This window comes from Leptodactylus fuscus, chromosome 4, assembly GCF_031893055.1.
Source record: "Leptodactylus fuscus isolate aLepFus1 chromosome 4, aLepFus1.hap2, whole genome shotgun sequence".
Taxonomy (NCBI): Eukaryota; Metazoa; Chordata; class Amphibia; order Anura; family Leptodactylidae; genus Leptodactylus; species Leptodactylus fuscus.
The window spans coordinates 34,727,517-34,849,412 of record NC_134268.1 but is presented as its reverse complement, the minus strand read 5'-3'; the positions used below and the strand labels follow the sequence as shown (position 1 = coordinate 34,849,412).

General features: G+C 44.3%; 2 protein-coding genes across 2 annotated transcripts; both read right to left on the bottom strand.

Moving 5' to 3' along the window:
• Positions 1–926: 926 nt before the first annotated feature.
• On the bottom strand, positions 927–67,970 carry LAPTM4B (lysosomal protein transmembrane 4 beta). The gene is made up of 7 exons (XM_075270341.1): positions 67,652–67,970; positions 37,811–37,922; positions 34,665–34,738; positions 33,199–33,321; positions 15,273–15,371; positions 10,440–10,535; positions 927–1,675 (listed from the first exon to the last, which is right to left on the bottom strand). Exons 1-7 carry the CDS (start codon positions 67,748–67,750, stop codon positions 1,601–1,603), a joined length of 678 nt encoding a protein of 225 aa, XP_075126442.1. The 5' UTR covers positions 67,751–67,970; the 3' UTR covers positions 927–1,600.
• A 6,748-nt stretch (positions 67,971–74,718) lies between these two features.
• On the bottom strand, positions 74,719–101,531 carry MTDH (metadherin). The gene is made up of 12 exons (XM_075270308.1): positions 100,955–101,531; positions 94,826–94,927; positions 94,057–94,141; positions 93,203–93,355; positions 92,852–93,067; positions 92,236–92,310; positions 90,819–90,911; positions 86,497–86,621; positions 86,281–86,397; positions 83,981–84,082; positions 82,053–82,599; positions 74,719–77,812 (listed from the first exon to the last, which is right to left on the bottom strand). Exons 1-12 carry the CDS (start codon positions 101,312–101,314, stop codon positions 77,742–77,744), a joined length of 2,046 nt encoding a protein of 681 aa, XP_075126409.1. The 5' UTR covers positions 101,315–101,531; the 3' UTR covers positions 74,719–77,741.
• Positions 101,532–121,896: the final 20,365 nt, after the last annotated feature.

The following is a 121,896-nucleotide window of genomic DNA, read 5'->3' as shown; positions in this document are numbered from 1 at the left end:
AAGGTTCTCGCACTGGGGGACGTACATGACTGGTTATACTAAATTTCCCATCTAATATTGCAGCACCGAAACCCTTTCAACAGCTCATTGCTGCCATTTGGATGGACAACCCCTTGAAAGTGGTATTCTAAAAAAAGACATTTATGGCATGTGCCCAGTTTCCATGGCAGTTGGATTATTCTGTAATTGTATGTAACATCCCTTTTATGGCCAGGATACCCCTTTAAGGACTTTTTTGTATTTTGGGAAGAAATATATATATAGCTGCTTATCTATCTATCTATCTATCTATCTATCTATCTATCTATCTATCTATCTGTCCGTCTGTTAGTCAGTGGTTATCCCCCTCAAGCCTTAATATATAAATGATTTCTCCGATACATCCTATAGATATTTATATATTCTATTTTATGTCTATGATACTGTAAAAAACGACTTTAGAAACAACTTTATCAACAATTTCTTGTTGCATTATAAACAGTTAGCGATGTTACATGAATGGGCATGCAAACAAATGTTATGTTCCTTTAAGCTGATCATGCAATATATCACTTAAACGGCATCACCCCCAACTGCATCTCTTTACATCCTTCAATAGCCGCTGCTCCACCGATTCTGGCTCAGCTGGAATTTTTTCTCTAGCCCCCACCATTCCTGAGCAATCAGTGCTGTTAGTTTCAGCACAATTATGCTCTCTGCTGGCAGGTGGGTGGCCCCTGTCTGTCTGCTCCAATCCAGGACTGCCCACTTGACAGTTGGGAGCATGTGCCAAAACTAACAAAAGTTGCTCAGGAATGGCGGGGGCTAGAGAAAAAATTCCAACTGTTCCAGAATCAGTGGAGGTGGTGAAAGGTCCTCTTTAAAGGGGTTCTCTGGTTTTACATATAAGGTGCAGGGTTTCAAATTATACAACAAATATGCTTTTTTTTTACATAAAACTGGAACCCCCCTTAAATATGGCAGTCATAGTCATAGGACAATGTCCATACTTAATCTCACAAGATATAATTGATCATTTTTACAGTAGAAAGCTTTATGTTAAACCATGCACCCCGATTATTAATATTATCTTTTATTAAACTATATATGTCCTAGCTATACGTTATCTGTATGGCGCTAACTAGAACACTGTCAATGTGAATAGACAAAAATACCGTGGACATAGAAGACTGTGTCGTATCCTATATACAATATCAACATGGATTCCATATTTCATTCCTCTATTAAAAAGCAATGAGACCAGTAAGTGGTGTTTTGGGCATAACCAGTAGGTAAGGATACAGAGGCGACAGTATATAGACTGCACAAACACACACGTCTCAAGAGGATTCACAGTAACGGAAGCCAAGGTAAGATACTGGTGGAGATGTACCGGGCTCCTACAAGCTGACCCAGAGTCTTGAGATGACTCCGGCGGTCTTGCTTGTGAGCGGAGCTTAGTACAGCGCCCCCATATTATGCTAAGTGACAATATATTTGGTAGTGCTGCTGTTCAGTAGGGTATATTCTGTGAATGAAATGTACTATTGCCCCTGTGCCTCGGCCATGTAGAAAGCTGCTGCGTGAAGACTCATTCTGGTGCGGGACGCTGTGTCGGTCATCAGGCAGAGATGTACGGTGGAGGAGGTTCTTTAGCGGCTCCCGCCATGTTGTCGTCATAGTGAGGTAGGAGAACCTGAAGATAAAGAAGATTCTTGTTAATAAAGGCAGACATCTTTCCCTAAGGTCTCCGTCACATGACCCTAAAGCAAATTAGAATATGGATACATATATTTTTATGAGCCCAGACTCACGACTGGGTTTTTTGCGGCCAAGCCATAGTCAAGGACCGCAAATTATGAAGCATGTCCTATTCTTGGCCGCAACAATATTTGTGAACAGTAATAACCACTATGGGACTACGGGCATGTGAAGTTGACTTGAGTCCAGTGGTGTAACTACCACCATAGTAGCAGAGGCAGCTGCAACAGGGCCCGGGACATTAGGGGGCCCGGTGACAGCCGCTACCGCTGTGGTTTTTTTAAATATTTTTTTTTTTAATAGGCTGTTACGGGCCCTATTTACTTACCGATCCTGGCTGGGCCGGGATTGGCAAGTGACACCGCGGGCCCCGCAAACACTATCATTATACTCGGGGGTCTTTGCAGACCCCCGAGTATAATGATTGGAAGACGGAGAGAGATAAGAAACATAAAAAACACTGTTACTTAACTCTCCACGATCCTGCCAGGCCTCCTTCCTAGTGTCTGACGTCTCTGACATCACATGAACTCTGCGTCCCGGGTCATGTGACATCTGACGTCATTGAAGAAGGACGGCAGTGGAGGCCGACAGCGTAGGAGCTGGGGGACAGGTAAGAAACAGTAGTTTTTTATGTTTTTATGCCCCGGGTCTCCGATTATTATACTCTGGGGTCTGAAAAGACCCCAAAGTATAATAAATGTTTATAGGTGTCCACAGTGGGGCATAATACTGTGTGCAGGGGCGACTATGTGCCATAATAATGTGTGCAGGAGCCACTATGGGGCATAATACTGTGTACAGGGGCCACTATGGGGGATAATACTGTGTGCAGGGGCCACTATGGGGCATAATACTGTGTACAGGGGCCACTATGGGGGATAATACTGTGTGCAGGGGCCACTATGGGGCATAATACTATGTGCAGGGGCCACTATGGGGGATAATACTGTGTGCAGGGGCCACTATGGGGGATAATACTGTGTGCAGGGGCCACTATGGGGCATAATACTATGTGCAGGGGGCACTGAGGGACATAATACTGTGTGCAGGGGCGACTAAGGGACATAATACTGTGTGCAGGGGCCACTATGGGGGATAATACTGTGTGCAGGGGCCACTATGGGGCATAATACTATGTGCAGGGGGCACTATGGGACATAATACTGTGTGCAGGGGCGACTAAGGGACATAATAGAGCACGCAGGAATGCGGAGGAGGGGGTCGGTTGAGGTTGTAGGTGTCGGTTGGGGGGGGGCCATGTCAAAAGTTCGCAACAGGGCCCCGCCATTCCTGGTTACGCCACTGCTTGAGTCATATGAGGCCTACTGGTCCAATGAAAATCTTCAGGAAGATTGGGAATGATGATATTATTGATACTGATATTTACATATGGTTATCTTGAACTTAAAGGGAGTCTATCACCAGCGCTCATCATATCACCCCAGCCCTGCAGATAGATAGGTTAGGATCACCAGAGTCCAGCATATCACCCAGATCACAGATAGATAGGTTAGGCAGGCCTGAATTAAATTTAGTTTTTCCATTACAAACCTCTTTTGCAGATTCGTTACATAATCATGGACAACAAAGTCCTACATGAAGGACTTTTTCAACCAGCAAAATGACGGACCATGTCATGGAGCCATTATGGTTCCATCATATGTTTGATCCTTTCCCATAGGGATTTTTTGGGTAATTCCAAAGGCAATGTGAACACCACCTTAGAAGCACTTGTGTAGAATGCTACAATACAGTAGATGAATGTATTAATTTTAGGGCAGACAGTGAGTTATTTGCCACCTTGGTCAAGTTAACATTAGCATAGCTATATGAGTGATCATGTACGTGATATTTGCTACTACTAAAACACAATGACACCCCCTACTACTATTCTGGGGCAAATAAATGCACTTAGAACACGTTCTTGCCTAATTCTTTCTTTCATATGTTCCTCTTTTTTGCATAACCTATAGCCCAATATTTATAATACCAATTTGCCCCCTGAATTTGGATTTGCATGCAGGTTCTTGTGCTTTAGTGCCTGGTGGAGTGTACGGCTCTGCAGACTGTTTGCTGTAAATAGATAGATTATATGGTAAGTGTCCCTCTTCGGCTGTCTAAACTATAGTATGATACACAATTTTCTATTATATTACTTTTATCACCTCTCCGGAGAGATGTTTGTATTGCAGAGGGTAGAGGATGCTGTCTGAAATATAGACATATCCTGACTAATGTGGAAACTTCAAGGGAGGACACAGCTGCTGCCTGCAAAACACCATTACCATTGCCGCGATTTTCCAGAGATGTGTCTACATTATCAATCTCTAGGACCGGGATGCAGCAGGACCATTGGATATGGGCTGCTAATGCACCGGGGACGATATGTCAGACTTGGGTGGGACATCATTTGCATTACACTGTTTTATACTCTTGTCTTCAGTTTTTTCCTGGATGGCGGTAATGTGTTTGTGAAAGTAGGAAAATCATTATTAGGTTTTGAGCAAGTGAAGTCCTCTGAGGGGCTGAGTCACTGACACAGTGAAATTCTGGGGTAAATATATCAGCACTGTCACAGGAACAAGTTCTTCATCTCAGCTCTCGTGGATCTGAGCAATGGCTCCATAAAATTATCTGGACGATCCCACTCCATATTTTATAAAAAGTTGGTTCTTGAAACATCTCTAGTACTAAAGAAAGTTACTGCAGCTAAGTTGTCTGCTCCAGGCTCTGTACACTGTGCTAGTTCTGGTGGCCGATGCTCTGGGGTTTGGGTGTCTGACCCCCATCAATATGATATCCCATCCACTTTGCAGGTAATGTAAAATGCAGTGTTTTTGCAAAGTGGGGCCCTGGTCTAAAATTGTTTTTTCACGAAAATTTAGTTTTATAGAAATCCGTTTGGGGACCTGTAAAATGGAAACCCAATCTGCTTAGGGTTAAAGCCCCACGTTGCGGAAACGTAGCTTTTTTTGTTGCAGATTTTGCTGTGTTTTTTTTGATCCAAGAACTTTTTTTTGATATAAGAACTTACTATATATTTACCTTTACTTTTGTAGCCTTTCTTGGCTTTGGCTCAAAAAACCGTAGCAAAAATTGCAACAAAAAAAGCTGCGTTTCTGCATCGTGGGATCTTAGCCTAAAAAGCAGTTATGCTTGGAAACCTATAGACGCCATAGACTATAATGGGTTCTGCAGGGTTTCTGCCTGAAATATGCGGAGAGATAAGTCCTGCAAGCATCTGAATTTTTTAACCGGATTCGGGGATGGAATCCTAAACGTAGAGCGAGTGCTAGTGTGAATCCATCCTTTGATAGAGACAGGTGGTGAATAGAGATGAGCGAACACTATTCGAAACAGCCGTTTCGAATAGCACGCTCCCATTGAAATTAATGGAAGCGGCTGGCACGCAGACTTTACCGGCAGCCGGCTGCTTAACCCCCCGCGTGCCGGCTATGTCCATTCATTTCTATGGGAGCATGCTATTCGAAACCGCTGTTTCGAATAGTGTTCGCTCATCTCTAGTGGTGAAGTGTGGTTTGTCCGCCTTCTAATTCCTATCAATAGAGCGGAACTCATGTTCACCGCTATAGACAACAAAAGCCTAAACCCCATCCCCTATAGTTATATACAGGCCATCAAAATATCTTATTCTCTGGTCAACATTTTTGAAAGGACTTCTCCATATGTCTTATTGGGGATATCTTGCTTTGGGCAATCTAGCCGGAGTGGAGACCACTGCTGGACTTCAATACGTGACTATTCTAAGTTTGCCCTTGTGATATCATCTGATCCTTAGTGGTAATTTAGAAACGGGGTTGTCCTGTCAATGTTACTTTTCCTATAGTGATCTGGATAGGACCAAATATCAAACCTCTGGAGGTCAAGGACGATGCTGTGATTGATTGTCTAAGCCCGGACATGGTGTCATTGCTTGTACCTACAAAATGGGTGTATAAAATCTAATATTAATATTGGAATGGCCATCTCTTATAATTTATGATCCTTCTTGACAATGACCATGTATTGTATGTTACGTTCACTGTAAATATCCCTGCAGACATGATCTTCCTTGTGAGGAACGAGGTTTCCCGCTCCGTTTTTATTGCCTCAATCACTGGTTTATTCCTTACAAATTTATGATACGTAATAATATATAAATGGTAATAAATTCAGATGTGAAAACAAACAGGAGAATATTTATACCTAAATGGGCAATTTATTAGGGTTCTATCATCATAAATGACATTTGATGACTACGGCTTCTGTGCCATGACTTTTGCATTGTAATTTATGTGTCTTGTGGTCTATGACATCACACTTTCCTGGACCTCACTCGTCCTCCATATTCGGGGGCAAACAATCTCAGCATGGTCTAGTCTGCAGACAGGAATTTGTTCTTCCCATGGAGGTTAGTAATGATGTCCTTGGCTGCACTTGGACAGAGCGTCTATGAATCACTAGCTGGAATATCCACCAGTGGGTAAACCACATGTCCAGTGTGCTACGCCAGTATTCACTAAGGCTCCACAGGATAGTGTTACTCAATTATCACGATTGTAGGAAACTTCACAAGCAGGTCACAAAGCCATTACCGCACATCACAATAGCCTGAGAATTGGAATTTGGCAATAGAGAACATTTCCCTGTTTATTGCCAATTCTACATACAAAATTCTCTCAAGTCCTAAAGATTTTTATAAGGATCTTCTTCTAATGACTGCAATATGGTACCTCGATAACTGGTCCCATATTCCATAATGACAGCTGGTGGACTACGACATCTAGTGGACTAAGTTGTCTGGTAGACTACTAAGTCTGGTGGACCACAACATCTGCTGGACTACAACGTCTGATGGACTACAACATCTGGTGGACTACAACGTCTGGTGGACTACAACGTCTGATAGACTACAACATCTGCTGGACTACAATGTCTGATGGACTACAACATCTGCTGGACTACAATGTCTGATGGACTACAACATCTGGTGGACTATGAAATCTGATAGACTACAACATCTGATGGACTACAACATCTGGTGGACTACAACGTCTGGTGGACTTTGACATCTGATAGACTACAACATCTGCTAGACTACAATGTCTGATGGACTATAACATCTGGTGGACTACAACATCTGGTGGATTATGACATCTGATAGACTACAACATCTAGTGGACTACAATGTTTGGTGGACTATGACATCTGATAGACTACAACAACTGCTGGACTACAATGTCTGATGGACTACAACATCTGGTGGATTATGACATCTGATAGACTACAACATCTGGTGGACTACAATGTCTGGTGGACTATGACATCTGATAGACTACAACATCTGGTGGACTACAATGTCTGGTGGACTATGACATCTGATAGACTACAAGATCTGCTGGACTACAATGTCTGATGGACTATGACATCTGATAGACTACAACATCTGGTGGACTACAATGTCTGGTGGACTATGACATCTGATAGACTACAACATCTGGTGGACTACAATGTCTGGAGGACTATGACATCTGATAGACTGCAACATCTGTTGGACTACAACGTCTGGTGGACTATGACATCTGCTGGACTACAACATCTGCTGGACTACAATGTCTGATGGACTACAACATCTGTTGGACTATGATATCTGATAGAATACAACATCTGGTGGACTACAATGTCTGGTGGACTACAACATCTGTTGGACTATGACATCTGATAGAATACAACATTTGATGAACTATAACGTCTGGTGGACTATGATATCTGGTGACCTACGCCTTTTGCAGTCAAAATCAACTGTATACCTGGAATGTTGCGAGCCAGACCTGCAAAGATCATGGTTCCCATATGAAAGGAGTAACGCTCATTAATTGTGATTATTATACTAACAAGATGTTCTATTACACTAAGAATACAAAATAATTAAGATAATAATAAAGAGATATTGAGGAAAACTAATGAGACAAGAGCGGGGCCAGAATAATATGACACAGAGACTGAGCCGAGCAGTGCTATACAGCGTCTACATACAAAGGGCTAATGATTCCGCAGAGGGCTTCTCTCCGAGGAACGCTCTGTCACATTAATGAAATTGAATCCACTTCTGAATAATGCATTTGTGCTTGATGGAAAATACACAGTGTTTAATTTGCAGGCAGGCCATGAGCATCCAGTTATACAGAACTCTGATTAGATGGAAGACGTTCGCTGAGAAGCTTCGTGATGATGTCATATTCCGCTAAAATTAGATCACTTTCCTGCACTTCACTTGTCATTTGCAAGATATTTCTACTGAGCAGCAACTGAAAATCCGGCCCATGTTTGGAATACAAATAGGAGTTCCAGATAAAGTACAACCTCTGTTATGTCCCGGATGGATCCCAGTAATGGCCACCAAGCACATCAATGGGGCTATTTATGCATTTGATATATGGAGTCCACATAAGAAAAATTGTAGCATATTCCATCAGATATTGTATGTTAATAGTTAAAGGGGTTGTCCAAGAGCATGGCAAACTCTGGAGGGGCCCAGGGCAGGTTTAACATAAAAAACCATACTCATTTGTCTCCGGTGCTCCTTCTGTTTTGCACACATCCATGACAACCCTTGTACATATGGTTATTTTTATGGTACTAATCTACCCCGGTCCTCAATTTTGGCGGGTCTTCCCCATTTTCTTTAGATTTCCGGGGCTGGAAGTGCAGAGTGTCAGGTGATTGCTGGGCCTAATACAGTAACTGACCACTTCACCCTTTGCACTTCTGGCACCAGCAATCCATGGAGGGGATAGAATGCACTGCCCCAACCGAGGACTAGGGATATTACTTTTTTATTTTACCCCAAGCCCAGTGAGTTTTTGATTTATCACGGAGAAACCTTTTAAAGAGGACGTAGGTTGGACCCGACGCGCATTTCGGAACGTGAATGCCTTCATCAGGGGGTGGGTCCGACCTGCGTTCACTAGACCACCGTGAACACTTTCACTTGTCACATCATGGGTAAGCCGTCATGCTAATTCCTATTCACTTTGATCTGTTAGCTAGTTTGCTTCAGTAGTTGCACACATACCGTGTTTCCCCGAATATAAGACAGTGTCTTATATTAAATTTTGGTTCTAAAGATATGCTATGTCTTATTTTCAGGGGATGTCTTATTTTTTTTTTTTGTGTGTGCTGCTGCCACCACTGCGCTACACTTAGATGTGCTTGCTGTGCAAAGACTGTATGAAGAAAAACATTGCAGCCGGCTGAACGCTGTGTGCGGTGCTCCGTGTGTACAGGAAAGCCGGCTGCTGCTGCTGCTGTGATACAGTATGTTGTATCCAATGTTCCTGCTGCTGTAGGATGAGCTGGGAGAGTGGACCCCCCCCCCCCCCAACGCATACGATGCTTAGGGTATGCACAGTGGGCATCTCCTAGCTTATCCTACAGCAGCAGGAACAGTAGATACAACGTATCGCAGCGGCGTCAGCACATGGAACATCGCACACCGGCTGCAATGTTTTTCTTAATACAATCTTTGCGCAGAAAGATTATTATTATTGGGGGATGTCTTACTTTCGGGGCGTGCCTTATATTAGGCAATTCAACAAAAAATCTGCTATGTCTTACTTTCGGGGGATGGCTTATTTTCGGGGAAACAGGGTAGGATAACAGCTTGGTCTGTATGCCGCATTTATTCTCATGCTGGCATTGTTAGCATCCGACCCTACATTGCCTGTTACTATATAGATTTGCATGACTGTTTTTATACAGAGTACATGAAATACTGCTATCTTTATTACCATTTTTGCTGTGTGGGTCGTGCATGCATTTTGGCATCCATGTTTGTGTCATTTTGATTGCATTTTGTCATGCTATCAGCACTTTGATAGTGCACTATAGTGGTCTTCCCATCTTTTGTCACATTATTGTTGTACTATCATCAATTTTTCCAGGGATGACCTCTGAATGGTGGCTGTGCTACTACAGGTCTTTCATATGGTTGTGTTTATTGTCCTCATTGTGCCTTGGTGTTTTTAATCTTCATTAGTGTTTTTCAAATAAAATGATTTTGTATTTTCCCATTTCAATGACGTGTCTTTGGATTTTTTCCATTTGAGTGTTATACTTACTTACCTGACCTTCTGGGTCCTTGTTTAGTTAGATGACATAGTAAAGTGAGGGTCCGTCTAATATCCAAAAGTCATGTAAGTGAATAGGGTCACACTTCAGGTAGTCACTACCGCTGCAAAAAAATAAGCACTGAGTTGCAATGTGAACCCATTCACTTACATTGCTTGCAATGCTGCAGGGTGACATGGCAATCTTTGGTTGTGCAACCAGTGTCATAGCCAAAATCGCTGTGTGACCCCCATCCTGGGCTCACCAGGTAAATAATTCCAGAGGACACCCCTCCAACAACCCTTAGGAAATAGAGCACAGTAACCTTTGGTTGTCCTCTGCTGGCCTATTACTGTATTAGAGCCCGAGTCACCAGAGGATCCTCAGTACTCTGATGGTCCAGTCCGACACTGACTCTACCATTACCACTATATATTCTGATTGTAAACTGCTGCAGAATATGTTGGTGCCACATAAATAAAAATATTATTACATGTAAATCTTGAGGGTTTAAATAAAATTTACATGGATCTTGATCTTCAGTATACATCTTAGGAAATTCTGTAGAAAAGAGAACATGGACTCACTGTGGTATCATTGGTGGTTACGTAGACGAGGACATCCGAGGAGTTGCGGTTGTTGATGTACCGATAGCAGTTCCACACACAGCTGATCAAGTAAGCCTAGGGAGAAACACAGGTCTCATTCATTTTATGTACATGATGCAGTTCATTGCTACATGTGACATTCTTACCCAATTGGCGACATCTACAAAGGAACAATACTAATATACTAATGTACTAATATTCTGCTTCCTTTGTATACAATGAGATCCAAACCCATCCTGAGGTCACAGCATCCGCACCAGGTCGGAGTCATCACTCATAACCCCCTTACACCTAAGTGCACTACGCCCAGAAAGATGAAAGGTTACCAATAGAAACCAACACTACAAATATTAGCAAACCTGGAAGAAGTGGAAATTTTAAGACCTATCTTAGATCTGGTTCACATCCGCGTCCCCAAGTGGACTCACTAAATGGAAAACCAAGCACAATAAAAAGTGGGGAGCAATGAAAGTACACAGACCCCATAGACTATAATGGGGTCCGTGTGTTTTCCATGCAGTATCCGCATGAGTCATACAGAGACAAAAGTACTTCAAGAATTATTCTACTCTCCGCATGATTCGTACGGAAAACACATGGACCCCTTTATAGTCTATGGGGTCTGTGTGCTTTCATTGTTCACCGCTTTTTAATGTGTTTGGTATTCCATTCAATGGACTCCCCGAACGGAATACCGATGTGAACTGGTCCTAAACCTTCGAATAACTTTAGATTTTCTGGCATCATTCGTCACATTAATAAATATTGTAATATACTTTATTAACAAATTTTGCCTCTTTTCTGTGAAATCCTGTACTGAAATTGACTTCTGTGTCTTCTTGTATTCTTCTCTGCTTTTATCTATACATTGTGGCTCACGGGATTAGGGGTATACGGGCTCTTCTATGATGGTGGGAAGAGTCACATCAAACAGTTATAGCTCGGGTAATAGACAACAAAGAACAATGCCGTCATATGAAATATAAGGTTCTTAGCTTTCATATGACACCAAGATCACAGTTCTGCCTGTGTTACTTACAGAGATATAACCAATCCTGAATGCGATGTAAACTGGTGATATCTCTGGAACTAATATAGAAAGAACTGCAATCCTGACACCATGTGAAAGCTGAGAATCTGTTTTTATTATCTGATAGCAGATTTTTTTCTATTCTATTTTCTGTATGTTATTATGGGACTAGACCCAGGGACTGATAGCACCATTGGAGTTTGGGTTCAGTCCAGGAATTGCACATGGCCGTGTGACTCCAGCCACTTCTCTTTCGGGAATGGGGTCCAGGCAACTGATCAAACTTTTATGGTATATCCAATTCAAAAGTGAGAAAAAGCTGCAGATGTTTCATACAAATCTTCATTTAGTTATGGTTTGCCTTCACAAGTCCAACTATAGTTCTGAACATTACAGAGAGAGGCCGGAGTCATCATGGGAATTATTTTCCAAATGTATGTGATAGAAAAGCTAATGGAGCCATAGCACGGTGAGATTAGTGTGAGAGCCTCATAAAGAGAGTGCCAAGTCAAGAATTGTGCCATAATAGTGTTTATACAAGTGTTGCTGAACAGATGTATAACTTCAGGACTGTATCCAAACTTCCATAGAAACAAACTAAATGACGGTTCTAAATGTAAGCAGCGTCCATAACTTAGGCGAGAGGAACATAACTGTGTTCTCCATAGTCACCCCCGAACACTGAGGCTCTCATAGGAATGGAGAGAGAAAATGACTTCCTGTCCGCACATAAGGCTCTGTATCAGATAGAGAGTCTTGGGAAAAATATGCAAATCTGTTTTCCAAGATGTAAATAGTAAAACAATGCCTCTGCTTTCTGCCCTCTAGGGGCAGCCCCCTTAAATATCATGCATGACTTTTTCAACAAGCCTTAATACTATGATGCGAGGTTTAGCCAAAAGGATCAGTTTCCCAGCAGTGGACAGCACTGTTTTGATCTGTTGGATCTCTTCAGCACAGTGTAGAGATACTAGTATAAAGGGCTTAATAAGTCTCCACACACCTATATGGTGGTCTCTCCCCAAGGAGTGACGATACCCCCCTTACCCTGTCTAAGCCTCTCACCTCTACCAGGTTATAGTCTTCTCTACATCGAGCTGACGAGATGCAATAACATCGAAACGGCCGTCCTCGGTTGAGAGACTATACCTGGTAATAATCCCAGCATCATTGCAAAGCAAAGGCCTCTTGGAAGGTCGAGCATGATGTTAAAGGGAGCAGCCTTTAATGGGCTATTTTCACTGAAATCCTTTCTTCCTAATTATATCAGGGAAGACAGACTTGCACATTCCATTGAGCGCCCTCTATTGGTTTGCAATACTGAGGCACCTGACTTCCTAATTACATCATGGAAGACAGATTTGCATATTCTTCCCATAGGGATACTAGTATGACAGAGTGAAAGACTATAGACCAGGATCAGGGGATAAAAACACTCCTTAGGGTAGGGAGTGCACACCTTTACAGGCGTATGGAGATTTAAAAGCCTTTTTCTCTCCACTGAGGGATTATGGGAAAAATATGCAAATGTGTTTTCCAAGATGTAAATAGGAAAACAGTGCCTCTGCTTGTTGAGCGAAAAAGGCTTGTAAGTCTCCATACGCATTTATAGCTGCACACTCCCTAAGGAGTGTTATTATCCCCTGATCCAGGTCTATAGTCTCAGACTCTGCCAAACTAGTATCCCTACGCTGTGCTGAAGAGATTCAACAGAACGAGACAGCGCTGTCCACAGCTGGGAATCTGTTCCTTTTGGAATAGAAATACTATTTTAGCTAAATCTCGCATCATAGCATTAAGGCTTGTTGAAAAAGTCGTGTATGATGTTTAAGGGGCCTGTCCTTAGAGGGCATCAAGCAGAGGCACTGTTTTCCTATTTACATCTTGGAAAACAGATTTGCATATTTTTCCCATAATCCCCCAGTGGAGCGACAAAGGCTTGTAAGTCTCCATATGCCTGTAAAGGTGCGCACTCCCTAAGGAGTGTTATTATCCCCTAATCTTAGAGAGTCTTATAACTCGTCACATGACACAGCTAAGGACCAAAAGGAAGTGGATAACTTACAAACACCTCCATTTGCTGTACAACTTATGCCATGTGCCTTTTTACCAGGTCAGAACATAAAAATTTCTGTCTGAATGTTTTTTAAAGTCTATTGTAAATCAACTTGTCACAAATGGATAGTACATATAAGAAAGTTTGGAATATATCTTATTAAAGAATAATGCTTCCTTCTCCACTTATCAGGTTCTTTAACCCCCCCTTTCCCTTCAGACTTATATCTCTAGTAGCACCTGTATCTCTATCCAGCCTCGCACACAGAAGCCTATGGAGAGAGGAAGGGGGAGGAGGCTGCAGCCAGATAGTAACTGGGCTTTATTGCAACATTCTTTACAGTGATAGGGAGCCTGCACACGGAGTTTACGCTCGCTTATTCTGAACGTAAAACTCGTTCAGAGTGAGCAGCGTAAAAAACAGATCTCTGACTTGAATGAGTGCCGGCATACGCGCGTATCACATTGAAAGCAATAGGTAAAAAAGCCTCCCATTGATTTCAATGGGGAGCGCACGTATGCCAGCACCCATACAAGTCAATGGGATCTGTTTTTTACGTCACCCACTCTGAATGAGACTTCTGTGCAAAATCTTAGTCTGATAAATGGAGAAAAAAGCATTTTTCTTTACTAAGATATAGTACAAAGTGTCTCATATTCACCTGCACTATTCATTTGTGAAAGTAACACAGCCCAGACCCCAGACTCATAGTACTAAATAGAGTTGTGTAATTATTGCTCATGTATTTAACTCACAGAACATTACATAGACTAGGCACAAGTATATTCACTTATATTCAGGTGAGAGCAGGATGAGGAATTAAAGCCCATCCATCCACCTTCAACTTACAGGAGATCTTCCATTACAGACACAGGAAATAAACGTCAGAGATCCAGAGAACGGGGCACATAAGTCCCCCATACATTCTCCATATATTCTCCTGCCCACCCTCTCCATACACCTACGGTTCCCTTACTGACTAACCTACAACTTCTGGTTCTTTTATAATAAAAAAAATCTCTGCGTTTATAACAGCCCACCTGTATAACACATCTTCCCTGTATAACACAGCCTCCCTGTATAACACAGCCTGTCTATATAACACAGCCCCCACTATAATACAGCCAATCTGTATAACACAGTACCCCGGTATAACACAGCCCACCTGTATAACACAGCCCCCCTGTATAACACATCTCCCCTGTATAACACATCTCCCCTGTATAACACAGCCTGTCTATATAACACAGCCCCCACTATAATACAGCCCACCTGTATAACACATCTCCCCGTATAACACAGCCTGTCTATATAACACAACCCCCACTATAGTACAGCCAATCTGTATAACACAGTACCCCGGTATAACACAGCCCCCACTATAATACAGCCCACCTGTATAACACAGCCCCCACTATAATACAGCCCATCTGTATAACACAGCACCCCGGTATAACACAGCCCATCTGTATAACATAGCTCCCCTGTATAACACAATTCTTCTGCATAACACAGCCCACCTATATAATACAGCCCCCCTGTATAACACAGCCCACCTATATAATACAGCCCCCCCCGTATAACACAGCCCACCTGTATAGTACAGCACCCCGTTATAACACAGCCCGTCCGTATAACATAGCTCCCCTGTATAACACAACCCCCCCCCCCATATAACATAGCCCAGCTCGCCTGTATAACACAGCCCAGACATCACAGCACTTACCTTAAAAGCCAGGATGACACTAATAAAGAAGAGAATGATCACAACAAGACATGTGGGATTCACCGCAAGGATCTCCTCCTTGTACGGAAAATTGGATGGCTGGAAGATAAACACAATGCAGTTAATGCTGGTCCATCAGAAAATACTCAGTAATAAATTGCACGTGTCAGGCGTCCTCGCAGAGAAGATGGCTTCCAGCTGAGATCCTTCACATTAATGCTGTAAAGGGCGGCTAGAGGCCAGAATTACATACGGGAAAGCTGAGTTATGGGACAGGTTCACTTTTATTACATTTAAGTGAAAGGAAAGCTTTCAAGCCTCATGAGCTGCGCTCTATAGAGACATTCAGGGCTGACGTCTTATAGTGGACCTGTCAGCAAGACAAAGACACTGCTGGTAACATTAAGAAGAAAGGAACTCCTTACAAGACATGGCAAGCTCCTTAGTACTCCAGCTAGTACCTTGTCTCAGAAAACACACTAGAATAGAAATATAGTCAAGTGTACATAGTGCTTAAATTGAGTAAAATTTTAGTGTGAACTCTCTCCCCCCACCCCCCTCTAAGACCCTGACCGATGACCCCCACCCTCCCGCATTTCTACACACACCATTATGCGGCATAGTGGCCCCTATGTACAGTATTATCCCCCATAGTGGCCCCTATGTACAGTATTATTCCCCATAGTGGCCCCTGCACACAGTATTATTCCCCATAGTGGCCCCTGCACACAGTATTATCCCCCATAGTGGCCCCTGCACACAGTATTATTCCCCATAGTGGCCCCTATGTACAGTATTATTCCCCATAGTGGCCCCTGCACACAGTATTATTCCCCATAGTGGCCCCTATGTACAGTATTATTCCCCATAGTGGCCCCTGCACACAGTATTATCCCCCCTAGTGATCCCTGCACACAGTATTATGTCCCATAGTGGTCCCTGCACACAGTATTACCCCCATAGTGGCCCCTATGTACAGTATTATACCTCATAGTGGCCCCTGCACACAGTATTGTTCCCCATAGTGGCCCCTATGTACAGTATTATTCCCCATAGTGGCCCCTGCACACAGTATTATCCCCCCTAGTGGTCCCTGCACACAGTATTATGTCCCATAGTGGTCCCTGCACACAGTATTACCCCCATAGCGGCCCCTATGTACAGTATTATCCCTCAGAGTGGCCCCTGCACACAGTATTATCCCTCATAGTGGCCCCTGCACACAGTATTATGCCCCATAGTGGCCCCTGCACACACTATTATCCCCCATAGTGGACCCTGCACACAATATTATGCCTCATAGTGGTCCCTGCACACAGTATTATGCCCCATAGTGGTCCCTGCACACAGTATTACCCCCATAGCGGCCCCTATGTACAGTATTATGCCTCATAGTGGCCCCTGCACACAGTATTATGCCCCATAGTGGCCCCTGCACACACTAATATCCCCCATAGTGGACCCTGCACACAATATTATGCCTCATAGTGGTCCCTGCACACAGTATTACCCCCATAGTGGCCCCTATGTACAGTATTATGCCTCATAGTGGCCCCTGCACACAGTATTATTCCCCATAGTGGCCCCTGCACACAGTATTATTCCCCATAGTGGCCCCTGCACACAGTATTATTCCCCATAGTGTCCCCTGCACACAGTATTATGCCCCATAGTGTCCCCTGCACACAGTATTATTCCCCATAGTGTCCCCTGCACACAGTATTATGCCCCATAGTGGCCCCTGCACACAGTATTATGCCCCATAGTGTCCCCTGCACACAGTATTATTCCCCATAGTGTCCCCTGCACACAGTATTATCCCCCATAGTTGCCCCTGCATACAGTATTATGCCCCATAGTGGCCCCTGCACACAGTATTATGCTCCATAGTGTCCCCTGCACACAGTATTATTCCCCATAGTGTCCCCTGCACACAGTATTATCCCCCATAGTTGCCCCTGCATACAGTATTATGCCCCATAGTGGCCCCTGCACACAGTATTATCTCCCATAGTGGCCCCTGCACACAGTATTATCTCCCATAGTGGCCCCTACACACAGTATTATACCCCATAGTGGCCCCTACACACAGTATTATCCCCCATAGTGGCCCCTGCACACAGTATTATGCCCCACTTTGGACACCCATGAATAATTATCATACTCTGATAATGGCTATGGGCTAGCATGCATTATTATATTTAGCCAAGGGAGCCGGACTTGTGGTGATCAACAGATCACTAGCGTGGCTTGTATAGTCAGTAACTGATAGACAGAGTTGTGGCGCCCCCTTCCTAACCAGCTCATTCTAAACCTCTTTGCACCTATTGCTTGAACTCTTTGGGTGCACCATGTAGATACCCCTGCTATAGTGCCCCAGTCTCACAGCTAAGAGCACACTTCTGTATTAGCCCAATATGAGCGATTATATTGTAGTCAGCGCACCCACAGAGAATGATGTCAGTTTTTGGCCTTTACTCAAGAGAGACGCGGCCAAGCAGACAATGAATGAGTGACTTATAAAATACAGACTCCAGTTATTCTTCTGCATATATACAGGCCAGGCTGGCTCCATGGTATCAGCTGACATTTTACTAATGCACAAAAACTCCGAACACAGCAATTGGCATAAAACGTAAAGAAACTTGATCGTAATACAGTATAAAATTTGGCGAAATACCCATAATAGTAAAGAGGATGATGGATGGTCACTGTCAAAAATGTGAAAGCTGAGCAGCGTCTCGTATGTATGACACCTATAAGGGCCAATTTATCAACACATCTACGCCAATTTTCTGCACAGATTTGTGATAATGTTTTTGGTACAAGGACCTTTCTTGTACCAAAGAGGTGAACAAACCCTGTGCAGCGCCAATGTAGCCAGAGTGCGAGCCTGACATATTTATTATAACTTGCACCAGTTTTCTGGCATGAGTTATACAATACTTCTATGGCGGCAGCTCCTGACTAATGTAGATTTCTATTCTACTCCATTGTATTAGAAAATGATTGATCCCTAAGTGATATCGATATTCATAGACTATTCAATCTGGAAAAATGTTTTACATGTATATGGATTATGGATCCTTGCACTGTGACATCACTGTGTGTATTATCTCTGTACTGTGACATCACTGTGTGTATTATCCCTGTACTGTGACATCACTGTGTGTATTATCCCTGTACTGTGACATCACTGTGTGTATTATCCCTGTACTGTGACATCACTGTGTGTATTATCTCTGTACTGTGACATCACTGTGTGTATTATCCCTGTACTGTGACATCACTGTGTGTATTATCCTGTACTGTGACATCACTGTGTGTATTATCCCTGTACTGTGACATAACTGTGTGTATTATCCCTGTACTGTGACATCACTGTGTGTATTATCCCTGTACTGTGACATCACTGTGTGTATTATCCTGTACTGTGACATCACTGTGTGTATTATCCCTGTACTGTGACATCACTGTGTGTATTATCCTGTACTGTGACATCACTGTGTGTATTATCCCTGTACTGTGACATCACTGTGTGTATTATCCTGTACTGTGACATCACTGTGTGTATTATCCCTGTACTGTGACATCACTGTGTGTATTATCTCTGTACTGTGACATCACTGTGTGTATTATCTCTGTACTGTGACATCACTGTGTGTATTATCCCTGTACTGTGACATCACTGTGTGTATTATCCCTGTACTGTGACATCACTGTGTGTGTTATCTCTGTACTGTGACATCACTGTGTGTATTATCCCTGTACTGTGACATCACTGTGTGTATTATCTCTGTACTGTGACATCACTGTGTGTATTATCCCTGTGCTGTGACATCACTATGTGTATTATCCCTGTACTGTGACATCACTGTGTGTATTATCCCTGTACTGTGACATCACTGTGTGTATTATCCTGTACTGTGACATCACTGTGTGTATTATCCCTGTACTGTGACATCACTGTGTGTATTATCCTGTACTGTGACATCACTGTGTGTATTATCCCTGTACTGTGACATCACTGTGTGTATTATCCCTGTACTGTGACATCACTGTGTGTATTATCTCTGTACTGTGACATCACTGTGTGTATTATCCCTGTACTGTGACATCACTGTGTGTATTATCCCTGTACTATGACATCACTGTGTGTATTATCTCTGTACGGTGACAACACTGTATGTATTATCTCTGTACTGTGACATCACTGTGTGTATTATCCCTGTATTGTGACATCACTGTGTGTATTATCTCTGTACTGTGACATCACTGTGTGTATTATCCCTGTACTGTGACATCACTTTGTGTATTATCCCTGTACTGTGACATCACTGTGTATTATCCCTGTACTGTGACATCACTGTGTGTATTATCCCTGTACTGTGACATCACTGTGTGTATTATCCCTGTACTGTGACATCACTGTGTGTATTATCCCTGTACTGTGACATCACTGTGTGTATTATCCCTGTAATGTGACATCACTGTGTGTATTATCCCTATACTGTGACATCACTGTGTGTATTATCTCTGTACTGTGACATCACTGTGTGTATTATCCCTGTACTGTGACATCACTGTGCGTATTATCCCTGTACTGTGACATCACTGTGTGTATTATCCCTGTACTGTGACATCACTGTGTGTATTATCTCTGTACTGTGACATCACTGTGTGTATTATCCCTGTACTGTGACATCACTGTGTGTATTATCCCTGTACTGTGACATCACTGTGTGTATTATCCCTGTACTGTGACGTCACGGTGTGTATTATCCCTGTACTGTGACATCACTGTGTGTATTATCCCTGTACTGTGACATCACTGTGTGTATTATCCCTGTACTGTGACATCACTGTGTGTATTATCCCTGTACTGTGACATCACTGTGTGTATTATCCCTGTACTGTGACATCACTGTGTATTATCCCTGTACTGTGACATCACTGTGTGTATTATCCCTGTACTGTGACATCACTGTGTGTATTATCTCTGTACAGTGACATCACTGTGTGTATTATCCCTGTACTGTGAAATCAGTGTGTATTATCCCTGTACTGTGACATCACTGTGTGTATTATCCCTGTACTGTGACATCACTGTGTGTATTATCCCTGTACTGTGACATCACTGTGTATTATCCCTGTACTGTGACATCACTGTGTGTATTATCCCTGTACTGTGACATCACTGTGTGTATTATCCCTGTACTGTGACATCACTGTGTGTATTATCCCTGTACTGTGACATCACTGTGTATTATCCCTGTACTGTGACATCACTGTGTGTATTATCCCTGTACTGTGACATCACTGTGTATTATCCCTGTACTGTGACATCACTGTGTATTATCCCTGTACTGTGACATCACTGTGTATTATCTCTGTACTGTGACATCACTGTGTGTATTATCCCTGTACTGTGACATCACTGTGTGTATTATCCCTGTACTGTGACATCACTGTGTGAATTATCCCTGTACTGTGACATCACTGTGTGTATTATCCCTGTACTGTGACATCACTGTGTGTATTATCCCTGTACTGTGACATCACTGTGTGTATTATCTCTGTACTGTGACATCACTGTGTGTATTATCCCTGTACTGTGACATCACTGTGTGTATTATCTCTGTACTGTGACATCACTGTGTGTATTATCCCTGTACTGTGACATCACTGTGTGTATTATCCCTGTACTGTGACATCACTGTGTATATTATCCCTGTACTGTGACATCACTGTGTGTATTATCCCTGTACTGTGACATCACTGTGTGTATTATCCCTGTACTGTGACATCACTGTGTATTATCCCTGTACTGTGACATCACTGTGTGTATTATCCCTGTACTGTGACATCACTGTGTATTATCCCTGTACTGTGACATCACTGTGTGTATTATCCCTGTACTGTGACATCACTGTGTGTATTATCTCTGTACTGTGACATCACTGTGTGTATTATCCCTGTACTGTGACATCACTGTGTATTATCCCTGTACTGTGACATCACTGTGTGTATTATCCCTGTACTGTGACATCACTGTGTGTATTATCCCTGTACTGTGACATCACTGTGTGTATTATCTCTGTACTGTGACATCACTGTGTGTATTATCTCTGTACTGTGACATCACTGTGTGTATTATCCCTGTACTGTGACATCACTGTGTGTATTATCTCTGTACTGTGACATCACTGTGTGTATTATCTCTGTACTGTGACATCACTGTGTGTATTATCTCTGTACTGTGACATCACTGTGTGTATTATCCTTGTACTGCGACATCACTGTGTGTATTATCCCTGTACTGTGACATCACTGTGTGTATTATCCCTGTACTGTGACATCACTGTGTGTATTATCTCTGTACTGTGACATCACTGTGTGTATTATCCCTGTACTGTGACATCACTGTGTGTATTATCCCTGTACTGTGACATCACTGTGTGTATTATCCCTGTACTGTGACATCACTGTGTGTATTATCTCTGTACTGTGACATCACTGTGTGTATTATCCCTGTACTGTGACATCACTGTGTGTATTATCCCTGTACTGTGACATCACTGTGTGTATTATCCTTGTACTGCGACATCACTGTGTGTATTATCCCTGTACTGTGACATCACTGTGTGTATTATCCCTGTACTGTGACATCACTGTGTATTATCCCTGTACTGTGACATCACTGTGTGTATTATCCCTGTACTGTGACATCACTGTGTGTATTATCCCTGTACTGTGACATCACTGTGTGTATTATCTCTGTACTGTGACATCACTGTGTGTATTATCCCTGTACTGTGACATCACTGTGTGTATTATCCCTGTACTGTGACATCACTGTGTGTATTATCCCTGTACTGTGACATCACTGTGTGTATTATCTCTGTACTGTGACATCACTGTGTGTATTATCCCTGTACTGTGACATCACTGTGTGTATTATCTCTGTACTGTGACATCACTGTGTGTATTATCCCTGTACTGTGACATCACTGTGTGTATTATCCCTGTACTGTGACATCACTGTGTGTATTATCTCTGTACTGTGACATCACTGTGTGTATTATCTCTGTACGGTGACATCACTGTGTGTATTATCCCTGTACTGTGACATCACTGTGTGTATTATCCCTGTACTGTGACATCACTGTGTGTATTATCTCTGTACTGTGACATCACTGTGTGTATTATCTCTGTACGGTGACATCACTGTGTGTATTATCCCTGTACTGTGACATCACTGTGTGTATTATCTCTGTACTGTGACATCACTGTGTGTATTATCTCTGTACTGTGACATCACTGTGTGTATTATCTCTGTACTGTGACATCAATGTGTATTATCCATGTACTTTGACATCACTGTGTGTATTATCCCTGTACTATGACATCACTGTGTATATTATCCCTGTACTGTGACATCACTGTGTATATTATCCCTGTACTGTGACATCACTGTGTGTATTATCCCTGTACTGTGACATCACTGTGTATATTATCCATGTACTGTGACATCACTGTGTGTATTATCCCTGTACTGTGACATCACTGTGTATATTATCTCTGTACTGTGACATCACTGTGTGTATTATCCGTATTATAAAATCAATATGTTGTGTTATCCCTATGCATAAAGAAGACCAAAACAATCGTACACTTTTCAACTTCTCAATTTGCTGATTAATGGTGTCTTGATAGAGTGGGGCCCCATTACAGTGTTTGCTATGGGGCCCTAATGTTTGCTCGTCACACCCCTTGCCAGACCATAGAAACTTCCTGCATTTATGGTCCTAACTACCGGTATCCAATCAAGAAAATTGATTTACATTAACATTTGTTATTATTTACATTTGTGAAATGTTTATTAATTGTGCACAGATCTTAATATATTCATGATCATGGTAATACCTTTAAGAGGAAAAATTTGTATGTTAATTTAGTGTTTTTATTGACTTTCAAATATAAAGTCTATTGGGTACAAATACACTTAGTAACTGGACTGAGCTGCTGATTTCCATAGGGACTTAAAGACCCTTATTAACAAGCAGCGCAGGATGAATTTACATGTTCAGGTTCCTGTCTGCAGTTTTTGAAGTCAAAACCAGGTGTGGATCTGAGAATAGTAAAGAAATTATAACATGACATCTTTTTTTGATTCCACTTTTGGTTTTGGCTTCAAAAACTGTACGCAGAAACCTGAACATGTAAATGCATCCTAAGCATCCGTGCGCTGCTTGTTAATAAGGGTCTTTAAGTACCCATGGCAAATCAGTAACTCATTCGCTTGTCTATGAATTTGTGCAACCAGGGGGAAACACAAGAGCTCTTGTGATATGGAATTATATGACAATAAGCAGAAGGCAGACAAAGATGATTAATTCTGCTAATAAAAACATGGATAAATCCATTAGAGAAGGAGCTTTGTCAGGTGTAGCAATTACGTGAAGAGAACACTGCGACATTACCGCCATTACAATTCGAGACAATAACATTATTGAGTAATGCCAGATTGTAGAAATTCATTTAAAGAAGATTAAAAGAACAAAAATTGACAGTCACTATGTCCTAAAGATGTTCAATACAATGGCCACTTATGTTTTTAATTTAAAAAAAAGTCCTACAATATATTTATTTAAATGGTCAGACAACTCAGTGTCATTTCATAGAACATGTGACTCTGGGCCAAGACGTGATGTACTTTAATTAAATATGTGCTGGTAAACCTGTCTAAAATGACTACCACTAGGTGTCTCCCTTCTAGCTAATTTTCTCTTCACTCTTGTTACTAAGGAAGTCTGTCCATAGATATATTCCATTCTGTCTTGTGCCAGGGAAAGGTGGGAGGGAATATGAATTTTTACTGCGTATACCGCGTGGTATTCGATCAAAATCGAATATGTCGAATACCCTGATATTCGATCGAATACCTACTCGATCGAACGGTATTCGCTCATCTCTACTATGTATCATAAATCTTCTCACTCCAGTGCACCAGATGTAAGGGGTCATACATTTTATAACGGACAAATTGGCAGCCATCAAAAAAATATCAGAAAGCGGATCAAAGTAGTTTATCCAGCCTTAGTGTGTTGAGGGCGACCATTGGGACCCCATGGCTTCTTGCAAACCCTATAGGAGTGATGACGAAGCTATCACATGGGTATCAAGTGTGACATGCTAAGACATTTTTGGTGACAGACATTGTCTGAACCAAATGACAGCTGCATGGGCACACCATTTTTTTTAAAATTGGAAGCTACTAATTGTGCTATTGCAGTATAGCATAATTTTTACTCACCTCTCCATGCTGCTATCCTGGCTGCTCTTGGCTGCCTCCTCTAGGTGGTGCTATACTTACGTCACAAAACTGAAGAACGCCAGGACACTAGAGGCAGCAGAGGGTGGCCAAGACTGGAGTGTGAACAGGTGTGTAAAAACACACTAGTCTGTGTGTGTGTGTGGGGGGTCATATAGTGTGGGTGGGCTTTCATAAAGGAGTCTTATACTCTGTGGGGGCCATACATACGGGATCATATGCTGTGTGTTGTGTGTAAAAAAGGGTGCCATATACTGTGTGGAGGCCATAAAATGGGGCCAGATACCGAGTTAATCTAGTTTTTTTTTTTTTTTTACAAATTTTGACACACAAAGCTCAAATACACAGTCCAGTCATATTAATTTGACCAGCGCCTACTTCTGACATCAATGTTAAATAACCAATGGCAGAAGGCACGTGTTATCAGCCATCTGGGTGCACTCATCATTGTGGAACGCACGATGGATCAGCACAAGTATGCATCTATCCTTGCGGACCATGTTCACCCCTACATGTGAAATGTTTTTCCTCAGGATGATGGCATCTACCAGCAGGACAATGCGACGTGTCATAAAGCTCGCAGTGTACGTGTGTGGTTGGAGGAGCACCAGGATGAGTTTACCGTACTCCCTTGGCCAGCAAATTCCCCGAATTTGAACCCAATTGAGAATCTGTGGGACCACCTCGATCGGGTTGTTCGCGCCATGGATGCTCATCCGCATAACCTAGCGCAGCTGACCACGGCACTGGAGTTGGCATGGCTCAACATCCCAGTGACATCATCACAACATCCCCTCTCTTCCTGCACGTCTCGCAGCGGTCCGCTCTGCCAAAGGGGGTTATTCTGGATAGTGACAGGTGGTCCCATTAATGTGACTGGACTGTGTAGTTAGCCATCATTACCCTATAGTTACGCCAGTGCTTTCATTACTATAAGGAAACTCCTAGTCTCCTTACTAGACAGTTAATGGCTTTAGTATGTACAATAGACGCCAGTAAGTGACGACTTACAATCCATCTGTCTGCTCCATTTATATAGACTATTCTGATGTCTATGACAACACAATCTTACACTATCGCCGCTGGAAGGAAACCTTAAAATTTGTCACCATGACTACCGTATGAAAAATCCAGCCATTAAATTGTCTGCAAATTGAATAAATATCCATTGTATATAAGTATTCAGCTAAAGCAAAGGTGCAAAGGAGTCTCGAGGGTCATTCATCTTGGCAACGTCCCCCGAACCTAAGATATTCATGAAACACAATTTACCCTAAGATATTTTTTGACTTCAGAATTCTATGTGTCAGAGTAAAAGAATGACAAATCCCACAATATGATTTCCGTTTTTTCTTGGTCTATGGTGTTTCCTCTGTAACTGTGCAAGCTAAGCAGTAATATCTGGGCTACAATTATGTTATTGCTGCTCAGACCCGCGCCAGCACTTTAGTGTAGTATCGGAAGGACAGCCAAGAGGATCGCATTACTGCGACGGCTCAGACTATCTATTGCAATTATGTACGCCTACTTGCCGCCACAATCTGCAGATGCTCTTTCGAAGACTTGGGAGAGCAATTCATTAGCAAAGCAGGAACATCATCAGAAAGGAACAGCTGGCGAGGAAAGCACTTTCACAGTCTTCGCTTTTTTCCTGCTCATCCTTCCTATGGACGTCTGCTCAAATACCTTGGAGGTTCTTCGGTCAATCAGAGGAGAAAATGGGCCAGGATTTTGCTGTTTTATGCGGCCAAAGTACAGTATGTCTCAGTCACACCCTGGTCATGTGACCCAATGATGTCATCTAAACATAAACCGTAGCGCAGAGACGATCTTACTGTAGGATGGCGCCCAACATTGTAATACGAGGATCAGCTGAGAAAACATTTACATATTAGCACTTGTAAAGGAATTCCAATTTGTTACATCTGTTTTAGATCTGTATATACTTCATGTTATAGCGGGGCCCTGTTTGTTCTGACACCAGGGGCCACCGCCAAGGATTAAATATTAATTTGTTAATTTGTTTACACAGTATTTGTTCTATATGACTTGGCACAAAGAAATGAACACACGGATCAGGTCTATATAGTGAGCGACACCTTGTGGACTTCTAGAACAACGAGGTGATTCAACTGGCTGCCAAGACTGACAATTAGAGATGAGCGAACACTGTTTGGATCAGCCGATCCGAACAGCATGCTCCATAGAAATGAATGGAAGCACCTCTGACGTCGGCCGGCTGCTGGCAAAGTCAGCGTCACAGGTGCTTCCATTCATTTCTATGGGAGCGTGCTGTTCGGATCGGCTGATCCAAACAGTGTTCGCTCATCTCTACTGACAATCACTTTCTTCTTCTACCAAACTATTAACACATTGGGGAATTTTACTAACCAAAATGTACCAGAATTCTCGCACAATCTCTAGCCAAAAACTGGCGTACATGCCAAGCACTACCATTATATTATTTAGGCACCTTTTCACTTTAACCGATCAGGTGGTAAGGCTCAGAGGAATTTTAGTGAGGTTTTAAATTTTAACAAGAAACAAGAACCAATAAAACAAAATAAAAAGAAGGGCTTTATGCCTCAACAACCAACAATAAGGCAGCGCAGGGCCATGAGACATAGTAGGCACCAGGGGAATACCCCAGGTAAGGAGAACAAATACAGGAAAACAAAATAAAGCAAACCATAATCAGGGGTGTAGCCCCAAACAGGTGCAAAGGTGAAGGGAAGCAGACTAAACAGACAACACACATGAGAAACAAAGAAACACAACAAGCAACTCAACATGGAGAGGGGGTAGGGGCAGAGCCAGGCCAAACAGTCAACTGAACAGAGAGGAAAACTCCGACATCTGCTGAAACACAACCCACAGCCGCCAGAGGGGGTTCGAACCTGGAAGGGTCAGGAGAATCCTCGGCGACCAGTCCCTCCATTCTACGAATAAGAAGGAACTCCTGGAGCAACTCCAAAAGGGAGGGGGTCATAGGGCTACGCCAATGGCAAGGAATAACTGTCCTGGCAACTGTGAGAAAGTGACACAAGAGATCACCCTTCACCCTTGAGAGCTTGCCCGGAACAAGAGAAAGAAGAGCCGCCTGGGGAGATGGGGTCAGGGAGCTGCGCAGACCTCATACAGGGAAAACACAGAAGTCCAGAAGGACCGAATCCCCTCACAATCCCACCAAATGTGAAAAAAGGTACCCTCCGCAGCTCCACAGCGCCAACAAAGGTCAGAGATCTTAAGGTAGAATTTATGCAAGAGGGTTGGGCAGCGGTACCATCGGGTAAGGATTTTGAAATTTTTCTCCTGCGCACTACAAGGCTGAGGCAATTTGTGGGACAGGAGGTAGCAGCGAGCAGAATCAGTAGCAGAAAGGCGGACGCGAAGAGGCAAGGTTTAGAGGATGGGGACATGGCTTAGATGAAGGGAATATGGCTTTGAGAAAGGAGGCAAGGCCTAGAGGAAGGGGGGGGGGTAAGGCTTAGAGGAAGGGGCATGGCTTCAGCTAGGCTCATATCTGCGCATGGGTTTCTGGTTGCCGGGTCCACTTGGGGACCCCCAAACCGAAACCTAATCCACATAATAAAGCGGTCACCTTAGGAAGCTCAAGGACCCCATAGACTATAATGGGGCCCGCATGGTTTCTGTTCAGTTTCCACCCGAAAGGGTGAAAAATCCATAGAGAAAACTGCTGCATGAAGTGCTTTTCATGTGGAGAGGGGAATGGTATTTCCATATGGAGCGGCAAACGCAGATGTGAACCGGGCCTTAGAAAAAGGAGGCAAGGCTTAGAGGAAGAAGGCAAGGTTTAGATGAAGAGGAAAGACTTGGAGAAAGGGGACATGGCTTATAGGAAGGACTCATGACTTAGAGGAAAGGGGTAATGCTTAGAGGAAGGAGGCATGGCTTGAGAAAGGGGATAAACCTTAGCAAAAGGCAGCATGACTTAGCATGGATCAATGTGCAGCAAAATTACTCCAAAATTTAGCCTTAAAATGTATGGTATGCACTTAGAGCAGACAGTCTAAAGATCCACTAAATGTATCATCCAGTATCAGACGGTGTGATAATTCTGGTGTATATTTAGACTATCTAATCTTAGACCTGAATAATAATTGTGTGCAGTCGTAGGACCAAGTAGACGGAAGTACCTGGGTGGTTTAGTTTGAGGTCTAAAAACAATTTGGGGTCTGGTCTGGGGATTATATACATTGGAAATTCTTGGGTTTTCATATATTTTGAGGTCTGGTTTATGGTCTGAATTTATACTTGGGATTTGTTTTTAGTTAGGGTCTGACTTGAGAAGTAAATTTAATTGGGGTCTAAATTTATTTTGCTGTCTAAGTCAATTTTGACTACCTATGGAGGTCTAAGTCCGGGGTCTGAAGTCATTAATTTGGATGATGGAGGGGTCGCATGAACTATTTGTCCATTTTAAGTACCCACGGTGGGAATCAAGCCGTATCCAAGGCTATAAAAAAAAAAAATGATAGTATTATTGTTGGATCAGTAATAACTAGTTCTGCATGTTCTTGTGAGTAGGTTTGAACATCTGTGTTCAGCATTCCCGAATAGAGATTCTGAACAAATGACGCCATACTTAGACCACAACGTGTACAGCAGCTCTGTACAATGGGCTGATGCGAAAAATCTCTGCCCTAATCTGTGTCTGAAAATGGTCAGTTTAATGGACTGGGACAATGATATTGGGATTGTCCTAAATAACGCCATTGGCACTGAGGCCATGCTGCTACTGCATCCACCATAGTGACCCCCCTGAACCAAGCACTGAACCCCTTTGTCTTAGAAAGTATGGCTCTACATTATCACAATAAATAAATGAGAATTTGAACAAGATTATTAGTTGTGTATATAACACTTAAAGACAAACTTGCTAAATTTTGTAAGGTGGCCTCTGAGAGACACAGCACACTCCGACGCACCTGGGGGAGGAAACACCTGGATGTTTCGGGAGAGTTGGCAAGTAGGTTTAAAGGGATCCTATCATTGGATACCCTTTTTTTCTGACTAACACGTAGGGATAGCCTTAAGAAAGGGTATTCTTCTCCTACCTTTAGATGTCTTCTCCACACCACCGTTCGGTAGAAATTCGGGTTTTCTTTGGTATGCAAATGAGTACTCTCGCAGCACTGTGGGCAGTCCCCAGCGCTCAAACAGCACTAAGGGTGTCCCCAATGCTGCAAGAGAACTCTCCAGTGACACCTCTATCTTCTTCTAGAACGGCCTCTCCCTGTGTCTTCTTCCATCCTGGCTTTCAATCTTCTTGGCCTCGGACAGAGCCGACTGTGCAGGCCCAGGCCACAAGAAAATGGCCGCTTACACATTAAGCTGGTGTAAGCAGACATTTTCTTGTGGCCTGGGCATGCGCAGTCAGCTCTGCCCGAGCCCTAGAAGATTGAAAGCCAGGACGGAAGAAGACACAGGGAGAGGCCATTCCAAAAGAAGATAGAGGCATCACTGGAGAGTTCTCTCGCAGTATTAGGCACACCCTTAGTGCTGTTTGAGCACTGGGGAATGCCCCCAGTGCTGCGAGAGAACTCATTTGCATACCAAACCCCCCCCAGATTTTTACCAAACGGCAGCACAGAGAAGGCATCTAAAGGTAGAGGAGGAATGTGTTAGCCAAAAAAAAAGAGTATGCAATGATAGGATCCCTTTAAAGGGATCCAATACATTTTATCTAGAAGGGTCCATGACGATAAACTACTAAAGTATCATTGTACCTTTGGGGGTCTTAACAGCAAGAGTTGATTTCTTCTTCAACACCACCATAGGGAAAAGCATTATTCAATTCCCAAGGAAAAAATTGGCCGTGCCAGCATCTCATAGAGAGAGTAGCTCCTTATATACATTCTCTAGGCTTATAGATGTGCGTCCTGGACTGAAAAGATATAGGTTTGTATAAGATAAGGAAAAGAAGTAATTTTTTTGTCCATGGGTTGTATCTGGCATTGTGTCTCCTCCCCATGTAAGTGAAATGAGTCTGAGCTAAACAAAAAAAACAGATATGAATAAGAGCATCAGCTGCTACACAGAGAATGGAGCAGGAAGCAGACAGCGCTGTTCTCTGTGTAGTGCCCAGACCAGGTGACTGTAGATCAGCTCCAATTAACTTGAATGAGACCTAAGCTGTAGTGACTCTGTTTAGCCACTACACAAAGAACAGAGCTGTCTGCTTCCTGCTCCATTCTCCGTGTTATAGATGCCAAAAACAGCTGATCAGTGAAGGTACCAGGTGTCAGACCCCTGTCACTGCACTATAACTGTATGGCAGCTTCCAGTAACTACTACATACTATCAAAGGGTAGAGAAGGGGTTAAATAAATAACAGCTGGATAACGCCTGATGACACGTGACTCTGCTTCGGCACCACAAAAGTCATTCTTTGCCACCATGTCTATACGAAACAGCGAGGGACTGGGCGTTTGCAAGGAGATATTAAAAGCCCTGCTTGGCAAGACATCCAAACCTGATCCAACACAATTTATGTCATCCCGATACTGCAGAAAAGGATGTTGGCCGAGATCCATGTGTAAATGAATTAAACAAAACTCATTACAAAAATAGCAATAAAATCAGATTCTTGCAGCTCTGTTAAACCGCAAAACTTTCACATTTGTCATGGTCATTGAGACAGAGAACCACTTTCAGCCCGCGAGTCATGTCATGGAGATGTGTTTCAAGGTTAAGTGACTGTCTGTACATCCGATCACATGATGCATGACCAGAAAGGTCACCGACACTAATGTATTGTCCCCCAAATGGTATATAGAAGCATCCGGACTGCAGAAAAAAATAAAGGGGGTCGCGGCATATCACCCCAGCCCTGCAGATAGATAGGTTAGTGTCACCAGAACCAGCATATCACCCCAGCCCTGCAGATAGATAGGTTACTGTCACCAGAACCTGCATATCACCCCAGCCCTGCAGATAGATAGGTTACTGTCACCAGAACCAGCATATCACCCCAGCCCTGCAGATAGATAGGTTAGGGTCACCAGAACCAGCATATCACCCCAGCCCTGCAGATAGATAGGTTAGTGTCACCAGAACCAGCATATCACCCCAGCCCTGCAGATAGATAGGTTAGTGTCACCAGACCCAGCATATCACCCCAGGACTGCAGATAGATAGGTTAGTGTCACCAGAACCAGTATATCACCCTAGTCCTGCAGATAGATAGGTTAGTGTCACCAGACCCAGCATATCACCCCAGCCCTGCAGATAGATAGGTTATTGTCACCAGAACTCAGCATATCACCCCAGCCCTGCAGATAGATAGGTTAGGGTCACCAGAACCAGCATATCACCCCAGCCCTGCAGATAGATAGGTTACTGTCACCAGAGCCAGCATATCACCCCAGCCCTGCAGATAGATAGGTTAGGGTCACCAGAACCAGCATATCACCCCAGCCCTGCAGATAGATAGGTTACTGTCACCAGAACCAGCATATCACCCCAGGACTGCAGATAGATAGGTTAGTGTCACCAGAACCAGTATATCACCCTAGTCCTGCAGATAGATAGGTTAGTGTCACCAGAACCAGCATATCACCCCAGCCCTGCAGATAGATAGGTTAGTGTCACCAGAACCAGCATATCACCCCAGCCCTGCAGATAGATAGGTTAGTGTCACCAGAACCAGCATATCACCCCAGGACTGCAGATAGATAGGTTAGTGTCACCAGAACCAGCATATCACCCCAGGACTGCAGATAGATAGGTTAGGGTCACCAGAACCAGCATATCACCCCAGCCCTGCAGATAGATAGGTTACTGTCACCAGAGCCAGCATATCACCCCAGCCCTGCAGATAGATAGGTTAGTGTCACCAGAACCAGCATATCACCCCAGCCCTGCAGATAGATAGGTTAGTGTCACCAGAACCAGAATATCACCCCAGCCCTGCAGATAGATAAGTTAGTATCATCAGACCCAGCATATCACCCCAGTCCTGCAGATAGATAGGTTAGTGTCACCAGAACCAGCATATCACCCCAGGACTGCAGATAGATAGGTTAGTGTCACCAGAACCAGCATATCACCCCATCCCCGCAGATAGATAGGTTAGTGTCACCAGAACCAGCATATCACCCCAGCCCTGCAGATAGATAGGTTACTGTCACCAGGACCAGCATATCACCCCAGCCCTGCAGATAGATAGGTTAGTGTCACCAGAACCAGCATATCACCCCAGCCCTGCAGATAGATAGGTTAGTGTCACCTGAATCAAACAGTGTTGTCCCCCTGTTAGACCCTGGACCCACTGGCGCATCCAATACTACCCTTAGTCTGATTTAGGCAGCCATGAAAAACTGTGTTTATGGAAAATAGATGACACTTCATCCTAAAGATTCTTCTATCCAGATACTACTGATATAAGTAAATCAGAAGGATAGGTGCGCTTCAGATTTCACCCAGATCTCGGTGTCTATACTCTATTCTATACTACAGTATACATATTATATCTATATATACAGTATACTACATACAGAGGGAAATCTTACGGTGACGTACAGCAGCCCCTTATCAGGAAGGACAGAATACAGAAAGTGACATAGTTACCAGTTGTCGCAGGTATTCTTGAATTGTGTTCGGATAGACGAGCACACTGACGGCAACCAAGGAATTGAGAGCAAAGTCGAATATTTGGTAGCAAAAGAATGGGATAATCCAAGCTGCGTGTTGCTATAGGGAATAAAAGGGAAAGCCATTCATATCTGATACATTTACATTGAATTTGAGCGCTAAAACACTGTGAATTTACTTTATATAGGTTTATAGAGGGGTTATACATATTAGATTCTGTATAAAAAAAAATTGTCGTGCCAGATTCAACAGTACAGCACCATGGAATGAAAACTAACTTTTGGATTACGCTAGGTTCACACTAGCGCCCGGACTCCTTTCTGTGGTTTCCGTCTTCTGCATGCAGAAGACAGAAAGCTGTCAGACCGGGTCCGGCCATGAGCACCAATGAGCGTTTGGGGCTCTCCGCCGCGAAAGTGGCTTTTTAAAATCGGACACAGAGTACTGCATGTCCGACTCTGTGTCCGGTTTAAAAAAAACGGTTTCGCGGCGGAGAGCATAAAACACTCACCGGCGCTCACGGCCGGACATCTTTCAAACCCATTCAAATGAATGAAAGAGTCCTGCAGCTTTCCGTCTCCTGCTCAGTTTTGTGCAGGAAACGGAAACCTGTATGAACGGAGACCGGGGCGCAGATGTGAACGAGCCCTTATTAGTATGTCAGATTCTCAAAATGTGTTGCCTGTGTGAGATGTGATCAGAATGGGCTTTATGTCCTATGACATACATCACCCATTTTAGTGCAGATGTAACTCAGGGTCTATTAGCCAAATGGGCGGTAACTGTGGTTTCCCTGAGGGAGGGTCTCTGTGCTGCATGCCATGCAGTGTTACCGCCTACTTGGCTAGTATACCCTACTTTACATCAACACTAAAAGGGCTTATATCTTTGGAATGGCAGAACAGCTTTGGATAAACACAACACCCATAATGCTCAGGGTGACAGCGCCAATCAGATGATGTATGTCATTGGGCTTTTCAGAGCTGGTGGCCAGGGTAAAAAAATTCATAGCACTTTAGCCCCCGTAAAATCACCAAAACAATCTTAGGGAGCCTTCACACAGAGTTTACACTCGCTAATTCTGAACGTAAACTCATTCAGAGTGAGCGGCGTAAAAAACAGATCTCATTGACTTGAATGGGTGCCGGCATACGCGCGCTACCCATTGAAATCAATGGGAGGCTTTTTTACCTATTGCTTTCAATGTGATAGCGCGCGTATGTCGGCACTCATTCAAGTCAATAGGATCTGTTTTTTACGCCGCTCACTCTGAACGAGTTTACGTTCATTATGAGCGAGCTTAAACTCTGTGTGAAGGCTCCCTTGCAAAAGACAGCTAAAGCTCTGTGTAAGTGTGTCCTAAGGATGCCCTTGAAAATTGAAGTAGGAAAGTTGTGTTAGAAAACAGATAAGGTACTTGTAAGACGAAATCATTACTTTACCTTGTAGGCACCGTACGTGGCCATTGCACAGATAAGAATCATTAAGAGGGAAATTGAAGTAGCAATGCACATATCTGGGAAAAAAGCAGATCAGGAGATATAGTCATCTGACAAATCTGCATGTCATATAATCTATAGTGTGTAAGGAGCAAAGCAATGTAATGTGACTATAGCTCACCATGCACTTAAATGCAACTCCCCCAACCCCCTTTTTATCTAACACATACACCCTGAGTTCAGCTGAGTGTGCATGCGTTCTCAATAGGGAATAGATATTGGACAGAAACTCTAGCCTTGAGAACTAACCAACCAGGAATGTAAAAAGCCAATATGCCTGATGATTTTTCCCTGACTCCTGCCAGATGAACATCTAATAACTCACAGTGAGTGTAAGGAGCATCTACGTACTTCCATCTACTTCTGACTAGCTGCTTGAGTTCTTTCTGATAGGATGTTAGTCGTAGACAGCAAGGAGCTTTCCTGATACTTTTCAGATTTCTCTTTTTCCTATGTCAGCTATAAAGCATCCTAGTATAGAGCTGCAGAGCCTCCATGCACAGCTTCGCGTGGGTGATGTGTGTGTAGAGATATATATATATATATATATATATATATATATATATATATATATATATATATATATATACACAGTGCCTACAAGTAGTATTCAACCCCCTGCAGATTTAGCAGGTTTGATAAGATGCAAATAAGTTAGAGCCTTCAAACTTCAAACAAGAGCAGGATTTATTAACAGATGCATAAATCTTACAAACCAAAGAGTTATGTTGCTCAGTTAAATTTTAATAAATTTTAAACATAAAAGTGTGGGTCAATTATTATTCAACCCCTAGGTTTAATATTTTGTGGAATAACCCTTGTTTGCAATTACAGCTAATAATCGTCTTTTATAAGACCTGATCAGGCCGGCACAGGTCTCTGGAGTTATCTTGGCCCACTCCTCCATGCAGATCTTCTCCAAGTTGTCTAGGTTCTTTGGGTGTCTCATGTGGACTTTAATCTTGAGCTCCTTCCACAAGTTTTCAATTGGGTTAAGGTCCAGAGACTGACTAGGCCACTGCAACACCTTGATTTTTTCCCTCTTGAACCAGGCCTTGGTTTTCTTGGCTGTGTGCTTTGGGTTGTTGTCTTGTTGGAAGATGAAATGACGACCCATCTTAAGATCCTTGATGGAGGAGCGGAGGTTCTTGGCCAAAATCTCCAGGTAGGCCGTGCTATCCATCTTCCCATGGATGCGGACCAGATGGCCAGGCCCCTTGGCTGAGAAGCAGCCCCACAGCATGATGCTGCTACCACCATGCTTGACTGTAGGGATGGTATTCTTGGGGTCGTATGCAGTGCCATCCAGTCTCCAAATGTCACGTGTGTGGTTGGCACCAAAGATCTCGATCTTGGTCTCATCAGACCAGAGAACCTTGAACCAGTCTGTCTCAGAGTCCTCCAAGTGATCATGAGCAAACTGTAGACAAGCCTTGACATGACGCTTTGAAAGTAAAGGTACCTTACGGGCTCGTCTGGAACGGAGACCATTGTGGTGGAGTACGTTACTTATGGTATTGACTGAAACCAATGTCCTACTGCCATGAGATCTTCCCGGAGCTCCTTCCTTGTTGTCCTTGGGTTAGCCTTGACTCTTCGGACAAGCCTGGCCTCGGCACGGGAGGAAACTTTCAAAGGCTGTCCAGGCCGTGGAAGGCTAACAGTAGTCCCATAAGCCTTCCACTTCCGGATGATGCTCCCAACAGTGGAGACAGGTAGGCCCAACTCCTTGGAAAGGGTTTTGTACCCCTTGCCAGCCTTGTGACCCTCCACGATCTTGTCTCTGATGGCCTTGGAATGCTCCTTTGTCTTTCCCATGTTGACCATGTATGAGTGCTGTTCACAAGTTTGGGGAGGGTCTTAAATAGTCAGAAAAGGCTGGAAAAAGAGATAATTAATCCAAACATGTGAAGCTCATTGTTCTTTGTGCCTGAACTACTTCTTAATACTTTAGGGGAACCAAACAGAATTCTGGTGGTTTGAGGGGTTGAAAAAATAAATGACCCTCTGAATAAACTTTTCACAATGTAAAAAAAATAAACAAAGAAATAACATTCTTTTTTGCTGCAGTGCATTTCACACTTCCAGGCTGATCTGCAGTCCAAATGTCACAATGCCAAGTTAATGCCGAATGTGTAAACCTGCTAAATCTGCAGGGGGTTGAATACTACTTGTAGGCACTGTATGTATAGAAGCATTGCTGTAAGTAAGCACTATGCACACTGAAACAAATACGTACAAAGTCCCCCGATGACTTCAGATGAGGGATTAGCCAGATGTATGGAACATCTCAGGTAGATCCCTTGGGAGAATGACTATTAATCTTCTTACCTTAATTCTTATTCTTCTTGTTTATAACTCTCTTCCAAAAAGAGTTCTATCTAGCAATATCAAGATTTTTTAAAGGGGCTCTACCCGGATTTCGCCTTCAACCAGACATAGCACCACCTATGTCAATGAGTCTTTTCTGGTATTAGAGCTCAGCTCTATTGAAGTAAATGGAACTGAACTACATAAACAGATGCAACCCTTGAACATGACATGCGTGGGGCTATCTATGGGAACAGTGGGCAATTTCTTGGACCTGGTAGAATCATGTGTGTGCAGCCATATTATGGGCTGGTCACATCACGATATAGGCCAGCTCAAAAAGGGATGTGGCTTAACAAATGGACCATCTCCAAAAAATTTTGTGACACCTTTGAGAGCCAGTCTTCTGGAGACCACCTACAAAATTTTGCCAGGTATGACTATTGTCAGTGGTGCGCTCTAGTGTTATCTAGCTTCACCTTATAATACAGGCGTTAACTTTCATTGCAATCCTGCGCAGATGATAAGGAAATGAGAGCTGTGCCTGTCCACATTGTATATAGCAAAAGTTGATAAGTGGCAGAAGTGTCGACCTATTGTGAGGGCTCAGGGGATGGTGTGAAACTTTAGCGCTTATTACTATGGGGTGGACATGGTGGTCATGGACAATTATGGTAAGAGTTTATGGGAAGATATTCAAGTGCTAGCTGATCCCACAAGAAGAGCCCAGAACTAAGCATTAAAATCTGAAATTACTGGGGTGTCCGACATATACTTACTGGCGTCATCCATGAAGTCAAAGTCATTCCTTAGTTCACTGTTTGGAAGGTGGTACAGGTCTGGGTTAGCAAGGGCACTCAACAGTATAAGGAGGACCACCGAATTTATTATCTGTGAAGACAAAATGGGAAGTGTTATAATGTAGAGTCTGGATATAGAGCAATGACTAGAGATGAGCGAACAGTGTTCTATCGAACACATGTTCGATCGGATATCAGGCTGTTCGATGTGTTCGATTCGAATCGAACATCACGTGGCAAACTCCAAAAAAATTAGATTCCCCTCCCACCTTCCCTGGCGCTTTTTTTGCACCAATAACAGCGCAGGGGAGGTGGGACAGGAACTATGACACCGGAGGCATAGAAAAAAATCGGAAAAAGTCATTGGCTGCCGAAATCAGGTGACCTCCATTTTAGACGAATAGTGGATTTCAAATCCGGGTCATATGAGAATGTGAACTTTGTGACTAAGAGACAGGGATAGCTGTACAGGCAGGGATAGCTAGGGATAACCTTTATTTAGGTAGGTAACCTTTATTTAGGTGAATGTGTGTGCTAAGCACACACATTCAGCTCTACTTCATCAGGCTAATAGAATGCATTGGGCAGCGCTGATTGGCCAGAGTACGGAATTCGACCAATCAGCGCTGGCTCTGCTGGAGGAGGCGGAGTCTAAGATCGCTCCACACCAGTCTCCATTCAGGTCCGACCTTAGACTCCGCCTCCTCCGGCAGAGCCAGCGCTGATTGGCCGAAGGCTGGCCAATGCATTCCTATGCGAATGCAGAGACTTAGCAGTGCTGAGCAAGTTCTGCTCAACTACACTGTGTGCCGAGTGTGCACACTCGGCTCTGCTACATCTGATGTAGCAGAGCCGAGTGTGCACTGACCGCCACATGGTGTAGTTGAGCAGAACTGGCTCAGCACTGCTAAGTCTCTGCAGTAGCAGGCTCTGCTACATCAGATGCATTGGCCAGCGCTGATTGGCCAGAGTACGGAATTCGACCAATCAGTGCTGGCTCTGCTGGAGGAGGCGGAGTCTAAGATCGCTCCACACCAGTCTCCATTCAGGTCCGACCTTAGACTCCGCCTCCTCCGGCAGAGCCAGCGCTGATTGGCCGAAGGCTGGCCAATGCATTCCTATGCTCAACTACACCGTGTGCCGAGTGTGCACACTCGGCTCTGCTACATCAGATGTAGCAGAACCTGCTACTGCAGAGACTTAGCAGTGCTGAGCCAGTTCTGCTCAACTACACCGTGTGCCGGTCAGCCCATCTGATATAGCAGAGCCGAGTGTGCATAAGGGTTCTAGTGCACCCTCGGCTCTGCTACATCTGATGTAGCAGAGCCGAGTGTGCACACTCGGCTCTGCTATATCAGATGGGCTGACCGGCACACGGTGTAGTTGAGCAGAACTGGCTCAGCACTGCTAAGTCTCTGCATTCCCATAGGAATGCATTGGCCAGCCTTCGGCCAATCAGCGCTGGCTCTGCCGGAGGAGGCGGAGTCTAAGGTCGGACCTGAATGGAGACTGGTGTGGAGCGATCTTAGACTCCGCCTCCTCCAGCAGAGCCAGCGCTGATTGGTCGAATTCCGTACTCTGGCCAATCAGCGCTGGCCAATGCATTCCTATGGGAAAAGTTAGCTTGCGAAAATCGCAAGCTGACAGGGATTTCCATGAAATAAAGTGACTTTTATGCCCCCAGACATGCTTCCCCTGCTGTCCCAGTGTCATTCCAGGGTGTTGGTATCATTTCCTGGGGTGTCATAGTGGACTTGGTGACCCTCCAGACACGGATTTGGGTTTCCCCCTTAACGAGTATATGTTCCCCATAGACTATAATGGGGTTCGAAACCCGTTCGAACACTCGAACAGTGAGCGGCTGTTCGAATCGAATTTCGAACCTCGAACATTTTAGTGTTCGCTCATCTCTAGCAATGACCAATGGGGTCTGCCAGGTTCCTCCCGAAATTGAAGGAAAAATCCAGCTTGCTTTCTCTCTGCATATTTTAAGTGGAATGGGGGATGGAGCTCCCAATCGGTTACACAGCCCTAGTGTGACCATAGCCTTAATTGTCTTCATCTTGGGGTCTCATATTTATTCAATAGTACAGCGTTTTGTATATTTTTCTCCCATTCCTACTTTTCATCTCTTTACCTCATTTCCTCCCATTTTCTAGGTTATTACTTTGGGAGCAGTACTTTGCCCCTAATAGTAGTAATATTTTTAGATAGCGAATGGTAGCTGAGCAGCAGTATTCCAGGCATGTCCCCTCCTTCTGACCTGTATACTGTGCAGCTGATCAGCGAGGGTCCTAGGCTCCCAACAATCTGATATGGATAAACATACGCTAAGGACAGGCCATCAGTATAATCTTGGACAACTCTTTAAGTTTCACCCAAAGGCCGTTCATTATGGTTGAAATGTGAAATTGTCCATTTTCATCAATGTACTAATGTACATGGGCGTTAGGGATGAGAGCAACGGGCATGAAAGGACAGATACAGATGGAGCCCTCTACATCCATCTGCATTCACTTCAATGTACAAAACATGACAGAACTTGCAAGACTTTTTCTTTCATTACAAAAGTAAACAAGCATGATGGAAGAAATTGTCCGCTATGTTGTTAAGTCAATGGGAACAGAGACAGACAAAGGGGGCGCCATCTGCATCTGTCATTTAATGTACATTGCTCCATCTGTGTCCATGAGCCTAAGACCTCATATGTATAGCAGAGTCACGTGCAGGGCAGAGATACAACCTGAACCTTCCTTATACAATATATATACAACGTCTATAGTTGCGCAGTTATAGCCCTGTGCAGGGGTTGTATGGCCATTCATGGTACCCCATGTTGCACCGCACTACACAGTCTCCATGAGTTTACACTCAACGTTTCATTGTGTCTTACAACATGGTGTCAGTCTTCACTGTTGTTCTAAAATTATATTCATAAACTAGAAATCTCAGGCTGAGTTATCATTTCCGCTCGGATCTCTGTATTCTATGCATGATGTAACCTAGCCATGGAGAGCACCATACCGCCTGACGATAAACTTGGCCGGCGTCCCGAGAAATACATGTCACCGGCCCGCAGAGGTCACCTTTCCAATCCAGGTTATTAATCCTCTTTCAGATTATAAAACAAGATAAACATCTTCTTGGTTGGGACATTTCACAGAATTAAGCTATAAATAATTTCAGAGGTTAGGAATGTAAAGAGGACGCTGTAGATTTAGCGAGGCGCTGTTACCGTTGACTCAACTCATTTTTCAGCAACTCAGAAGAAAATTTTTTGAGATATTTCATTGTTCTTGTTATTTTTAATTTTAGCAAATCGGCAAAATCTGCTGAACAGCAAAGGAGAGAGGACGCGCGTGACGATACAAAATTATAACGTTCTAGAACCCAGGAGGATCTGGAAAGTTATGTTACTAGGTCACAGCACTATGGGGGGCGACTGGGGTATCTGGCCCATAGACGAGATTCCTGGGGGTGACAGCTACTTTGACTTGGCCAGGACAGAATATTGGAATATATCCTTAAGGAGAGGTCATCGATATTAGATGTGCAGGGGTCTGACAGCCAGAACGTCTCCAGATGCAACGAGGCTTCCGGTAATGTCTACCTGCTCAGTCGCCATATATGTAGCGTTGGGTTTAGGCACTGCGGCACCCTAGACTAGAATGAGGGACCTACCTAAGCCCTTTACTATAAATCATATAACAGCATGACTCATGGCATGTAAATATTACTGGTAACCATGCTGTCCCGGCTGTTGGACTCGCGCAGATGATAGACCAGCAGTATTCTAAAGGAAGGATAGACAACCCCTTTAAATTCTCCCTACAAAACCCAGATAAAGATAACCTCCGTCTACTAGCCAAGTGTCTTGATTTTGCCAGGATAGTCTCTAGTTTTAAGGATCTCAGAATGTCCCAGTAAGAAAAGGAGAATGGCATACAAAGCCCCACCCCAAGTGGAGGACACTCTCAGCCAGTTTAGGGGGTGGGTCTGCCCAATAGGTGTAATTTGAAGCTCCTTGATCCCAGTGCATAACCTGTAATGGGCTCACTACCTACCTTGTGTCACTTAGAATACTGGTATATTTTATGGAGCAGAGGGACATCTGGGCCCTCCCAGGGTTCAGGGCCCGATAGCAATTGCTACCTTTGCACACCACCACATGGTCTGCCCAATTTAAAGGTGGATCATGGACAAAGTAATGGGCGGTCTGAGGGCAGAATTTACTTATCCCAATTTTACCAAGTATAAAGTTGCTGTCCATATACCATCTTAGAGCCTATAGGTGGTCTCCATCCCAGGAAGTTGCTGAATAGCTGTAGAGCAGAGTCAGACTACTAAAGAATATTATTCTGGGCCCATCCTTATACATACAGATTATTTACACTTTAAGGGTAAGTTCACACAGAGTTTTTTGGTCAGGATTTTGAGGCTGTATCCACCTCAAAATCCTGACCAAAAAGACGGCTCCAATTGAAATCAATGAGAGCCAGTCAGTTCTTTTTTCCGGGAGCCGTTTGTTCTGGCTCTCGGAAAAAGAAGCGACATGCTCATTTTTTCAGGCGGATTCGCCTCGCAACATCCGCCTGAAGACACTCCCTCGTCCCAACTAGGCCCATTCATTTGGGCCTAATCCGGAGCGGAGTGCGTGACTGGATGCCGGTACACTGCATCGGCACCCAGTTGCAGCTACACATATGTTCCAGTCCAAAAAACTCTGTGTGAACTTACCCTAAAGAAGTTTTCCAGGAACTAGTTTTTACTTACTGCCCACCCTTGTTGTTTTTTTAAAATGTAAATTGTGAACCTCATATAGGGATCACAATGTACTTTTTTTTTTCTCCTATCAGTATGTCTTTGTAGAATGGGAGGAAATTCACACAAACACGGGGAGAACATACAAACTCCTTACAGATGTTGTTCCTGATGGGATTCAAACCCAAGGCTGCAGTGCTAACCACTGAGCCACCATGTTGTCCCGCCCTTGTTCTTTAAGTGTTGAAAGTTGGGCTTCTACACTGAGACCCGGATCCCTCCTTCTCCATGTTCAATGGTATTGAATGCACCATCAAGAAGAGCAAACAACATGTCTTACAAAGCATACGTGGGTTTCAAAAACTACACCGTCTGAACGCAGCCTTACTAGGAAGTGTTATATTATGGGACCAGATTTTGTGATTGTGCTTTGCAGACATACTCAGTCTATATATGTACAGACACACATACATATTCTTATACACTATATTTAAAAACACATTCAAATATATATAGGAATATATATTATATGTGTGTATGTGTAAAGGTTTCTACTTATGTATGATAAGTATACTGGGCATGATTCAAAAACCGCTAGGAGGTGCAGTGAGCGGGTGCAAGAGGGAAAGGGGGCTTCTTGAGACTCCCACAACCACGGACTAGAAACCAGGAAATATTGTATGAGCCTGAAAATATAAGGAATGTTAGAAATGGTCCAAACACACACAAAGGTCCTCCGTTATGTCAATCCATTCATACAACAAGCATTTGCTGAATTTAGTCACATTGTCCTAGTGTTTGTAGTTCATATTCTATTAGTTTATTTATATGGGTCAATAATAGCAGTAATGCAATTGTCATCTCTATATTTTATGTCCTGGTGCTGTGTACAGAGGCTGCTGCATATTTTGCACACATCGGGATCAGCTGTCTGAATTTATGGTATGGATGGATGGATGGATAGATAGATAGATAGATAGATAGATAGATAGATAGATAGATAGATAGGAGATGGATGGATAGATAGATAGATAGATAGATAGATAGATAGACAATACAGTACATAGCGATACCAATGTAGCAGCTACTGAGCGTCCTTTGCACGGTGTGAATGTTTGTTTAATGGCTGCTACATCTGTACATTGGGTTCCCAGCCGGCTATTCTACACATATGCATACGAGTCTCATCCTCAGCATTGTCGCTGTCAGACATATCACATCAGTGAGAAAAATCACATTGTTAGCTGTAGTTAATTAAGACCAGAATGCATTTACATGGCGGCGAGACAAGACCTGCTACTGACACTAAGAAAAGCTGAACTGTCACCCTCCACATGAGTCAGTCGCATTTATCTCACTCACCGAGCTTGTAAACAAATTGCTCATCGGTAGGTGACAAATAACAGGGGAAAGAACAATCTACTGCAATACCGGAATATGAGGCGTGATGTGAGACGTATTATATAGATGTGAGGTGGGCATACACAATGGGCAGAAGTAGGCTGAACATCCTGGAGTGTGGGCACCTTTATAGACTAGCAGCTTATCCTTCAGGGGAATGTGCAGAATATAGTTATACTAAAGGCTACCTGCATTATAGATGCGGACAGTGACGGGTTATAGGCAATATACACCTTAGTGGTCATTAGTTTTTTTTAGTATCTATTCATAGTTGTTTAAAGATATATAATATGGTTTTAATAAAAATTCTGCTTTCTTTTTCTACTAAAACGTTCACTTCCTCTCATATAGTGCAAGCTGCTGCGTCTGCTTTATCTCACTGTTCGTAATTTAAGCAGAAATCTTGGAATTCAGCCTAAAATAAGAAGAATTCATCGTAAGTGAATGTTTATGAGCAGTTAGGACAGAGATAGCACTCACAATAAGCCATCAGACAGCTTCTCAGATGGATCGCCATAAAAAAGAGGACACAGCAGCTTGCCTTGTATGATAGCATGAAATTCTCTGTGCCCTCACCCTCTTTCCATCCCTCAAGAACATTTTCCACTTTCTCCTTGCTAACATTACACTAAGGAATCAACCTCTTCATTTCTTATAAAGATGGCGCCGTACTGAGTGGCTGCCTCGATACAGAGCTCCAAGCTGAGAGCAACCTTTATCTTTCCTTTTTCACTCTTTTTGTCTGTGTCTTCAAGAATCCTCTGACCAAGCACACTAGCACTATGAATTAGCAACTATAAATCGAATGGAAGACCCTGTGGAGTATTTTTTTTTCTTTTGTTTCTATTGTTAGGCATGGAGAAGACTCAAGACCTGACTCAGCTGGAGTTTTCCTGTTTGCACATGTGCCTGTTACCATCCCCCCAGGAGCTAAGGACAGCATGGTCACCATGAGGCATGGAGGAGAAACCTACATGGAAGTGCGGACTTCTTCTTTCAAGGAGATGAATTCTGGCGTCTATTGCTGATGTGTGAAGATGCTACAGCTGACTGGTATTTCTTTCTTTTACTGTGGACACGTGGGACTCTGTTACAGCCTGGGAGCCTATCATCACCCACCTACCCCAAGAGTTTATGGAAGCTTGGCAAGAGAGCAGCACCCTGTATACCGGGATGGCTTCAGACTTCTTTGGGCAGTAGAACACAGTGGTAAGAAGAAAGGAGGAGGAGGGCTTGTGATGAAGGATATTTGGGGCATTTTTTTGTGGTTAATGGACAATAGCGCTGATGCAAGATACCAAACTATCAGCTGTGAGCAGGAGACCTCACTACCTACCAAAGAACTGCCACATGTTATCATGATAGTTGCATATGTCCCCCACCTCTACAAAAAAAAAGTTTCTGCCTGTTATATCTACATGCTGTGACCCCCCTCCTTGTGTCCTCCAACCACATTCGGCTGTATTATTAACATCAATACGCACAGAGAACTAAATGATCCTGCAGTGTGTCTGTGTTTCTTTCTTTTTAGTTGCTCTGATTCCTAGGATTTCTCTATCTGCCATGAGCTTGTATGTGTTTCTCTCCTGTTATATACTACTGTACCATCTATCAAACTCTATCACTGAAATTTCCCCATTGTGGGACTATTAAAGGATTATCTTATCTTATCGTATTTAAGGGACCACAGTGCAGTCACAAGAGTTGCCTATATGGTATGGGTATTAGTTGATTGTCTTGGCATCAGATGAGTTCAGCGATTGGGAAGATGGCAGATACCCTCCGGCAACTTTATCTGCATCCTTGCGACTATCGCCTTCAACAGTTTTTGTATTTTGGTAAAAATGATTTAGTAAGGATTTTTTTCCAGAGGTGCCCTGAGTTTAGTAAACTCTGATCTAGTGGAATCTCTACTGTCCATGACTTCATTATTCAAGTGACCATCACATGGTTGTATTTAACTATTAAGGATCTGTGAAAATGGGTTCCCCATGGATGCAAATTGTCCATGAAAATGTCAGTTTGGGGATTTTTATTCACATCTGAATGAAGCCTAAGTCAGAGACCACTATTTGGAGAAGTCTTTAGTCCAGATGTGACTATCCAACCACCTTAGATAGTCACAGCAGTAACTGGTTTACCACAATCTTGGAGCTTCACGTCACTTCTTTGCTTCTAACTACCCAATGCCCCAAAAACAACCGCTGGCCATAATGTGATTTCCAAGTTTTGGAAAATCATGGTTGCCTTCTTCCAACAACAGTGTCACCACTGTCCATGGTTGCGTTGGGTATTGCTGCTCCGCTCCACTGAATGTGAATGAACATGAGCAGTGATACTACATACTTACCCGTGGACAGCCATGTTTTTACAATTCTGGAACCCCTGTAAGCCCAGGACAATTACGTGTTGTCCACTACATGCCAAGACCCAGTAACACACCAGTATAAACCAGTAACTTATTGCAAGAAAGGAACCCTTTTGACATTAATGGCTGTACGGTGTCGCCATTGAATACAAAGAAGGTTTGGAGCTTTTTATAACCTACATCTTATCTTTATTCATGCTCACAGACATTTATCACCTTCGTCCTTCCTTATAAATGCCGGTTTCAGGAACTTGCAGTTAGTAAGATTTACGGTTTCCCAGCCTTCTTGATGAGGAGTGTGCATCAAATTGTGTTCAGCGCCACTAATGGAAACGCATTGATGGCCAATAGGTACTTGTTACTAATGAAAAACTGTCCAGAATGTGCAAAGAGAACGAGGACGGCACAAAATGGATTTACCAGTTATTTACGACCCTCACGACTTCTCAAACAAGTCATAGGATTTTTCCAACCGAGGTACTAGAGAGTAATAGCAAGGCTAGGATTGGAGGCGTGGATGCAGCAGCTATTTGTATCTAAGGCTCTGTACACACTGATGTGATGGCTTGTAATTATAATGAAATAATGCTGGGCCAGATTAATCACATGACAGATCCACATAGTGACTATTAGCGGAGTGTCTGCTGTCAGGAACAGCTCTGCTAGGGAGTAATGTTCTGTATCCCTACTATAGGACAGTACAGATAAGGCAGTAGGTGATCCCTACTATAGGACAATACAGATAAGGCAGTAGATGATCCCCACTATAGGACATTACACACAGGACAGTAGGTGATCCCTACTATAGGACAATACAGATAAGGTAGTAGGTGATCCCTACTATAGGACAATACAGATAGGACAGTAGGTGATCCCTACTATAGGACAGTACAGATAGGACAGTTGGGGATCCCTACTATAGGACTGTACAGATAGGACAGTAGGTGATCCCCACTATAGGACAGTACAGATAGGACAGTAGGTGATCCCTACTATAGGACAGTACAGATAGGACAGTAGGTGATCCCTACTATAGGACAGTACAGATAGGACATTAGGTGATCTCTACTATAGGACAGTACAGACAGGACAGTAGGTGATCCCTGCTATAGGACAGTACAGATAAGGCAGTAGGTGATCCCCACTATAGGACATTACACACAGGACAGTAGGTGATCCCTACTATAGGACAGTACAGATAGGGCAGTAGGTGATCCCTACTATAGGACAGTACAGATAAGGCAGTAGGTGATCCCTACTATAGGACAGTACAGACAGGACAGTAGGTGATCCCTACTATAGGACAGTACAGATAGGACAGTAGGTGATCCCTACTATAGGACAGTACAGATAGGACAGTAGGTGATGCCTACTATAGGATAGTACAGACAGGACAGTAGGTGATCCCTACTATAGGACAGTACAAATAGGACAGTAGGTGATCCCTACTATAGGACAGTACAGATAGAACAGTAGGTGATCCCTACTATAGGACAGTACAGATAGGACAGTAGGTGATCCCTACTATAGGACAGTACAGATAGGACAGTAGGTGATGCCTACTATAGGATAGTACAGACAGGACAGTAGGTGATCCCTACTATAGGATAGTACAGACAGGACAGTAGGTGATCCCTACTATAGGACAGTACAGATAGGACAGTAGGTGATCCCCACTATAGGACAGTACAGATAGGACAGTAGGTGATCCCTACTATAGGACAGTACAGACAGGACAGTAGGTGATCTCCACTATAGGACAGTATATATAGAATAGTAGGTGATCCCCACTATAGGACAGTACAGATAGGACAGTAGGTGATCCCTACTATAGGACAGTACAGATAGGACAGTAGGTGATCCCTACTATAGGACAGTACAGATAGGACAGTAGGTGATCTCTACTATAGGACAGTATATATAGAATAGTAGGTGATCCCTACTATAGGACAGTACAGATAGGACAGTAGGTGATCTCTACTATAGGACAGTACAGATAGGACAGTAGGTGATCCCTACTATAGGACAGTACAGATAGGACAGTAGGTGATGCCTACTATAGGATAGTACAGACAGGACAGTAGGTGATCCCTACTATAGGACAGTACAGATAGGACAGTAGGTGATCCCCACTATAGGACAGTACAGATAGGACAGTAGGTGATCCCTACTATAGGACATTACACACAGGACAGTAGGTGATCTCTACTATAGGATAGTACAGACAGGACAGTAGGTGATCCCTACTATAGGACAGTACAGATAGGACAGTAGGTGATCCCTACTATAGGACAGTACAGATAGGACAGTAGGTGATCTCTACTATAGGACAGTATATATAGAATAGTAGGTAATCCCTACTATAGGACAGGACAGTAGGTGATCCCTACTATAGGACAGGACAGTAGGTGATACCACTATAGGGCAGTACAGATAGGACAGTAGGTGACCTATGGTGGGCCCTGACCTTGGCATGTAATAATGAGCCTAAAATCCATTTGCAGTTGAATTTGGACATTAGGGGCTTTTTCTTTTGGGATCATTCACAAACATCACAGATTATTAGATCTTATTAATGATATATCCTACATGGACATGCACCGGTCCTATAGAGATGAAGAGTCAGCCCTCAGAATCATCATCCCTGGTGGGCCCGACACTGACCGCAGTGTAACCAGACGAGTTGACAGTGTTCAGTTGTAAAAGACACCAAAGAATTTGGGTCAGAATTCCAAAATAGAAAGGTCTGGGGTCAGGAACACAGAACAAGGTGCTAGCGCTGGCACTATCCGAGCCAGCAATGTATTTAAAGTGCATTTGGCAGGGTGACCCAGGCATATGGCCATGTTCTCCGTGTCTACAGGCAGGTCACCGTGGATGGGACTTTTTGTTCGGTGATTTATTGCATTATTTGACATGTCTCAAAGTTACGATGGTTATGCTTTGTGATCCCCAAAAAACCCCCTATGAAAATATAGTACTGTGCAAAAGTTTTAGGTTGGAGTGTAAAAGTGCTGCAGAATAAGAACGCTTTCAGAAATAGAAGGGTTAGTAGTTTGTTTTTGTAAGGGAATAAATCCCATCAATATTCGGTGTGACCTTTGCCCTTTGCCTTCCATCAGTTCTTCTCGGTACTTGCAGACAGATTTTGGCAGAACTTGGCAGGGAGGTTGTTCCCACCATCTTGGAGAACTAAGCACTAAGCATCTATGGATGTAGTCTTGCTCCAATCCGTCTGTCTCCTCATGTCATCCAAGACAGACTGGATGATGGTGAGATCACGGGTCTGTGGGGGCCGTATCATCACTTCCAGGACTCCTCCTCCAAAGGGCAAAGGTCACACCAAATATTAATGGGATGTACATTTCTCTTTTGTTTATTCCCTTGGAAAAATAAACTATTAACCCTTCTATTTCTGAAAGCATTCTTGCATTGCAGCATTTTTTCCATGCCTGCCTAAATTTTTTGCACGAGACTGTAAATAGATGTATGACAGCCACAGCCATAGAAACAGAATAAATCGTTTAATAAAACACACAAATATAAACTATACACAGACGATATCCCTCTTGGGGATATATCCAAAAAACATGACTTTGCTCTTTTATAAAATGTCACATTGATAATGAATCCACGGAAAGATGTTCTTCCAGCGCGCTGCACTAAATGACATCGCCAGAACAGGAAAGAAAAAAACAAAAAAGACAAGAGCTCTCTCGGGGGTTTTGCTTTTTATAGGTTATTTCTTTGATGTAAGGATAAATGAAAAGGTACAAGAGACATCTAGAGGACAAACCGAGCCCCGGAGCTGACACAGCACTGCATTAGGCCGAGCATGAATAGTAATAGAGAAGGTGAATCACAAGCAATTAAGATCAAAATATATCATGTTAGCAGTTTACACTGACATGTGGTGTCCTGCTGAGGGCGCTATGGAGCGCAGGGCAAGCATACGCAAAGAATGGCTTAGTGCCCATACGTAAACGGTCTCATATGGAAGCATACAATTACTAGAGGATGATAGGTATCAATAAGATACCGCCAGATCATATTCCTGGGCCCCAATGCAAAGCCCACATTTAGAATAGTGGTATAGTTCATGTGGCAGAGAGATCTTTGGGGCCCAGGGCCCAGAACCATCTGGTACTACCGCAACCACTACAGCTATATCCTTGGGCCATATGATGTCATCAGTTCAATGTACCATGTATACATTATTACTACACATATATATACCGTATATACTCGAGTATAAGCCGACCCGAGTATAAGCCGAAGCCCCTAATTTTACCACAAAAAACTGGGAAAACTTATTGACTCGAGTATAAGCCGAGGGGGGAAATGCAGCAGCTACTGGAAAGCTTTAAAAATTAAAATTGTCGGAGTTTTTTGGGTGCAGTAGGTGCTGGGGAAGGGGAAGGGGAGGGGGTGTTTTGGTTGTCTGTCTGCCCCTTCCCTGAGCTTGAGGACTGTTTTTTCTTCCCCCACGTGGAATTCAGTCTGGCTGAATATAGGGGATCTGCAGTGCTCCTATTAACCCCTTCCCGATGGAACAGGAGCACTGCAGATAACCTATATTCAGTAGACCGGGCACTGTCAGACACAGTGATACTAATGTGTATGTGTATCACAGTCATTTTCTACTTTTATATGTATTCTAGGGAAAGGAGGGATTTACAACTTTTATTTTTTTTTAAAGCTTCTTTTTTCCCCCCACTATTTTATGGGAGATTCTATACATTAATATTGGTCATAGACCCCCCCCCCCCCCTAAAAAATAAATAAATAATTTTTTTTTTTCCTTTTTTGCTGACTCGAGTATAAGCCGAGGGGGGCTTTTTCAGCCCAATAACTGTGCTGAAAAATTCAGCTTATACTTGAGTATATACGGTATATGTTTACATGAATTGTTGCTCGCTGTCTAACCTTTCTATCACGTTGCTGTGGACTGATGGAATAATTCTCAGGATATCTGAGATGTTCGGTAATCTCCTTAGGGATTTTGTCACTTACACAAGACAAGCCAAAAGGTCACTTCATAGAGTTTAAAGGGAACTTGTCAGGTCATTTTTCAGCATTAAGTAACGTCCTTTCCTATAGTGACCCTCATTGTTCAATGGTGATCCTATTGCTGAAAAGTAAAGATCTAGGATTTGGGAATGTTATTTTGCCATATACACATTAAGCGTATGTAGTCACAGGGGTCGGGAGCAGCTCCGTCTAGTTACATCATCTGTGTTGAGCCTGTGATAGATTTAGCCAGCAGTTACATAGACTATGACATGAGACAGTGAAGGGTCTGTCATTTACCCTCCCAGGGCTTGAGTTAGTACCGCTCAGTGCCCCCCTAACTTAACAAAGAGACACTCTGGTGATTTTTTTTTCCCACTCCTTATATTGTGTGAATGACGTCCCCTCTACTCCCGTTATGTTTCCTAATCCTGCATTCACATAGTCACAGTGATACCTTTTTTTTTGTTAGCATGGGTTGCTGTGTAAACAGGAGTTTTCCCTACTATTAAGAACTAGCATGTGACCTTAGATTAATTGTGTCCCTTTACCATTTTCGGCCCTACCTTTTTTTAATAAAAATGCCTCCTCGCTCCTCCTCTGCACCTTACAGAATATCCTAAATATATCCCCCTCAGAGCCAGGTCACCATGCCTCCATTACCTTTCCCAGTGTTATCAGCAGCAATTGGTGCGACTGTCCCCTGTTCCACTATATACTCATTTAGCTGAGCCACATATAACTGGGGACAACTGTGAGTTTCAGCCCATTATATTCAGGCTGTTACACTACATGTCAGCCCCACATAGTATAATGCCCCCTTATGGCCCCACATAGAATAATGCCCCCTTATGGCCCCACATAGTATAATGCCCCCTTATGGCCCCACATAGTATAATGCCCCCTTATGGCCCCACATAGTATAATGCCCCCTTATGGCCCCACATAGTATAATGCCCCCTTATGGCCCCACATAGTATAATGCCCCCTTATGGCCCCACAGAGTATAATGCTCTCTTATTGTCCCCACAGTATAATACTCCCTTATGGCCCCACATAGCATAATGCCCCTGATAGCCCCCACCCACAGTATAATATCCCCTTATGGACCGCCATGGTATAATGCCCTTGATAGCCCCCCCTACACACAGTATAATGCTCTCTTATTGTCCCCACAGTATAATACTCCCTTATAGCCCACATAGCATAATGCCCCTGATAGCTCCCACCCCACAGTATAATACCCCCATATGGACCGCCATGGTATAATGCCCTTGATAGCCCCCCCTACACACAGTATAATGCTCTCTTATTGTCCCCACAGTATAATACTCCCTTATGGCCCACATAGCATAATGCCCCTGATAGCTCCCACCCACAGTATAATACCCCCTTATGGGCCGCCATAGTATAATGCCCTTGATAGCCCCCCCATACAGTATAATGCTGTCATACTGTCCCCACAGTATAATACCCCCTTATGGCCCCACATAATATAATGGTCCCTTATGGCCCCACATAGTATAATGCCCCTGCTAGCCCCCACACACAGTATAATGCCCCCCAAGTGCCCCCTCAATCTGCTACTATATATTATACCCAGACGCTAAACAATATCAGGATGTGACAATGAGCTTGTGCTTGTATGTCACACAAAGAATGATTGTCACTCCAGGTCCGACTGGGATGACCTCTCTGGCCCTATACAACCGTGTGGGCTGCATTATGGCCAACACCACCTCTGCTCCAGCATGCACGGAGCGCTGGTGAGCAACAGCTTGGAGATCAACTGCTTTAGTACATAATCCTGCATAATGTGAACAATACTTATCAACATTTCCATAACTCCCTATGTTTATACATTTATTACAAAGCGCAAATTCAGCAAATCCTCTTCCAGTAAGGTTCTAGCTGCCAAACAAACTATTTGGTTCCGGCATCTACAGAAATAATTAACGTAATTGCATCCAGGATGACTTCATATTATTCTCCAGATTATGCCAGTGAATCAACTGCAGAGACTTCGAGTTCCTGGAAATCAGCACGTACCATGGAGGGGATGGAACAGCAAGCCAGGACAAATTGGCGTAATAATATGGGAGAAAAGTAAATTATACTGTAGCGCGACACCGGGGGAGTGCCGGAGATCAGCAAATCTCTACAGAGGAAGCTAAATCTTATTAAGAGGGTGAAAACTGGAATTGATGATCTCATAATTAAAAATTTGCTTCATTCAACACAGAATCTACGACAAAGGAGGATAGAGTACTAGAAGGAAGCCAAAGCGTAACCCGAGGCGGACAACTCTTGGATTTTTTTTTTTTTTTTTTTTTAAGAGATCGACAATTTACTGTTTATAGATTTTTAGCTCATTTCCGTTCAAGTCAATAAGCTGAGTTGCATTAACATAAACATCCACGGACAAAGGTGGCGCTATAGCTAGGTGTAGGTATAATATAAGTCTGCCTATGTGTTTCTTGAAATCAGTGCCATTCACTTTTTGAGATTAGGGGGCCCATCACTGAATATTATTATGTTAGATTGACCTCTTTGTACAATGAAGTATCCAAAGCAAAGCCGGATTTAAGTCTAAGTAGCCACTTCAATTGGTGGATGTATACTCATCCTGGATACCCTACTGCCCAGAATAATATCCTGTTATTTTGGCCCTACCGTGGGTTGTTTGACATTCATTCCTAAAAAGTTGCATAAAGGAGTATTATTTGTAAAAACAGCGTTGACCACCAAAAACTCCTGGAATACAAGTAATATACAGTATATCAAAAGAGTCTTATAGCCCAAAATATCCATCATGGGGTGTTTGCTGATCGAGCGCTCTATCTAAATATCCAGGCCAAGAGTTGGCGCCCCAAACACTCAGCACCAAGAGCTCATGCCCCAGTTGCCCCTTTCTAGCAACATCCCTGGACAGGACTTACATTAGGTTCACACTAGTGTTGAGGCTTTCCTTCTTTGGGTCCGCTTGGGGACCCGAAAAACGTAAACCCAATCTGCTTAAAAAGCGGTTACTTGTGGAAACCCGCGGACCCCATAGACTATAAAGGAGTCCAGCAGGTTTGCATCCGAAAAATGCTGAATTTCCGTATTTTTCAAGTGGAATGGAGAGCAGAATACCCGAACGGTCACACAACGTCAGTGTCATTGTAGCCTAACAAGAACTAGTTATATTGAAGTGCGACATACCAATCTTTGTAGCATTTCACTGTTCCGTTTGTGACATCGGCACACAATGTGTCAGTCACGGTAAATTTTTGTCAATTGTCAGATACAATATGGCCAAGAACCTAAGACGTTTCCTATTCTTACAGTATATGGGGAGGGCACTCCTTTTTGCAGGAGCTTCATGGATATTTCGGCAAAGTTGGAAAGAAAGCACTAAAAAAGTCTCGTACCTGTGAAATTTAGACTGCCGTAATATGGGTCTGTGTATTTGGGTTTGGTCTGTGTCTGTTCCTTTTGTAGGTTAAAGGAGTAGTCCAAGGGTTCATATTGATGGTCTATCTATAGGATAGGTCATGGATATCATATTAGTGGGAGAGGAGAGCCGGTGTCGGCGTCACCTGAATGGGAGATTAGTGAGCCATCATGGTGTCTACTGTCTGCTTCAAGTCCAAACCCTATGCAGATCAGGCAGCTGCAGAAGCTGATCAGTTGGGGTACCAGGTCCCCACCAATCTAATACTGATGACCTATTTTATGGATAGGCCATTAATATCCAGTCGTAGACAGCCCCATTAAGCACCCAATGACATAAAACTGATTCACAATGAGCGGTAGAACCCGTCAAAGATCTGCTTAAAGGGATTCTACCATTAACAAACTTTTTTTCTAGATAACACGTCGGAATAGCCTTTAGAAAGGCTATTCATCTCCTACCTTTGCAAGTGATCTCCGCCGCGCCGTTCGTTCAAAATACCGGTTTGTACCGTTATGCTAATTAGTTCTCTCGCAGCGATGGGGGCGTCCCCCAGCGCAGGAGATGCGATGGGGGCGTCCCCATTGCTGCTCGAAAACCGACTCCAGCGCCACCTCTGTCTTCTTCTGCATCCGCCCCTTCCTTCTTCGCCTTGATGTCAGACGCCTGCGCAGTACGCTCTGTTCGGCAAACTTCGGCGAACGTACTGCGCATGCGCGAAATTGCGGTGTCGGCACTATGTCCGCGGGCATGCGCAGTACATTCGGCGAAGTTCGCTGAACAGAGCGTACTGCGCAGGCGTCCGACGTCAAGCCGAAGAAGGAAGGGGCGGATGCAGAAGAAGACAGAGGCGGCGCTGGAGATCGGTTTTCGAGCAGCAATGGGGACGCCCCCATCGCGTCTCCTGCACTGGGGGACGCCCCCATCGCTGCGAGAGAACTAATTAGCATACCGGTACAAACCGGTATTTTGAACAAACGGCGCGGCGGAGATCACTTGCAAAGGTAGGAGACGAATAGCCTTTCTAAAGGCAATTCCGACGTGTTACCTAGAAAAAATAGTTTTTTAATGGTAGAATCCCTTTAAGTGCAGATTCTTATCTTCTTTATACACTGTAAATATACGCTTCCTCTACTCGATATCCTTGTGACAAATCCAAAGACTGAGAATGTGCCAGAGTCAAGTGTAATGTCATACCCTGTAGTCAGTGACAACGTCTAAACAATGGCGGTAATTCTAGAAGCTCCATATAAAACCTAAACTGGTAATGATACCGAGCGCAGAAAACAATAAATGACTAACACTAATAAAGTGTCGCCCAAGGATCGCTGGAGGGTGAAGTCTAGCACATGGGTAGTTTTCAACATGAGAAATGTGAATTGTTATATACAAAAATATCCCTAAAATATAAACCCTAATAAATACTTATTCTCTATGTCCTCTCTTACCATTTATATATGTTTATGGGAAAGCAACATGACCAGCCTCAGGCTAAAGCCACTTATGGTGACATTTTTGGGGGGCAAATCCAATGAGGGGTGTCAGAGTCACACTAGTCTCCTATCGGAGGCGCCTTGTGTTATATACCGGACTCCTGTTGTATACGGCCATCTTGTGTGTCCATCTTATATTCATGGCAGGTCCTGGTTACATTGAAGAATGTGGAATAGTTTGCACTTTTGGGTATAACTCCACAAATCCGCCATAGTCTTCTCACCATGCTATTATACAAATGATCCTGTTGCGGATTCTATGTTATTACTGCTTTTGGCCAGTTTCCGATGAGCAGATGTGTCCATATTATAGGTACAAGTCCTGGCCTGACCGCCGGTCTAATGACTGTAATTTGGTACATGTCGCTAAAATATGGCAGAAAAATCTGCTTTTATTCTTATTGGTGTCGACCAACATCACAGTTCTCGTGGATTTGTTTCTATATATTCATATTTAGGACTCACAGGGATTAAAGGGTTTTTTGGGGGGCTTAAATATTGATGATTGATTCTTAAGGGGTTATCCATCGTCTAATATTGATATCCTGTCTAGAGATGAGCGAGTACTGTTCGGATCAGCCGATCCAAACAGCACGCTCGCATACAAATGAATGGACGTAGCCGGCGCGCAGGGGGTTAAGCGGTCGGCCGCCGTCAAAGCGGAAGTACCAGGTGCATCCATTCATTTCTATGGAGCGTGCTGTTCGGATCGGCTGATCCAAACAGTACTCGCTCATCTCTAATCCTGTCCTTTGGATAGGCCATCGATATTAGATCTACATGAGTTCAACAGTATACCGTACATGTGACACCTTAAGATGAGCTGTAACAAGACAGTACCCAGTAATGTTCCCATGCCAGGAGCTGCGCTGGCACAATAGACTTCAATGGGATGGCTCTTTGTACAACATGTGAGCAGTGAAATTCCTGGCATGTAACATTATCAGGGTCCCTGGATGTTGGACCCTCGCAGATCTAAGGATAGGCAGTCAATATTAAAAAGTCAATAACCCCTTTAAAATAGTTCACCAACATTAGCTCAAAGTGGTAGAGGTATCCACATAAGCTTTGCAGGCCAGCAATTTCATATTCATGAGTAACATGGTCTGTTTGCATCTCAGTCCCATTCAAGTGAAGGGGGCTGAGCTGTAACACAAGGCACAGCCATTATATAATGTAAGGTGAAGTGCTAGGTAAGCAGTGCAGAGGCTACAGTGTTCATCCAAACATTGCAGTCTCTTCATACAGCTCATCGTGGGGGGGCCTGATTGTCGGACCTCATCGATCTGATATTGATAACCCATCCGAAAGATAAATCATCAATATAAAGCTATGTATGCCATTACACAGCACTATAATAGTGACCAACAATACAGCACCATGTGTAAGAAAGCAATTCTACCAGTATATATGGAAGGCATTATCGATACAGCACTGCAGAAATGGATTCCAAGGAACATATCGCCAGACGTACCATGAATGACACACTCAGGGGCGGTCTTATCTGATATTTAGAATATATGTGTATATTGTAATGGGATACATGGACTGGTTTCCTTCAATGGAATGACGCCAATTTCTAAATACTTGTTAACATTACAGATAGTTGTTTTGTAGTTACTATTTCTGGGGCCGTTACATAATGGAGACCTCATCTGACACAATGGTCCATAGCACCGACCTAACAACAGTAGTTTCAGCTTTCCCTCCATGGAAACACGGCAGCCTTGACACCGTATGGCGGTCCAATAAGAATATTAATACCGATGACATCACAGGGCACGGAGATTATACGGCTGGACACAGCAAAGCAGATAAAGATTAGCAAACAGAAATGCCTAAAGCTTTAGAAATACAATTACAGCAGCATTAGCTGGAGGATGTGTGAACAGTCCCTACCGCAAGCCATTAAAAAACATATAGTCAATGTCAAGACCGAATTCTAAAATTTGTTCCCTTCAGTCTTGAAATATTTATGTCTTTCAGATGCTTTTCTTCGGAAAGCCCGAGTATTTCATAACCCCCAACATTACCATCACTTTGTATCCTACAATAGGCGCCGCTCTACTGATTCTGGTGCAGTTGGAATCCTTTCTCTAGCCACTACCGTTTCTGAGCCATCCATTTGGTTAGTTTCAGCATCATTATGTCAGGTGACTACTGTCACCCACCTGACCACCCACATGACTGTCAGGTGGGTGGTCCCTGACCTACCTGCTCCATCCCAGGACTGCCCACCTGACAATATAGAGCCTAATTAGCATATTGGGTGCTGAATCTATCAGCACTGATTGCTCAGAAACATTGGAGCGGTGAAGGATGCAAAGAGTAGGAGATGGTGGTGGTGGTGAAAGGTCCTTTAAAACTGCCTTTCCCCACTTTGGACAAAGCCATTTTGCCAAAACGTTCCAACAAGTTTATTACAGGGTGCCCCACTGCCGGAACCCTTATAAATCGGGAGTAACTTGTGTAGGATTCTGGCTGCAAGTGTTCTATTCCCTCCACAGGGGAAACTAGGCCAATTGCCTACTTGAGAATGGGTTTAGGATCATCAAGGTTTCATCTACATGACTGAGTGTGCAACTGAGGGTCTCCCATTGCTCCATTCAGATATTTTATAGGAACTGCTTTAGAAATATTGGAACAAAAAGGAACATCAGAACGGAGCCTGGGCTACTTGGTTGTGTGCATGAAGCCTTAGGCTGAGCACAAAAATCAACATTTCCATAACTCCCTATGTTTATACATTTATTACAAAGCGCAAATTCAGCAAATCCTCTTCCAGTAAGGTTCTAGCTGCCAAACAAACTATTTGGTTCCGGCATCTACAGAAATAATTAACGTAATTGCATCCAGGATGACTTCATATTATTCTCCAGATTATGCCAGTGAATCAACTGCAGAGACTTCGAGTTCCTGGAAATCAGCACGTACCATGGAGGGGATGGAACAGCAAGCCAGGACAAATTGGCGTAATAATATGGGAGAAAAGTAAATTATACTGTAGCGCGACACCGGGGGAGTGCCGGAGATCAGCAAATCTCTACAGAGGAAGCTAAATCTTATTAAGAGGGTGAAAACTGGAATTGATGATCTCATAATTAAAAATTTGCTTCATTCAACACAGAATCTACGACAAAGGAGGATAGAGTACTAGAAGGAAGCCAAAGCGTAACCCGAGGCGGACAACTCTTGGATTTTTTTTTTTTTTTTTTTTTAAGAGATCGACAATTTACTGTTTATAGATTTTTAGCTCATTTCCGTTCAAGTCAATAAGCTGAGTTGCATTAACATAAACATCCACGGACAAAGGTGGCGCTATAGCTAGGTGTAGGTATAATATAAGTCTGCCTATGTGTTTCTTGAAATCAGTGCCATTCACTTTTTGAGATTAGGGGGCCCATCACTGAATATTATTATGTTAGATTGACCTCTTTGTACAATGAAGTATCCAAAGCAAAGCCGGATTTAAGTCTAAGTAGCCACTTCAATTGGTGGATGTATACTCATCCTGGATACCCTACTGCCCAGAATAATATCCTGTTATTTTGGCCCTACCGTGGGTTGTTTGACATTCATTCCTAAAAAGTTGCATAAAGGAGTATTATTTGTAAAAACAGCGTTGACCACCAAAAACTCCTGGAATACAAGTAATATACAGTATATCAAAAGAGTCTTATAGCCCAAAATATCCATCATGGGGTGTTTGCTGATCGAGCGCTCTATCTAAATATCCAGGCCAAGAGTTGGCGCCCCAAACACTCAGCACCAAGAGCTCATGCCCCAGTTGCCCCTTTCTAGCAACATCCCTGGACAGGACTTACATTAGGTTCACACTAGTGTTGAGGCTTTCCTTCTTTGGGTCCGCTTGGGGACCCGAAAAACGTAAACCCAATCTGCTTAAAAAGCGGTTACTTGTGGAAACCCGCGGACCCCATAGACTATAAAGGAGTCCAGCAGGTTTGCATCCGAAAAATGCTGAATTTCCGTATTTTTCAAGTGGAATGGAGAGCAGAATACCCGAACGGTCACACAACGTCAGTGTCATTGTAGCCTAACAAGAACTAGTTATATTGAAGTGCGACATACCAATCTTTGTAGCATTTCACTGTTCCGTTTGTGACATCGGCACACAATGTGTCAGTCACGGTAAATTTTTGTCAATTGTCAGATACAATATGGCCAAGAACCTAAGACGTTTCCTATTCTTACAGTATATGGGGAGGGCACTCCTTTTTGCAGGAGCTTCATGGATATTTCGGCAAAGTTGGAAAGAAAGCACTAAAAAAGTCTCGTACCTGTGAAATTTAGACTGCCGTAATATGGGTCTGTGTATTTGGGTTTGGTCTGTGTCTGTTCCTTTTGTAGGTTAAAGGAGTAGTCCAAGGGTTCATATTGATGGTCTATCTATAGGATAGGTCATGGATATCATATTAGTGGGAGAGGAGAGCCGGTGTCGGCGTCACCTGAATGGGAGATTAGTGAGCCATCATGGTGTCTACTGTCTGCTTCAAGTCCAAACCCTATGCAGATCAGGCAGCTGCAGAAGCTGATCAGTTGGGGTACCAGGTCCCCACCAATCTAATACTGATGACCTATTTTATGGATAGGCCATTAATATCCAGTCGTAGACAGCCCCATTAAGCACCCAATGACATAAAACTGATTCACAATGAGCGGTAGAACCCGTCAAAGATCTGCTTAAAGGGATTCTACCATTAACAAACTTTTTTTCTAGATAACACGTCGGAATAGCCTTTAGAAAGGCTATTCATCTCCTACCTTTGCAAGTGATCTCCGCCGCGCCGTTCGTTCAAAATACCGGTTTGTACCGTTATGCTAATTAGTTCTCTCGCAGCGATGGGGGCGTCCCCCAGCGCAGGAGATGCGATGGGGGCGTCCCCATTGCTGCTCGAAAACCGACTCCAGCGCCACCTCTGTCTTCTTCTGCATCCGCCCCTTCCTTCTTCGCCTTGATGTCAGACGCCTGCGCAGTACGCTCTGTTCGGCAAACTTCGGCGAACGTACTGCGCATGCGCGAAATTGCGGTGTCGGCACTATGTCCGCGGGCATGCGCAGTACATTCGGCGAAGTTCGCTGAACAGAGCGTACTGCGCAGGCGTCCGACGTCAAGCCGAAGAAGGAAGGGGCGGATGCAGAAGAAGACAGAGGCGGCGCTGGAGATCGGTTTTCGAGCAGCAATGGGGACGCCCCCATCGCGTCTCCTGCACTGGGGGACGCCCCCATCGCTGCGAGAGAACTAATTAGCATACCGGTACAAACCGGTATTTTGAACAAACGGCGCGGCGGAGATCACTTGCAAAGGTAGGAGACGAATAGCCTTTCTAAAGGCAATTCCGACGTGTTACCTAGAAAAAATAGTTTTTTAATGGTAGAATCCCTTTAAGTGCAGATTCTTATCTTCTTTATACACTGTAAATATACGCTTCCTCTACTCGATATCCTTGTGACAAATCCAAAGACTGAGAATGTGCCAGAGTCAAGTGTAATGTCATACCCTGTAGTCAGTGACAACGTCTAAACAATGGCGGTAATTCTAGAAGCTCCATATAAAACCTAAACTGGTAATGATACCGAGCGCAGAAAACAATAAATGACTAACACTAATAAAGTGTCGCCCAAGGATCGCTGGAGGGTGAAGTCTAGCACATGGGTAGTTTTCAACATGAGAAATGTGAATTGTTATATACAAAAATATCCCTAAAATATAAACCCTAATAAATACTTATTCTCTATGTCCTCTCTTACCATTTATATATGTTTATGGGAAAGCAACATGACCAGCCTCAGGCTAAAGCCACTTATGGTGACATTTTTGGGGGGCAAATCCAATGAGGGGTGTCAGAGTCACACTAGTCTCCTATCGGAGGCGCCTTGTGTTATATACCGGACTCCTGTTGTATACGGCCATCTTGTGTGTCCATCTTATATTCATGGCAGGTCCTGGTTACATTGAAGAATGTGGAATAGTTTGCACTTTTGGGTATAACTCCACAAATCCGCCATAGTCTTCTCACCATGCTATTATACAAATGATCCTGTTGCGGATTCTATGTTATTACTGCTTTTGGCCAGTTTCCGATGAGCAGATGTGTCCATATTATAGGTACAAGTCCTGGCCTGACCGCCGGTCTAATGACTGTAATTTGGTACATGTCGCTAAAATATGGCAGAAAAATCTGCTTTTATTCTTATTGGTGTCGACCAACATCACAGTTCTCGTGGATTTGTTTCTATATATTCATATTTAGGACTCACAGGGATTAAAGGGTTTTTTGGGGGGCTTAAATATTGATGATTGATTCTTAAGGGGTTATCCATCGTCTAATATTGATATCCTGTCTAGAGATGAGCGAGTACTGTTCGGATCAGCCGATCCAAACAGCACGCTCGCATACAAATGAATGGACGTAGCCGGCGCGCAGGGGGTTAAGCGGTCGGCCGCCGTCAAAGCGGAAGTACCAGGTGCATCCATTCATTTCTATGGAGCGTGCTGTTCGGATCGGCTGATCCAAACAGTACTCGCTCATCTCTAATCCTGTCCTTTGGATAGGCCATCGATATTAGATCTACATGAGTTCAACAGTATACCGTACATGTGACACCTTAAGATGAGCTGTAACAAGACAGTACCCAGTAATGTTCCCATGCCAGGAGCTGCGCTGGCACAATAGACTTCAATGGGATGGCTCTTTGTACAACATGTGAGCAGTGAAATTCCTGGCATGTAACATTATCAGGGTCCCTGGATGTTGGACCCTCGCAGATCTAAGGATAGGCAGTCAATATTAAAAAGTCAATAACCCCTTTAAAATAGTTCACCAACATTAGCTCAAAGTGGTAGAGGTATCCACATAAGCTTTGCAGGCCAGCAATTTCATATTCATGAGTAACATGGTCTGTTTGCATCTCAGTCCCATTCAAGTGAAGGGGGCTGAGCTGTAACACAAGGCACAGCCATTATATAATGTAAGGTGAAGTGCTAGGTAAGCAGTGCAGAGGCTACAGTGTTCATCCAAACATTGCAGTCTCTTCATACAGCTCATCGTGGGGGGGCCTGATTGTCGGACCTCATCGATCTGATATTGATAACCCATCCGAAAGATAAATCATCAATATAAAGCTATGTATGCCATTACACAGCACTATAATAGTGACCAACAATACAGCACCATGTGTAAGAAAGCAATTCTACCAGTATATATGGAAGGCATTATCGATACAGCACTGCAGAAATGGATTCCAAGGAACATATCGCCAGACGTACCATGAATGACACACTCAGGGGCGGTCTTATCTGATATTTAGAATATATGTGTATATTGTAATGGGATACATGGACTGGTTTCCTTCAATGGAATGACGCCAATTTCTAAATACTTGTTAACATTACAGATAGTTGTTTTGTAGTTACTATTTCTGGGGCCGTTACATAATGGAGACCTCATCTGACACAATGGTCCATAGCACCGACCTAACAACAGTAGTTTCAGCTTTCCCTCCATGGAAACACGGCAGCCTTGACACCGTATGGCGGTCCAATAAGAATATTAATACCGATGACATCACAGGGCACGGAGATTATACGGCTGGACACAGCAAAGCAGATAAAGATTAGCAAACAGAAATGCCTAAAGCTTTAGAAATACAATTACAGCAGCATTAGCTGGAGGATGTGTGAACAGTCCCTACCGCAAGCCATTAAAAAACATATAGTCAATGTCAAGACCGAATTCTAAAATTTGTTCCCTTCAGTCTTGAAATATTTATGTCTTTCAGATGCTTTTCTTCGGAAAGCCCGAGTATTTCATAACCCCCAACATTACCATCACTTTGTATCCTACAATAGGCGCCGCTCTACTGATTCTGGTGCAGTTGGAATCCTTTCTCTAGCCACTACCGTTTCTGAGCCATCCATTTGGTTAGTTTCAGCATCATTATGTCAGGTGACTACTGTCACCCACCTGACCACCCACATGACTGTCAGGTGGGTGGTCCCTGACCTACCTGCTCCATCCCAGGACTGCCCACCTGACAATATAGAGCCTAATTAGCATATTGGGTGCTGAATCTATCAGCACTGATTGCTCAGAAACATTGGAGCGGTGAAGGATGCAAAGAGTAGGAGATGGTGGTGGTGGTGAAAGGTCCTTTAAAACTGCCTTTCCCCACTTTGGACAAAGCCATTTTGCCAAAACGTTCCAACAAGTTTATTACAGGGTGCCCCACTGCCGGAACCCTTATAAATCGGGAGTAACTTGTGTAGGATTCTGGCTGCAAGTGTTCTATTCCCTCCACAGGGGAAACTAGGCCAATTGCCTACTTGAGAATGGGTTTAGGATCATCAAGGTTTCATCTACATGACTGAGTGTGCAACTGAGGGTCTCCCATTGCTCCATTCAGATATTTTATAGGAACTGCTTTAGAAATATTGGAACAAAAAGGAACATCAGAACGGAGCCTGGGCTACTTGGTTGTGTGCATGAAGCCTTAGGCTGAGCACAAAAAACAACGTTGCGTTTTACAATCTCAGCAAATCAAATGAGATTTTGTTCAATCGCACCCACACACTGCAGAAAAAAAAACACCACGAAAAAGCTGCATGGCAATTTTACCTGTAGAAATGCTCTGTTTTCCTTTTAGGGTAAATTCACAAATAGGGATCTGCAGCAGATTTTAATGCTGAATTTTACACAGAATTTTAGGCCCTGCTTGTTCTTCAGGTGGATTCCACCGGAGAAATCCCATTGGAATGAATGGGAAGTGGAATATATCACCTTTACCATCGGCTCACGGAATTTGGCCCTGCCCAATAGGCAAAATACAGCGGCACTCTTCTCCAAATTCTGCTTTGAATTCAGCATCAAAATCAGCTTCAAATTCCACATCAAATCCTCGTCTGTTTTTGACAAGCAGAAAAAAAATCTGCTTCAAATTCAAGTATAGTATATTCATATTCCAAGGAAAATGGTCTTGAACATATTAGACTTTGTAGTGTTCATAATGGTAACTATAGATTAGAATTAGATTATTCCAGATTATTGAATTATCAGCTCCACCCTTGCCTTGATATAAAGCTGAGGTATTATACCAGGCATTGCCCATAGACTAGAGCGGGGTACTTCTTACACAAAAAAAAAATAAAAATTGACCCCTTTATAATGAATGGGGATGAACAGGAACATGGCCTCGTGGCCCATGGGCTCTTCACAAGGGAAATGGTGACACCCAGAGGACTTTACTCTTCGCCCGTTTTAGTGGAAACCCAATGGATACCCAACAGACCCCATTATAGTCTGCAGGTGTCCGTGGGCAGCCTTTGTTTTAGCAGATGAGCTTTCTGTTGTCCGGGTCCACCAGGTGCAAGTGTGAACCTATAACATGGCCTACTACCTACCATCGGGCCCCTCAGGCCCTGAGGCTCATGTACAGCCACCGTCTCTGCACCCCTTATAGCTACACCCCTGGTCTGTACAATGAAAAAATGGCCAGCCAGTAACTGAGGAACCTGTGGTTGTGTTATTACAGGACCACCAAGGCCTAATTCACATGACCTTGTGCAGTATGGATTGGTATCTGTGTGTCATTCATGCTGATATAGATAGAAGATAGGACCTGCTCCATATTTTGCAACTCTTCTATGACCCAGACACACAGCCATAAAATTACAGCCCATAAAAATCCAAATGTCCGTACCTTATTGGCAATTGTGGATAAAAAGTATGGTTGTGTGATGGCGGCCTAAGATGGTATCAGAATCACTGTGATGGGGTTGCAGGTCTCCTATTTCTCCAAGGCCTGACTCCAACTCCTGCACTAATGTCTGACAGCCATGTTCAGACAGAAGCAGTAAAGATAACTGATGAAATTTCATGATAATTCCTGAAAAATCTAAATGACGCAAGAGTCAGAGTTGGTAACTTGCTTCCGACTCCACCAAAAACTGTTCCTGACTCCACAACCTTGAATGTCAGGATCACTGGGATGGTATCAGTACCATTGAGATGGTATCGGGAATTTGGAATATGTTATTAGGATCACTGGGATGGTGTGAGGACTACTGACCTAGTATCAGGATAACTGGGATTGTGTTAGGACCACCAAGATAATGTCAGGCTCACTGAGATGGTATCCGGAGCATCAAGATAGAGTAAGGACCACTCAGATGGTGTTAGTACCATTGAGATGGTGTTGGGACCACTTACATGGTATCAGGATAACTGGGATTGTGTTAGGACCACCAAGATAATGTCAGGATCACTGAGATGGTATCAGTGCCATTAAGAAGGAGTTGGGTCCACTGAGACGGTCTCAAGACCACCAAGATAGAGTAAGGACCACTGAGATGGTGTTAGTACCATTGAGATGGTGTTGGGATCATTTACATGGTATCAGGATAACTGGGATTGTGTTAGGACCCCCAAGATAATTTCAGGATTAGTGCCATTAAGATGAAGTTGGGTCAACTGAGATGGTCTCAAGACCACCAAGATAGTGTCAGGACCACTGAGATAGTATCAGGAACACCAAGATAGTGTCAAGATCACTGATATGGTGTTAGGAATAGGATCCCTGAAAAACTCGTGATCACTAGGTTAGATTCAGTACCACTATGATAGTGTCAGGACCAGTGAAATGGTGTCAGGTCTTTCTCCTGAACATGCGGACTTGGCAGGTCAGATAATGTAATAATTACGGTATTATCTCATGTAGGCACTTCAAGAGATCATCATCATAGCTTAACCCCTAAAGGGTATTGTCCACCCCATATCTACTGGTAAAGTGACAGCAACTGCCATGGTTATCTTCTGGGGAACCCTACCTATGTCTTAAGGAGCCCTGGTGAGCAAAAACTCCTATAGTGGAAAAGCTCAAGAGGCCATCAATAACACAATACAGCAGATAAACAATATCTGACACAATCTGCACATAATCTAATTATATGGCTATATAGATACGGGAATAACAAAGCATCCTAAGCTTTCATATAGTGTCAGTGACTCCCTACAATAAAGTGTCGCATGCAATAAACCCATCGCATATAAGTCAACATTGATCTCAGCTTTGATTCCGTCTTTAGATCCCATTAACTTATTACTTAGACTGAATGTGCATTTTAAGGTCCAATTCCCATGGACAGACATTGGCGGAGATTTCGGATAAATATAATATACCATAGCAAATAAAACAAGATAAATGATATAGTAAAAGCTCAGGTCCAGGTCATTGCAACGTATTAATGATGCAACAAGCTGAGTAATACTAGACCGCGTTGTCAGGAGCCGGGGAGCATGTTCTATAGGTATGACCAAAAATGATAGGCAGCTTACCAGGTTCCACACGCCAAGGATAATCGTTCCGGTGCGGACATGGCAACACAAGCAACAGCTGTTGGAGTAAAATCGAGCCCATGGTGAATGCATCTTCATGTCTTGGGATTTTTTAGAAAATGAGCTTGCAATGCCAAAAAGTGCGACCTACAAAATCGCAGAGCAAAGCCTAGAGCTCAACGGTGCCGAGTAGCAAAGATCCAGGCTGCCTCAGTGCATGGGAATGAGGAGCGAAGCTTCAGCACCACAGACAAGGATAACATAGGCAGACAGCATCACTAGTCACAACTGCAGGCTTCTCCCATCCACACTGCCACTACAGTCTATAAAAGAGATTAGCACATCATAGGGATCCCCGCAAAACTGCGCATCAGCACCCCCTAGTGGAGAGGAGGCTGTAGGGTGACGGCACACTCCACGAAAATAATAGGATACAACCAAAAATGTGCTGGTCATGTAGATAATGTACTAATGGTAAAGAGGCACCAGAAAATGCATTGGTCCCAGCTCTCTGCAGTTCATTCACTAGGTCCCCCCGCGTGGTTCTGGGATTTTTGCTCACCGTTCTTGTGATCATTTTGACCCCACGGGGTGAGATTTTGCGTGGAGCCCCAGATCAAGGGAGATTATCAGTGGTCTTGTATGTCTTCCATTTTCTAATTATTGCTCCCACAGTTGATTTCTTCAATCCAAGCTGGTTGCCTATTGCAGATTCAGTCTTCCCAACCTGGTGCAGGGCTACAATTTTGTTTCTGGTGTCCTTTGACAGCTCTTTGGTCTTCACCATAGTGGAGTTTGGAGTCTGACTGTTTGAGGGTGTGCACAGGTGTCTTTTTTATACTGATAACAAGTTTAAACAGGTGCCATTACTACAGGTAATGAGTGGAGGAAAGAGGAGACTCTTAAAGAAGAAGTTACAGGTCTGTGAGAGCCAGAAATCTTGATTGTTTGTAGGTGACCAAATACTTATTTTCCACCATAATTTGAAAAAAAAAGTCTTACAAAATCAGACAATGTGATTTTCTGGATTTGTTTTCTCATTTTGTCTCTCATAGTTGAGGTCTACCTATGATGTAAATTACAGACGCCTCTCATCTTTTTAAGTGGTGGAATTTGCACTATTGGTGACTGACTAAATACTTTTTTGCCCCACTGTATATTGCAGTCTATGGCCATGCAGGTGCTGTAAAGCATATTACTAGATGTTGTGAAGAGTGTGGCAAGATGGCCGCTTCAATATCCATGTACAGGAAATAGAATTATAAAAAATCTACAATCAGAAAATAAAATCACTACCGTTGTTAATGTTCTTTGTGATTATCCCTCATAGGATGAGAGCAACGGATATTGCTGGTGGTAAAGCCCCCTGCGTCTGCGTCATTGACTCCAATGGAAACAACATGACGGACACTTTCTTCCACCATGATCGGTTGCAATGACATCGTACTGACCCCTTTAACAACAGTAGTGTGAACCCACACTAACTCTGCTACATCCGAAACTTCATTGGTTTTTGGCGTTTGACGGTGGAAAAAAATAGTCAACTCAAAATACGCCAAATACATACAAAAAGACATCAGAGTCTTATAACAGTAATTTCCCTAGATCCCCCAAATTGTATTATGTGTATTATGTGTATTATCTTCTGACCCCACAAAATGGACACCTTCGCCTCCTCTGACTTAGGGTAGGTTCACATGGCAGAATTTTCCTCTTTCCGCATCAAATTTGAATTTTAGTGGCCTATTTACCAACCTCCCCGGACCTGTTCACTGCTGCCCCCGCTTCCCCTTGTACTATAGGCCGCGGAGGGCGGTAGTGAGTAGGCCCGGGCCAGGCATCAATCCCACTACCGCTGTCTTTTCAGACCCCCGAGTATAATAATCGGAGTCCCAGGAGAGGTGAGAACATAATAAACGATGTTACTCCCAGGAGGCTTCAGACCTATATGGTAATGTGTCAGATATCACGTGGTCTGGGATATTACCATATAGGCCCAAAGCCTACGCTAGCAGTAACAGGCTATTACTACTAGCACAGGCTTTGGGCCTATATGGAACTGCTAAGCACAAGCTTTGGGCCTATATGGTAATATCCCAGACCATGTGACATCTGGGCATTACCATATAGGCCCGAAGCCTGCTAGGATTAACATCGGATCCCGGAGAGGTGAGTAACAGTGTTTACTATGTTCTCTCACCTCCCCTGGGGCTCCGATTATTATACTCGGGGGTCTGAAAAGACCCCTGAGTATAATAATAGTTCATGGGTGTGCAACTGTGGCGAATAATAGAGCTTAAAGGGTGCACTGTGGCCCCTGTAACCTCTATTATGCCCCACAGCGGCCCCCCTGGCAACCTCTATTATGCCCCACAGTCTATTGTGCCACTGTGGGGCATAATATAGGCTGCTGTGGGATATGTAGGGGTTGAGTGCGTGGAGAAGTGAGGAGTCAAAGATGTCTGTGTTTCAAACTTTACAGAGTCAAGTCACAGCTGGAAGAAGTGGTCATGGCGGTCCAAAGGGAAGAGACAGGAAATGTGAGATGATGTCTCCTGTGAGTATTACTGCACAAAATATTACTGCATTGTATTTACTGTAATGTTACCGCTAGCACCCCCAACAGTCTACCCTGCCTCCCCCCAATACCGACTCAATACGGGGGGGCATCTTTTCATGGTCCGCGTCAGGCAGCAGAGAGGCTAGGTTCACCATTGGCCGCAAACAATACTTTTCTGTCTGCATTTTTTGTGCAGAAACCACACAGACCCCATTATAGTCTATGGCGTTTGTGGGTTTCCTAAGGTAACTGCTTTTTTTATGTGGATTAGGTTTTTTAGGTTGGATTAGGACTCCCCAATCGGCCCACGCGTCATAGCCTGTATCGCTCACTAACGGGGAATCCGATTCACTGATAGTGAGTGGATCGCTGCACATACAATTGAAAGAAGTCAGTGTAGGTCGCGCAGCCGCGGCCTACACTGACTGCAGAGTGACCTCTGTCCCGAAGCAAGCGCGATGACGTCATCGCGCTTGCAGTCTGAAGGAGAAGGACACTCTTCATGGGTAAGTATAATAGAGCGAGTGTGTGATTGTATGTGTGTGTTTGTTGTACTGAGGAGCATATAATACAGTAGGGTGGGGGTGGGGGGGTACTGAGGAGCATATAATACAGTGGGGGGGGGGGGACGTAATGAGGAGCATATCATACAGTGGGGTGGGGGGACGTAATGAGAAGCATATCATACAGTGGGGTGGGGTGGGGCGTAATGAGGAGCATATAATACTGTGGGGGGAGGGCGCTACTATGGAGTATATAATGTTAAATTGATTTTTAAACCATATTTCAGCCCTCTACTGGTTTGAGGGACAGTGAACTGGCCCCATTTGGAAAGTTTGAGGACCCCTGCTATACACAGCACCAGTCGGTGCTTTCTTTACCAGCTTTTGCCAGGAGACTCAATTTACTACGATGAGTCTCCGCTCGAGTCAATGCATTTGGTGCCAGGTAGACGCCCTGGGCTGGCAAATACACAAAGGATAGGGAGGAAATCCAGGTTGGCAAGGCAGATTTTTCAAGTCGCGATGGTGACCTGGTTTTGTCCAGCCCTGACCTACAATGCCAGTCTGTATATTGTGATCTTGTCTATAAACAACCCCCTAATCCAATAATATACCATGGCTGATTGTAAACTGTCTGGGGATTAAGGAATAATCTGCTTTACTGTTGTCCTGGTTTCTTGGTAGTCTATAGTAAATGTTCATTGTGTGTACACAGACAAAGCAGATCTATGAGAGCCGCCATCTATGACTGGGTCACATCAGATCGACCTTTATCCTCACAAAACATTTTAGCAGAATTTTACTTGACGTCATGTACAAGATATAGAGTCATAGTAGGCCTAGGTGACCTCACACGGTAAGTCTTTGGGTCCATAACTGGTTGGAGAACCAGGGGGGAATAGAACAGGCAACAAAACTTGTATATACTTACCAACAATAGAGATTGGACAAATCGGAATAAAACGTTGTAGATTTTGTGCTGGAGATCTGAAACAAAGGAAAAAAAAAAACAACCCCCCCCCCCCCCCCCCCAAACCCCAAAAAACTTACCAAATGGTGCAATTTTGTCGCATCTTTTATTCAGGAAATGATAGATTTTCTGCAAATGTCTCTTTGCATAGCAAAAGGTGAGGACTGCAACGAAAGAGTGCTCTAGTCCAAGACCACATCAAACTGATCTACAAGGTTCAGGTTTAGGCCCGCAAGACCATAATTGAGCCAGGATGCAGAGCCATAACTCCGATGCAGCATCGTCTGTCATATATCAGTCAATGGGAAACAGTGACACTCATTGCGCTCATCCTATGACGGATAAGGTTGGGTTCACATCTGTGCCCAGTCTCCGTATGGGCATTCCGTTATAGTCTATGGGGTCCGCAGGTTTCCTAAGGTAACTGCTTTTTTTTTAAAAAAAAATGCGGATTAGGTTTCTATTCTGTGGGTCCCCAAGCAGACCCCCTTCCCCCGAACGAAAACCAATACGCAGATATAGGTTATGTTCACATGGTGGAATTTGCTGCTAATTTTGGGGCAGATTCCACCCAGATTCTGCCTCTCTTTGCTTCCATTTTTCAGTCCTGCATTTCAATCCATTGTATTCAGAGATCGCAGCAGACCCATAAAACAAATGTTTGATCTTGCTGTGGATTTCGCAGCACAACTCCCACACGGATTAAGCCCATTCATCTGGGCCTGAGCTGCAGAAAGCTATGCCGGAATGCCAGGAAATAGAAAAGGGAGGCAGATAAAGCGTTTTTTTCCTGCCTCCCATTCAACTCAGTGGGGTTTACAAGGCAAAATCCATATGAAGATCTCATGATGCATCTATTTTTTCTTCTAGTAGAAAAAAAAAAAATCCAAAAATGGCGACATGCCAAAAGGGACACTCAGAGCCCTCTCTGTTGGCTCATGTACCATTGCAGCGCGACCAGACCCCGCAATACCTTGATAGCAGTTGGAGAAAGCCTGGTTCCCTGACTGCTATACATATCATTAATGGAAAGGGACTATCGGGCCCCTTACCAATAGTAGCCTGCCCAGAGGGAGGCGATTTAAGACACACTCCCCTCTCCTGGGCTTCTGATGGTTCCCAACGGCCTCTTTGGGGCTGAGGTCACTGCTGGGGCCAGTAATTGGTCCTCAGCACTCACGGGGAGGGGAGGGTTGATGACATGAGCACACCCCATGTGACTGCTGAAACTCAAATACAGATCCCAATGGTAACCTCTGGGGTACTTTGCCTCAGTCGGGCAAGGATGCCCAGGAGAAGGTGAGACAAGGTGCGTATGAATGTTATTATTACTCACCTCCCTCCCTTATTATAGAGGAGATCCTAGAGTATAATAATGGCACCGAAACAAACCAGATGGCAAAATAAACCATTTGAACGAAGCGGCTCAAGGATGCTCTTGGGGGCATTTTATATTGTATGGGGGCCACTGTGGTTCGTATCATTCAAACTGTGTAGAACCCAATTCACACAACCATATTTTGCAGGTCCGTGCATATCCACAATTGTGGACCACATTTGCAGAACCACAAACATGGCTAGGGCTGTGTGAATGGGATCTTATACATTAAAGGGATCCTATCATTCACAAGTAATTTTTTTGTCCCTAACACGTTGGAATAGTCTTGAGAAAGGCTATTCTCCTACCTTTCATTGCGTTCTCTGTGCCGCTATTTGCCCGAAATCCCATTTTTCACTGGTATGCAAATGAGTTCTCTCGCAGCACTGGGGGCGGGACAAGAAAAATGGCCACTTACACAATAAGTAAGCGGCCATTTTCTTGTGGCCTGTAGGCATGCGCAGTAGGCTTTGCCCGTGTCCTACAAGTTTCAAAGCAAGCGCCGGAAGAAAACACAGGAAGAAGATGTTCCGAAAGAAGATGGAGGCGGTGCTGGAGAGTTCTCTCGCAGCATTAAGGACGCCCCTAATGCTGTTTGAGCGCTGGGGCCCGCCCCCAGTGCAACAAGAGAACTAATTTGGATACCGGCGAAAACCAGGATTTCGGGCACAGAGAAGACAGCGAAAGGTAGGAGACGAATAGCCTTTCTTAAGGCTATTCCGACGTGTTAGGGACAAAAAAAATTACTTCTGAATGATGGGATCCCTTTAAGATCTTATGTCTTAAAACAAAGACACAGTTTTTTTCTAAAATAAAACCTTAGTATTTAGGATAAATTGCCATATTGGCACTGTGATAAATTAGTGGGTTTTGTGATGGAGATTGGGCACTCGGTTTCTAGAAGGTTCACAATCATTGCTCTCAGGCTAGGTTCACATCTGCAGGACTTCTCTCTCTGCCCACCCCAATATCGTCTGTGGGATTCGCAGAAATTGCTTTTTAAGCAGACAGGGTTTCCACCTTTTGGATCCCCATACGGACCTGAAGGACAGAAACTCAAACACTAGTGTGAACGTAGCTAAGGCCTGGTCACATCTGCGTTCTGTTCAGGGAGTCCGCTTTCCTATGAAAGTAAATATGTAAAACTATACCTCTAATTATACAATCTCATTAATTCTATAAATTACAATAATGAATCTAACTTTTATGATGCTGGAATCACAGTAACCTTTTCAGAATATAAACCTAGAATGGTCCCAAAGTCCTCCCAGAGACAACCACCTACACTTCTGTATAGGCCCCGTTCACATGGGGTGCGGATGGCAGATTTTGGTCCTGATTCTGACACGGGAAGCAGTGGCCAAAATCCGCCTGCCACGACTTCCGACAGTCGCGGCACTCCGATCCGGCATAGGCCCAAATGAAGGGGCCTAATCCAGAGCGTGCTGCCACGAGGCGAATGCCGCCATTCAATCAGCCACGGAATCCGCCTGAAGAAAGGGCAGCTACATAGACCGCTATTGCGAGGGGGCAGATTATGACATGGATTCCGCGCCAAAATCCGCCCCCTCTTGCCCCGTGTGAATGGGGCCTTACAAATGCATAGGAGTCAGAAAATAAATCAGTAACATCCTCTACACCAGTTCAGACACGTGCTGGATTTGCAAGATTTATTTAAACAAAATCAACTTAGAAATATCACTGAATTAAACAAAATGTTCTGAACATGTAAACTCATCTGACATGTTCCTGCAACTGGAATTCTCTATATTTAATACATTTGTGTAAAAATTAGGAATCGTTTTCCAGGGATTAATCCCCTTCCCCCTCCCTCCAGGAAAAAAAAAAGTAATTCAAAAATATCAAAGTTAATCCATTGCCAATGATCAGTAAAGGCATCTATGCAGTCAGTCTATTCACTGGGTACTAGCGGCGTCCATGTGGCACTAACTTCTGGCTTAAAGCCAGTCAACAGGCAGGCTTCACTTTTTTTTCTAATCTCAAATGGCTCCTTTAGTAAAGTGGTTGGAATAACCAAGAGTCCGATTTTATTTTGCAAACAGCACCATAGGTTGTGTATGGTGTTGGTGCTTAGCTCCATACAAGTCAATGGGTCTGAGCTGCAATACCAGAGACAATCTACGAACAAGAGGGGCGCCGTTTCTGGTAAAGAATCAGACCTTTTCCTAATCCTATACATGTATTTCCTAAAGTGATGCGGTTTCCTCCTGCACAGCAGCATCGGAGCCTCCTGTAGTGCAGGGGACCGGCAGCACAGCTCTATTCAAGTGAATGGGGACACCACAGGGGCCAGGAGCGCTGCTCTGCAGGGATGAACAAAAAGTGATGGTCAGCGCTGCACCAGGACCTGAGGGGGTCCCACAGCACAAGCATAAAGTGACGGAAAATGCTAGCGACATGCCTCCACTTTACAAGACAGAAACCCTTAAATGGGGTGGACCTGACTTCTGAAAAATAATAATAATAAAAAAAAAAAAAAAAAAAACTGTAGTAAAAGTTAAAAAAAAACAAAACAAAGCAAAACCACTCTCCTCTTCAATCTCCTACCGATCCAGGACGGTCTTGTTTACCAGTCAACCATCACATGACCGCTGCACCATATTATGGTGGCTGCAAAGGTCACATGATGGTGGCCTGTACACAAAGTTTGGAGGGAGCACTGGAGCTTTTGCATTGGAAAAGGTGGCTTGTCTGTTTTTCAAATAATTTTTCCTACTGTTTAAAAAAAAAAAAAAAAAAAAAAAAAAAGGTCAGATAACCCCTTAACCTTTCACCACGTCACATTTTTCTTATTGGTGCCATTCTGCTGATTCTAGCACATTTGAAATTTTTATATAGTCCCCGCCATTCCTGAGCAATCAATGCTGTAAGACTAAATAGTATATCAGGTACCAAAACTACCAGCACTTATTGCTCAGGAATGGTAGGGGCTAGAGAAAAAAATTCCAACTATGCCAGAATCAGCGGAGGGCACCTATTAAAATATGTAAAGAAGTGGAGCCAATGAGGAGCCTTGAAGGCTGGGGTCACATGTGGCATTTGGGCAGCAGGTCAGTCACTGGCAGTTAACCAGCTTTGCGGCAAAGTAACAGCGTTGTGGATGAAATTATGTAAAATCTGATGCAACTTAAAACCACGGCGCACAGCGACTTATGCTCCAGATTTACAACCACTGCAATGCATAGTTTAAGAAACAGAGGGAGACCTGCACCGATTACTGCAGGCATAAAAAAAAAAAAAAAAAAAAAACACCCCGCCTCATTTCAGGTGCTTTTTGCAGCAGCAGCATTCAGAAAAATACGCTGCTGAATTCCCATGATGGAAATTCAGCCCTATGTGACCCCAGTCTAAGGATGCTGAACAAAACATGTATGGATAGCAACTAAGCCCAAAAGATGAACCGTATACGACAGGATGACATTGATAGAAGAGTTGATCAGTAGTGTTGGTTAGATCTGTTATACCGCGGTGTTCATTGTTCGATCGGGTGGTATAAATAGGACATGGCTATTCTCTGGATCCCGCTTTCGCAGCATTTGGTAAGGCTATATACAACGTCCGTCTTACCATGCACAATGGATAGATATAAAGTTAGCTGTAAGTTGTAATAATGGAATTACACTGCCTGTAAATGGTGATGAAACCCACACACGTCTTCTGTAATCGACACGGGGGGATTGAGTAGGGGGGGGGGGCTATTCTCAGAACTACGCGTCTTTTTTTTCTTTTTATCGTTACGGTATTATAAAAACACAAATTCTGTTCATGACGTCTAAACACTACAGGTTAAGGCAGTAAAAAACATTCCTGATTATTGGAGGTCTTGACAACGTCAATTAAAGCTGTCTGAAGCCACCATGCCCGCACGTATCATCCGGTATATGGCCGTCTCGTCAATTACCAATGGTAGCCCTAAAAAACCCCCACGATACTGCTTTGTTACCGACAGCCATCCTCGAAAACGTGATTATTAGCCACGCTATGGCTAGAGTGCAAGTATTATATGGGACGCGACAGTAGGATGAAAAAAGAGGGGACACACTGTAAAAAGCTAAACCTAATACAAAATAGAAGAGGACGATTCTATTAGAGCCCCCCCCCCCCCAAAAAAAAAAAAAAAGAAAAGTGGAATAGGAACTGGTCATACATTCACTAGATCACGATTCAGTCTCCTATTCGCTGTTTGAGCGCTCACGCATCCCGTGAAACGATCCGTAACACTACAGGCTGGCGCATTGCTACCGGATAACAATACCCCCTGATATTAAAAAAGAAAAGGACAGCGAGATGGCAGAACTGTTATTTCACACAACGGCCCCCTCTCTCGGAGACTAGATAGGGCACAGGATGAATGTAAACAGGTCACCATGTTGTAAAATCAAGAGTTGAAGTCTCGTCTATATGAAAATTAAAAGTTCTTGGTTGGCAAATAGGCGATGTTCTGCGCGGTTCCATCGTTGCTGTGTGGCCTTGATCTCGCCCGTGAATGTTGAGTTCCTTGGTTGTTTTCTTTCCTCCTGCCTGTAGGGAGGTCACGTTGACAGCAGGTTCTTTAAAAATGCAGACTTTATAAAATTCTGTACATGTTCACAAATTATTGCATAAACAGCATAATCTTCAAGAGTGTCTGAACATGTTTTCCAGTGACGAAAGAAAAATCACGTTTCTCTTCTGGCCTTTTTCTTCTTCTTCACTTGTTTTGGCGATTCCCAACTTTCTTCGGACTTTGCTGAAAGGGAAAAGGTTGACTCGGATTAGAAATGGGTTTGTGCAAGGGGTAACTAGGTCTCCACAGGGAAATGTCATCACTTTAGATAGGAAAGGGATATGTTCCTTGATGGAAAAAAAGGAAAACTCACTCTAGCGCCACCTTATGGAAGGTAGGTCCCTATAGATCAGTGATGGCGAACCTATGGCACGCGTGCCAGAGAGGGCACGCAGAGCCCCCTCTGCTGGCACGTGTGCTGTCGCCCTGATCGCTCACTAACGGCGAATCCGATGCAGGATTCCCAGTTAGTGAGCGATCGCTGCCTTCAGCTGGTTGTGCAAATGCGCATCCAGCTGAAAGCTGTCAGTGTAGCTCAGTGTAGGCCACGCGTACTACGCGGCCTACACTGACTACAGAGTGTGACCTCTGAACAAGCGCGGGCGTGATGACGTAAGTCATCAGCGCGCGCAGTGAACAGAAGAGAGAACACCCGGCAGCTCTTCAGGTAACTATATTGTGTTTGTTTGCACTGTCAGGGGAGGGGGGCAACGGTAAACATTTCATGTTGTGTAGGAGGGGGCTACTGTAGACTTTCATGCTGTGTGGGTAGGGGGCTACTGTGGACCATTTTATGCTGTATGGGAGGGGGCTACTGTGGACCTTTCATGTTGTGTGGGAGGGGGCTACTGTAGACTTTCATGCTGTGCGGGTAGGGGGCTACTGTGGACCATTTTATGCTGCTACTGTGGATCTTTCATGCTCTGTGGGAGGGGGCTACTGTGGACCAGTTCATGTTGTGTGGGAGGGGGCTACTCTGGACCATTTCATGCTGTGTGGGAGGGGGCTACTGTGGACCATTTCATGTTGTGTGGGAGGGGGCTACTGTGGACCATTTCATGTTGTGTAGGAGGGGGCTACTGTGGATCTTTCATGCTCTGTGGGAGGGGGCTACTGTGGACCATTTCATGTTGTGTGGGAGGGGGCTATTGTGGACCATTTCATGTTGTGTGGGAGGGGGCTACTGTGGACCAGTTCATGTTGTGTGGGAGGGGGCTACTGTGGACCAGTTCATGTTGTGTGGGAGGGGGCTACTGTGGACCAGTTCATGCTGTGTGGGAGGGGGCTACTGTGGACCAGTTCATGCTGTGTGGGAGGGGGCTACTGTGGAGTATACAGGTATAATCCTGTGGGGGGGCCACTGTGGGCCAGATTGTACTGTGTGGGGGGCCACTGAGGGGCAGATTGTACTGTGTGGGGTCCCCTCACTATGTATATCACACAGTATTTGTTTTATAGCAGACGTGAAATTAGTACAGGATGTAATAACATTGCACGGTAAACTATAAAACAGATCCTGTGCGATGTAAATAGTGAAAATTAATTGTTTAAAAGTACAGAATGCAGAGACCTTTACCTTTCAGTACAAGATCTGTAAAGCCCCAGTCACATGACTGTAATTTGTGGGTCCGCAATTGTGGACCCACAGAGTTTTAAGGTTAAATTGCCGTGTTGGCACTCCGTGATAATTTATTTGGTTTTGGGTTGCAGTTTAGGCACTTGGTCTCAAAAAGGTTCGCCATCACTGCTATAGATCAATGCCTGGTTATCTATGAAATCTAGAGATATTGTTGGGTTGATGTCTCTAGGACAATGGTGAGAGTCACCACTCCCACTATGTCAATTTTCTGGCATGTTCTATGATGCTGAGGCACAAACTTGGTGAAAGCCCTTTTTCTTGCACCTAATCCTACTAATATTATAAATGTGAAAGTTTGTGGGTTTGGAGGTTTGTTCCTCAATCATGCTAAAACGGTTCCAGGGATTCGGCTGAAATTTGACACATACATACCTTGGAACCTGGTATGAAAAATAGGCTCTAAATTCTGGCGGTACATGCCCGCCTCACGCGACCACTATCCCCGAAATCGTTGTACTGCAAGGGTAACTGAGCCGAGCAGACGTCATCCACTCTACTTGAGCCGCTTCCTGATAGGGATGGGGGGGTTGGGGGAAGGTACCCACGGTTGTGGATTGGAGGGGGAAGGGGGAAGAAGGAGGCCCAGGGGTGCAGGTAAGGGAGGAAGGGGGGGCACCGGGACGCAAGGTGGGGGGCCCGTGTCCATGGGCGCAATGGTGTGGTGGCCACAAGGCAAGGGGGGCGGGCGGGGCTGCAGGTGGGTTGCACAGGGGGTGAGGGGGCCACGGTCGCGGGTAATGCTAGAGTTTACTATAGCCCCGATCCACACCTCACCCATAGCATTCCTGAATGACTTATTAAAACTCATGCCAGTTTTCTAGCTTGAGGTAGAATTGAAATCTACAGCAGTTTATTTCTATTCTGGCATTGGGACATCTCACAGATTTCTGAAGTGGATGCAGCCATTCTTAAGAAATATGCCCCATTATAATTACCGTATTTTTCGGACTATAAGATGCACTGGACTATAAGACGCACCTAGGTTTTAGAGGAGGAAAATAGGGAAAAAAAATTTTGAAGCAAAAAATGGTAAAATATTTAATATATGGGAGTTGTAGTTTTGCAACAGCTGCAAGGCCACATTGACAGGTGACCCTGCAGCTGTACGGGGACGCATAGAGCGTTTTTTTTTTTTGCAGGGCCAGCTGTACTTTTTAGTTATACCATTTTGGGGGATATCTATTGCTTAGATCACCTTGTATTGAAAAAAAAACAGGAGGTGATTTAGAACTTTTATTTCATATTTTTAAAGCTTTTTTTTTTTTTTTTTACTATTTTATTCCCCCGGGGGCTTGAACCTGCGGTCACTTGATCGCAAGTCCCATAGACGGCAATACAACTGTATTGCCGTCTATGGGACATTCTGTATATTAGTATTACGGCGGCTGGTCATAGAGACCAGCCGCAATACTAATATATAGCAGTGACAGGCCGGGGAGCCTCATTAGGCTCCCGGCTGTCACCCGAACAGGTCGGCTCCTGCGATATCGCCGCGCAGGAGCCGGCCTGCAACTTTACAGGTACGGGGCCGGTGGGGACCGGCCCCGGGGGAGAAGGGGCCACGGATACTGACCCGGCATCCGCTGTACTAGAGAGGCGGATGCCGGGGAGGGATAGACGCCGGGGCCTGAGACATCGCTACGATCCTCTGCCCTTCATGAAGCCAGCGGCGGGGGGACGGAGGAGCCCCTGCCTGGCTTCATGCAGGGCAAAGGAGCGCAGCGATGTCTCAGGCCCCAGCACCTGTAATGGCGTCTATCACTTGCCGGCTTCCGCCTCTCTATTACAGCGGATGCCAGGCGCCACCTTCAGACTATAAGACGCACCCTTCTTTTCCCAAAAAATTTTGGGGAAAAAAAGTGCGTCTTATAGTCCGAAAAATACGGTACATTTCATAGAAATTCAGGCATTGAGCTATAGGGAGCTAGTGTGAGTTTTCCTTTTTCTATCCAACAAAACATATTTGCTATAAACTATTAAAAGGACTGTACTAGATTACACTTTCCTGGATCAGAACATTGATATCATTAAATCTTCTAGGTTATAGCACTTGTCTTGGCCTATTCTTAGGATAAGTCATCAACATCAGGACTAGAGGGGAACAGACAGCCCACCAGTTAGCGGTTCTCAGCAAAGAGTCGGAAGCAGAATTCCCTTGAATGGGAGCTGAGCTGTAATATGACATGGCCTTTGCACAGTGTACAGAGATTTCTGCCTTCATACACTGTGCTGAGAGCAGTGGGGACTCCGCGTGTCAGGCCATCACCAATCTGCTATTGATAACCTATACTAAGGCTAGACTATTAATATCCAATCATGGAAAACCCCTTTAGGCTAATGTCACGTACACCAGAGACAACATACAGTGGACCTCGCCTAAAGCAAAACTCCAGGTGGCTGGACTCTGGACTCTTTAAACCTTCGCAATACAAAGGTTGAAAACAATTGATGAACTTACAGCAATACCAGACATGTGGCGTGTTAAAAAAAACTACAATGCAAAAAACTATGCGCTGCCTGTTTCTTTCTGAAGTGTGGATGGGACTGCTAATGTACTACAAGTACACGAGGTGCACCCCAACCTTATTAGGCTTCATAAACAATTAACCTTAATGTGAGAGACTATTTTTGAGTCCCATACGCACACATTCCCATATAAATAACATTTTCCCACCAATCATCATAAATGTTTTACTGTTGAAGCTTCACAGGTGGGAAAGCCCAACCTCCTTCACCCGTATTACCATAGGCAGGTGTGTGAATGGAGCAGGAGCTGAGCCTTACCTTGTGAAGGTGGAGACACATTGTTCTGCTTGGTAACAGAAATGTTGGCCTCCTGCGGCTGCTTCGGTTGGGCAGGGGTCTTCTCAGAAGACTTATTCATGGCAGGAGCCTTCTCAGAGGTCTTATTCATGGCAGGAGCAGGGGTCTTCTCAGAGGTCTTATTCATGGTAGGTGCAGGGGTCTTCTCAGAATTCTTATGCGTGGAAGGTGCAGGGGTCTTCTCAGAAGTCTTGTTCACAGCAGGGGTCTTCTCAGAGGTCTTATTCATGGCAGGTGTAGGGGTCTTCTCAGAATTCTTATGTGTGGGAGGTGCAGGGGTCTTCTCAGAGGTCTTATTCATGGCAGGGGTCTTCTCAGAGGTCTTATTCGTGGCAGGGGTCTTCTCAGAGGTCTTATTCGTGGCAGGGGTCTTCTCAGAGGTCTTATTCGTGGCAGGGGTCTTCTCAGAGGTCTTATTCGTGGCAGGGGTCTTCTCAGAGGTCTTATTCATGGAAGGTGCAGGGGTCTTCTCAGCATTCTGTTGGCGCTTCTCTTGCACAGTTTGTTTCTACAACAAAATTTATAGCAATTACATAATATATGCAAACAATGCATCACACCCTGTTCAGTTATTTTGGAACTCCCATATAGGGTTAATGATTTATTCACTGCTCAATTGGAGACACCATCACCATTTCCCCCCACCACCACTCCTCTATCAACAATATGCAAAGTGTCCCCAGGAAATTACCTTTTTTTTTTTTTTTTTTTTAAATCAAGCTTTATGTTACAACCCTATGCAAGAATGGTTTAAAACGATGTGTAAGTTTCCCATACGCAGGTTCCTTAAAATCCTACACTATTGACTAAGCCAAATGATGTACTTAAAAGGGCTCTATCAGCTCCACATATGCGTGAATAGCCTTTAAAAAGGCTATTCAGGCATTGCTAATGATATTTTAAAACTCCACCCCCCCGTTTTAAAATAAAACCATAAAAACATATTTGTAAATCATACCTTATTGTGCACGCTGGGCGTTCCTCCACGGTCCAACGTCATCTTGCTGTCAGGCCTTCCTCTTCTTTCTTCTTCCAGTGACGTCCTCCTGTCCTGGCTCTTCCCCGCCTTGATCTTCTGTTCTTCTGGCGGGTTGCGTTCAAATCCCGCACGTGCGCAGTATCGCTCCCTCCGGAGCGTTACCACGCATGCGTCGGCGCTATTTTTGTTGTAGTTCTAAGTACTCCTTAGAACTACGTGAACTTCTTCATTCCGGAAGAAAAGAAGATGAAGACGGGGAAGAGCCAGGACCGGAGGACGTCGCTGGAAGAAAGAGGAAGGCGTGACAGCAAGATGACGTCGGACAGTGCACGGCCGCCCACCGTGCACGATAAGGTATGATTTACAAATATGCTTTTATTTTAAAACCGGGGTAGTTTAATATAATATTTGCAGTGCCCGGATAGCCTTTTTAAAGGCTATTCACGCATATGTGGGGCTCATACAGCATCATTTTGCAGATAGAGCCCCTTTAATGTACATGTGGACAACACAGAATCCACCAGTCACAATAGAGAACTTCATAGCTGATCTACTGTCTGCGCAGGTCACAGAACAGGCCTAGAAAGCTCCCATAGAAGGCAATAGGGTCTGATCCAGACCACTGTGTATAACCATGGTCCACATCAGTGATAATAAAAACATGGTGGCTGCTTTCCCAAAAAAACAAACAAAAAAAACAGCACCACACCAGTCCACAGTTTGTATGTGGTACTGCAACGCAGCTACTTTCCCAGTAAAGGAGAAAGGGAGGTATACAAGATGCAGCCAATGGGCAGGCTTGGCATTGTTTTTTGTAAAGAAGCATCTAGGATTTTTTTTTGCCCCTGTAGACCCCGTAAATAAGACGGATTCCAGTGACATGTGCTGTGAATGTGACTTTAATACGCACCTCTTTCTGTTCATTACTTTTTGCAGCTACTGTTGTTACTACAGGAGCTAATGAAACGGAGACAGCATCCTCTTTGTGGCCATCCCCGGTGCCATCTAGGTCCTGAAATATTAAAAAGACAATTTTAGTTTTCCTAAAATGGAAAGTGACCAAAGCTTATGACAACCGTATCTAATGTAAGGTCATGTAGCTGCCATTCTGCTCACATCTCTAACAATTTCAGATAAACATTTAGCATAAAAATTATTTTACATGTAAAGAGTGGGTGGAATTCATTACGACTGGCCTGTAGTGCACCAGGTTCAATATTGCAGCCAAAGCGCTAGAATTACTAAGAGGCTCCAGCACCAGAAGTGAGATCTACATTCCTAGGCCAACCAAGAACTGGGGTGGATATTTTGTATTCTGGTGTCAGCTATAGTAAATCAGACTGCCCATGCGTCCCTGTCCTGCTCCACGGGGAGCAAGGAAAATTGAAAAAGTGGTGCACAAAAAAATGAGTCATTTATCTTGGTGTAAAGGTATACTTTGTCCCCGAAACATTTGCAGGAATTACACCAGTTTGTCAGGGCATGAAGGAATCATTACATTGTTTATACACCACTCCTATCTTGGGGTAAATGGAAGGCGCTGCAGACGCGGAGCTTCACTCCATTCACTTCTAAAGTAGTTCTGAAAATAGCTGACACTAGGTTCACACCTGGGTTTGGCTTTTCGTTCTTCGTGTCCACTTGGGGACCTGAAGGATGGAAACCTAATCTACTTAAAAAAAACAGATTATAATGGGGTCTGCCGGGGACCACCAGAAAAATGAGGGGAGAAAAGTCCTGCTTTTCACCAATTTTCTCTCAATGTCAATTTTAACTGAGCTCAGTTATAGCATGGACAGAAACTACTATTAGGTCTTCAATACACTAAGGCCTAGTTCACACGGGGCAAGGGGGCATATTTTGGTCCCGATTTTGACACGGGAAGCCACGTCAGAATAGGACCAAAATATGCCTGCCGCGGCTTCCCGCTCCAGAGAAGGCCCGAATGAATGGGCCTAGTCCGGAGCGTGCTGCCGCGGCTGACTCTGCTTGAAGAAAGGGCAGCTCGCCTTTTTTTGTTGTCGCTCACGGAAAAAAGCTAGCGGTCTACATAGACTGCTATTGTGAGGGGGCAGATTATGACATGGATTCAGCGCCAAAATCTGCCCCCTCTTGTCCCGTGTGAACGGGGCATAAGGGGAGGAGATCTTGTTCCATTAACTGTCGCTACTACACACCTCCGGAGCGTGCAACACAAACTATAAGCTGCAGGGTCTACTTCTCTGCAGCTGCTTTTCCCTCAGGGGATGAGAATTTTAGCTTTCATATGACACTGTTCTAGGTGGTATATAGTCCAAGAGTGTCAGTTTTCCCTGAGCGCAGCTATAGAGTCTTCTTGATACACTAAGAAGAGGAGATGCTGATTCCTCATCTCTCTGCAGTAACACTCAAAAGCAGTCCCAACATGGAGGAAATTATACAGAGCAGTGTAGTATTTAATCCACCCTGGGATGACATACAACACTACCTAGAGGCTGCAACATCTTAGTTTCTCTGCAGATGCTTCTCAGCTTTATTATGACACCAGAACTACACTTCTAGGTGGTATAAAGCCTGAGATCTCACGCTGCCTACAGAAAAATAGCTGTAGGATAGTGCTAAATACGTGCCAGCCACCCATACACAAGTATCAGCAATAATACACCATGTACTGCTGGCTAAAGAGAAAAAGGAACATAATAAAAAGGGGATTTCATAGAAAAAAAAAGAGTCCTGCTGTCAGGAAATCAAAAGTTGCTCAAAAGTTTAGGAATGCTTTAAAGGTCCTATACCAGAATGAGAAAAACCATGTCTGCTTTCTCCCAGCAACAGCGCCCTTGTCTATGTATGGGCTGTGTCTGGTACCACAGCTCAGATCCATTCATTTCAATGAAGCTGAGCTGCAATGACAGACACAACCCTTGGACAGGTATGGCGCCGTTTCTGAGAGAAAGCAGACCTTTTCCTAATATTATGGTGCAACCTCTTTAAAAAGGGGCTGTGTGAGACTAGGATTTTGAGCTCCGCTTCTTCTTTTCAGACAGGGACATTACGTCGACTGGTCACGTGGCAATGCTGCAGCTCAGTCTCATTTAAATAAAAGGGGCTAAGCTGTAATACCAAGCACTACCACTATGCAATTTACAGTGCTGTGCTTAGTGAAGAGGCCACAACAATCAGTATATTAATCCCGAACAACCCTTTAAGCTTGGGGTAATACAGCTCTGGTACCTGTGTGGGGGAACCGGATTCCTCTCCTTGCTTCTTCTTCTTTTTCTTCTTCTTCTTAGTTTTGCTACCAGCTGCTTGGCCTGCTGGGTCTTCCTTATCTTTATCATCATCAGAAACCTGCAGCCGACAACACAGCAAATAAATCATCCATTCACCACTATTTTTGCAGACAGTGTCTGTGTTGGTTCCATTAAGAATATGTTGATGAAGTTTTACCTTAGGGACTTCCTGTTCAGGCTCCTCAGTCTGGGGGCCTGGACCTGGCTCGTCTTCTCCATAGTTACCCCACTCCTCTGCTGGTGCGTTCCAGTCAGAGCTGGGGTCAGCGGTATTAAGACCATCTGCAGAGATGGACAGATTTCACATTATTGGCATAAAGGAAAGCTAAAATGTATTTCTACTGTTTTGTACGATACTTGAAATCAGGGGTAGAGAACCTTCGGCTCTCCAGTTGTTGCAAAACTACAACTCCCAGCATGCATACTTGCTCTGCTGTTCTTGGAACTCCCATGGAAGTGAATGGAGCATGCTGGGAGTTGTAGTTTCACAGCAGCTGGAGAGCCGAAGGTTCCCTACCCCTGCTTTAAATACTTCAATGTCAAACACACTGGACCTTTCCATTGATTACAATGGATTCCATGCAGTGCTTTAACCATGCAATTGGGAACAATGTATTGGCTATACTTCTCAATACAATGGAATCCCAAAACACACACACACAAAAAAAATCAGGGCTATAAGTCAGGCACAAAAAAACAAACTGTGGTGTGAACACAGTTTAAATGGAAAAAAACCCAAACTACTTCTTTGCAGCTTTAACCTGCCTTGCTTGTGCGCCCACTTTCGCAAGTCTACAGTAGCCGCTGCTAGCCTCAAAAAACGCCAGCAACACCTACATCTGCCCGAACACCAGCTGATGTGCGACGTCCCCACACGCTGGAAGTCAACTTATCACATGTTGAGCAGAGTGGTTGAGCAGCAGAGACCTTTGATGGAGTACCATCTCCAAAACCCTAGGGTGCCACAAAGTCAGTTCCCTTAGTTTCTCAACCATGAGTGGCCATGGATGGGAGACCTATGGGAAATCCTACAGGTGTTTGAGGAGTCCACCAAGAGGGTCCGCTGTGATGACGCACTAGTGAGCGTAACAATCCCGCTCTTGTGTGTGCTGAGAGAATCCCTCATTGCCATCAGGGATAACGCAGATCACACTGAGGAGTCAGAGATGCACTTAGATGCACTTAGCCAAGTTACAGGAAACCAAGTCCCCAGGACCAGATGATTTACACCCTAGAGTCCTGAAAGAGATAGCAGAGGAAATAACAGAACCCCTTGCTATAATCTTCGGTAAGTCATGGGAAACAGGAGTGGTCCCTTTAGATTGGAAAAGGGCAAATGTCCCCATCTACAAAAAGGGGAAAAGGGACGATCCAGGAAATTACAGGCCGGTAAGTCTGACCTCGATAGCAGGAAAAATCTTTGAGCAAATTGTCAAGGAACATTTACTTCGGTACCTGGATGGGAAGGCATTAATTAACCAGAGCCAGCACGGCTTTATGACCAATAAATCTTGTCAGACTAACCTGATTTCCTTCTACAACAAAATCACTGAATGGTTGGACCAAGGGAATGCCGTGGACATAGTATATCTTGACTTCAGTAAGGCATTTGATAAAGTATCACATAACCTTCTTATTGAAAAAATGATTAAGTATGGCTTTGACAAAAAATCAGTTAGGTGGATTCACAACTGGCTTAATGATCGGGCACAACGAGTAATACTAAATGGCTACACATCGAACTGGAAGAAAGTCAAAAGCGGGGTGCCGCAGGGCTCTGTTCTGGGCCCAGTACTTTTTAATATCTTTATAAATGATCTGGACGATGGAATTATTGGGGAACTCATAAAATTTGCAGATGATACGAAGATAGGAGGAATAGCCAACACTAGAGAGGAGAGAGAGTGTATTCAAAAGGACTTAGACACACTGGAACAATGGGCTGAGGCGAACAAAATGGTATTTAACAGGGACAAATGCAAAGTTCTACATCTGGGTAACAGAAATGTAAAAAACATATATAGTATGGGAGGAATAGAACTAAGTGATAGCATAGGGGAAAAGGACTTGGGCATAATAGTAGATCACAAATTCAACATGAGCCAACAGTGCAGTGCTGCTGCAAAAAAGGCTAATAAAATTCTGGGATGTATTAAGATAAGCATTGAATCTAGATCAAGAGAGGTCATTATTCCGCTGTACTCTTCCCTGGTCAGACCACACCTGGAATACTGTGTACAGTTCTGGGCGCCTCAATTCAAGAAAGACATCGATATATTGGAGCAAGTCCAGAGAAGAGCAACCAAAATGGTGGAAGGTCTGCAAACCATGTCCTATGAGGAGCGGCTAAAAGAACTGGGATTGTTTAGTTTGCAGAAGAGAAGGCTGAGGGGAGATTTAATAGCAGTCTACAAATATCTGAAAGGTAGACACAGTGCAGAGGGATCTACCCTATTCTCATTAGCACAAGGAAGTACAAGAAGCAATGGGATGAAACTAAAGGGAAAGAGATACAGATTAGACATTAGGAAAAACTTTCTGACAGTGAGGGTAGTGAGAGAGTGGAATAGGCTGCCACGGGAGGTGGTGGGCGCTCCATCAATGGAAATCTTCAAGCGGAATCTGGATAAACATATAGCTGGGATGATTTAGGAAAACCTGCACTCGCAGGGGGTTGGACCCGATGGCCCTTGAGGTCCCTTCCAACTCTACCATAAGAATAAGAATAAGATAGCAGCAGAACCGTCACAGCAGGAGAGTAGGTCCACACATCTGTCCGCTTCACAGCGTTTAATGACGGAGGAGGAGGAGGAGGAGGATGAAGACGTGGCAGATGATATGATTATGACACAGGAGGCTACCGGGGAAGATCAATGCGTCCCATTCTTACAGCGCGGTTGGGGCGAAAGGGAGGAGGAGGAAGTGGAGGGTGACCTTTCCGGTGGGGGCAGCAAAGTCATGCCAAGTAACACTCTGGCACACATGGCTGATTTCATGTTGGGGTGCTTTTCAAGTGACAAGCGATTAGTCAAAATAATGGAGAGCAACCAATACTGGATATTTGCAATCCTTGACCCCCAGTATAAAAATAACATCTTGTGTTTTATTCCGGTAGAGGGGAGGGCCAATCGCTTTAATGACTGCCACAAGCAATTGGTGCAGAACATGATGGAGATGTTTCCATCAAGTGTCATTGGCGGCAGAGAGGCGAACAAGTGCCATCTGGTCCACACCCACAAGGGGTACAATGTCCAAGTTCTGGGACACGTTAATGGCACCCCCTCGCCAAACTCCCACCACTGAGGGTCCTAGTGTCACCAGGCGGGAAAAGTATAGGCGCATGTTGCGGGAATACCTGTCTGACCACAGCCCTGTCCTCTCCGATCCCTCTGCGCCCTACACGTATTGGGTGTTGAAGTTGGACCTGTGGCTTGAACTTGCCCTATATGCCTTGGAGGTGCTGTCCTGTTGCCAGCATGCTATCTGAAAGGGTCTTCAGCGCAGCCGGTGGTAACATCACGGATAAGCGCAGCCGGCTGTCAGCTGAGTGCGCCGAATGGCTGACTCATCAAAATGAACCACCACTGGATAGAGCCTTCATTTTTGTGCCCACCAGTGTCAAGCACCCCAACATGAATTGTCATATCTGCACTCAACTTCTACAATTCCTCCTCATACTCCTCCACCATCTGCGTTGCACAATTCTGGTCCTTCTAGGCTCAATCCACCCTGATTTCACCAAACTCTGCTGGTTAGAGGCTCAACTCACTCCAAGGGACAAAAACACTGCTGGTGTAAGGCTCAACTAAGTTAAAGGGCCTAAAACACTGCAGGTAGAAGGCTGAAGTCACCTAAAGGGCCTCAATCTCTGCTGGTAGCTCAGCTTATGGGCCTCTAACTTAATTTATAAGGGCTCACGTTAAGGGCCAGAAAAGTGAATTTTGGAAGGTCTTACCACATCACACACACAATGACAGTTCAGGGTGGGGACTGATGGATTTACCATTGCCTATTCCATCTGTGGTTGTCATGCGCAACGTGATTTAAAGGGGTGCTTGTTAATGTTTGTTTAGCTTAAATTTGGGTTTCGATCCATCCAATTGTGGAGGAAAGAAGGTTTCCAGGTATTTTTCCACTTTCATAGTGGGGTTTTTTTTGAGTGTGGAAAGTGTGTAGTTGTTAGGCTGTGATGTTGGGGTATAACTGTGACTTGGGCTTGTTAGATGCCCCCAGACATGCTTCCCCTGCTGTCCCAGTTGCATTGCAGAGGTGTTGGCATCATTTGCTGAGGTGCCATAGTGGACTTGGTGACCCTCCTGAGTCGAATATTGGTTTCCCCCTAAACGAGTATTTTTTTCCCATAGACTATAATGGGGTTTGATGTTCGATCGAACAGTCGAGTATTGAGCGGCTACTCGAATCGAACATTTCACTGTTCGCTCATCTCTAATGAGAACAAATCAGAAAGTCCACACTTACTCAGGCCAGACCACTCATCATCCACGCTGGGTTCGGTAGGCGTCACCTCCCATTGGTTATCAGTTGGACTTGCTTGAGAAACTGGATCAGAGACTACAAGTGAAAATAAGAATAAGACAGACATGATTCAGTAAGCTATCACAATGCACACTACACAATGTGCTAAATAATAACTGGCCAAAGTAAGTAAAAGTGCTACAGGCTCCTCCTTAGGTGCATTCTTAAGGGATTAGCTGAGACACCTTTCCTGTTGGGATGTTTTCACCACAGTAATTCTTTCAGTTTACTGTACAAACAGAGAAAGCTCCCAGTGCAAATGGGAAAATCTCCTCCGCAGCCCCTATGGAGGATTACAGAGAAAAGAAACCGCTCTATTCAGGTGGAATTCTGGAAAGGTTGGTGGTTTTTCAGCACATGGAATAACAGAAGGCTCTGCTATACCGCACGCCATTTCCTATGGAGGATAGACCCAAGGCTTTCCTGATGAATATATTAAGGCCCTCCACAACTCCGCTTCTTCGGTGCTTTTTTCTGATCACTGTAAGGCTCTATTCAGTGCACAATGTTTTTTGAACATTGGTCTCTATGTAAAGAGATGACCATCCATCTGCATCTGCTAAATCGGATGAGAAAAAATGTGATCTCAATGGAGCCCAAAATAGCTTTCAGATGTTTTTTTGCACACGTTTCCCCTCTGCACACGGCATCTAGTATGTTTGAACTTACCAACGTATTACGCCAAAGCTGATTGGAAGCGATGCCGCCAAGGCACTATTCCCATTAGATGAAACCTAAACTATAAAAACTGCATTGCCTATTATACCTCTACAGAAAATGCCAGCGTTTCCATAGGTATAACTGAAATGCTGCATCTATGTAAATTGCATCATCTCCGCTGCAGATTTTTTTTTTTTAAACCTGAATCCCATCCACTTTGCAGGTAATATAAAAACGCTGACATTTTGGAAGGTCCCTTAAACACACGAGGACATGTCTTTTTTCCCTTCATAGTATTCTGACTGCAAAGGAAATAAGTTTCCTGCAATATACGAATTATGGCTCAGTAAGTGCTCATAAATAGGGGATAAAGGTGGTAAACCAGCAAGACACAGAATGTGTTATGTCTGGGACAGTCATTGCAACATAATTTGACATCACAAAACTTTTTTTTTGAGTGCCCTCAATGCCTGCTCGCCTAGTCTCCCGTATTCTGTACTGTAGTCTTCTGCCGCAAATAGATGTATTGCCGCAAAATGAACTGACTGCATATAGCTGACCAGGCATATACAATATCCTGTACTATGTACATAGCTGTGGAACACACAGCCACATTTCAGGTGTGATTTCTGGACCAAAGTCAAAATGATCATGACCAAAGTCATGAGATACTCATTAAATAACATAAAAAGATGCATACCAGAAACTGCATTGTTTAATCCAATGGTGGAAAAAGCTTGCCTCTGTTCTGATGAATTCACCCTGGACCAGGTTCCTGACAAAGACACGAAAAGTTTAGTTATAGAGTCACAGCAGGAATCCCCAAATATTTCAGAGACGTCACATATTTATGGGTATATCTTTGTCTCTTTTTAAATCTAGAACCTACTTATCGCCATCATGGTGTAATGGTATTACCAGGCAGGTCAACACAAATATCCATGACGGCGTGTGACTGGAGTAGATATGGCTTTATTGATTAGTTTTCATCTCAGATTGTAAGCTCTTGTGAGCAGGGCCCTCAGTCCCACTGTACAAATTGATTTATTACCCTGTATTGTCTTATGGTCTGCACTTTAACCCTACGTTTTGTACAGTGCTGCAGAATATGTTGGCGCTATATAAATACAATGTATTATTATTACTATGTGAGCGTATGGGAGAATCCAGCACTTGTAATGCTCAGTGATCTGCTCCTATATTGGAGTAGATCAAAAAACTATCATATGTGAACAAAGCTAAAACCAATGATCACAGTAGAAATGTTTTAATTTGTTTTGTTGATGTAACATACATATCGACTAACACCTTATTACCTATTCCAGGGAAGATTGAACGTTCACTCCATGGAGCGCTCCACTCTTTCCCATTAGTGTCCACAGTATCCTGGTTCCATGTGCAAGGCTCGGCTTTTTTCTTGCCCGCTGTATTGGTAGGGGGCACCCATTTTTCTTCCACAAGCTGGGAGGGAATCACTTTAGCTGGCTTCTCATTCCAGTTACTCCCATTCAGGGCAGAGGCTTCACTTAGGCCTGGAAAATTTACAAAGGAGTAAAAGTACAGAGAGTAAATATTCTGAAGTACAAGTTTATGACGAAATCCAATCTGAAAGGGGTTAAATCACCCCCCACCCCCTCCCTCATATTCCTTGTCCCCAGTAAAGTTACCTTTTGACTTTCGTATGTTTGTGGACTGGGTTGGTATAACAGTAAAAGCTTCAACTACTGCGGCATCAGGCCCGCTTAGATCAGAATCAGCTCCTTTGTCACGTTTGCGTTGCTGCCTTTTCTCTTTGTTGCTGATTTTGGTTTCCCAGTTTCCTATAAAAAAAAAAAAATAAAATAAAGAATGATATTACTAAGCAGTCATCTGTTTCCACCACAGCTGCTATAACACGCATGCTTAAAGGGATTATGCAGGATAGTTGTTTTTTTCCCTTCTTCTTCAGCCCAGGAGAGGTGAGCAGACATCATAAAAAGTGTTCCCAAAATCCCCTAGGTTCCCGTCCTCATCGGGATTCCGGAATGAAGTCTGGGACCGTTAAGGCCTGTGATTAGGCCTCAGTGCTCAAGCGGCATTCTAGCATCAAGTAACTGCTGAGGCCCAATCACAGGTCTCCATGGTCCTTGATGTCATTCAGGAGGCTGGAACAGGGCTTTAAAAAAAAAACAAAAAAAAAAAAACAAACAAAAAAAAAAACAAAAAAAAAAACACGTAACATTACATTACATGAGAATTTGTAACCACTGAAATTGCAAGTGTTACACTCAGATGTATCCAATTAATCATAGTGAATGTAGTCACTCGGAAATTCAGCAAGTTGTGATTTTTTTTTTTTTAATTGTAGATTGTGAGCCCCATGTAGGGATCACAATGTACATTTTTTTTATTTAAATCTGTAGATAATTAAAAGTTAAACATTTTTTCAAATATAAGTAATTAAACATTTTGCAGAGTTTTAAAGATTTTCTCTAAATATCTTGTGGTCACAGTCTGTTGTCTTGAACTGATCACAGCTTACCTTCCTCTGCTTCCTTCTTATCTTGGTTGGCGGACGGTTGTGTTGCTTTCGTCTCCACCTTTGGTTTCTTTTTGTTCTTCTTTATCTTAGAAAATGAAAATTAGAAAGTCACTTCTCATAGAAAGGTAACCAGGCTACTGCCATACTGAAAAGCAGTATTTCATGGAGAATGAGGTGAACAGTGAAAACAGACGTAAGTCATCTCTGCAGAGAGTAGGTGGGTAGTTAAAGGATTATTCCCATCTTGGCATTTAAGGCTATATCTAAGGAGAATGGGGCAAGTAAAAGGAAAGAGCGCTGCATATGCGGCCCCTTCACTCACTTGTACAGCAGTTCTGAAAACATCCGAGCAGGCAGCCGAGATGGGAATATGCCTTTAAATTGGCATTATTATAAATCCTACACTAAGTGGTGTCTATAAGGAAACGCATTATGCTTGTCTGACTTGATTTAAATGGGTTCTCAGAAGCCTAAATGACGCTTTTCAGTCCCATAGCCTGTGAATGGAGAAGCACATATGCTTGACTAAGGCTCCACTCACATATGGGACACAATACATTCGTCCGTGCGCACCGCCTGAACACGTGAGCTGGCGATTATTCTATCAGATTACAGGAGACAAAGCCACCCTTACCTTTACTGTACTGACAGAGTCCAGCAAATATTGATTCATATCTGATACTGCAGTGCCAAGTTGCTCATTACGTCACAGTGTAACAGTGAGAAATAAGTCTTAAAAAACTGGCAAAAAGGCCTTAGAAGAAGTCACCTTCTCGTTCTTTTTCTCTGCATCAAGTGGCTGCTTTGAGCTTTCCTTTTTCACAGCAGGGACCACCACCTCCTCCGCGAGCTCCACCGGCCGACCATTGGGCTGCAAAAGAAATTGGCAACGTTAGATTATATAGGTGTGTGTATAAGTGCTAAAGGCACATAATGGGCAACGCTGCACAACACAGTCTAAGGTTTCTTCTGGGGGGAATTTGCCAGCAAACTTTGGGGTATACATTTATCATTGCCCATAGGTGTCCAAGTTAAAGGGGCTTTTAAAGCCCTTAATGTGGCTTCTACTGGCTGTAAGCTGTTGCAGTGGACAGGTGGCGATAGCAGGCCACCCAAGTAATAGAGGAGCTGCAACGCCATCCAAGGTATAGTGGTGGCACAAGGGAACTGCAGCTCTGTATGTGTTCACCATCTACCCCATGCATGTGGTAAACAAGACCATTAAAGAGAACCTGTCAGGTCAATTTGGGACAGTAAACTACCCACAGATCCTTATAGACCGGAGAGTTTAGTATGTCAAATCCCCGTAATCCATCTGTGCCCGAAAGTGCCAGGTGTACAGGACATGCGCACTAAGGCGGAGGTGAAGAACTGCCCCCAGGTGAGGAGTAAAAGTAGCAGGTAGGAGTAGAAAGATATATATATATTGTTGATGATTTATCCTAAGAATAGGTCATCAAATAAGTCCAGGAAAACCCCTTTAAGGGAGTATAAGAGGACCACACCATTAACCCTTATAATCTCTGCTCAGTGGACTGACGGATTCTGGATAATGTCACCCATGTTCTCTCCATGTCCTATCGTACAGAACATATAGTAAGAGAACAAAGGCAAATCAAGTAGTCTGTCGTACAAGTCAGGCTATGTTCACATGGGCACAGGCAATTTCTGTATTCCTCCATTGAAGGAGCAGTACAACATAACGGCAGTGGCGGAGCTGACTGTCGCTCACCATTGACTATTGTGGGGTACTTTAGGCATCTGGACACAACTGCACAACACGCGGCACTAAGTTCCGACATTTTTTTCATGAAATCTGCTCCAGAGCCTTCAGGACACACAGAGTCTTGTTACTCACATGGCATTCTTAACACGGTACTGGGAAGGACATGCTGAAGCAATTGGGTTACATGTGTCCATTGCACGTACAGCTGCTGTATATGGCGGTAAGAGAAGACAAAGACGTAATGTGTTTTTACTAGCAATAAATCTCAGCTGTGAGAGGGGTCAGTGAGCAGGAGATGGGCTGCACAGAGGTGCTTGTATTTGGATATGTATCTTCCCCCCAGTCCTGTATTTACAGCAGTACCCACCATCTAATGTAATACTCTGCTTTCGTAGCATGCAAAGTGACCTGATAAAAGTCAAATACCAAGCACTGGATGGGGTTACACATTTCACAAGAGTGGGAAGAGGTTTCTAAATCCAGGCGTGAGTGTAAGAACGCTGACTGTACACTTCTGGGGTATTTATTTAAGCCGTCCATTGCAGGGGTGAAGGAGCAGAGGGCGGCACGCAGCCATCTTATCTACTCTATTACTAGACACATGACTGCCTGCTGAAAGGACATCACCTGGAGAGAAAACCTGGAGAGATAAACCCTCATTTGGCAAGTTACTGAACACGAGGATCAGCCTCTTCCGTCACTTTTTGGGAAAGCTGGGTGAAAACAAACAGGGCTTTTTTACAGTCAGAGTTCCATGTAAAGGGATCTTCTGATCTATCTATAGATGTGTGACCCACATTGATCTCCAGAACGGAGGTCCCCAACCATCACTGCGGCTAGTTCTGCCCACATTGTGGCAAATAATTAATAGAGAAACGCCATGCATGTGTATACCAGTTTCTATTCATTTCTATGAGAGATGTCAGAGCCGACGTGCTCACCAAAGTGACTGGAGAGAGCCCTGAATATAGGCAATCACCTCCATTCATCACCTGGAGATAGGTGAAGGTCCTGAATGTTCGGATCCATGTGCCGTGTCAATGATGGGGATACCCTTTTATTCACAGGCGTCCAATAGAGCCGGCCATAAGACAGCCATCATTGAACTCTCCCCTAAACACGCATGGATGAATCAGCTCTGTGTGCACTAGACTGTGTGTATATGGCTGGCATACAAGGTTGTACATAACATGAATGGCGTCCATGTCTGGGGTGGGGTGAGGTGGGGGTCATCTCTGGGTCACTGGCACCAAGGACGGACCAGTTGTACTTTATCACATGTCCATGACAATTAACACTTTACACCCCCCCAGCCCTCTCCAAGTGTGTGCAGCGTCTTCTCCCACACAGACATATCTGTAGTTTTTACTTATGATAGACTGGAGGTGGGGGGAGCCCAGAATCTATTGCAGTTTAAAGGGGTTTTCCAAGAACTATCCCTTACTTCACATTATGTGCTGAATATCTGGACTTCGAGGCCGCTTCTTAGGCCTGGTTCACATTAGGGCCATTCTGTTCCCCTATCCACAGGAAATTTGCAGAGAGATAAGTCCTGCAAGCAGCGCTTTTCTCTCCGCTTTTTTCATGCAGAGACCACACGGACCCCATTGTAGTCTATGGGGTCTATGGATTTCCTTAGCTAACCACTTTTTTATGCATATAGGTCTCTGTTAAGGGGGACCCAAACGGACTCCCAAACGCAGATGTTAACTGGGCCTGACAGTAGGTCGCGTGATCGTACCAGGATCCAGCACCCTCCTCTCTTCTTGCCGTAGTCTATGGTATTACAGGTATATGGGGGCTGGCAGACTCATGACGGGAAGGGTGTCGGGTTCGGGATCAGATCACATAACCTAGAGTCAGAGCCAGCCCAGAAGCCAAAAGGTTCAAGAAATAAATAATCCAGGCATAAGTAACAAAGAGTCCCCGAATGTTCCTGCAGACCCTAAAATCAGATTTGCCCTTGCCTCCCCAAACGGTATCATCATTTACAGGACTCTTCTGAGTAAACATTGTCATAGGCGTGCACGTGGCATGGCGAAGAGGTAACTGAGTAGCCGTGTTTGACACTCAAGAGGCCCATAAGAAAATAGCAGAGATGACTGTACCGACTGCGTTTGTCCACTTAAAAGTAATATTGTGAACAAGTATTACCCCGCTCTCCAAGAGAATGGAACCTAGCTGCAATACCAGACATAGCCTGTGGACTAAAGTAGCACTGTTTCTGGGAAACAAAAAAAATAACGTACCCAGTTTTCTAATCTGGGACAATCTTTTTAAAGCACAGCGCTCCCATAAGTTATAGATGTAACAAGGCACTCATGGCATTAAGAATCTGCTTGCGTCATCCGTAACAGGTAATACCATATATGTATAGTAGGTAAATGTACTTGTGTCAATCCCCTAATATACCCTTAAGCAGCAAAAGTGACTACGACGCAGGAAAACAAATCAGTGTCTCCCTGTGCGTCAATCAGAAGATAATCCCTTTATATGCAGATGCTGCAGCGAGTACAGGAGGTGAGAAAACAGCCTGCGGCCTGTATGGACCAGAGGATATTTGCTTTACTACAACGTACATGTATTTTTTAATTGCTTGAAGGAAGTTCAACAATTTACACCGCCGAAACCTGGCACAGGTACCCACAGTAAAAGCGCTGACTGGGCAATCTGTGGCTTCGGACCCGGTAATAGGGGACATTCTCTCTTAACCTTTTAGGGGAGACTGTCTGGACTAATTCCAATGCTGATCTGCTCGTGAATGGTGGCAGAACCGGCAGATTCTGACAGATTTCACCTTATGCACTGCAAAGGGGGAACCTAAAGCATTTCCTCACAAGAATGGGCATGCTGTGGATAAGAAAATCCACAAGATGCTCCTTTATTTCCATCCACGTGTACTGTAAATTGTTGCAGACTTGCCGTGCGATCTGGACTTGGTCTATAACCTGTGAATGAGATCTCTACTGCCAATAGAGCACAAGGCTGTGGCTCAGTAAGGGTATGCTCACGTGGCGGAAATGAAGGAGGGATTTGTAATCCTCCTCCACTTCTGCCCCTCCAGTTTTCCCTACTGACTAGGCTTAGATGAATGGGGCTGATCAGCACGGTGTCTCCACAACATAAGTAAAAAGTGAGTCATGATAAGGGCACGGATATAAATGTAGCGCCATGTAAACTACATTACCGTCCAAATGGGCAATTTACACACCTAGGTGGACACTATGGATGGATTAAAGGTTTGCTTTATCCATAATCTATCTTCAGAGTTAGACTTTGTAGAAAGCAATGAAAATGATGTGCAAAACAAGAAAGTGGGGCAGATACAAAACTGGAAGAACCGCCACTATATTTAGCATGCAGTGATGTCATACCGGCAGACGCTTACCAAAGTCCTTTCGTAGGCTCAGCTATTTCTGACTCTCGCAATGACTATAGGAGAAGGATTTTACCTGTGGAGTCAACATACACTCCACATTACCAGGGATCTCCTTCCCCCCCCCAATTTTTTTTTTAAAAAATGACAGACTTCAAAATAAAAGTTATTTTCATTATTAATAATGTATAACTAATAGTTTGATGAACATTTACTTTCATAGAAAATCAATCACTAGTTTTATTCCTGAACTAGAAAGCATTTCCCGCTTGTGTCAGTGATGTGTCCTACAGACTCCACACATCAGTGTTACGTCATTAGACAGACCCCCTGGATCACTAGTTGACAGGTCATAAAGAACTCCATTGTGGCTGCAGTGTCAGTCAATGGCCTGGGACACATGACATCCCTCATTGAAATCAAGCTGACTGCAACCTTTGCCAGTTGCCGTGGCCTCCTCAGGTTGCAGAGATTGTATGACTCAATGCATTCCTATGGCAGTGCCTCCCTGGTGTAGTGATGGGGCAGGAGGTAATGTCAGTGACTACTATAGTATGGGTAGGGGGCAGTGTGATACCTGAGCCCCAGTGACAGGGTGTATAGTGATGGGCAGGGTGTAATGTCAGTGACTACTATAGTATGGGTAGGGGGCAGTGTGACACCTGGGCCCCGGTGACAGGGTGTATAGTGACTGGCAGGAGGTCAGTGACTACTATAGTATGGGTAGGGGGCAGTGTGATACCTGAGCCCCAGTGACAGGGTGTAATGTCTGTGACTACTATAGTACGGTTAGGGGGCAGTGTGATACCTGAGCCCCGGTGACAGGGTGTAATGTCAGTGACTACTATAGTATGGGTAGGGGGCAGTGTGACACCTGAGCCCCAGTGACAGGGTGTAATGTCTGTGACTACTATAGTACAGTTAGGGGGCAGTGTGATACCTGAGCCCCAGTGACAGGGTGTATAGTGATGGGCAGGGTGTAATGTCTGTGACTACTATAGTATGGTTAGGGGGCAGTGTGATACCTGAGCCCCGGTGACAGGAGGTAATGTCAGTGACTACTATAGTACAGTTAGGGGGCAGTGTGATACCTGAGCCCCGGTGACAGGGTGTAATGTCTGTGACTACTATAGTACAGTTAGGGGGCAGTGTGATACCTGAGCCCCGGTGACAGGAGGTAATGTCAGTGACTACTATAGTACAGTTAGGGGGCAGTGTGATACCTGAGCCCCGGTGACAGGCTGTAATGTCTGTGACTACTATAGTACAGTTAGGGGGCAGTGTGATACCTGAGCCCCGGTGACAGGGTGTAATGTCAGTGACTACTATAGTATGGGTAGGGGGCAGTGTGACACCTGAGCCCCAGTGACAGGGTGTATAGTGATGGGCAGGGTGTAATGTCAGTGACTACTATAGTACAGTTAGGGGGCAGTGTGATACCTGAGCCCCAGTGACAGGGTGTATAGTGATGGGCAGGGTGTAATGTCTGTGACTACTATAGTATGGTTAGGGGGCAGTGTGATACCTGAGCCCCGGTGACAGGGTGTAATGTCAGTGACTACTATAGTACAGTTAGGGGGCAGTGTGATACCTGAGCCCCGGTGACAGGGTGTAATGTCAGTGACTACTATAGTACAGTTAGGGGGCAGTGTGATACCTGAGCCCCAGTGACAGGGTGTAATGTCTGTGACTACTATAGTACAGTTAGGGGGCAGTGTGACACCTGAGCCCCGGTGACAGGCTGTATAGTGAGGAGTGGGCCGGCCTGGCCTCCCCCATGCTGCCACATGTCTCACCTTGGCCTTCTCAGCTGGCTTCTTCTTGCTCTTCTTCTTGGGCTCCTCCACCTTCACCGTCTTGCTGGGCACAGGGGCCCTGACCTGGGGCACTGGCTGCTCCTTCTCATGGTGGGTCACTCGCTTGGGTCTGGGGGAGCCCCGGCTGGTGGCACAATGCAGCAGCAGGAACAGGAAGCCTAGCCCCAGAGAGATGGGCACTGCCAGGAACACCCAGGACGGGTACCGCTGAGGCTCCAGGCCTAGCTCCAGGCCCAGCTCCGAGCGCAGCAGCCCGAGGCCAGTGATAAGCAGCTGCCTCAGCCGGGCAGACACTTCCTCGGCCTGCTGGGCCGCTGCCTCCTGCCAGCCTGAGCTCATGGTGTATGCGGAGGAGAACTGTGCCACCAGGCGGCTGGAGGTGCCCCCTTCCTTCCTGCCCGTACCACTGGGCGCCTGTGCACGTCAGCAGCAGGGAATGAGAAAGACAGTAGCGGCCAGAAAGCACTAAGCGGCGTCCCGGCTCCGCCCAGGCCTAGCGCAGAAGCAACGTCATCACTCCGGCCGAGCGGACGCCATGTTGGTGTAAACTGGGAGTTGACCGCATCACGTGGTACATGGGGAGAAGCTGACGTGGACAAGCTGCTAGTGAGGAAGGTCACGTGACGAGTCCTGTCAGCGAAGCATAAGCGTCAAATTGTGGAAAAAAAACATAACATTTGTGTGGTATACCGATAGTAGTGACGTATGTATGTGTTATTATGGCGGAGAGTCTTATCCACCTGTACGCTTACTTTGCCAGCACTCGATATGGCGAGGTATGTACAGCTGGCATTCACGTCAGAGAAGGGCGCAGTGCGCATGCCACATGGTATGAGTTGGCTGGCGAAGTGAATAGCGCATGCGCTGTTGATCACACTTTGTTACTGCTTTTAACAAACTTTATTAACACAACCTCAATTACCAGTCATAGTTCTATAGAAAGAGAATGTATATACTGTATACTATGCTCAGCGTCCTATTATACTCTGCTTGTTCGTTGCTGAACCTGCTCAAGACCTCTGCTTGCTTGTGGACAATGGGGATAATATTATTTATACCTAATAGTAATATTAGGCTATGCTCCCTACTGTGCAATGTTTTAGGTCAGACTCTCTGCTGTAGTGTCCGTCAGACAAAAAATGTCCTAAAATCCTGACTACAGTAAAAAAAAAATATTGACCCCCTACAGGCCTCATTATGGTTAATGGGCTCCCTTAGGCTTCATGTTAGCCCTGGCGTTTGACTAAGCACGATTACGCGCAGGCTTGGTCTCCCCCCTCCCCTTGCAGCGGCTGATGCTGCGGGGGGAGGGGGCGGAGCCCCAGACGAGGCTATTTAACCTTGGCGCTGGGCGGGGACTTCCTTTCGGATCCCCGCCAGCGCCGATAGTCAAGTTACCCTCCCGCCCTCTCTTTTGTTGGTTATTTATTGTTATTTGGTTATGTATTGTTCTTTATTCGTTTGTTGGTCCTGTGGACCGTGTTTTTCCTGGATATTGCTGTTATACAGCCTTTTTGCATGGTTTTTATTTGTCTTTCTTTGTATCCTAGGTGTCACAGCTGGCATGTTGGCAGGACCTTGTCCCCTCCCCTTTGGCATACGAAGAGAAGAGGGAGTCATGTCACCCGCTGAAACATCTCTTACATGCCCACCGCAAGCGGTGGCGGGGCATTCTAGTGACGCGCCTTACATTTCGTCATGGGGTAGCAGGGTTCTGCTAATATGTTTATTTTGTTAATAAAGCTGTGGCCGACCCCCACAATTTTTACCCAAGCAAGTTGTCTGGTGCCTTATTTTGTATATATCATACCTCAGGTGCTGGGAGGGGGAGGTGTTTTTTTTTGTTTCTTTCAAGGCATTGCGCTTAGTCTTCATGTCCGCTGTTTTGTGATCTGTTTCCCTAGACCCCTGACGGACCAGAATATCAGGTTTTCCCGCACAGATGTGAATGTAATGTAAACCTTTTAATCTTTTAGGACATTGGAGCAAGTTTATTAAGACTGTCGTTTTGTATGCCAGTCTTAAAGGGAGTCTGTCAGCACAATATAGCATATAAAGATACACAGAGTACCATGCAGGGCTAGAGATGGAGTTTAGAAAAACTTATTTTTTATTGCTGTTTTGTGCAGAGAAATTCCAACTTTTACAAATATGTAAATGAGATGAAAAAGTGTGAAGTAGAAGTGTGTAATCTGCAGTTTGGGCTTCAGTGAACTCTGCAGATTACACACCCTTAAAGTCCTCTGAGGTGCACCCATCAGTAGAAGAAGGACTGCCCTCTGTCCCAGTATGGCTTTTGCAAATTCTTCAGCAAGTAGTCGAATATTTCACTACTCGCTCATCTCTAGTACACTCTACTACACATAACTAATGATGTCAGATTGCACCTGTCGCTTCCAAGTGCACACTGACGTCATCAGACATGTGCAATAGTGTGTACTAGAGATGAGCGAGTAGTGAAATATTCGACTACTCAAAATTCGATTCGAGTAAACCTCAATATTCAACTATTCAATCGAATATCGAATCCCATTATAGTCTATGGGGAAAAAAAATGCTCGTTTCAGGGAAACCAAAATTCGACCAATTGGAGTCACCAAGTCCACAATGACACCCCAGGAAATGATGCCGACACTTCTGGAATGCACCTGGGACAGCAGGGGAAGCATGTCTGGGGGCATCTATCACGCCCAAGTCCCAGTATTACCCCACTATCACAGCCTATCAACTAGACACTCCGAACTCAATATAACCTCTATGGAAAGTGGAAAAATACTTGGAAACCTTCTTTCCTCTACATTAGTATGGACAGAAAGAAACATTTTAAGCTAAAGAAACATTAGCATGCACCCCTTTACATCACGTTGTCCATGACAACCACAGATGGCATAGGCAAGGGGGAATCAAACAGCACCCACCCTTAACTGTCATTGTGTGTGATGTGGTGAGACCAACAAAAATTACTATTGTGGCCCTTGAGGTGAGCCCTTCCAAATTAAATTAGAGGCCTTTAAGCTGAGCCATACAAAAATTACTTTTTAGGCCCTTGGGGTGAGCCCTCCCAAACTTAGCTTCAGGCCCTTGGGGTGAGTTGAGCCTTGTAGCAGTAGAGTTTTAGGGCCCCTTCACACGGAGTAAACGCACATATATTTTGGCAAAATACACGTGTAAAAATACACATGTAAAAATAAGACTCCCATTGACTTCAATGACATTTTACACGTGTATTTTGACGTGTATTTTGATGTATTTTTTTACACGTGTAAAAAAAAATGCCATTGAAGTCAATGGGAGTCTGATTTTTACACGTGTATTTTGCCAAAATACATGCGTGTTTACTCCGTGGGAAGGGGCCCTTTTAGGCCATTAAGGTGAATTGAGCCTTGTAGTAGCAGAGTATTAGGCTCCTGGGATGAATTGAGGACTGTACGAGCATAATATTATGCTTTTACGGGATGAATTGAGTCTTTTAGGAGCATAATAGTATGCTCTTGGTATGAATTGAGCCTTGTAGGACACCGCACATAACAACAGTCTGCCCTTATGGCAACTGTGTCTCATCATCATCACTGAGGACGAGAAATGCTGGTTGCGGGTCCACAACCCAAAATCAGCAGGAGATGGCGGATGCTCCAGTGTTTGGTCAGCAGACAGGTAATGTCACAGAAATTCATCTGTTAGCTTCTGGGATTCGGAAAGTGGTTGAACAGAGTTGAAGAGTGGAAAAGGACCCGAAAACAGTTCCTGGGTGGGGGCAAGGGTGGGATGACTCTGCTGGGAAGATTGGGCATGTTGGGAGGAAGGAGAGGCAGATTCTTGGGTAGGAACACGACTGGAGGTAGTGGCTGGCTGGCTGCTGGAAATGCAGCTGGAAGCATTATATGCTATCCATTGTAATACCTGTTCCTGTTCGTCATCGTTGTACCCTGCACCCTGCTTAATGTTGCCATCAAGCTAGGGATCCACAGTAGCGTGACCGCGGCCTTGGCCCCCAGCTGCATTTCCACGACCCCGTCCTTTTGCACTAGCTTACGCATTTCTAGTATATAACAGGAGATGGGCAAGGTATATAGCACCCAAATACCTCTGTATGTTAGAAGTATACACTGAGCTTAAAACACATATATAACAGGAGATGGGGAAGGTATATAGAGCCCCAAATCCTCTGTATGTTAGATGTATACAAGCGTACTGTACAGCAAGTATACACCTAGCTTACAACAGTTAGAGAACAGGAGATGGGAAAGATAGATTGGGGAAAAATAGTTGCAAAAAGATTGTAAATACAGATGGTGTATATAATATAGATGGTGTATACACAATCTTCAAGCAGTGGTAGATGTAAGTTTAGCTCAAGAGCTGTTGGAGTAAGATTCCTACCTAAATAATTCTAATTCCTAGCTAACCCTGGCAGAACGTCTATCCCTGTCTATTTCACAGTCGCATCTGAACCGAATCTTTTTGATGCCTACATTGTCCTTCTTCCTTTCCCACCTCCCCTGCACAGTTATTGGTGTAAAAAAAGCGGCAGGAAAGGTGGGAGCGGAATCGAATGATTACTGCGTTTACCGCGTGGTATTCGACCGAGTACGAATATTTCAAATACCGTAATATTCGATCGAACACCTACTCGATCGAATACTACTCGCTCATCTCTAGTGTGTACTGCCCTTGACGTTTTTCCGAAAGCACAACTGTGCATGCCTGATGATGTCAGAGTGTGTACTGTGCCAAAGCCAAACCAATACAAAGGGATGTCTTTCTGATGGGTGGACCTCAGAGGTTCTTAGGGGCATGTAATCTGCAGCACTCGCTGAAGCCCAAATGCTAACGTGGGAATGATGAATTACCCCATAGTATTGTCCGTATGCTGTCTGTTTTTTGCAGCACATGATAGGTCATCAGTATCCAATAGGTAGGGGTTTAACTCTCAGACTCCTCAATGTTCAGCTGATCAGGCTGCCTCTAGATGCACAAAGCAGCTCTGCTCCTATTTAAGTAATAATCAGAGAGCTACAATACCTTGGCACTAAAACTATACAGTAGATAGCTCTGTACTCACTCAAAGGGAACCTGTTAGCTGGTTTGGGACCACTAAATGACCAGCATATTGTTAAGCACAGTGGCGTAACTACCGCCATAGCAGCAGATGCAGCTGCCACAGGCCCGGGACATTAGGGGCCCGGTGACAGCCGCTACCGCTGCTATCATTATACTCAGGGGTCTTTTCGGACCGGACGAGGTAAGAGAGGTAAGAAACATAAAAAACACTGTTACATACCTCTCCACGATCCTGGCCAGGCCTCCTTCCTAGTTGACTGACGTCTCTGACATCACATGAACCCGGCCTGTGTCCTGGGTCAGTGACGTCCGACGTCATTGATGAGGGACGGCAGCGGAGAAGAGAGCGTAGGAGCCGGGGACAGGTAAGAAACAGTATTTTTTTTATGTTTTTATTCCCCCGGGTCTACGATTATTATACTCTGGGATCTGAAAAGGCCCCAGAGGATAAAAATTGTTTATGGGTGTCCACAGTGGGACATAATACTGGGTGCAGGGGCCACTGTTGGGGATAACACTGTTTGCAGGGGCCACTATTGGGGATAATGCTGTGTGAAGGGGCCACTATGGGGCATAATAGAACGCGCAGGAATGCGTAGGAGGGGGTCGGTCGAGGCCTTCTGCGTCGGGGGGGGGGGGGGGGGCACGTCAAAAGTTCGCCACGGGGCCCTGCCATTCCTAGTTACGCCACTGGTTAGGCAGCTGGGGTTTAGGGTCGTAAACATTTGTCGTCTGTCACTGACTTCTTAAGAAATCAAGTTAGAAGTGTCTGGGGTCCACTAACTCAAAGCCAACTTTTAGGCTCAAGCACACAGTGAAGTGAGGTGTACTGAACTTGGCTTCACTGCACAGAATGCTTTTGTGGACCCCCGCAACATCTATCTTGGATTTATTTTGACATTGGTGACCAGTGGCAATGATTTACAGATGTTTTAGACCCTAAACTTCAGATAAATTATGGCATACAGGTAGTTTAGCGGTCCCAAACCATCTGCATGCTGATCTGATAGACACGGTGGTGCAGTAAGAAATGGTGGTGTGGATAAAGGTCTCGTGGATAGCAGGGTCACTAAAGCAAAGGAATGGTGGTACAGGGAGCCCCAAGTCTCTTAAAGTGGTCTCAGCAGTCATGTGCCGTTCCCGCACATATGACTGGTCTGTGTAGTCTTGTGACACTCCTGTGACAATGAGAGCAGTGGTTGGTAACAGCTGTCGAATGTTGACCAAGTGGGATGTTATCACATCCTGGTACAGCAAGGAATGGAAACGGTAGGGATAAGAAGGAAGGAGCTGCAATGTGGTGCATTTAAAGTGTTAGCAAACTTTTATCTTTATTTTATCCAGATCCCTAGTTCTGTTCTAAATACAGTAAATTGGACAATATTTCTAAATGAGTTAATTTTTTTTTAATCCATTTTGTAGTCATCAAGGAAAGCCACTTCTTCATGAACCTGGAATAAGGGACCCCATGTTGTAACCAACCAATGCCAGCCAGACTCCCGCTTGTCACAGAAGGATTGTGAAAAGTAGTCATGTCAGATGGAGATACTCTAGATGTTTATATACCAGAACCAGTGGCGTAACTATCGCCATAGCAGCAGAGGCAGCTGCCACAGGGCCCGGGACATTAGGGGCCCGGTGACAGCCGCTACAACTGCTATCATTATACTCTTTATAATAATTATAATCTTTTCGGACCCCCGAGTATAATGATTGGCGACCGGGAGAGGTAAGAAACATAAAAAACACTGTTACTTACCTCTCCACGATCCTGCCAGGCCTCCTTCCTAGTTGTCTGATGTCACATGAACCCGGCCTGCGTCCCGGGTCATGTGACGTTCGACATAATTGAAGAAGGACAGCAGCAGAAGCCAACAGCGTAGGAGCCGGGGGACAGGTAAGAAACAGTAGTTTTTTATGTTTTTATTCCCCCGGGTCTCCAATTATTATACTCTGGGGTCTGAAAAGACCCCAGAGTATAATAATTGTTTATGGGTGTCCACAGTGGGACATAATACTGTGTGCAGGGGACACTATGGGGGATAATACTGTGTGCAGGGGACACTATGGGGAATAATACTGTGTGCAGGGGCCACTATGGGGAATAATACTGTGTGCAGGGGTCACTATGGGGGATAATACTGTGTGCAGAAGCCACTATGGGGATAATACTGTGTGCAGGGGCCACTATGGGGGATAATACTGTGTGCAGGGGCCACTATGGGCTATAATACTGTGTTCAGGGGCCACTATGGGGGATAATACTGTGTGCAGGGGCCACTATGGGGGATAATACTGTGTGCAGGGGCCACTATGGGGGATAATACTGTGTGCAAGGGCCACTATGGGGGATAATACTGTGTGCAGGGGCCACTATGGGGGATAATACTGTACATAGGGGCCACTATGGGGGATAATACTGTGTGAAGTTGCCACTATGGGGCATAATAGAGCGCGCAGGAATGCGTAGGAGGGGGTCGGTCGAGGTCGTCGGTGGGGGGGGGGGACCTCATGTCAAAAGTTCGCCACGGGGCCCCGCCATTCCTAGTTACGCCACTGACCAGAACCAAAACTTATCTGAGCTTTAGTTTACAGTACAAAATAAGATACAGTGTGCAAAAAAAATACAGCACTCTTCACAGGAAACCATCCAAAGTTTCCACAAGGTGTTGGACACGTCTCCTGTTCTCAAAGGTGACACTTGTGTGAAAAAAAAAGTAATTACAACAATGGTTTTCTTCTAACTGTCTACAAGTCTAGCTGACACGCAGTAACTCTTTCTTTTATACTGTATTTTCCTAAACAGCCTCCCTTATTTGATATGCTGGCCTACTTCTGCTTTTTAATTTAAAAGTTATGGATATCCTGGCAGGGTAGGGGGGCATAGATGACAGGTTGTATTACATATTAGTTATTTATTTTACTTACTGTATATAGTATCATCATATTCCACAGTGCTGTACAGATATTGTCTCAATACAGTTCAAGGGGGAAGAATTTATGATACTTGGACTGCCAAAAGAAAATATAACAGGTTATGGACTCTAGATTTTAAGGACACGTTGATCCAGGGTTTTTATACTGACTGCCAGATTGGAGTCGGGAAGGAATTTTTTCCCCTGAAATAGGGCAATTGGCATGAGCCTTCCCCTGGATCAACACTGTAGGGATTGTAGGTTTATAGGTTGGACTTGATGGACTAATGTCTTTATCCATCCTCATCTACTATGTAACTATGTAAAGTGTTAGGAGAGAAACCTGAGGGGCCCTTTCCTCCACGGGACACAAAGCAGGTACATTGTTAACCATGATAAAGTATATGTTACACTGAACTTATGGCATCTTAGAGGGTTTATATTCATATGTTACAAGCGTAAGTATGATTTTACATATATCCACCACGTACAGCACCATTCTTGTGATTTCTGGATGAAGACCCTTACAGTATATCATGTCAGGGGGGGATTGATCGCGCACTACATATAAATGCTGAACAATGTCAGGGAACAATGGAGGCAATTAGAGATGAGCAAGTACTATTCGAAACTGCCATTTGGAATAGCACGCTCCCATAGGAATGAATGGACGTAGCCGGCACACAGCCTGTGCCGGCGTCCAGCCGCTTCACACCCTGCGTCCATTCATTCCTATGGGAGGGTGCTATTTGAAACGGAAGTTTCAAATAGTACTCACTCCTCTCTAGAGGCAATGATTCACAAGGGGAAACAACCATTTGATTCAGGTGACACTAATCCATCTATCTGGGCTGGGTTGATATGCCAGGCTGTGGTAGGGGTTTGGGCAGTGCTCCAGGGAGATGAATGCCTACCCCCAGTGTACCAACTGCCTCAAGAATCCTATCTGTACTTCTAGCTTATGTAAATTGAAGAGTTTTCCTAGATACATTGCTTTAGAAATGCTGCTTCATTTGCCTGCTATATTAGATTATTCCTCCCATTGTTTATACAGAAGTTCCTTGGTAATCATAATGCATAATCTCTGTTGGTAAAGGCAATGTCTATATCTAGTGAGCTACTTCATAGCATCCCTGTCTATCAAACAGTCAAAGCCCTCCCACCAGCTGGTGAAAGAATATAGGAAGAGACGGCAGGCAAAGTGCTCAGAGAAGGAGTTGGGAAAACCCTTTTAATGATTGCCTCCCTATAAATTTTATCTTTACATATTGTGGAAATGTGTCCAATATAAGTGTATAGTATTTATACAAATTCTGAATGCATGTTGCATGTTGTCTACATATAAATCACATACAGTGCAGTATCTACTTATACACACTGTTAGGGTCTGGGGTTGCTAGGTGAGGTGGCATAGACACAAAAGTCCAGTTTCTTTAGTCCAAAACAAAGGTAGAGTTTATTTTCAGTCAAAAAGGTAGTGCAGCAACAAAGGAAACAATACAAAAATAAATCCCTGCCCGGCTAGGCTCTAACTAAACATAGAATAGGTTACCTAGAATAACAGAAATGAAAAGCCAGTAGAATCATTCAGGACACAGCTCCAAAAATATGACCTCTCTCTGTTGGCTCTCCAGCCAAGCTCTGCCCACAGTCTGCTGCTGGAGCTGGCTTCTTAAGCCTCCCTTGATGAGCAGACTCTCTGCAGCTGAGTCACTGCCGGAGCATCCCCAAAGTGTGGACTGGTGGGGGTGGAATGACAGGTCCCACTACCAACCTACCTGCCATTCCTAAAAATCCAGTCCAGTACTGAGCATTTACCAAAATGCTCAGCAGACGAAAGTTGTCTGCTGAGAACAAACATTCTTGGAGTTTTCTCATCTCACCCACCTGAGTAGTCTGGGTGAGATGTACACCCGCTCTATTACCTGACCACCCATCGGCTTACAACACTCACTATGTGTAACTCATTCATTTGTGAGAAGATGACAGGCAGAGCGCTGGAGTCACGGTATATCTCCCCTAGATTTCTGACATATGTGTGGTCGATTGTGGGTCTTGAATAGGCCTCAGCCCTAGGTGTAGGGCCCAGGCTCGCTACTGGGTATAAAAGGCTTCAAAGCCTGCACTTCAGGGCAGATCCTGGGAGCGAGAGGAGGCGCCTGGGTCTGTCCTGACACTGAGTCTGCTGAAACGGTATTGCGCTCTTTTTGTTGATTTGTGTGGCTGGTAGTATTCCCCATGTACAGTTAGTAGTTATTTTGTAGTTAGTGCTCAGACAAGCAGGGTTTTTTTTTTCATATTCTTTTGCCTGAAGTTAAGACTGTATTTTATTTTGTTCATTATGTACCCGATGGTTTATTTATTTTGTAGTTTTTTTCTAAATAAATCTGTTTGCTACAGATTTTGTGTCCCTGTCTCTGACTGGTTGGGTCCATACCATTGCTGCTACCGAGCTACCTTCCCAACACATTATAGACATAAATGTGTACATTTAGCATCATAGGTGTGCCCAGTCCATAGAGTGTACCCTGAGAGAAGGAGATGACTGGGAAAAACGTCCTATATTTCACCACAAGAACCAAACTCAGTTCATTAAAAGGTACAGAACCAAGTACAGGAAATTAATACAGTATCAGAATTAAAGGGGTTCTCCAAGGAGCCATTGAAATGTTACTTTCTCTGGGAATTTTATACAATGAATCTGGGGTTCTGGGGGAAGATCTGACCCTTGGTCTGCCAGCTCCAATAACAGTTAAAGAGGTTGTCCGTCAAAAAAATAAAAAAATAAATTTACTGAACACAGCTTGCCAGTGCATTCGAGAGTCCGTTTGGGGAGTCCCCATGCCGACTCCCCGAATGGATTGCCAAACACAGATGTGAACGAAGGGTTAGAGGAAGCAGGAGCTGCAAGCTGGAATGACCTGAAAACCAGTAAGTGGAGGAGAGAGGAGACAGGAGGGCAGCTGAAACCCTGAGATGAGAAAACCCCTTTCATGTCTAAGAATTTAGAATGAGAATGGTATGCTGGGAGTCCTTTATAAAAATTTCACCACCCTTCATCTGTCTTTTTTTGTTGTTACAGAGCTAGCCTGTTGCCCCTGAAACATTTACCAGATTATGAATGGCTCCCACGTTGCGAAAATGCAGCATTTTTTGTTTCAGATTTTTCTGCGGCTTTTTGAGTCAATGTCAGGAGTGGATTTAACAAAAGGGAAACTTCTCAAGGCTTCCTTTATATTTTCCATTCTTTTTGAAGTCGCTTCTGACTTTGGCATAAAAAAAACTGCAGCAAAATCTACAACAAAAAAGGTGCGTTTCCACAACATGGGGTCTAAGCCTTAGACTAAGGCCCCACATCTTGGAAACACAGCTTTTTTTGTTGCGGATTTTGCTGCAGTTTTTTGTGCCAACATCAAGAGTGGCTACAAAAGGAATATAATGAAGCTTTTGTACTTCTCCCTTTGGTTCAATCCACTTCTGGTTTTGGCAAAACAAAAAAAGATGTTTCCTCAATGTGGGGCCTCAGCCTCTCTGAGTTTTTTTGAAGGAGCTGCATTTTACAGTACCTGCAAAGTGGATGGGATTACAGCTAATCTCATCCACACATTGCAGTACAAAAAATCTACCGGTAATTCCTTCACCTTCCAGGGACAAGCTTATCATTAATCTCTTAACAATGCAATCCACCCACAATAGCGCTTTGGATTGAAAAAGTCAACCAAATTGCAAGGTTTGAAGAGCTTCTAAGTTGGTCGAGGAGGACACACAATTGTTTTGTGAAGACCTGGTCTCCTTGGCTCTCCAGGAAATAATTGTTTCATCCCTTTTTCTGTCTCCTTTTCCATCCTCACTAGAGAGATGAGCGAGTACTATTCGAAACGGCCGTTTCAAATAACACACACCCATAGGAATGAATAGAAGCGGCCAGCACGCAGACTTTGCCGGCCGCTTAACCTCCTGCGTGCCGGCTGCGTCCATTCCTTCCTATGGGTGTGTGCTATTCGAAACAGGAGTTTCGAATAGTACTCACTCATCTCTAATCCTCACCCTTTTCTTCCTCTCCCCCCCCCCCCCCTCCCTTTCTCCAACACTTACTTTCCTCTTTTTTCACTTAAAGAGGACCTTTCATGGTCTGGGGCACAGGCAGTTCTATATACTGCTGGAAAGCCGACAGTGCGCTGAATTCAGAGCACTGTCAGCTTTCCCGATCTGTGCCCCGGGTGAAGAGCTATCGGTCCCTGTACCATAGCTTTTTACAGTCAGAAGGGCGTTTCTGACAGTCAGTCAGGTACGTCCTTCTCCACAGCAGCGCCTATCGCGCTGTACAGTGTGAGCGGGGAGGAACGCCCCCCTCCCCTCCTGATAATACTCATCTATGGACGGGCACTGTGAGCAGAGGGAGGGGGTGTTTCTCCCCGCTCACACTGTACAGCGCGATAGGCGCTGCTGTGGAGAAGGACATACCTGACTGACTGTCAGAAACGCCCTTCTGACTGTAAAGCGTTACGGTACTGAACCGAACTTATTGCAGGAATTAAGACCACCTAAGGCCGGTGCCCCACAGGCCGGAAACACCGCGATTTGCTCGCGGTGGAAACGCCATGGGAAAAATCGCATCGTTTTACAATACTTGCAAAGTGGATGGGATTCATGCGAATCCCATGCCTACATCGCAGAAAAAATCGCAGTGCGAACACGCTGCGTCGTGGTTTTGAAAATCGCAGCATGTCAATTATACTTACAGAAACGCTGGCGGCTTTCCCGTAGATATAATTGTAATTGAGAGTCTGCAGAGGAAAATTCTGTGAACTTTCTGTTCAAATCGCTGCGTGAAGAACCGCGATGCGTTCATGCTGCGGCTGTTCCTGTAGAGCTATAACGCGGTTTTTCCAGCCCGTGAGGCCTTAGCCTAAAGGAGTTTTATGGGCAAAAAATGTTGTTGTTTTTTTTAAAAAAAGGTCTGTTAGTGCTGTTAATAATAAATGCACCCATATACCTTTAGGCATGTTTTGAGTGATTTCTGGGTGTCTCTGGGAGCTCCTGGTATCTTATGCAATTGTTTACATGGTTCAACTTCCTGCTATATAAAGCTTGGTTCACATCTGCGTTCGGTTTACCGTTTGGGGACCCCCTGAACGGAATACCAAACACATTAAAAAACAGTGAACAATTAAACCACACAGACCCCTTAGGGTGCTTTCACACTACGGATACGCCAGCTCATTCTGAACGTAAAACACGTTCAGAATCAGCGGCGTATAAAGCAGATCCCATTCATTTCAATGGGAGCCGACATACGAGCGCTCCCCATAGAAATGAATGGGCTGCTTTTTTCTCTACGAGCGCTCCCATTGAAGTGAATGGGGAGTGCTCGCGTGTACAGCTCGGAATGAGCAGCCCATTCATTTCAATGGGGAGCGCTCGTATGCCGGCTCCCATTGAAATGAATGGGATCTGCTTTATACGCCGCTGATTCTGAACGTGTTTTACGTTCAGAATGAGCTGGCGTATCCGTAGTGTGAATGCACCCTTAGGGTGCATTCACACTGAGTAAACGCTAGCTTATTTTGTAGAGTAAAATTACAGTTGTAAATTTTGCTATCCCATTGACTTCAATGACATTTTACAGGCGTATTTTTTACAGACGTATTTTTACACTTGTAAAAAAATATCATTGAAGTCAATGGGATAGCAAAATTTACAAGTGTAATTTTACTCTACAAAATAAGCTAGCATTTACTCAGTGTGAACTTACCCTTAGACTGTAATGGAGTCCGTGTGTTTTCCATTCGGTGTCTGTACAAGTCACGCGGAGAGAAAAGTACATCAAGCACCACTTTTCTCTCTGCATGGCAGTCTATGTGGTCCGTGTGGTTTCATTGCTCACCACTTTTAATGCATTCGGTATTCAGTCCAGGGGGTCCCCAAGCGGACTTCCCGAATGGAATACGCAAATGTGAACCAGGCCTAACTTCCACAGTCGCTCACTCTCACCTCACTCCCCCACTTCCTCTCTCCCTCCCATAACCCCCTCCCTGTCTCTCCAGCTACACCACCCACTTTAGCCCTTCCCTACCTACTCAGCCCAACCTCCATCTCTATTATATACTCATCTATCTTCCTTCCAGGCTTCCACATGCAGGGCGACCCATTCTTCTTCTCATGGGAGCTGTGCAGTATAGGTGGATTATTGGCTGCAAAGCACAGAGCAGCGCTGGGACTATAGCGCGCCGTCAGTCAGAAAAGATGGAGAAGCTGTCCCACCAGAAGAAGCCTGGAAGGAAGAGAGGTAAGTATAATGGAGTGGATAGTGTGGGGAGAGTAGTAGTGACGTTTCGTTTCCGGAAACAGGGAAACTGATTGTCACCGGATAACCAGCACATGTCCCTGGGGCGGTCACATGATCGCCCCAGGGTATGGGTAAATATTCATTTTTTATAAACTATGTTACTTAGAAAGAAGGCGGGGGGGAGGGTGTTTAGATTAATGTTGGGATTAGTTTTGACCCCAGACAACCCTTTTAAATTACAGTGGAAAAATTAAAAACAAAGGCAAGTGCCGATAAAGGAAACAGTACTCACCTGTTCAATATCCCACTGATCCAGCATGGGCACTCCTGCAGTCCCACAGACTTTGTTTAAAAGGGGCCAGCATGTGACCACTGAAGACAACCAATAATCTCAGCGATCACATGCTGTATTACTGGTATCATGGCTCCCATCGCTGTAAGCTGGGAGCCTGCGCAATAGGGAAGTAGTGAAAGCTAAGACAAAGTGCTGCGCGCTGGCAGTCGAAAAAGAGGAGGAGCCATTCCTCATAGAAGGAAAACAGGAAGAAGACAGGTGATGTATAATAGAGTAGGGGATGGGCTGAGTGAATTGGGAAGGGCTAGCAGTGGGAGGAATAGCTAGGGAGATGGAGGATGGAGGAATGAGAGGGAGATAGTGTGAGAGCCTACAACTACCATTGTATCAGTTAAGGCATCAGGAAGCTACACCAAGTAAACAAATGCAGAAGATGTAAGGCACTCCTAGAAGTCACTCCACACAATGCTAAAGATATTTAGGTGCACTTATTAACCCATTAACATACCTCCCAACCTTTAAAGGACAGAAAGAGGGACAAAATGTGGGAGGACTGTGGCAAATTTAGCTCCATGCACTTCAAAATTGACTCCACCCATTCACATCCATTTTTGTTTGGTACATCCTGCACCCCACATCTCTCCCCTCAAAGTGCACCCTGCATCTCTCCCACACAGTACATCCTGCACCCCATAGTCCATCCTACACCCCAAATCTCCCTCCTACACAGTACACACTGCACCCCACATCTCTCCCCACACAGTTCATCCTGCACCCCACATCTCATCCCCACAGTCCACCCTGCACCTCACATCACCCTCCCCATACAGTACCTTACACCCAACATCTCTTCCCCACAGTACCTTACACCCCCACATTCCCCCACAGTACCTTACACCCATCATCTCTCCTTCACACACAGTACCTTTACAGACATTATTAGTAACTGTTCCATTTAGGGCTCACAATCTACATTGCCTATCAAGTATCTCTTTGGAATGTGGGAGAAAACTGGAGTACCCGGAGGAAACCCAACAAACACGGGGAGAACATACAAACTCCTTGCAGATGTTGTCCTTAGCAGGATTTGAACCCAGGACTCCAGTGCTTCAAGGCTAACCACTGAGCCACTGTACTGCATACCCCGTAGGTTTGTCCTTGTTTATGTCCTCTGAAAGTTGTCATGTGTGTAACCCGTAATCATTAATTATGGGGTCCTATTTGGAGTCTGTATTTCTCTTGGGGTCTCATCTGTCCCCTGTAACTAAGGGGCTGTCCAGTAATGTACATTAGGCTTGAGATCACCTAAGACAGAGTTCACATCTGTGTTGTGTTTTCCAATTTCCTGATCTGTCAGAGGATCAGGGAAGAAAAAGGTTCATTAATTTCAATGGTCTTTTTTGCCATCAGGTCTCCTCTCTTTGCCTCGTTTCTTCAGATGTTCCTTTTTTTGATGGAAAAAATATCATTGGCTGCTTTGTCTGTTTTTGACAAAAATCAGAATGGAGTTTTCCATTTTACTTACGTTGAAGTTAATACAGGATGGATAGAAACAGGAGACTTTTGGAGCTGCTGTCAGTCTTGATCATCCCTGCCCTGCTGGAGACTGCACCTAATATATGACAAGGGGCACACCTCCTCATAAATTGGGCAATTCTTTTGAGGCCTGTGCATCGAAGCAGATGTCTATGTCAGCTACTTTCTTGCATCATTTACACATTCTGGTATCATTTACAATTACCGAAAACTCAAGAAGTCACAATTTTTGTGCACAAATTTTGCAAGTCTTTCATTGCTTGGGTAGCAGTTTTCTAAATCAGCCCCTTAATTTCCATTTTGTATTAACTTCAATGGGACAAGTTTTTTTTCCCATTTCTTTGATCTTCTGAAGGTTAAGAGTAACAGCAAACAAAGCGCAGAGGGAAGGGGCATCATCAGTAAAAAGCGGTGCATTTGAGTGACAGCACATCAGAGAGGTGAAAAAGAGACAGAGTCAGAGACTGATTCCATCCCCTTTCCAACTCTCTGCTCATGACATGTTATGGAGATAACTTTCCATACCCACTTACGTAGGATTCCCGGATACTTGGGTATCACAGAGTTGTCCTTTTCGCTTGTTTTCGGTCACATACCCTCAGTACCTGCATGAACCGGAGTCACGTTCTGCTCCGTCTGTCATTCATATGAGGGCTCGCTGGATATTCTTTTTCTCTTATCATTGAGAATGTTTGGTTTGACCTTGACTATGTCCAGAGTTCATTATTGTGCGGCAGAATAAATCTGGGACAGATCAGACAACTCTCTGATAATTTTGTACGTTGGATGAGAATTGGTGTCGCAATTTTCTGCATCATGGTTTCCATGAGTTATGACCTGAATGGTCTTTTATAGGGCCATGTGTCTACAACTATTATGAGGCCGCTATAGCTGCTACTGTTAAGAGGGCTTGGCTGATACTATTGTTACGCAGTCTCTTTGGTTAGTACCTTCAGATGAGGCCACACATTGCAGAAACGCAGATTTTTTGTTGCAAATTTTGCTGCATTTTTTTTTGTGAAAGCCAAGAATGACTACAAAAGGAATGGGAAATATATAGTAAGCCCTAAGGGTAAGTTCACATGGGGTTTTTGGTTCTGAAATCCGAGGTGGAGGCTGCCCCAGGTTCCGGACCAAAATACGGGTAGCTGCGACTAGATGCCGGTGCAGTGCACCAGCATCCAGTCGTGTACTCCACTCCGCATTAGGCCCAAATGAATGGGCCTAGTCCGGAGGGAGTGTCTTCAGGGGGATGTCGCAAGGCAAATCCGCCTGAAAGAATGAGCATGTCGCTTCTTTTTTCCGGGAACCGGAGCGGTTTGGAACAGAACAAACGGCTCCTGGAAAAAAAGAACTGACCGCCTTCCATTGATTACAATGGGAGCAGTCTTTTTGGTCAGGATTTTGAGGTGGATACGGCCTCAAAATCCTGACCAAAATACTCTGTGTGAACTTACCCTTATACTTCTACCTTCTGCTTAATCCACTCCTGGCTTTGGGTCAAAAATACCCAGCAAAATCTGAAACAAAAAAGCTTCGTTTCTGCAACGTGGGCCTGAAGCCTTAAAAGGAATCTGTACCATCTATTATCATGGAGTTACTGCGGCTACTACTGTTACATAGGCCTTGTAGTTGTAGCTGTTATGGGGGAACCATTACCATACCATTACCAAACCATACAGTATCTGAATTTATCTTAATCCAATTTATTTAGCCTGCAGCAGTAACAATAATAAACAGCAGGTGGCAGTGAAGTATTGCTAAAGTTCTATCGCTTGATACAATGTAACAGAATGGTTGAGATTATTAGAATATTATTACATTTTTAATAGAAGGTGTGAAGATTAAGATCTTATTGTAATTCAACTGTTATTTTAGAAAGTATCAGCCATGCATAGTAAATAACTCAATTATAGTCACATGATTAGTGCGAGCTGTGGCGAAGAATACATTAAGGCTCCATGCACACAGGCAAATACAGTCTGGAAGATCCGGACCTTATATCGGCTGCTTTTCTTGGACTCAATGTGGTCAGGAGGCAAACAGAACAGTGGGGGCAGGGACTCCCAGCTTTATAATGCACTGTGATGCAAGGAGTCCCACTTTGTATTCACCCATGTACAGGAGGCCTAAAGGGTTCCCCCCCCATTATGATATTGAAGTCATGTGACTAAAACAACTGCTTGCAACTTACTGCATCTGTTTTAGGTGGTGATCGGCTGTAAAAGCGCAGTCAAGTCATAGACATGTCGCATGTTGCATGTGACCTCCATTAAAGGGATTTTATCATTAGAATCCCTTTTTTAACTAATACCACATAACAAAGGGTATATTTCTCCTACCTTTAGAATTCTTCTCCGCGCCTTTGTTTTGTAGATATCCCGTTTTTCTCAGTATGCTAATGAGGGGGCGGTCCCTGTGCTGCTTCCAAACTCTCCAGCGCTCCCTCCATCTTCTACAGCCATGCTTCTCCACCGCGTCCTCTGCATTGTCTTCTTCCAACAAGCCTGTCTTTGGAATGTAAATCCGGCGCATGCGCAGTTGGCTCTGCCATCAGGCCTCAGGCAGAACATGTCTGTTCGGCCATTTTACTGTGGCCGCTTACAGGAATAGCACGCTCGGCTTAACGATTCTTTATCCTGCCCATGGCCCGCTCTGCTTTACCTATCCATCCCATATCATGACGTTAATGCGTCAGGACGTCAATAAAAAACACATGATATGAGATGGACAAACCATATACAGTGTGTGTAGATGGGATGTTATACTGTGTAGGGGTCAGGAAAGGGAGCACAATGCCGTGTGGGGGTGCCCAACTCAAAAGTTTACTATGGGGCCCAGTCTTTGCTAGTGAACCCTCTGTAGATTTGCTTAGTATTGCACCACAGCCTTGGACTGACTGATAACCAGGTCATACAACCGATGAACATGATATTCCGCTTCAGACAACTGATAGTGGGGGTTCGGGGAGTTAGACACCGGGCCGCACCTGTCATAAAGCGACCTGAGGTGACAGCCTCAGATGGCGCCTCCTATTATGGGGTCTTTCCAAAAGTTAGCGTCTGATATTTTTATTATCATTTCCTGCGCCTTTCCAGTCTGGCTTTCACTTCTTCCTCCAGGTAACTATATGTATTTCTTATTTGTACTCACCTCCTCCAGGCTTTCCCTTATACTCTAGGGTCTGGGGAGTTCAAAGAGTATAATAGAGCTTTATGGGTGATGAACCGCAAAATTTTGGGGTTCGGGCCAAGTCCAAAACATTTGGAAAATTCCGGTCATACAGTATCTAAGGCTAACATACAACTGTGGGGCAGTATACTATGTGGGGGCCTAAATGAAGAAGATAATATTATGTTGCACATTTTAACTTGCACGTTTCCTTGTAAAGGGGTTCTCTGACATCAAAGAGGTTTTTGACAATGTAAGATGCAATCCAATATACATTTCCCTGCAGAGGCCGATGCATTACAGACGTCTTGTTTTATACATATTGTTCAGTCACCCATTTAGAAAAGTAATCAGCTTTTTCCATTCACTTCTGCTGATATTCATCTCAAGTTGGGAATGGACTTACATGAAAGTTTCTTAATGTGATTTGAGTAACAAGAAGCTCAAGCACTAGATTTACTTTATTCCTCTATATATTATTTTATTCTATAGAGGAGTCCGGGGTTCCAAGTCCAACCAAAGACAACATCTGCAAGGAGTCTGTATGTCCTCCCTGTGTTTGTGTGGGTTTCCCCCGTGTACTCCAATTTCCTTCCACACTCCAGGAACATCCCAATAGGTCCCAAGCAGACCCAAGGAACGGAAAGCCGAATGCTACGGTTGACCTAGCGTATGCGGTTATTTGTTAATCACATTTTAAGAAATGTACCCAAGTAGCCAAAGATTGACTCCAAAGTCACCGCCAAATTACCTTGTATTTTGCTGGATTTTTGGGACCCATTATTACATCACTTAGCCCCTGAGCAATGGTCTGGCGGTCTAGTACTATACAATGTCTATCTATGTTTATTGCATGTCTTCAGAAGTTTTTTATATGGTAGATATAGATGTGTTTTTGTAAAAATGCAGACAGGGAACCTCAGGAAACCGCATTCGTCATCTGCATAGTCCATATACTCTGGAATTCCTTACTCATTACACACCAGATGTTGTACAGAGTTCCAAAATCTAATAAAAGGTAGATGGTTATTTGCTATTGTAACATTGGTGATCTATACTTGGGATAGGTCATCAGTATCAGATTGGTACAGGTTCCTGCTTGGACCAGGAGATTCATCGGTACCCTGATGGGATCCGTGCATTTAGGGGCCCCTACTGGATTACTCAGCTTGTAATGACCCCTTTTAACTTACCCATCTCCTCTCCTGCTCACTGCCACCTCTGCTTACCATTCAGCCCTCCAGGGGCCCCTGTGTCACACATTACATCATCACAACATGTGCCCATTGAAGGCTGAAGTGGGAAGCGGAGGAGGCCGCGGGCATAAGCATGGATCAGTAAGTGAATATAGCAGCCAAATTCTCCCCAGTTCTGCAGATCCAGTTGTTACATTAGAATCGGATTGCAGAACCGGGGAGAAGTGGAGCTGTGACTCAATTTTGCTACTGGTAGGGCAGGAAGCCGTAGGCAAAGAGAAATCAGTGGCCTCAGGTGTTGCTGGAGAGGGACCAGTGGCATCATTCATATGTGTCTCTAGTCACCCACCAGCGGCTCATAGCGGTCACATGAGATGCAAAACTCAAGAAATGGCTGCCGTGAATGAACACTGGCGACGGACAACAAAGCGATGGGAATACTCAAGTATGCATTAATT

Bases quoted from the DNA above. Each gene is read 5' to 3' on its own strand.
- MTDH (XM_075270308.1), bottom strand. From the start codon at position 101,314: ATGAGCTCAGGCTGGCAGGAGGCAGCGGCCCAGCAGGCCGAGGAAGTG. The intron at 86,622-90,818 runs GTAAGTGTGGAC...CCATCTCTGCAG, and splicing joins TGATGAGTGGTCTGGCCTGA to ATGGTCTTAATACCGCTGAC. The intron at 82,600-83,980 runs GTGCGTATTAAA...ATTTTGTTGTAG, and splicing joins AAAGTAATGAACAGAAAGAG to AAACAAACTGTGCAAGAGAA.
- LAPTM4B (XM_075270341.1), bottom strand. From the start codon at position 67,750: ATGAAGATGCATTCACCATGGGCTCGATTTTACTCCAACAGCTGTTGC. The intron at 33,322-34,664 runs GTAAAGTAATGA...TATTCCCTATAG, and splicing joins CCACGTACGGTGCCTACAAG to CAACACGCAGCTTGGATTAT. The intron at 10,536-15,272 runs GTAAGTGCTGTG...GTTTCTCCCTAG, and splicing joins GTGTCATCCTGGCTTTTAAG to GCTTACTTGATCAGCTGTGT.